Genomic DNA, 144,179 nt, shown 5'->3' on the forward strand with positions numbered 1-144,179 from the left:
ATCTGAGAGCTAAGGGAATTGATGGTTATGATGGCAAATTTAGATGAGAAAAGACAAGGGAGGAGGGCTCAAATGGAGCATAAACACCAGCATGGACTGGTTGAGCCACATGGCCTGTTTCTGTGACATATGTCCTATGTAATCCTATGTATGTAATTCTTTCAAATGGCCTCCCCATGTCAAGCACTATCTAAACATACTAGGGCATCAACTACCAATTCTATGATGCAACCAGCAGACAGGCTAACTTTATTTCTGTTTCTCCTTCCTCATTTGCCGTGTGGAAGCTGATGGCTTCTCCTCGGCAACTTTATAGCATTTTATGTAATAAAATGGTCCAAGGCACTGCACCAGAGCATAATCACACAAAAATTTGACGTCATGCCAGAGAGATATTCGGACAGGTAACCAAAAGTTTGGCCAAAGAGATAGGTTTTAAGGGTTTTTTTTAAAGGAGGAAAGAGGTGGAGAGAGTTAGGGAGGGAATTCCACGGCTTAGTGCCTGGAGGCATGGCCAGCAATAGCAGTGATGAAAATCAGGGATGTGAAAAAGGCCAGAATTGGAGGACCATAGAAATTACAAAAGTTGTCAGATTGGAGGAAGTTGCAGGGATAGAGGGGAACAAAGCCATGGAGGAATTTGAAGTTAAGGCTAAGAATTTTAAGATCAAGGTGTTGCCAGACAGGCAGCCAATGTAGGTCAGCTAGCACAGGGGTGATAGGTAAGTAAAATGTTGCACATGTTAGGATACAGGCAGCAGAGATTTGGATAAGCTTAAATTTATGGCAAGTGCAAAGAGGGAGGCTGTCAGGAGAGCAGTGGAATGTTCGAAGCTGGTGGCAATAAGGTTTTCAGGGTTTCAGCAGTAGATGAGCTGAGGCAGCAGTGAAGACAGGTGTTCTTAAGGAGAAGAAAGGAGGCAGTCTTGTTGATGGAGAGGATATGGATCAGAAGCTCAGTTCAGAGTCAAATAGCACATCAAGGTTGTTAACAGTCTGGCTCAGTCTCAGGCTGTTACCAGGGAGAGGAAGAGACTTGTGGCTAGGGAATGGAGTTTGTGGCAGGGATTGAAGACAATTGCTTTAGTCTTCTCAATAATTAATTTCACACACCGTAGACAGCACAGAGGAAGACAGTGGGTGCAAGCCATGTTGTAAAACTCTGCGATACAGCATTTTAATGATGCAGATATCCCATTGTAATATCTGAATAAACTTTTAAAAAACTGTGTAACTTAAAATGTTTTATTTCAGTACAGGAATAGTACTGTAGTCTTGAAAAGGTTAAACAGGAATTACATCTATGGGGTAATTAGCACTTAAGAGGATAAACCATTGAGCAACATTTTAACAAACTAGACACAATAAAAGGTTAATGTCAGACTACCTGTAAAAGAATTTTAAGGCCACACAAAGCAAATGCTATGTTTCCATGAAATCTATTTAAAGGATCTCCATTAAATGACAAGTCTATAAAGTTTTCCGGATTGTTACAGCCTCCCATCACACAAAGTTACATAAATTGGATGGTAGCCAGAGCTTTTAAAAAGTTGATGTTATATGTCCAAAACATAGCATTGAAACTGTCCCTGAGAAACGTAGTTTCATTTCTGGATTGGCCTAATGATTTACATTGATTTATATTTAGTGCCAAAAAGAATTCATATAAAAATAACAAAACAAAAATATACTAAAACCTCTGTAAGAGGGATATTTTCACAGATATCAACCCTCATTTATATATATATATTTATATATATATTTATATATATACTAAAAAGGAAAAATTACTGATTAAAATGTTCTAATCCCAATAATGTGCCAAAGGTTAGGCCACAATGGATGATCTCTAGATAGAGACAAGTAGCATCACGTGCCACTTGTCATGGCTGCCAGCCGGCTCACTTTCTTCGTACCCCAAAACTGGATGATGGCTAGGAGCCCAGTTCTAATACTTATGGGTTGAAAGCAATTGAGCATTTCAGTTATTAAAATTAGGTCCTAAAAGTCATGCCGATGTTGTGTTTATTCTTGTGTCTAAGTTATCCCTGGTATGGAGGAAGAACACAGGCAAATCTGGGTACTTTTTACTGGACAGCTTCCGTTTTCCAGACTCAGAATGGTCCATTTTAGCTCTAGGACTTTGCAATAGTTCTGGTAGTGGAAATTCGCCACTGCTGTGACTAACATACACAGGTGGAACCTTCTGAACCAATTCAATTTTTGGATCCAAGCTTGCAAACTTTTTAGAGTTCTTCTTAATATTTGGGTGCACTGGAGAAAATGGCTTTGGTCCTTCACCATGTTGCTGTGGTTTGGGAATCAGACTCTGAAGGGAATTTCCAAAGTTGCCCATTGTGCTGTGAAGGATTGTGTTGGTGTAGTCAACCATTGCTGCACTGCCAAGTCTTGTCTGGATCACTGGGATTTCATCCATGGACTCTGCAGAATCAGAGTGATACTCAGCTGGAGGGCCTGCGGCCTGCACGTGGTTAATGCCATTTAACATTAAGGGAGGTAGAGTAGCCTTTGATGGGAAAGCTGTGGTAGGGATCATTGAACTCTGGAAAGCAGCAGCAAGATCTGTGGAATGGAGCAAGGAAGTGGAGTTATATAATTAGAGTTATCCTGGTCATTACAGGAATTCTTTAGTGAAACTATACATATTACACTAGTTCTTAAAATATTACACAACTGCATAACTAAAGGATATGAAAATTTGAATATTTAGAAAAAAATAATATTCAGGATTAGGCACGGTATGGTCATTTAGAAACCTTGAGGTAACATGCTCATGTTCTAGCTCAGCTTCAAATCTGATTTTTTTTTCATTTCCTGGCCAGGCTCATGAGATGTCTTTTATATAGCTGGCCTCACAGTAAGTACCACTAAGGTTGACTGAACTTTTACAGACACTGAAGCTAAGTTGTGGAAAAGTCTTTCAACATTACTTCCCTCTCAGCTCAAAAAAGGCTCCAGAGGTGTAGATGGAAAACAGGTGGTGAGATAACAGGTAACTATTAAGGGAATAATAAGAAAACAAAACTGAAACACCAGAGAGTTAGTAAAAACTTATACCTTGCATAAAATAGAAAATGTCCAATTTCATAATGATCTATTATTTCTTTGCGAATTTATACAATCAAACTTGCATTCTGCAGTAAGTAACCATCATCCAGCCTACCCTTCAAAGCTATTTTACCTTTTAATAATTTTGGCAATGAAACCTTGTTTATCTGCCATAATTGAGAGGGAACCCTCCCCTTTGCAGATAATGTAAAACAATGGGGTGAAACTGTTTTTGGTAATAGTGGCTCAGCAGCCTGATTTACCACAACCTTGTTTTCTTTTTCTACTGGTTTGGTTAACAAGAGCTGCTAACATTCACCATCACTCACTCTGCACTACCACTCCAGACCAAATTAGCCTCCAGATATTTATCAGTCTCCAGATTACACTGTTGATTGCTCATTATGTTGAATGTATTATTGCTCCCTGCCTGTATCAAGATGATATAATAATTTTCATAATATTATTGGAATTTTTTGTTAAATAGAGTAATAGTGGGATGTGTCTATAGGTGCCTGTGCGCGTGTAAGACTTAATAAGAAGCAGTTAGTCTGGATGTTTTGATGTAAGAAGAAAAGTTAGATTTGAAATGTTAATTAGGTAAACATGGGGAAGTTTAGAAACATAGATGTCAAGGGAACATTTTCATTTTTAAATAAACCACACTAGATTGTTTTCAAAGGAGGGGTGAAATGTATCACCTAGCCAGGCGAAGTTTAGAAAGAGTGTGTTTATTTTTCCCAAAGATAACTGGTAAAATTTAGTGCTATGAGAGGTTGTTATCATCAGGGAGATAAAGTCCAAAGAAATAGTGAAACAATGGGTATTTGCATTCAAAGAGGAAAATATGTATACAAGGAGCAAAGGCTGGTATGTAAGGGTATGCATTTTTAGATCATACAAGTGTGGAAAAAAACCTTCAGAATCTATTCCTCAAGCTGCTGTCTTCAAAGGACTGAAGTTAAGAAAACTCACTTGGAATTTGACTTGTTCAGGGTATCATATTTCTTTTAAAATCTGTGTCTTACTGTTGCCTTAACAAAATTGTAACTGGGAGTTAGATTGATTGGGGATTTAGAAGTTATCACAGTAGTAGCTTATAGATCTATGTATGTATTTAAAAACATTTCTCTTATTAATACATGTTTAATCTAGTTTTGTAAAAACCTATAAGACTTGGTGGTCTTATTACTACTGAATTCAAGGCATGCTTCTTGAAATTTATACAAATTGAAAATTAAGTTGTGACAGTTGTTTCAAGTTTCCCTCTGGGATTTGAACAGCTCAGCATTTACCATCTGCTGCGTCATAGCAGCTTGCCTCAGCCCTCCCAGGTTGTTCTGGTCCTACGATTAAGGTCATATCACACTGGACCAACTGAGTTATCTGTTCAGCGCTGCACCTATCTTCCCTCTCCATGCACCATATACTGTTATGAATGTGAGACTTTATAAGATGGTTATGTTTTAAACTCTTTTATTTCACAGTAAAATGGAGTAGTCTGGAGAGGGGAATGTGACCTCCTATGAAATCTGCTTGGAGACAATCCATGTGACCTAGTTGTCATGGGGATAGGGGGGCAGGTCAAAACTTAATGAAAGGAAGTTGCAAGCTTTAACATCAGGATACTAAGGCAGCAGCAGGTGATTTGCTGTGCACAGACTCAGACACTCAGAGTCCGTCAGACAGAGATTTGGTAAACAAAAACAGGTGCTGCAATGCCAAACAGGAGAAAAGGGCTGTTTCTGGGTTCATCACCAAGCAGAGTGCTGGCAAGGAAGGGTTTCCTGTTGAAGAGACAAGGCTTATAGAGAGTTAAAGACCAAGGAGTCACCAGAGGGTGCCTTGCTACTGGAAGTCCAATATTTGATTATGCTAAAAAGATTGAGTGAAGGGACTTTATTTAAGATGACACTGGAAAGTTCACCCTGGTGGAGCAGGGAGAAGAGCTGCTGCTAAATCCAGGAGCAGCTTGGGACATTATATACAAGATTACATCTCTGCTGAGACTGCAGTATAATGTATAAATGTGGTGTTAAGTAGTTCATGGGGAGCACCTTTTCTATGGTTTAGTATATTGGTTACCTACCAAGTAAAGTTTAGCCGTTGTTGATTTTAGTTTGTTTGTTATAGTAAAAGTCTTAAAACCTGAAATCTTGTCATAAAATTCTTTATGTCGGTCACTGGGAAATTCATGCCTCTTTTAAAAAGTAGTTGGTCTCTCTGGGGATCGTAACAGTACCCATTCCCGACAACACTAGTGAACCTACCACAGACCCAAGAAAGCTGGCCAAAATATCTCCTTGATGTCAACCACGCTAGAAGTGAACACAAAAGGCAAGCACTTCTAGTAACCTTCTTGGGAGTCTGTGTTTACATCAGCATTATATAAGCAGCTAAGGGTCACTAAGTGAAAACGGAACGGAGGCAACTGAGCATGAGGATTTCCCCTCGTCGACATCCTTCCATCTACAAATGATGATAGACATAGAAATATAGAAACTAGGAGCAGTAGGCCTTTCAGCCCTTCGAGCCTGCTCTGCCATTCATTATGATCATGGCTGATCATCCAACTCAATAGCTTGCACCAGCTTTCTCCCCATACCCATTGATCCTTTTCGCCCCAAGAGCTATATCTAACTCATTCTTGAAAGCACACAGTGTTTTGGTCTCAACTACTTTCTGTGGTAACGAATTCCACAGGCTCACCACTCTCTGGGTGAAGAAATTTCTCCTCATCTCAGTCCTAAATGGTCTACCCCATATCCTCAGACTGTGACCACTGCTTCTGGACACCCCCACCATCGCGAACATTCTTCCTGCATCTACCCTGTCTAGTCTTGTTGGAATTTTATAGGTTTCTATGAGATCCCCCTCATTCTTCTGAACTCAGCGAATATAATCCTAATCAATCTCTCCTCATATGTCAATCCCGCCATCCCAGGTATCAGTCGGGTAAACCTTCGCTGCACTCCCTCTATAGCAAGTGCATCCTTCCTCAGATAAGGAGACTAAAACTGCACACAATATTCCAGGTGTGGTCTCACCAAGGCCCTGTACAATTGCAGCAAGACATCCCTGTTCCTGTACTCGAACCCTCTGGCCATGAAGGCCAACATACCATTTGCCTTCTTTACTGCCTGCTGCACCTGCATGCTTACCTTCAGCGACTGGTGTACAAGGACACCCAGGTCTTGTTGCACATTCTCCTCTCTCAATTTATAGCCATTCAGATAATAGTCTGCTTTCCTGTTTTTGCTACCAAAATGGATAACCTCACATTTATCTACATTATACTGCATCTGCCATGCATTTGCCCACTCACTCAGCTTGTCCAAATTATACTGAAGCATCTCTGCATCCTCCTCACAGCTCACTCTCCCACCCAGCTTTGTGTCAAATTTGGAGATATTACATTTAATTCCCTCATCTAAATCATTAATATATATGATGAAACACTGGGGTCCCAGCACCGATCCCTGTGGTACTCCACTAATCACTGCCTGCCATTCAGAAAAAGACCCGTTTATTCCTACTCTGTTTCCTGTCTGCCAACCAGTTTTCTATTCATCTCAATACACTACCCTCAATCCCATGCACTTTAGTTTTACACGCCAATCTCTTATGTGGGACTTTGTCTGAAAGTCCAATAAACCACATCCACTGGCTCCCCCTCATCAATTCTACTCGTTACATCCCCGAAAAATTCCAGTAGATTTGTCAAGCATGATTTCCCTTTCATAAATCCATGCTGACTCCGTCTGATTCTGCCACTGTTTTCTATGTGCTCAGCTATTAAATCTTTTATAATGGACTCCAGAATTTTCCCCACACTACCGACGTCAGGCCGACTGGTCTATAATTCCCTGTTTTCTCTCTGCCTCCCTTTTTTAAATAGTGGGGTTACATTAGCTACCCTCCAATCTGTAGGAACTGTTCCAGAGTCTCTAGAATCTCAGAAGATGACCACCAATGCATCACTATTTTGAGGGCCACTTCCTTAAGTACTCTGGGATGTAGATTATCAGGCCCCAGGGATTTATTGGCCTTCAATCCCATCAATTTCCCCAACACCATTTCCCTACTAATATTGATTTCTTTCAGTTCCTCCCTCTCACTAAACCCTGTGTTCCCCAACATTTCTGGTATGTTGTTATTAGTGTCCTCCTTTGTGAAGGCAGAACCAAAGTATGTATTTAATTGGTCAGCCATTTCTTTGTTCCCCATTATATATTCCACTGTTTCTGACTGTAAGAGATCTACATTTGTCTTCACCAATCTTTTTCTCTTCACATACCTATAGAAACTTTTACTATCAGTTTTTATGTTCCCTGCAAGCATACTCTCGTACTCTATTTTCCCCTTCATAATCAATCCCTTGGTCCTCCTTTGCTGAATTCTAAAGTGCTCCCAATCCTCAAGTCTGTTGTATTTTCTGGCCAATTTGTATGCCTCTTCCTCGCATCTAATACTATCTCTAATTTCCCTTGTAATCCATGGTTTGGCCATTTTTCCTGTTTTACTTTTGCGCCAGACAGGAATAAACAATTGTTGCAGTTCACCAGTGCGCTCTTTGAATGTTTGCCATTGCCTATCCACCATCATCCCTTTAAGTAACATTTCCCAATCTGTCATAGCCAACTCGCGCCTCACACCATCGTAGTTTCCTTTATTAAGATTCAGGACCCAAGTCTCAGAATCAACTACATCAATCTCCACCTTGATGAAGAATTCTATCATATTATGGTCGCTCATCCCCAAGGGGCCTCGCACAACTAGATTGCCAATTATTCCCTTTTCATTACACAATACCCAGTCGAGGATGACCTGTTCTATTGTTGGTTCCTCAATGTATTGGTCCAGAAAAACATCCTGCATACACTCCAGGAATTCCTCCTTGACGGTATTTTTACTAATTTGATTTGCCCAATCTATACGCAGATTAAAGTCACCAATAATTACAGACGTTCCTTTATTACATGTGTCTCTAATTTCCTGTTTAATTTCATTCCCAACATCATCATTACAGTTTGGGAGTCTATATAAAACCCCCACTAAAGTTTTTTGCCCCTTAGTGTTTCTCAGCTCTACCCATACAGATTCCACATTGTCGGAGTTAATATCTTTCCTCACTATTGCGTTAATTTCCTCTTTAACCAGCAAGGCAACTCCACCGCCTTTTTCTTTTTGTCTGTCTTTCCTAAATACTGAATACCCCTGGATGTTCAGTTCCCACCCCTGGTCACCATGCAGTCATGTCTCCATAATCTTGACTATATCATACCTGTTTACATCTATTTGCACGGTTACTTCATCCACTTTACTGCGAATGCTCCTCGCGTTAAAGCCAAAGCCTTAAGGCTTTGTCCTGTTCCCACTATTTTTCACTGAGGCCCTGTTTGATTCTTGCCCTTGATTTCTCTGCCTATCACTTTTCTTATTCCCCTTTCTGTCTTTTGTTCTTGTCCTTGATTCCCCCTCCTCTGACTCCTTGCAAAGGTTCCCATGCCCCTGCCATTTTAGTTTAAACCCTCCCCAACCACTCTAGCAGATGTTCCCCCAGGATGTCAGTCCTGGTCCTGCCCAGGTATAACTCATCTAGTTTGTACTGGTCCCACCTCCCCAGAACCGGTCCCAATGCCCCAGGGATCTGAAACCCTCCCCGTTCACACCATTTCTTCAGCCACGTATTCATCCGATATATCCTGCTATTTCTACTCTGACTGGCACGACATGCAGCAAACAATCCATTTCAAACGTGGTGCCTTCAGATGGTGCACCTTTGCTGGTGGCTGAAGGGGCCAATCCTTGAGATGCAGGTTCTGCTAAAAGTGAAGCACATGAAGTTTCCAAGTATCATTGTGGGTTGTTGTTTTTAGCATTGACCCCATTGCCCAGCCATTGTAACCAACAATCATTGTGGTAGTGCATGCTATTTCCCTCTTTCAACAGCTAGTGACTCCTAGGTGATAAATTAATATTTAGAGTTTTTCATGTTGCACTTGCAAGCACCCTTTGGGTGTCCCACCGGTCGTCTGGCTCCGGCAACCTCAATATAGAGAAAGTTCTTGGGTATGAAATCATAGTATCATTACAGCACAGAAGGCAGCCATTTGGCCCATCGTGTCTATGCTGACCTTCCTAAGGAGGAATTCACATGCTGCCACCCCCTGCCCTCTCCCCACATCCCCTGCACATTCCTCCTTTTCAGATATTTAGAAAATTTAGGAAACATTTGTGGCACAGAAGGAGACAGCTCCGCCCATTGTGTCTGCACCAGCTAAAAAACAAGCCCCCCAGGCTAATCCCATTTTCCAGCACTTGGTCCGTAGCCCGGGAGATTACAGGATACCTTTTAAATGGGTTCAGGGTTTCTGCCTCTATTACCCTTTTAGGCAGCAAGTTCCAGACCCCTACCATTGTCTAGGTGAAAAAAATCTTTCATCCCCCCCCTAATCCTTCCACCAATTACTTTAAATCTATGTCCTCTAGTCACTGATCTCTCTAAGGGAAATAAGTCCTTCCCATCCACTCTATTCCAGGCCCCTTATAACCTTATACACCTCCCCTCAACATCCTCTGTTCCTAGTCTATCTAGTCATTCGTCATAGCTGCAATTTTCCAGTCCTGGCAACAACCTTGTAAATCTCTTCTGCACCCTCTGTAGTGCAAATACATTGTCTTCTATCCTGTGGATGTGCCTGAGCCAATGAAGCCATCTTGGTTGATGGGTGCTAACAAACTTTGCAGCTCTGCCTTTGAGAGGACAGCTGCATTCGTGATTTTCTCCTGCCAGGATATACCCCATAATGCACCACAGGCAGTGAATAATGAGGATAATAAAGGGAATAATGGGAGTTTGGGAAATTGAGGATCTACCTTGGCACAGTTTCCCCAAAACTTTAGTTTATCCTCAACAGCAATGGGAGTGTATATACTGAAGACAAAGTTTGGCGGCTTTGATTATGGCATTTATTAAAATACACATTATGCTGTCATATAGTCTTATGTAGCTATTTGAGTGATCTTAATTATAGTTATCTTTTCTTCAATTTATGTAAATTGCAGCATTCATAAAGGTAAAATATATTCTACAGGACAAAGGTTTTTATTTGAACATGAATTCGTGGATAAAAGCAAAAATCTGTAGATGCTGGAAATCCAAAACAAAAATAAAAATACCTGGAAAAACTCCGCAAGCATTACCCAGACCTCCCTGTCGCTTGCCATTTCAACACTCCACCCTGCTCTCATGCTCACATGTCCATCCTTGGCCTGCTACATTGTTCCAGTGAAGCTCAACGCAAATTGGAGAAACAGCACTTCAACTTCCAACTAAGCACTTTACAGCCTTCCAGACTGAATATTGAGTTCAACAACTTTAGATCATGAACTCTCTCCTCCATCCCCACCCCCTTTCCGATCCCCCCTTTTTTCCTGATAATTTATATAGATTTTTCTTTTCCCACCTCCTTCCGTTATTTTTAAATGTATTTCCATCCATTGTTTTATCTCTACCTTTTAGCCTTTTTCGATTCCTTCACCCCACCCCACCCCCCACTAGGGCTATCGGTACCTTGCTTGTCCTGCTTTCTACCCTTAATTAACACATTCCTTAGATAATATCACCACCTTCAACGCCTCTTTGTCCTTTTGTCTATGACATCTTTTGGCTATCTCCACCTATCACTGGCCCTCTATCCAGCTCTACTTGTCCCACCGCCCCCCCAAACCAGCTTATATTTCACCTCTCTTCTATTTTTACTTAGTTCTGTTGAAGAGTCTTACGGACCCGAAACGTTAACTGTGTTCCTCTCCGCAGATGCTGCCAGACCTGCTGAGTTTTTCCAGGTATTTTTATTTTTGTTATGAATTCTTGGATTGGTTGTGGTTGATTGCTTTAAGGTTAGCTTGACTAGATGGTTAAGATGAAATGGGTAGTGCAACCAAAAAGTGAACAAGGAACAAGGTGAGTTTAAAAAGTGTCACAAACTCAACTTAGCTTGATATTTCCATGTTTATCACAATTTGGACGCTAAGTTTTCTTGTATATGCAAGGGTTCCTACATTTGAAATACAATGCTTTTAAATGTTATGTTTTCCCCCCATCTCTTCTGCAAAATATTGATTTTTACTAAGGCACAATGCCATAGGTGCTGGTAATCCTCCAGTAATTTGTCCAAATGGTCATTCCTCATCCAGTGAGCTCACAAAATATCAACAGGCTGTTTGATCATAGAGGACATCATAATTAACCAGAATTCTCTTCTCACCCGACATCCATGCACATCATTTTCCAGCAGAAATCACTAGATAGGAAATCATGGTCGGAATTTCCCCCTCTCTTACCCAAGTGGGTAAAAGCCAATTACAGTACAACAAATGGTGACTCAGCTGACATTCAGCTACTTATCACAAGGAGGAAACAAATATAGGACCTTCTGGCTCATATGGATGGATATTATAAATACTTATAATGCCTTTACACACCAGGCAAAATACATTGATACACAGTATAACTGGTATGAAATATGATGGAACAAAAACAAAAATTGCTGGAAAAACTCAACAAGTCTGAGTTAATGTTTCGAAGCTGTGTGACTCTCCTTCAGAACTCTTCTGAAGAAGAGTCATATGGACTCGAAACGTTAACTCTGTCTTTCTCTCCACAGATGCTGTCAGACCTACTGAGTTTTTCCAACAATGTTTGTTTCAAATTTCCAGTATCCACAGTATTTTGCTTCTATGAAATATGATGGGCTGGTACCTGTATTAATTAAAACAAATCACAAAATTTACATTAATTTCATTGAGGCAGATTGACACCAAAGACAGAGGTTTTCCTTACTGATGTCATTAACTCACTTCAAATTATAATAAATATGAAAGTGTAGAAAATTGGGCTGTTGAGGTTGTCCAATAGTTCATAAATCTTTAAGTTTTACATATGTATCCCCCAAATAAAGCACAATGTTGCTGTAAAAGTTTTCATGTTACTCTTGTCATTTACAAATTAATCCTTACCTGATTCTGATAGAGGAGGAACAGATGGTAGTTTAATGGCACTGGTTGATGACTTGTCATTAATTACGTCTGCAGGTACTTTGTGTACTCTCTTCTTTTTCTTTAATTACAGAAAGATTAGCAACAGTTACCCATGTTTTTAAACCAATTGAAAAACTGCCCAAGGCATATAGACACTGCTGTTCGAAATGGGACAGAGCCGCTCATATGTAAAAGAATTATTTCATAACTAATTATTGTATAGTCTTTAAACACCATTTCAGGCCTACTTTAAAAAAACACATTGTTTTTTGAACCACCTAGCCATTCTGAACTCATTTCAGTAATTTCAGTGATGTTGCCTAAGGAACAGATTCATTTATTGGCCATGAACCTTACAGCATTGGGCATATCACCCTACAGTTACAATGGTGCAGCAAAGCAGCTGTTTCATGGATGCCGACTGAGCAAGTATTTTGTTGCTTTCCATTAAAACTAATAACTTCCACATAGTCACCCAAAGTCTAATTCCAATCAGCCACCTCCCTCCACCTCCCCACCCCATTGAAATAAATATGTTTGCAATAAGCAAGATAACAAAACAGTGGGCGATTGATAAAACAAGTCATAATTATGGTCACCACAGCATCTGTTACATTGTTGCTGTGCAGGCTACCAAATCAAGCTAGAACAAATATACTCCAAGCTATAATCTTATTCAATTCCCAGTTATATTACTGGATGCAAGAAAGAATGTGCCACAGGCCTCTTCCAGAAGACTTAGGACAAGTCAGTAAGACACACATGGGATCGTCGCTTGGATGCAGAACAGGTCATATATTGTGTACATAGTTTCAGTTTTTACACCATTGATGTGTAATTGAGTTATCATTGGTATAGACTATATACAGAATATAGATTATATCTTGAATTGCATTCGACTACAATCTGCAACCTCGTGGCTCGGCATATAACCTACTCTACCATTACCATCAAACTGGGGGATCAGCCCTGGTTCAATGAAGAGTGCAGGAGGGCATGCCAGAGCAAAACCAGGCACACCTAAAAATGAGGTATCAACCTGGTGAAGCTACAACACAGAACTGGCCACTGGGACACGATTTCCTGGGCATCCATATCACCACTCCAAGGGTACCTACAAGCGAGATATGAAGATGGTGGACATGGACACTGACAATTGGGAGACAGTTAGTGATGGCTGCAACCTCTGGAGGCTGATTTCTTTGAAGAGCATTGGGAGAGGTGAGCAGAAATGAAAAATTAAGCTGACTGAGAAGAGGGCCCAGAGAAAACAGATGCCTGAGAATCCTGCACTTTCTCAGCCCAATGTCTTCCTCTGCAGCAAATGTGGCAGAGACGGCCATGCCAGAGTGGGGCTCCTGAACCACACAGATGATGCTTAACGTAGAGGTGAGCACCACAATGCAAACTACAGAATTATGAGATGGAAGGCTGCCATTTTGATTGTGATTACAACACTCAAGTCAGTTAAGTTCTACTTTTGAGATATAGGGGAGTTAGTTTGGATAACATTCTATCAGTTTATCAGTTTAAATGTAGTGTCTTTGGTTTGGAAATCAAGTGCTTCAGTTGCACCTGAATTCTTAAATACATGTATTTTTTAAATTTTCTGTACATCAAGCTCCTTTAACTGCAAAGTCTTCTTTACCTTGGCTCGCTGAAGATGAGAAGAAATTGTAGGCAAAGAATCATCCTGCAGCTTACTACTGGACAATTTCACGTCACCATTCTGATAATGCTCAGATACTCTAAAATGAAAAAGAAAACAATTAAGCAATGACAGTAGAATATTTGTTGATGGTATTACCTAGAAAGGCTATAAACGTCAGGAATAAAAGTGCTATCTTTCACACTAGTAAGGAGAATTATGATGGTAAAATCCACCATGTACTGTTGTAATGATTTATACCAACCAGGAAGCTGTCACATTCAATCCTGAGACTGTGCTTGTCTGAGTGGCATTCTGGCAATACAATTGGTTACAATGTACCTTGGTGTCTCTGGCTAGGAAGGAAGGAACGATGGCCAACATCCTTTATCCAATTGGTATGTATTAGCTCTAAAGGAATTGCATTGCTTATAGTTGTTGGTAAGGATGAGATCAGCCAGCAAATGATGCCCTGCCCATGGTTAATTAATCCATACACCCTGTCCAGGCTCATATCGCGGTTCACAAAAGGAATGACGTAATTCAACAATACCACTATGGCTGTGGTAACGGTTAAAAATACATTAAAATGTCTATATGAATCACAGTAGTCCACACCATAATGTAGCAAAGTCTAGTCAAATTACAGCATGAAAAAGGAACTTGCATCACATCAGTCTGGACTGGTTTCAGAACTGGGTCCCAAAGCTGAAAGGGCATGATTCAATTCTCTGCACTAAAAAGCCCTCAAAATTTTCTGAATTTTAGGAGAGCCATTGAAAATTGCTTTCTATAATGGTTATTAAAAAAATCATAATTAAAATATAGGTATTATTGCGTTTGACATTAATAACCAACAGAGACTACAATACTTAAAATAACTCATTTGTTAGGTTTGCATCATATGATATCATTGAGCGTGGATATCATGCTGGCTATTTGTAGGCATTTTTATCCCATTGTTTTCAGATCTGAAACTATTCAGTTGGAATCAAAGTCACACACGCTACAGTCTAACCTATAGCTCATTTCCTATTTTATTGAACTTCAACTGATTCAGATATACACTCAGATTATTGAGCTGGGAATTTAGATTATTACTGTCACAGACCTTATCAACATATTTGGAGATAATGCTTCTTTCACAACATTGTTATACCAGTGGCCTTATTGTGAACATGAAAGTCAAGGTTCAGGTTCAGTTAAAAGGTAATATTGGGCAGAAGTACTAAGTCACTTTTTAATTGGGGGAGGGCCAATTTCAATGGACGAGATCAGATCTAGCCCAGGTAAAATTGAAATCAAAGATTGGCAGGCAAAACTTAATTGAATAATGGGCTGCCTTTAAAGAAGAGATAGTGCAAAACCAGGTTATGTACAACAAACAAAGCCGGGGCTCCCTGGATGATGAAAAAGTTAGGGAGTAAGATGTAGCAGAAAATGCATATGACACGTATCAGGTTGATAATACAAGTGAGAACCAGGCTGAATATAGAAAGTTCAGAAGGGAAGTGAGAAAAGAAATAGTAAAGAGAGAGTATAAGAAGAGACAGGCAACCAACATAAAAAGGGAATCCAAAAGTCTTCTATAGGCATGTAAATAGTAAAAGGCTGGCAAAAGGAGAAGCTATGGACCAAAATGGGGAGTTATACATGGAGGCAGACGGCGAGGCTGAGATATTGAAAGTGTACTTACATCTGCCTTTACCAAGGAAGATGATACTGCCAAAGTTGTGGTGAAAGGGAAAGCAAATGAGATACTGGATAGGCTAAACATGCTAAGGAGTGTGTATTAGAAAGGCTGGATCAGATGCATCCAAGGATCTGAGGGAAATAAGGGTGGAAATTGTATTGGCACTGGCAATAAAATTCCAATCCTCCTTAAATAAAGGGGTGGTGCCAAAGAACTGGAGAACTGCAAATGTCACACTCTTGTTCAAACAAGGTACGTGAATAAATCTAGCAAGTACAGGCCAGTCGCCTTAACCACAGTATGGGAAAGCTTATAGAAACAATAATCCAGGACAAAGTTAACAATCACTTGAACAAATGTGGATTAATTAAAGAAAGCCAGCCTTTATTTGTTAACAGCAAATACTGTAGTGTTTATCTATTGTGAGTTTTCGATGAAGTAACATCAAGAGGTGATGATAGTAATGTGCTTTACATGGCATACGAGGACTTCCAAAAGATGATTGATAAAGTGCCACATAACAGGGATGGGCGATAAATAAAAGCTGGCCTAGCCAGCGAGGCCCAAATCCCAGAATAAAAAGAAAAATAACAGGTCTGGCAGAAAAGCTGAAGTCCATGGAATAAAAAAAGTTGCAGCATGGGCACAAAGTTGCTTGAGTGATGGAAAACAGGAGAATTGTGGTTGCTTTTCAAACTGGAGGAAGATATGTAGTGGAATTCACCATGGGTCAGTATTAGGACCACTGCTTTTCTTGATCTATACTAATGGTCAGACTTGGATGCACAGGGCATAATTTGAAAATGTGCGGATGACACAAAACTTGGAAGTGTTGTAAACTAAGAGAAGGATAATGATAGAAGTTAAGAGGACAAACAAGCTGGTGGGGTATGGGCAGATGACATTTAATGCAGTGAAGTGATATATTTTAGTAGGAACAATGAGGAAAGGCAATACAAAGTAAAGGGTACAATTCTAAAATGGGCGCATGAGCAGGGGGACATGAGGGTATATGTTCAAAAATCATTGAAAGTGGTAGGGCAGGTTGAGAAAGTGGATACTAAAGCAAAAGGCACATGGGGATTTATAAATAGAGGCTGAAGTACAAAAGCAGGGATGTTATAATGAATCTTTATAAAACACTAGTTCAGCTCAACTGAAGTAGTGTGTCCAATTCTGGCCACCACACTTTAGGAAGGACGTGAAGGCACTGGAGAGAGTGCAGAAAAGATTTGAGAATGGTTCTGGAGATGAGAGATTTCCGTTATGCAGATAGATTGGTGAAACTGGGGCTGTTTTCCTTGAAGAAAAGGTTGAGAGGAAATCTGAAAGAGGTATTCAAAAATCATGAGGGGACTGTACAGAGTAGATAGGGAGAAACTGTTCCCATTGATGAAAGTGTAGAGAAGTAGAGGACACCGATTTAAGGTGATTGGCAAAACTATTTTTTTTAAGCAGTGAGTGGTAAGGATCAGGAATGCACTGCCTGAGTGTGTGGTGGAGGAAGATTCAATTTCAAAAGGGAATTGGATAATTATTTAAAGAGAAGAAAATTGCAGGGATTGCAGTGAAAAGGCAGGGCAATGGGACTTCTGAGTAGCTCTTAGAGACTGGCATGGATAGGACAGACTGATTGGCCTTCACCTTCGCTATAACCATGCTACAATTCTACTTGCAGCAAATACATTTTACCTGGGCACATATTTTCTTTTACAGTTAATTGTATATCAACTGTGTTTAATTATATGCAGGTGGTGGGCATTAGCTTGGGTTTCACTTGAGCAGATGTAGAGACACAGAAATTGTGGTGTAGTTGAGTTAGGTGTGTGCTTGTAATGTTTTACTCTGTAAATAAATGTTAGAGCGACTAAAGATTTGGGTGCAGTTCTATCCTTCACAAACAGGCTTTCTTAAATACAACAGTGGTTATGTTATTGGACTAGTAATCCAGAGGGCTGAGCTAATAATCTAGAGGAAGAGAGATCAAATTCCCCACGTTGGTTTCAGAATTTTAAATTTGGTTTAAAAAAAAATCCTGGAAATAAAAAGCAGGCATCAGTGGAAAAAAAGTGACCACAAAGCTTTTAGGTTAACATGAAAACCCAATTGATTCACTGATTCCTTTCAAGGAAAGAAACCTGCCATCCAGGCATGGTCTAGCCTTTATCTTCAAGTAGATTAATTATCAGGTCTGGATGGGGTGCATTCAAAGATGGTGAGGGAAGTAAAGGTGGAAATTGTGGTGGGGCTGGCTATAATCACCCAATTTTCCATAGATACCAGGGTAGTGTCAGAGGACGAGAGAATTGCAAATGTTAGATGTTCAAAAAAGGGTACCAGGATAAACCCAGCAACCATAGGTCAGTCAGTTTAACCTTTGTGGTGGGGGAGTTTTTAGAAATAATAACCCGGGGCAAAATTAACTGCCACCTGGTCAAGTGTGCATTAATTAAGAAAAGCCAGCATGGATTTGTTAAAGGCAAATGATGTTTAACCAACTTGATTTTTTTCTTTGGATGAGGGAACAGAAAGGGTTGAAGAAAGTAATACAGTGTCAGTGCAGACCCGATGGGCCGAAGGGCCTCTTCTGCACTGTGATACTGTGATTCAGTTAAAGTGTTGTAGAAGGACTTCCAAAAGGCATTTGATAAGATAATAGGTTTGCCAGCAAAGTTGAAGCCCATGGAATAAAAGGGACATGGAACCACGGATACAAATTGGCCAAAGGATGGCAAATGGTTGTTTTTCCAGGCTGGAGGAAGCTTAAATTGCGGTTCCCCATGGCCTAAATTTTCCGTTAGGCAGGCGGGTGGGCAGAGCTGAAGCTGATGCGGGTGGCTATGGACCCAATCGTCACCAGCAATCGGGGCTGCGCTGCCATTTTGAGCAGGTGGGCCAATTAAGGCCTGCCCAGCGCATTTCCCACTCCCGTGGAGAGCAGTAGTCTTAAATTTGTGGTGGGCATGTACAGACCGCCGGGTCCAATGGCGACCCGGCAGTCTATGTAAAAAAAAGGCCAGGGAGCCTCCTTTAGGCTGTTCACAATGGCCAGCTACAGGTGGCGCCTCAGGGGGTCTGCCAAACAGACCAATGTAGAGGAGGAGGACAGACTGCAGGGTGTGGGCCAGGAGCAGGGGGGCCAATGTGCCCCTCACTTTTCCGATGACTGCCTTGCTGCCCTTGTGGAGGAGGTGACAGCAAAGTAGCGGGTGCTGTTTCCCCAGGATGGGAGGAGGAGGGCCCACCACATGATGAAGTGTGCCTGGGAGGAGGTGGTGAGCTCCCGGGACGTGGTGCGGCGCACCTGGATCCAGTGCCGTAAGCGGTCCAATGATTTGTTGCGCTATGGAAGGGTGAGTACCATGCTGGCCTTGGGCATTTAACCTGGCAGGTAGCCTTAGCCTTTGAGTGCCGCCCACCCCCCCCCCCACCCCCCCCCTCAAAGGTCTTAGGGCAGAATTTTGCCATCCATGAGCAGGGGGCGGGGCCCACTCGCCGATGCGTAAAATGATGTGGGATGACATCGGGCAGAACCCCTGATGTCATCCCGGTCCATTTAAATTTTCAGGTTGTGGGCCTGCAGCTGATTTTGCTGCGGGCCCGCCGACTTGTCAATGGCCAATTGAGGCCATTGACAGATCAATTAAAGTACTTAGTGTACCTGCCCATCCAACCTTAAGGTTGGTGGGCAGGCCAGGAGCCCCGGTGGCAAACAGATAAAACATGAAACCTCATCCACGGGCAGAATGAGGTTTCATGCAGGGTTTTAAAATTTTTAATAAAGTTATTATGTTAATTATGAACATGTCACATGAGGGGGACATGTTAGGGAATTTTTTTTTCTATTTTTAATCTTTTTAGAAGTGTAAGTGATCTCCCTGAGGCAGCACTTAACCTCAGGGAGATGTGGGCTCTTTCGTGCGCATGCACCAACTTAACCTCAGGGAGATGTGGGCTCTTTCGTGTGCATGCACGAAAGAGCGCACTCTCGCTTTTGGGGAATCTCCCCTCCCCCCACCCCCCCAACCCGCCAGACGTCATGCTGGGTGGGCTTTAATTGGCCCGCCCACGTAAAATGGCCACCAAGGGGAAATGTTGCTTTTTGTCCAACTGTTCTATGCCCCTCATAAGGTTATGAAACTCAATTATGTCACCCGTCAATCTCCTGTGCTCCACGACTAATTTCGCCAGTGTATGTTTTGTTTCCTCAAAACTCCAACTCTCCAGGTCAGCATGCATCCTGGTCACAAACCTCTGCACTCTCCATTCCAATCACATCCCTCCCATGAAGCGCTGATCACAAACGAATGCAGAAGTGTAGCACCCCACCCGCCGGAGATTGGGTCGGGCCCGCCCACCTGGCAGGCAGAGAATTCTGCCCTTAGTGTTGTGACTGCATTGGGCATTTGTCGCACACTGGGTGGTCAAGCAGATAGTGATCATGCTTACATCAGCCTTAGTGGTTCATGAGAAGATGGGTTCTCCCCGCACCATGTGTTGGCCTTAGTCGCACATGAGTAGTCTGGGGGCAACCTGCAGGAGATGCAGCTAGGCACATACTCATAACTCCAACACATGTCCTAGCAACGGTGATGAGATGGTGGAAAGTGAGCCTCAAGGTCTCGTGGCCAAGAGCCATCTGGTGCCTTCAGCGCTGCACCTAGTTGCGCCTCCTTGCCATGGGAGCAAAGACCGTGTGTTTCTGAAAGTGATGGACGCATAATGTGTCCAAGGTGGCCATTGGGGGAGGGGTTGGGAGCAGCCGTACTATATTTTTGTGGCCAATCACCAGTAGCATGGACAGGAGGCACTGGAGGCCTCAGATGGGCCACTGTGGTTGGGGTACGGCGTGTGCGTACAGAGTACGAGCGATGAGCTCCAATAAACGGTCTTCTCTGTTTTGCAGGAGAAAAATGCACATAATGCGCATGAACATTCGCGCACTGGAGGCGGCCAGGCCCAGCTTGTCATCTTGACCTGTTTGAACAGGAGGCCCTGGAGCTTGAAATGTGCCATGTGCCCAGGTCCACAGGTGCAGGTGAGGCTGGGGAGGAGCGGCCAGGTATTTGAGGCCCACAGTCCCATCCGCTCTATCTTCCCACCATCCAAAGCACTGATGATTGTTGGAATCATTAATGCAGCAACACAGCTCATTCACAGACTGATGGAGTCAGACATGTGGGTCATCGATAAAGGTCCCTTGGCCCTTTGTACAGACACCTGGGGCAGAATTTTCAGGGTGACATGCGGGGTGGTGGGCACGGCACGTCAACACCTAAAATGGTGCATGGTGACATCGGGCAAGCATCGCGATGTCACCGCACACCATCGCAATATTTCATTAGGCAGGCGGGCCATGAAGTACGACGCATGCCTGCCATTAATTAAAGGGCTAGTTAAGGCCCTTAACTCGGCAATCGATGTCGATTCTCAGGCATCCGTGGCGATCTTCGGCTTGGCGCACGGGCGCAACGGGCAGGCAGGTAAGCGACTTTTTAACAAAACTCATCCACGGGCGGGATATCAGGGCTCAGTGGGGTCGTCAATCTGTTCTGTGAAGTAGTTATTGCAGGAAGTGTTTTAAACTTGCCTGTGCAATCTGTAGCAGTTCAGATCGAATTCCAGCAGCTTTCAGTGTATTTTGAACCTTCAGCTCAGCACCCTGCAGTCAGTAATCTTTATCGGGCCTGCAGCTTTCCGGAGACCTCCCTTTAGCATGGACATGGGTTTTGACATCTCCACTAGAGGCAGCTCCTCTGAGGAGGGAGGGAGGGCTTGAATAAGGAGGAGGCCAGGAGTGGATAATCAGCCTCCAGGGGAACCACCTTTGGGAGTACAGGCGCAGGAACAAGGGGCGCTGGGCCAAGAGGTAGTTCAAGGTGGAAGGGGCTGCAGACGCCACTTTCCTGCTACCAGGGTATACAGGCGGAGAAGCAGCTACCTCACTATGAGTGAGGTGCAGTGACGAAGGAGGCTCCGACTGTCAAGGGAGACAGTCAACTATATCTGTCAGATGATTGGCCCTGAGATCTCCCCTAACTGTGTGGGTGGACACCCCATGCCAGTGGCTCTGAAGCTCACAACGGCCCTCAACTTCTATGCCTCTGGCTCCTTCCAGGGCTCAGTGGGTGTTCTTTGCAGTGTCTCCCAATCAGCTGTTCACACTTGTGTCACGCAGGGCACAGATGTTCTTTTCAGGCGTGCATTGACCTTCATCCACTTCCGCTGCGACCAGTCAAGTCAGACACAGTGAGCCAAAGGCTTCGCAGCCATTGCTGGCTTCCCCCGCGGCTAGGGTGCAATAGACTGCACACGTGGCCATTAAGGCACCAGCAGGTGAGCCTAATGCCTTCATCAATAAGAAGGGCTTCCACTCCATTAACGTGCAGACAGTGTGTGATCACAGGATGCAGATTCTACAAGTCTGAGCAAGGTATCCAGGCAGTTCCCACAACGCCTACATCCTCAGACACTCCCAGTTGCCGGGGCTCTTCAGTGCTCCGGCTCGGCTTGATGGATGGCTGCCGTGTGATGAGGGCTATCCCCTCAGAAGGTGGCTTATGACGCCTCTCCGCCATCCAAGAACAGAAGCTGAGCAGCGCTACAATTGGAGCTACGGCTCCACAAGAGCTGCGGTGGAGAGAACCATCAGTCTTAGGATGCGCTTCCAAATCCTGGACCGCACAGAGGGTGCGCTCCAGTACTCCCCAGATTGTGTCTTTGTGATAGTGGTAGCATGCTGTGCTCTGCACAATCTTGCGCTGGAAAGCGGGGATGCAGTGGACGATGAAGACCTTGACTCAGTGTATGCAGCGGCACATGATGACTCCAGCAGTGTTTCGGAGGATGATGAAGCAATGATGAGGGGCTGAACGCTGACCCGGAACGACACCAAGGAGGCAGGAACATCCGGGAGGCTTTAATCCAATGAACCTTTGGCTAGCTCCACACAAATGGATCTGGAGGACCAGCATTGCCTGGTGCATCCATACGTGGCAATTAAGTGCTACATCTGCACTTCATCAGCTGCAACTAAGGGCTTTATACATAAATCTCAATGTCCACTCAAACACTCATGATATTGTATGTGAAACATACAAATGCAGCACAAAGGAGCTACTCTCAGCCATGGTAACACATGTGGATTTTATTTTGGTCTATCATATGGTGCAACAAAATTAATTCAAAATGTTGTTACAACATCAAAAAATAAAAATTCCCTAATCTAGGGCCAACACAAAAGCACCAGTGAGAAACCCGTGGTGTGCCTTAGGTGCGTTATGCTTATGTTTACGGGTGTTACGTCTGGGTTACTCCATTGCTCGGAGTGGCTTCTGAGACAATCTGCTGTCCTGTTGGCCTCGATGACCTTGGCGGACGCCCTCTGGCCCGTGGAGCCTGTGCTGGCCCTGCCTGGGAGGGAGTGGCCAGTTCCACAGCTGGCATTTCCCCAGTCATCGCAGCCTCAACGGATGCGATGGTCACTGGCAGAGGGGCGGAGGAGCTGCTACCCTCATCCAGAGCACCCTGAGAGGAGCCTGCAGGGACGACAGGCAGCTGCTGCGCTGACATGAGGTTGCTTCAGGCCTCCCTGCTCATCGTAGATGGATGGGCACTGACCTGGGACACTTGGTGCCCAGACCATCTCCAACATTGCCAATGATCAGCTGTGGCCACTGGCACTTTGAGGGCTTGCAGGACCGAACTTATCCCCAGGAGAAGCTGGTATGGTAAGCGAGTCTAGCACCTTTCAAAATCGCCTTATCCCATTTCTGACCACTATCCCCATGGCCTTGTATGAATGGCATCGCTACTGCGCATTCAAATACTTATTACATCTTAAGAGGGTTTCTGCCTCCACCACCCTTTCAGCCAGTGCATCCCACATTACTCTGTCCAAAAGTTCCTCATCACCTCACCTGTCAACCTCATGCCCCTTACCTTAAATAAATGAGACCAGGTTAGTCATCCCTCTGCCAAGGGGAAATGTTGCTTTTTGTCCACCTGATCTATGCCCCTCATAATGTTATGAAACTTAATAATGTCACCCGTCAATCTCCTGTGCTCCACGGCAAATTTTGCCAGTGTATATTATGTTTCCTCAAAACTCCAACTCTCCAGGCCAGCATACATCCTGGTCACAAACCTCTGCACTCTCTCCATTCCAATCGCATCCCTCCTATGAAGCGCTGATCACAACTGAACTCAGAAGTGTAGCTGTGGCCTCGACAGCGTTTTCTGCACGTGCAACATGACCTCCCTGTTCCTATATTCTATTCCTCGGCTAATGAAGGCAAGTATGGCTTTTACTTTCTTAAACGCCTTATGTTCCTGTCCCGCTACATTAATGGGCCTATCAACATGCCCAACAAGGTCCCTCTGATCCTCCTTACTTTCCACGGTCCTACCATTGCTTGTGTATTCCCATACCTTGTTTGTTCTGCCCAAGTGCATCATCTCACACTTATCCACATAACATTCCATTTGGCATTCCTTAGACCAGCCCATCTGTATCCGCTTGTAATATTTGGGCCTCCTCCTGACTATTTACCACCTCACCAATGTTCGTCTCCTTAGGTTCCAGAAGGTTGAGCACATTATGAACCTGGGGAAAAGAGATGAAGTGTGTTACAATGTGCCTGCTAACTAATCCACTGTCCTTGTTGTTAATTTCAGCATCATCAGAGCATGGCTGACAGGAGGAATTGCAGATGCCTCCTCTCACACCTGAGGGGCCTGAACTGTCACCTGCGTCACACCATTTCAGCGAGGTAGGCACCAGCGCAGAGACTAGCACATCGGTTAGTGTCCCGCGGCACAGTGGAGAGGGCACTTCACAATCGATGGAGGAGATGGCAGAGACAGAGTGCAGATGGTGCCAGCAGCCGGAGGGCTACAGGGGACCAGGCACATGCTGAGTCGGGCTGTGATGATGTGCCTCTGGAGTTGTCCACCACGCAGCAGCTGCAGGAAATGTTGCATCTGGGAGTGTTGCAAGACAGTATGCTTCGCTTGGCCTCCGTGGTGCAGGAATCCACACTGAGCAGCAATGATGCCATGAGCCTCACGTCAGAGAGTCAGGCTTCCTCCATTGAGAGATTGGCAACTCTCCTGGAGAGGGGCTTCCAGCAGAACAACCAGCTTCTCCTGGGGACAGGTTCGGTCCTGCAAGCCCTCAAAGTGCCAGTGGCCACAGTTGATCATTGGCAATGTGGGAGATGGTCTGGGCACCAAGTGTCCCAGGTCAGTGCCCATCCATCTACGATGAGCAGGGAGGCCTGAAGCAACCTCATGTCGGCACAGCAGCTGCCTGTCGTCCCTGCAGGCTCCTCTCAGGGTGCTCTGGATGAGGGTAGCAGCTCCTCCGCCCCTCTGCCAGTGACCATCGCATCCGTTGAGGCTGCGATGACTGGGGAGATGCCAGCTGTGGAACTGGCCACTCCCTCCCAGGCAGGGCCAGCACAGGCTCTACGGGCCAGAGGACGTCCGCCAAGGTCATCGAGGCCAACAGGACAGCAGATTGTCTCAAAAGCCACTCCGAGCAATGGAGCAACCCAGACGTAACACCTGTAAACATAAGCATAACGCACCTAAGGCACACCACGGGTTTCTCACTGGTGCTTTTGTGTTGGCCCTAGATTAGGGAATTTTTATTTTTTGATGTTGTAACAACATTTTGAATTAATTTTGTTGCACCATATGATAGACCAAAATAAAATCCACATGTGTTACCATGGCTGAGAGTAGCTCCTTTGTGCTGCATTTGTATGTTTCACATACAATATCATGAGTGTTTGAGTGGACATTGAGATTTATGTATAAAGCCCTTAGTTGCAGCTGATGAAGTGCAGATGTAGCACTTAATTGCCACGTATGGATGCACCAGGCAATGCTGGTCCTCCAGATCCATTTGTGTGGAGCTAGCTGAAGGTTCATTGGATTAAAGCCTCCCGGATGTTCCTGCCTCCTTGGTGTCGTTCCGGGTCAGCGTTCAGCCCCTCATCATTGCTTCATCATCCTCCGAAACACTGCTGGAGTCATCATGTGCAGCTGCATACACTGAGTCAAGGTCTTCATCGTCCACTGCATCCCCGCTTTCCAGCGCAAGATTGTGCAGAGCACAGCATGCTACCACTATCACAAAGACACAATCTGGGGAGTACTGGAGTGCACCCTCTGTGCGGTCCAGGATTTGGAAGCGCATCTTAAGACTGATGGTTCTCTCCACCGCAGCTCTTGTGGAGCCGTAGCTCCAATTGTAGCGCTGCTCAGCTTCTGTTCTTGGATGGCGGAGAGGCGTCATAAGCCACCTTCTGAGGGGATAGCCCTCATCACACGGCAGCCATCCATCAAGCCGAGCCGGAGCACTGAAGAGCCCCGGCAACTGGGAGTGTCTGAGGATGTAGGCGTTGTGGGAACTGCTTGGATACCTTGCTCAGACTTGTAGAATCTGCATCCTGTGATCACACACTGTCTGCACGTTAATGGAGTGGAAGCCCTTCCTATTAATGAAGGCATTAGGCTCACCTGCTGGTGCCTTAATGGCCACGTGTGCAGTCTATTGCACCCTAGCCGCGGGGGAAGCCAGCAATGGCTGCGAAGCCTTTGGCTCACTGTGTCTGACTTGACTGGTCGCAGCGGAAGTGGATGAAGGTCAATACACGCCTGAAAAGAACATCTGTGCCCTGCGTGACACAAGTGTGAACAGCTGATTGGGAGACACTGCAAAGAACACCCACTGAGCCCTGGAAGGAGCCAGAGGCATAGAAGTTGAGGGCCGTTGTGAGCTTCAGAGCCACTGGCATGGGGTGTCCACCCACACAGTTAGGGGAGATCTCAGGGCCAATCATCTGACAGATATAGTTGACTGTCTCCCTTGACAGTCGGAGCCTCCTTCGTCACTGCACCTCACTCATAGTGAGGTAGCTGCTTCTCCGCCTGTATACCCTGGTAGCAGGAAAGTGGCGTCTGCAGCCCCTTCCACCTTGAACTACCTCTTGGCCCAGCGCCCCTTGTTCCTGCGCCTGTACTCCCAAAGGTGGTTCCCCTGGAGGCTGATTATCCACTCCTGGCCTCCTCCTTATTCAAGCCCTCCCTCCCTCCTCAGAGGAGCTGCCTCTAGTGGAGATGTCAAAACCCATGTCCATGCTAAAGGGAGGTCTCCGGAAAGCTGCAGGCCCGATAAAGATTACTGACTGCAGGGTGCTGAGCTGAAGGTTCAAAATACACTGAAAGCTGCTGGAATTCGATCTGAACTGCTACAGATTGCACAGGCAAGTTTAAAACACTTCCTGCAATAAATACTTCACAGAACAGATTGACGACCCCACTGAGCCCTGATATCCCGCCCGTGGATGAGTTTTGTTAAAAAGTCGCTTACCTGCCTGCCCGTTGCGCCCGTGCGCCAAGCCGAAGATCGCCACGGATGCCTGAGAATCGACATCGATTGCCGAGTTAAGGGCCTTAACTAGCCCTTTAATTAATGGCAGGCATGCGTCGTACTTCATGGCCTGCCTGCCTAATGAAATATTGCGATGGTGTGCGGTGACATCGCGATGCTTGCCCGATGTCATCATGCACCATTTTAGGTGTTGACGTGCCGTGCCCACCACCCCGCATGTCACCCTGAAAATTCTGCCCCAGGTGTCTGTACAAAGACCACTGTTGTTCGTGATATATATTAATGATTTGGACTTGGGTATATGGGACACAATTCCAAGGTTTGAAGATGAAACAAAGCTTGGAAGCGCAATAAACAGTGAGAAGGATGGTGACAGATTTCAGGAGGACACAGAAAAGCTAGTAGTATTGATGGGCACATAGCAGATGAAATTTAACATTAAGAAGTGCAAAGTGATTCATTTTGATAGGAAGAACGAGGAGAGGCAACGTAAGATAAAGGATACAATTCTAAAGGGGTGCAGAACAGAGGGACCTGTGGGTATATGTGGTAGGGCAGGTTGAGATAGCAGGTAAAAACACTTACTAGATTTTGAGCTTTATAAATAGAGACATAAAGTATAAAACCAAGGAAGTTACGAAGAATCTTTATAAAGCACTGTTTCAGCCACAACTAGAATATTGTGTCCAATTCTGGGCATCACACTTTAGAAAGGATGTGAAGTCATAACAGCAGGTGCTGAAAAGATGAGGGACTTCAGTTATGTGGATAGATTGGAGAAGCTGGGATTTGTTCTTCTTAGAGCAGAGAAGGTTGAGAGAAGATATAATAGAGGTGTCCAAAATCATGAGAGGTCTGGCCAGAGTAGATTGGAGGAAACTGTTCCCATTGGCAGAAAGATCAACAGCCAGATAATGAAAGATGGGCATATTCTAAAACATCTCTATGCAGAACTTGCAGATGCTTTAATGCTGCTAGATAACAGGCCACATTGAGGGCTGTGCTGCATTAAGGAGCCAGAAAAGGCAAGGAGGTGGCTGAAGGAGAGGAAAGAGCAAAGTTTACAAATTTCAAGTGTCAGTACCAAATGCATTTCATCATCTGACCTCATGATTTATACATGTGGCAAGGAATGTTGTTGAGAATATGATTTTTCAGCTGTACACGATGTTGCAGCATGGCAAATTGCCTAAAAAAATTTGGCATGTGCACCCTGACTTTTAAGACAGATAGCTGCGACTTATATTATTAAACTCTTTTCAGGAGTGGGAGGGTCATCTAATCTAATAAAACTAAGCACATAATCAATGACTTCAGAAGGATACTTGACAGTATTAGCATGCACTAATTGTACTCTTAACATCCTCAAACTGTAATAAAACTACAGTTTAGGGTGTAATGCTGGCTTAATTCGCTAACCCCCTACTGACAACAATCATATCAAAAAGTGCTGTAACTACTGTTGTGCCTTTGGGGCTCTGGAGGTTGTAAATAAACTGCATAACAGTCAGTTTCCAAGTTGCGAGCCAAAGTCTGGAAGCAGAGCAGAATTAATATCCTACAATTGCTTCCTGAATTATTTGTTCATTGTTTCCTCTGAAAGTTATTAAATATTTTCTTGGAAATTAACCATTGTTTTTAATCTTCGGGCTTCTTTACCTGCCTGTTCCCATTGGCAGATGCTTTAATGCTGCTAGATAACAGGCCACATTGAGGGCTGTGCTGCATTAAGGAGCCAGAAAAGGCAAGGAGGTAATCTAACTTTGCAATTCATAAACAAGAAATTATAAGATTCTTACAAGTTTTATAATGTTAATATCAAACTGAACTTATAATATACACAACTAATTTAGTTTTCATTTGTGGAAAGAGAATTTATATTTAGGAGCTGTCTCAAATGTTACAGGACTAATATAACTTGTTAAACAGCAAAATGTGTATTTTGGAGCTGTTATGACGCAGCAGTTGGTAAAGGCTGAGTTGTTTAAATCCTAGAGGGAAACTTGAACAACTGTCATAACCTATATTTTCAATTGGTATGTTTGAGATGCAGTTCTGAATTCGGGAATAAAACCATCAAGCCTGAAGAGGTTTTTTTTAAACATAAAACTAAATTAAACATTTATTAATTTAACAAGAAATTAAACACATACACATGTCTACAAATTACTACCATAATAACTTTTAAACAAATCCACAAATTAATCACTCCCAGGTAAATCTTCACCAAGGCAACAATAACCCGTAGAATTTAAACAGATACCAGGCAAAGCACATTTGACCTTACAAATTCAAATTGAGGTTCCTTGCAATTTGGTTCCTTTGCAGACAGTTGTAGCCTTACAGGGTGGTTGGATCTTAAATGCCTCAAACTCATACACACAAATTCCTTTCTATTTACACCTAGCTTCCCCTTTGAATGTAAATTTTCCATTGTATTACTAGGTTTTTAAAATTTTACCTCTCCTTACAATAATTCTTTCATTCCACCAATTTTATTAGTAATATAAACACACACAAACACCCAGCTGGGTGCAAGATTTTACCCATTCTTTTGAATGGTTTATTCAACAAATGCAAATTGCACTTTACCTTTTAACTTATGTTTATATAATTAACGTTTTAAACTATTATACATCAAAGCACCCAGACTAGCTGGCATTAATCCAATTAAGCCACACACAGACACACACCCTACTACAAGTCCAATTTAAAAATAATTTCTAATAACATTAAAGACATTAACATCTCTTCATGACAGAAGCTCTTGCATAATATAAAATAATGGATGCTAATAGATGATACTGCTTTGGAATGAATCATTTTCATTTTGGCTACCCTATATCACAATTAAATAATACTAGGTGAGTTATAACATGGTTAGCTGCAAAATAAAACTCCCAAAACACTATCCCAACAATGTCCCTAAGTACTAAACTCAGAACAACCACAACCATCATGTGTTAAAGGGCCTCCTTCATCTGTTCTTGTGTCCTCTCATGTTAAATGTACAAAGCCAATCACAAATGACTATTGGTGAAATCAGCTTTGCGTACTTACTACAAAGGTGGAGCTGGATAAATGGCTCCATTGCAGCTGTTTAAGATTCTTGGACCTGGAGAACTGGAAAAGTTTGCTTCTCGTTTGGTGAATTTAACAAATTTAGTGGATTGCTTTTTTGCACCAATCACACCTCCAACTCAATATTTAAGAGAGTTTAGGCTAAATCTTAAATAAAACCAGAAAATGCTGGAAAAACCAGGCCAGGCAGCATCTGTTCAGAGAGAAAAACAAAGTTAACGTTCTGCTTTTCAAATAGGCCAAATTTTCCAGTTTTCAAGCTTCATGGGAAAAGAAGGTAAGGGGATTATAGAAGGGAGACAAAAATAGAGAGGAGTGGAAACTTGATTTTGTTTTCATGTTTTAAAGGCTTAGATTTTTTCTGCAAGAAAATCTGACTGCTTGTGCCAGAAATCTGCTTTTTGTGCATAACTGGTGTCTCCTTTTGTGCACTGCAATCTAATTTATTTTGTTTATGGAACCTCACAATCTTTGTGCATGGGGGTGCTTGAATTCTCAGTGCATTAGGCAACCCATTGGTTCGTTTCAATAGTATCCAGTCTCCTGCTCCAAAAAACTGGATGTTCCTTCCATAAAACTTCTCAGTGAGATTGTCAATTTTGTGCCAAGACAGTTATGTGCTGTGGGTACCAGATCCACTAGGAATTGTTTTGTTCTCATAGCCAGAGATTGTGCTGCAATCGAGTCCCAGAGGTGAAACATATGGCAATAGTTAGTGCCTTGTAATATTTTTCTTTCACGTGAAATAGCAATTACCATTTGTACTGGAAAACTCAAATTATGAATGTTACTCCAGAACTCAGTCAAAGGAAACAAAAGTACTTGCTGAAATCATTCTATTAACTGGAATGCAAACAATTCCCATTAGTGGTAGTTTAGGAGTGGCTTCAAACATTTCTACTTACATCAATGGAACTCTATTCCTTACAATAGCATTCTTAGGCATAAAGGTTCAGCTGTTTATTACTGTGCATCAAAAGGCAAACCTTGTCAGATGATACAATTTCAAGGAATACTGGAGGAGTGTGAGGGGAGGAAAGAGCAATTTTTACGCTATGTAGACAATTGGATTTGGACAGTGTGTGTTCGGAGAACATTATTTGCCATATCTAATCGTTCTAGTTTATGAGAGTAAAAGGGGAGATCCACATAGAATTGAAATGTGCCAAAACAGCCAAACCCTGGCATCATAACTTTCACCTGAATGTTTTCCACGTTTCCAAATTAGACTTGCTCAAATAATATAAGATATAAACAAGAATAAAAACAGAAAATGCTGGAAATATTCAGCAGGTCTAACAGCGTCTATGTAGAGAGAAACAGACTTAACGTTCAGGTCTAGGACCTATCATCAGGAAGTTCTGTAGAAAGATGATTGACCTGAAATATTAACTCCATTTCCCGCTTCACAGATATTGCCAGACCTGCTGAGTATTTTCAGCATTTTCTATTTTTAATTTTAGATTTCAGCATCTGCAGTATTTTGCTGTTGTATTAAGATAAAAAGTTATTTGAAATTTGTAGTATATACTGTAATTAACTTTTTAACCCATTTCAAGTTCTTATAGCAGTAATCCAATGACTTCAGTTTAGCAATGAGACCTTTCAAAAACAACAGAAGGCTTTTCTTATGTAAAAGCAAAAAACTGCGGATGCTGGAAATCCAAAACAAAAACAAAAATACCTGGAAAAACTTAGGCCTGGCAGCATCTGCGGATAGGATCACAGTTAACGTTTCGAGTCCGAATGACCCTTCAACAGAACTAAGTAAAAATAGAAGAGAGGTGAAAGATAAGCTGGTTTAAGGGGGGTGGGGGTGGGGGGGGAGGACAAGAAGAGCTGGATAGAGGGCCAGTGATAGGTGGAGATAACCAAAAGATGTCACAGACAAAAGGACAAAGAGGTGTTGAAGGTGGTGATATTATCTAAAGGAATGTGCTAATTAAGGGTAGAGCAGGACGAGCAAGGTACAGATGGCCCTAGTGGGGGTGGGGTGGGGGGAAGGGATCGAAATAGGCTAAAAGGTAGAGATAAAATAATGGATGGAAATACACTTAAAAATAATGGAAATAGGTGGGAAAAGAAAAATCTATATAAATTATTGGGAAAAGCAAAAAGGAGGCGGAAAATTGGAAAGGGGTGGGGATGGAGGAGAGAGTTCAGGATCTAAAATTGTTGAAATCAATATTCATTCCAGAAGGCTGCAAAGTCCTTAGTCGGAAGATGAGGTGCTGTTCCTTCAGTTTGCGTTGAGCTTCACTGGAACAATGCAGCAAGCCAAGGACAGACATGTGGGCATGAGAGCAGGGTGGAGTGTTGAAATGGCACGCGACAGGGAGGTCTGGGTAATACTTGTGGACAGACCGAAGGTGTTCTGCAAAGCAGTCACCTAGTCTGCGTTTGGTCTCTCCAATGTAGTGGAAACCGCATCGGGAGCAACGAATGCAGTAGACTAAGTTAAGGGAAGTGCAAGTGAAATGCTGCTTCACTTGAAAGGAGCATTTGGGCCCTTGGACAGTGAGGAGAGGGGAAGTAAAGAGGCAGGTGTTGCACCTTCTGCGATTGCATGGGAAGGTGCTGTGGGAGGGGGTTGAGGTGTAGGGGGTGATGGAGGAGTGGACCAGGTTGTCCCAGAGGGAACGATCCCTGCGGAATGCCGCCAGGTGGGGTGAAGGGAAGATGTGTTTGGTGGTGGCATCATACTGGAGTTAGCGGAAATGGCAGAGGATGATCCTTTGAATGCGGAAGCTGGTGGGGTGATAAGTGAGGACAAGGGGGACCCTATCATGTTTCTGAGAAGGAGAATAAGGTGTGAGGGCGGATGCGTGGGAGATGGGCTGGACACGGCTGAGGGCCCTGTCAACCACCATGGGTGGAAAACCTCGGTTAAGGAAGAAGGAGGACATGTCAGAGGAACTGTTTTTGAAAGTGGCAGCATCAGAACAGATGCGACGGAGGCGAAGGAATTGAGAGAATAGGATGGAGTCCTTACAGGAAGCGGGGTGTGAGGAGCTGTGGTCGAGGTAGCTGTGGGATTCGGTAGGCTTGTAATGGATATTGGTGGACAGACTATCACCAGAGATTGAGACAGAGAGGTCAAGGAAGGGAAGGGAAGTGTCAGAGATGGACCAAGTGAAAATAATGGAGGGGTGGAAATTGGAAGCAAAATTAATACATTTTTCCAGGTCCAGACAAGAGCTTGAAGCAGCACTGAAGTAATCATCGATGTACCGGTGAAAGAGTTATGGGAGGGTGCTGGAGCAGGACTGGAACAAGGAGTGTTCCACATACCCCATAAAGAGACAGGCATAGCTGGGGCCCATGCGGGTACCTATAGCCACACCTTTTATTTAGAGGAAGTGAGAGGAGTTAAAGGAGAAATTGTTCAGTGTGAGAACAAGTTCAGCCAGACGGAGGAGAGTAGTGGTGGATGGGGATTGTTCGGGCATCTGTTCGAGAAAGAAGCGGAGAGCCATCAGACCATCCCAGTGGGGGATGGAGATGTGGAGGGATTGGACAACCATGGTGAAGAGGAGGCGGTTGGGGCCAGGGAACTGGAAATAGTTGATATGATGTAGGGTGTCAGAGGAATCACGAATGTAGGTGGGAAGGGACTGGACAAGGCGAGAGAGAATGGAGTCAAGATAGCAAGAAATGAGTTCTGTGGGGCAGGAACAGGCTGAACGTTGAACATTCAGTGCTCAGCAAAGGACTTAGTTTCATACCCTTACGCCCTCATCTCAATGAATTTTGGGCTCGGCACGACGCTGAACTTTTCTTCCACCGCCTTCGTCTCCGTGCTCACTTCTTTGGGCAGGAGTCCTCTCTCCGTTCAACGGATCCTTTTACCCACCTCCAATATTCTCCCTCCACCTGGACCCCTCCCTCTGGATTCTTACCTTCTCTTGATCTTTTCACTGAGAACTGTCGTCTCAATTTCTCTGCTCCTCTCACCCACTCTAACCTGTCTCTCTCTGAACTTGCTGCACCCCGTCTCTCAGGTCCAACCCTGACATTGTCATCAAATCCGCTGACAAGGGTGGTGCTGTTGTTGTCTGGCGCACTGACCTCTACCTCACAGATGTTGAGCATCAACTCGCAGACACTTCCTCCTACCTCTCCCTGGACCATGACCCCACCACTGACCATCAAGCCATTGTTTCCAGAACTGTTACTGACCTCATCTCCTCTGGAGATCTTCCTTCCACAGCTTCCAACCTGATAGTCTCCCAACCTTGGACGGCCCGCTTCTACCTCCTAACCAAAATCCACAAACAGGACTGTCCCGGCAGACCAATCATGTCAGCCTGTTCCTGCCCCACGGAACTCATTTCTTGCTATCTTGACTCCATTCTCTCTCCCCTTGTCCTGTCCCTTCCCACCTACATCCGTGATTCCTCTGACACCCTACATCATTTCAACAATTTCCAGTTCCCTGGCCCCAACTGCCTCCTCTTCACCATGGACATCCAATCCCTCTACACCTCCATCCCCCACCGGGATGATCTGATGGCTCTCCGCTTCTTCTTCAAACAGAGGCCTAAACAATCCCCATCCACCACTACTCTCCTCCGTCTGGTTGAACTTGTTCTCACACTGAACAATTTCTCCTTAAACTCCTCTCACTTCCCCCAAATAAAAGGTGTGGCTATGGGTACCCGCAGGGGCCCTAGCTGTGCCTGTCTCTTTATGGGGTATGTGGAACACTCCTTGTTCCAGTCCTACTCCGGCACTCTCCCACAACTCTTTCTCTGGTACATCGATAATTACTTCGGTGCTGCTTCATGCTCTCGCCTGGACCTGGAAAATTTATTAATTTTGCTTCCAACATCCACCCCTCCATCATTTTCATATGGTCCATCTCTGACACTTCCCTTCCCTTCCTTGACCTCTCTGTCTCAATTTCTGATGATAGACTGTCCACCAATATCCATTACAAGCCTACCGACTCCCACAGCTACCTCGACTACAGCTCCTCACACCCCGCTTCCTGTAAGGACTCCATCCTATTCTCTGAATTCTTTCGCCTTCGTCGCATCTGTTCTGATGCTGCCACTTTCAAAAACAGTTCCTCTGACATGTCCTCCTTCTTCCTTAACCGAGGTTTTCCACCCACGGTCGTTGACAGGGCCCTCAACCGTGTCCGGCCCATCTCCCGCGCATTCGCCCTCACACCTTCTTCTCCCTCCCAGAAACATGATAGGGTCCCCCTTGTCCTCACATATCACCCCACCAGCCTCCGCATTCAAAGGATTATCCTCCGCCATTTCTGCCAACTCCAGCATGATGCCACCATCAAACACATCTTCCCTTCACACCCCCCCAGCGGTATTCCGTAGGGATCATTCCCTCCGGGACACCCTGGTCCACTCCTCCATCACCCCTACACCTCAACCCCCTCCCACGGCACCTTCGCATGCAATCGCAGAAGGTGCAACACCTGCCCCTTTACTTCCCCTCTGCTCATCGTCCAAGGGCCCAAATGCTCCTTTCAAGTGAAGCAGCATTTCACTTGCACTTCCCTTAACTTAGTCTACTGCATTCGTTGCTCCCAATGGTTTCTTCTACATTGGAGAGACCAAACGCAGACTGGGTGACTGCTTTGCAGAACACCTTTGGTCTGTCCGCAAGTATTACCCGGACCTCCCTGTCACTTGCCATTTCAACACTCCACTCTGCTCTCACGCCCACATGTCTGTCCTTGGCTTGCTGCATTGTTCCAGTGAAGCTCAACGCAAACTGGAGGAACAGGTCATCTTCCGACTAGGCACTTTACAGCCTTCCGGACTGAATATTGAGTTCAACAATTTTAGATCATGAACTCTCTCCTCCATCCTCACCCACTTTCTGGTTTTCCCCCTCCTTTTTGCTTTTTCCAATAATTTATATAGACTTTTCTTTTCCCACCTACTTCCATTATTTTGAAGTGTATTTCCATCCATTGTTTTTTCTCTACCTTTTAGCCTATTTCGATCCCTTCCCCCCATCCCACCCCCACTAGGGCTATCTGTACCTTGCTTGTCCTGCTTTCTACCCTTAATTAGCACATTCCTTTAGATAATATCACCACCTTCAACACCTCTTTGTCCTTTTGTCTGTGACATCTTTTGGTTGTCTCCACCCATCACTGGCCCTCTATCCAGCTCTCCTTCTCCCAACCCCACGCCCCCCCACCCCTTAAACCAGCTTATCTTTCACCTCTCTTCTATTTTTACTTAGTTCTGTTGAAGGGTCATTCGGACTCGAAACGTTAACGGTGCTCCTATCTGCAGATGCTGCCAGACCTGCTGAGTTTTTCCAGGTATTTTTGTTTTTGAGAAGGCTTTTCTTTCCTTTTGACAGAATTTGAAACTGCAATGAAACCGCTGTAAAGAAATTACTTCAACTTTGCTATTTAACTTCCTTTCACCTTAAACTCAATTTAGGAATTATTCATTAATTTTAGAGGTGCATAAAGCACTCAGAATAATTATTTTGGGATTTTTACACTAATTCTGCTGTTCCAATCCATTATCGAACCTTGCCATTTTTATTCTCTTTCTCCATTTAGGAGTCTCTATTCCACTTACATTAGCTTCTGATCTATGCAATGATCCCAGTTTTGGAGTGAGCAGAGAATTACAGTTGTAGACTCCCATGGTCATATGAATAAGATATAGAAAACACTGGTGTTACCAGTTCAACTTCAAATACATCACTGCAAATCTGCCTTCTGCCCCACCTCTAATCAGCAGATAGTTAAGAATGTTCAAAACTCATCACATAAACATCGAACAAGTTAGCAAGCTCTATGTTACAGAATTTACCCCAGTCATTGACGTAACAAATAAGCACCATTAACTTTTCCATTTTTTTCTGAGTAGTGAATTTTAACCTTTGCAAAAGAAGTGAACCACAATATTGAAGAATGAAACACTTTTACTTAATGGCAGCATCAAGCACTGGGTCAAAGCTCCCTCCCTGTTACCTTCCCAATTAGCCTAATTCCCAAACTTCAGAAGCAATCTCCTTAGTGTAAGTGCTTCCATTCTCCAAAATGTTATCCTTGTAGTCTTGCTCATACCATTCACATACCTAAGATTGCATACCTAAGATTAGTGAGAGTGGGATGCCCTTAATGCAAATCATCTTCTCCCCTTCCTTTTGGTTAGTTTGCCATGCTATACACTATCTTCAGTTGAGGCGGCAGGAATGCAACTTGCTCCCAGCTGTCCACCAATGCTGATCTGACAATGATTGCTAAGAGGTGAGCAAGAGCAGCTCTGTGTGATTTTCCCTCCTTGTAGGAAAAAAATCTTGCCTCTATTCAGCACCTTCCCACAAAAGGAACAGGAGAGAATGGGAAGATAACAGGTGAGGAATCAGGGGAACAAACACACATCCGAATACTATAATGCAATGCATCGAGATTTGAAGGAGCCATGCAACATCTCCCCCTGAAAGACGATGCATAATTTATATCTCAAGTTTGAGGAATTGAGCTTTGCTTGCTTTTAAACAAAGGCAATGGCTTATCAAAGCAATAAAAGTAATTATTTATCAGTTAGCAAGTCTATTTAAACAAATGTCTGGTTATATACAAAGAGATATATGATTTCAATAAACAGCCTAGCCTAAGTTTATTTTAAGTATAAGTCAGATAGTGTTTCTAGGTGATACAGAAACACAGTAGCTGGGCAGATGAACAGCACTAGAGAGTTTGAATTTGAGCATAGGAAGATATTGCATATTGGCGCAAAGATAAACCTTACACTATGATCTAAAATGGCACTATTGTACTTGACTGCATTCTTCATTATCAACACTAATCAATTTATTGTGGCATTTAAAATAGGCAGTCAAGATCAAGTGTAGTCTTTAGACCAAGTGGGGTTAAAGGATGGGAAACATTTTAATCAGGGTACGTAATGCAGCTCCCATTTTAAAATCATACATTCTGTTTTCGTTTTAATGCAATTTGGAAGTAGAGTTGCAGCATTGGAGTTTTTCTGCAGCACAGAATGAGGAGCTGAGAGGGGCAAAATTGAGGTGCTACAATGCTATAGGAAATGCAATTAAAGCGTGACAAGTTTACATAGGCATTTCCAATATAAATTTCAAGAAAGGAAGAGGTTGACCCAGGAAATGTAAAAAGAGAGTTGTTTTATATATTGGAGATTTTTCTAATAAAGTAATTTATACGCTGAAGTTCTATACAGCAGTATCCTGTTTCTAAATTCAGGAATGGCATATCTTTGCTGCGGAGCAACATGAAATACAAAGATATTTACTGAAAATTGGAAAAAGCATTTTCTGCATTCATATGGCTAATACCACACGGATAGCATCTGCCATCAGAATGGACTGTTTGGACTAAGATTGAAAAGTGAACACCAATTGTCCTCTAATTTGGAGATTTATTTTGAGACTACCCAAATTTTTCCACCTAGATAATCTAAAGAGACTTGCTCCCTGTCAGATGAGCCTGCTGGTCTCCAACTTACTGGACTAAATATTGCAAAGAACTGATGCTCAGTTTGGGTTCCGCCAGGGTCACTCAGCTCCTGATCTCCTTACAGCCTCAGTCCAAACACAGACAAAAGAGATGAATTCAAGAAATGAGGTAAGGGTGACTGCCCTTGACGTCAAGGCAGCATTTGACTGAATGTGGCATGAAGGAGCCCTGACAAAATTGAAGTCAATTGGAATCGGGAGAAAACTCTCCGTTGGTTGGAGTCATGCCTAGCACAAAGTAAACTGATTGTGGTTGCTGGAAGTCACCTCAGTCCCAGAACATCACTACATGAGTTCCACAGGGTAGTGTCCTAGGCCCAACCATCTTTAGCTGCTTCCTCCATGATTGCACAATGTTCAGTGCCATTTGCAACATATCATATGAAAACAGTCTGTGTTCATATGCAACAAGACCTGGGCAACATTCAGGCTTGAGATGAAAGGTGGCAAGTGACATTCACACCTCTCAAGTGCCAAGAAATAACCATCGCCAATAACAGAGAGTCCAACCATCTCACCATGATATTCATTGGCATTACCATCGCTGAATCTCCCTCTATCAACATCCTGGGGGCTACCATTGGCCTAAGATTGAACTGGACCAGCTATATAAATACTGTGGCTACAACAGCAGGTCAGAGGCTGGGAATTCTGAGGTGAGTAGCTCACTTCCTGACTCCCGAAAACCTGTCCACCATCTATAAGGCACAAATCAGGAGTGTGATGGAATACTCATCACTTGCCTGGATGAGTGCAGCTCCGACAACACTCAAGAAGCTCGACACCATCCAGGACAAAGCAGCCCACTTGATTGGCACCCCACCCACAAACCTAAACATTCACTCCTCCACCAGTGCACAGTGGCAGCAGTGTTTACTATGTACTAGATGCACTGCAGCAATTCACCCAGCCTCCTTCAACAGCAAATCCAAAACCAGCAACTTCTATCAATTAGAAGGACAAGGGCAGCTGACACATGGGAACACCACCATCTGCAAGTTCCCTCCAAGACACACACCATCCTGACTTGGAACTATATCGCCATTCCTTCACTGTCACTGGATCAAAATCCTGGAACTCCCTAGCCAGCTTCAGAATTCTAGCCTCTGACCTGCTCTTGTAGCCACAGTATTTATATAGCTATGTACATTGTGGGTGTACCTACATCACATGGGCTGCAGCGGTTCAAGAAGGCAGCTCACCACCACCACCTTCACAAGGGCAATTAGGGGTGGACAATAAATGCTGGCCTAGCCAGCGACACCCACATCCCATGATAGAAAAAAATAATTTTCATTAGCTAGTATTTTCTAGTCATAGCATCCTGAGCAGCCAATTCATTTGAAGAATGATCCCAAAAGAGACAGGGAGATGGTGGCAGTGGTAATGTCATTGGACTAGGAATTCAGAGACCCAGGCTAATGCTCTGGTACATGGGTTCAAATCCCACCATGGCAGCAGGATGAATTTAAATTCAATTAATAAATCTGGGATATAAAGTTAGTCTCAGTGGTGGTGATCATGGCAACTATCACAGATTGTTGTAAAAACCCATCTTATTCACTAATGCCCTTTAGGCAAGGAAATTGCCATCCTTAACCGGTTTGGCCTTTATGTGACTCTAGACCCACAGCAATGTAGTTGACTCTTAACTACCCTCTAAAATAGCTAGCAATTAGGGATGAGCAACAAATGCTGGCCTTGCCAACGATGCCCACATCCCATGAAAGAATAAAAAAAAGACAGTTTCGTGAACTCCAAATGAAGAGCAATTACAGCTGAAAATATATATATTTCCAAGTAATAAAATGCCTCTTACATATGGATCATCTTGTTTTCTAAGCTACATAGAACAAAGTTAATCATTATATTACCTGCTACAATTAAACTAGAATAGTGATGCCTATCAAAGACATGTCTGAACCTGCCAATAGCACACAGAGAATTGACCTAGAGGTAATTGTTTGCAATAAGAAGTTCTTTCTCTCAATTTATCATGGCCATAACACCTTACAAACAAATAAGAGCTTCTTAAAGAAAAAGGATTGAGCTCCTTACAAACCTTTAAATAAATCTTTCAATCAAACTTGCAAATATTAGTAAAAATATTCCAAGGATAAGAGAAAGTGGCTTATTTCCTGTTTAGCGAACCTGCAAATTATCAAGTTTCCCTGGTGGCTTTCAAAAGCTGGAAAAAGTACATGCTTTGGTAGTCCTCACTGTAACCTATATTTTTGCCATAAATCTGCTTATACTTGTCTAAAGGTAGCTTGCATTTGCTGGGCCAGGCCAAATTAGGTCCAGTGTACATGGACCCAAAAAGCCTCATGAATGGTTGAATTTCTTTGCAAGTGTTTCCTACACCTGTTTAGCCTTCTGGAAAGGGCTATTAGATGGCTAATCCATCAGTTTCTTCACAACACTTTTTTGCATGACCAAGTACCTGATACACATGGTAAGGGTATAAAGTCATCCTGGAATTTCACATCATCCTGGGATTGTAGCTCAACCAAGTTATTTTTACTGGTAAATGAATCCTGTTATAATTTATCTTTCTAAAACAATGAGATAATGCTCAAATCTGTGAATTCTCATGTTGGGTACTATAAATAAAAAGCCACTACTGAACAAAAGAGAATTGCTGAGATGTAACAACTGTGAGATGTGAAAAATAATTTCAATGTTTGTCTGGTATATTTAAAATTGCAAATTTCATTCAGTATCCTATTTGATAGAGGTGCCCATCCAGACCTTTATTTTATAAAAACAAAAAACTGCGGATGCTGGAAATCCAAAACAAAGTCAGAAATACCTGGAAAAACTCAGCAGGTCTGGCAGCATCGGCGGAGAAGAACAAAGTTGACGTTTCAAGTCCTCATGACCCTTTAACAGCTGAAAATATATATATTTCCAAGTAAAAAATGCCTCTTACATATGGATCATCATTCAACAGTTCTACTGAAGGGTCATGAGGACTCAAAACGTCAACTTTGTTCTTCTCTGCCGATGTTGCCAGACCTGCTGAGTTTTTCCAGGTAATTCAGACCTTTATTTTCATGGGTTGCATAAGGGTGTATGATAAGCCTCTGAGATCATTTATAAAGATTAGAGCTAAGCTCTGATTGACATGCAAATATCTAAAGCTACCGATAAAATTGATTTTGTTTGTTCTGATTGAGGATTTATCCACCAATAAAGCAATAGAGTTTTAAAAACAACCCTTTTCTAACCTCCAAGCCCACAAAATGCAAACAGGACAAACCAGTACATAAGAACTAAAAGTATAAATAGGACTGAGTCACCTGGTTCAGGGGCCACACATGCCCCAATGCTGGGCAACCCAGCTCTATAGAAATACCTCTTCTCATAAGGAGGGAGCATCATTCTCAATGTGTTTGATGTCTATGTGTAAAATATCGGGCAAATTGTTATTGTTGCATGGAATTATCTTCCAAAGTGCAAATGCAGAACCTAGAATCAAACTTAACATTTGCTATGATAGCCGAGTAAAGAGTGATTGTGACCACTGTTATGTCAAGTCATCTCATGTCTAAAACCATTATTTTGGCCCATTGCATGCTCCAACAAATTGTGCTATTATCCTGTCTTCTCAATCATTTGCAAGCATTCTACTGCACTTGCAAATTCCAGGTTTCCTCTTAAGTGTTTCAGCTTAGAATTGAACCATTCATATCAATTAGTGTTTGCAACTACCATCAATCTATTATCTAACATTGGGGCAATCATTAATGCTCTGAAGATGAGTCACATGGACTTGAAAAGTTAATTCTGTTTCTCTCTCCACAGATGCTGCCAGACCTGCTGAGTTTGGTCCATTTAAGCTCTTCCATCCAGGAAAAACCTTATTGCACCATCACAATAGATGTCTTAAATAATTCCAAGGCACTTGCTTCCATTACTTTACTGACAGTCCATTGATCACTCTCTGTATAATCTATTTTCCGACATTAGCCCTAAATATTGCCTTGCCCTAAATTGAACCTCTGTCCATTGCGCTGCTGATACATTTCCACATGATATAATGCTCCACGTTTACCTTTTCTAAAACTAGATACTGCTTCATGACTCTTCTCTGAACTCTTTCTCAAATTTGAATGTTTCCCATGTAGGATTTCCAACAGTTCATTTTGTGTCACAGAATCTGTATTTCTTTTAAATGGGTTGCCCAATTATTTTCAAATTAAAACTAGGTAAGAAAAGTCTATTTTTCATGCCCAATATAGTGGCTACCAATTTTCATTTACTACGAAGAGTGTTGCGTCTTTTTGAAGTCTTCCACGCCTTCGTACCCGATTCTCAATCATGTTCTGAGATCCTAAGATAAGCTGGAAAAAGTGAAGTGGGATGTGGAAACTCTGGTGATGGGAACGTTGAGGATAAGCCCTGGTGGATTTCAGAAGCATGGAAGATCAGGCTATTCCAAAGCAAGGTGGAAGGGGTTGGGAGGAAAGCAATGTCAACCATATTTGGGAAGAGAGAAGGAAGCAGTTGGATACATTTGGGAAAGGAGGGTTCAGCGCAATCATTTAGGGATGATAGTGTGTATCACTTAACAGAAGGGAAACCAGAGGGAAGCATTAAGCCAGTTTTGGGGAAAGTAGTAAGGTTAACTGTGCCATGTTGTTAAAAATGAGTTTTATTGGAAGGGGCTAGAAGGTTCACCCTCAAGTAAATCATTACTTATTATATTGACCCTTGGCCAAATATTACTTCATACACTTTCCTATGTGATAATTCACAATGCTATTGTAGGTATTTTGTTAGAGAAATATTCTACAATAAGCAATTTTGTGACAAAATGGAGTTAAAAATTTGTATTATCTTTAACGTAGACAATGTCACTTTAAAAAAAATTATTGAATGATTAGCTCCTTCATACTACAGCAGAAAATTTGTACCTCTGACTCGAGGCTAATTTGGTTGCGAATAATGCAATATTTACTCTAAATACAGCTTGTACAGAAACCTATGGCTATTGACCTAATACAGGCCTAACAGGAGAAAATAAATAACATATAAAACATTTGTAGTTTTAACTTAAAGCCAGCACTCAGTATCAGAGGTTGATGCTGTCTTCATGAAATATTCCATTCATGATGTAGACCAAAATTAACTCATCCCAATCCACATGAAAAATATGAATCATATCTGAAAGTCCTCATCATGAATCATTTACATCTCAAACATGCGATTTTGGATAATATACACATTTTATACAGTAAGTTAAGAGTCTATTACCTCATATACCAACCAACAATCTCTAAAAAAGAAACCAACCAACATACAAGATGTGGGTGAACATCTGTCCTAATCATCACAGCAACTCACAGCACAGACAATTTGAGCTTAAATCAAGCATTGATCAAGCAACATGTCGCACAAATACAATCCAGGAGTGAGAGGCATCATTGGCGTGTTCAGAACAAATAGAATGGTGTGACCTCCTGAGAAGCAAAAGAATGCACTCCTACAGAATAAGCTACAGTATTAGCCTCCACAATGACTCACTTGTAAAGCAGTCTCACTATTTATAACCTCCCAGTCAGGTCGATTTCTTCTCATTCAATATATATATTAAAATAAAACTAGCCTTTTATCTAATTTCTTCTTTTAATTTGCAACAAAATTACAATCCAAAGTACAAGGATTTTAGTTGATCAGCTTATACAAGTGGCAAATTTGCATACTGCAATATGTAGTATTAATATAGTGCTCCCATTAATTGTTCTTAATCTTATTTGGAAAATAAATTTGTAATGAACACTTACTCCTTTGTCAATGACACTGTTAATGAGGTGCCTTCGAACTGAATTCCATTATTTGTGTATCCAAGAGATCCTGCACTTCCAAAATTCTGGAAAATATAGAAGTATCCATTTCATAAGAGCTTCTGCAGCTGTAGTAAAAACTTTATTAAAGGTTTGCTTCTTTCAAACGTAGACTGGGTAGCATCACCAGCATCATGTTTTATTTTGCCAAATACGAGTATCTTTTTATTGATCTCTTCCAGAGTTACAGCATTGCCTAACTACGGCAACGGAGTGTCAGCCTTAATTTTCGTGGTCAAGTCCTGAATTGTAACTTGAACCCACAACTTACTGATGCAATGGCGAGAGTGCTACCAACTGACCCATGACTTCAATATAAACCAACTCCTTACTTTACCGCCTCCGACACCACCTGTTGTACTGAAAAGATGAAAGTTAGTGTCTGATCCCAGTTGCGGGGGAGGTCATTACTGAGATGATGATGGTGGGGAGCCAAAAAACAAAAAGGTGACCATGTGAGTCGGGATAACATTGGCTAGTAGTGGTGGTTTATTTGCATTCTAAGAAAAAAATACTTTATTGCTTCAATTTCTCAGATGGGCTGGTGGGTAAACATACCAGCAGGGCTGGTAAAGAGCAGAAAGATCCCAGGTTGAGTTAGTTGATCTTATTGCAGTTTCCACCTACAATAACCTCTGCTGCAATATCCACGTATGTGGGTGGCAGGTAAAGGCAGAGCTAGGTTTGGCTATAATTTCTTGGTATAATTTCTAGGTTCATGCCATAAGAATACTATTTACCCATAAGACTATACTCCTACACAAGTCACTATTTCCCTTTCTCTTCTGGAATCAACGTTGGAATCAAAAGTACCCGATCCCAAAGTTGTGCTGCAACAGTCTCATTGGGGAAAGCTTTTTTCAAATTTCTATTCCCTTTTCTGTGAAAGGGTGTTTCCCAATTTTGCTCCTGAATGGTTTAGCTCTAATTGTAAGATCACGTGCATTAGTTCTTGATTCCATCACCCAAGGAAATAGTTTCTCTATTGTTACCTTATCGAATCCTGATAGCATTTTAAACACCTTGAGAAGATCACCCCTCAAACTCCTAAAATCAAGAAAATGTAAGTTAAGCTCAAAAACTAAAAACTGCAAATGATGGAAATGAGAAATAAAAACAGAAAACTCTGGAAATGTTCATCAGGTTTGACAGCATCTGTAAAGGGAGAAAGAGTTAATGGACAGGGCTTTCAGTTTAAGGTTGGGACCTTGATGTCAGGATCAAATGTGACTCCTAAACATGCACCCTGTCGAGAACCAGGCAATGGAAGTGCCCTCTGAAGACCAGGTAATAAAATTTACATTAAAAGAGGACATAACTACCTGGCCAGGATAGTGGAGGGGCATCTCTTCCTCTGGACGGCCAGGTGCTGCAGCTGTGGCTCAATGGCCATGATGAGTGTGGATGGGAGGAGGGGAGCCTAGCGGGATGAAGTGCTGTATCCTCCCATCAAGAGGTGGTTTTGTTTAACTGGCCATGTTTCAGCCAGAAGATTCCAGTTGGTGAGGAAAGGTCCATTAACTACCTCACAAGTAGCAGGTAGCCGTTCTGCCCCCAGGAAACCCCTCTGATGATGGCTTGAGGGCTGATGGTGCCAGGAAACCAGTTAGCTTTTACAGCCTGCCCACTCCTGTCCTGCTCCATCTAGCCTCGAAAATCCTGCCCAATGTTTCAGGTTGATGATCCATCATGTTCTTATAATAATCTGGAGTCGAATTAGGCTTTTTCTATCTCCATTTATATAATTAAATATTTTTAGATATCCTCCCTTTTCTTAAGAGTTTTTTCATTTAGGACATATTCTCTTTCATAGTTTTACTGAAAATGCACTTCCTATTTCTGGCACTGTATTGCAGCTTCCACCTACCTGTTAACTTGTCTATAACCTCCTGCAGTCTTCCTTAGTTTGCAAAGCCCCTCAAGTGTTACCTCATGTGCCCCTGCCCAAATCATTAATGGAAACATGAGAGAAGTCGCTGTGTAGATACCCATAAGATATAATAACTCACATCATGTTAAACCAAAAAACATTCAGACTCAGGGAATTAGCTCAGATTTCATTTGAAACTTGGGACACTTACTGAAACTAAGTTGGGAGGTGTTGTGTTTGTAATGTTTCATTCCATAAATAAATCTAAAATTGTGTAAAAAAAGGCTCCAGTATCATCCTTAGCCAAATGGCTTTCTGGAATATAAAAGTTCTCCCTGGTGTTCTGACCAATACTTAGCCCTCAAATCAGCATCACTAAAACAGATTATCTGGTCAATACTTCATTGGTATTTGTGGATCCTTTATGTGGGAAAATTGGTTGCCACATTTCCTACACTACACCAGTGACTAAATTTCAAAATACTTTATTGGCTTTTTGCACTTTGGGATGTCCTATGGCCGTGAAAGGTGCTGTATAATGCAAGTCCTTCCTTCTTTCAGTATTCTAGGAGTCATGTGATTTGGTAGGACTAACGAGGAAAGGGAATATAAGATAAAGGATATAATTCTAAAGGGGGTGGATTCAGGAGCAGAAGGACCTGGGGGTATATGTGCATGAATTGTTGAAGGTGGCAGGGCAGGTTGAGAAAGCGGTCAAGACATATGGGATCCTTTGCTTTATAAGTAGAGGCATTTAGTACAAAAGAAAGGAAATTAGGGTCAATCTTTACAAAACTTTAGTTTGGCATCAACTGGAGTTGTGTGTCCAATTTTGGGCACCACACTTTACGAAGGATGTGAAGACATTGGAGAACGTGCAGAAAAGATTTACAAGAATTGTTCCAAGATGAGAGATTTCAGTTATGTGGATGGATTGGTGAAACCGGGACTATTCTCCTTAAAGAAGAGAAAGTTGAAAGGACTTTTGATTTGTGTTCAAAATCTTGAGGGGTCTGGACAGCATAGATAGGGAGAAACTTCTGCCATTGGCAGAAGGGTCAAGAACTAGAGGGGACAGTTTAAAGTGGTTAGCAAAAAAAAACCAAAGGCAACATGAGGAAAAGGTTTTTTTTTTAAACACAGTGAGGGGTTAGGATCTGGAATGCACTGCCTGAGAGTGTGGTGGAGGCTTTTGAAAGGACAGGGATAACTACCTGAAGAAAAAAGATTTTCAGGACGATGGGGAAAAGACTGGGAAGTGGGACTAGCTAATTTGTTCTTGCAGAGGTCAGCATGGACATGATGAGCTGAATGGCCTCCTTCTGTGCTGTTATGGTTCTATGGTGACATTTGTACTTTTAGTTAAGACATTAGCTTTGTTTTATATATGCAACAACTGTTTCATTTTAAAGTTATCTCCAAGATTGGCTCTTCCAGAGCCTCCTCAGATACACATACTTACAGCCCATTGCAGTGGTAAATTACATGAAGTAACATTGCTATTTGAAAAGGTGTAAGAATTATTTTATTCAGCTGTCATCATCACCCCCACTATGTTGTAGAAAGAGTGGCAGCAATTCATCTCCTCCTACCCCAAAGAAGTTTAAAAAAATAGCACCATTCGTCCACCATGAGTATTTCAATCAGTTTGGCCCTGGGAAGTTATCATTTATGCAAAGTGTAAGTAGCAGTAAACAGTGTCTTGAATTATAATTTGCATAAATCACGTTAAAACTTAAACCTTTCTACCTGATTGGATTTCGATGGAGATTCCTGTGCCTTTGGGTTCTTGGGCGAGACCTTGGATCCTCGCCGGTAACGCTGGCGCACAATGTATTCATAAGTGCTAAGCCGGTTCCACACTGTCAAAAGAAAAGGTACTGACAAATGCACAATCTATAACTTCTACATTACAAACACAGCAAGATGAAATACAATTCCAAAATTCACTTGTGATGTTATTGATAGCTTTGGGAATTATTGAAAAGCCTAATTCAAATGTAAATGAGAGACACATGACTGTCAATTGAAAAATATTTCCATGTAAAATGTGCTGAAAACCCTTAATACCTTTCCAAAAAAAAAGTTAAAATGTCCCCTTTGTAAAACCCGCTGCTAGACACTACGAGTTTTTTGAAGTTTATCTTGGTAAATACTCATGTTAATTTCGCTCCTGGGTGATATGTCAGAGGTTTTGGATGTCTGCACTATTTTTAGAATATCCATTTTTAAAGCTTAATTTTTCAATCAACAAGCAAACTGTTCTTCTAACCTCCAAAGGTTCAAATGATTTTATCTGTGGCAATATTACGTGAAAATTCTGGTTACGATTTTCTAAATATGTGCTGGTGAGGAAGTCTAGCTTGCTTGCCCACAATTTTAGATCCATTAATGGACTGAAAATAATGGGCAGCTTGTCTATGACCATTAGAGGCTTCAGTTCAACTCAGTGGTAGCATTCTCACTTCTAATTCAGAAAGGTCGAGACTTCAAACCTCACTCCAAGGCTTGAATGCATAATCTACGTCAGCTCCTCAGTGCAGTGGTGAGGGAGACTTTTGCATGGTATGTCAAATTGAGGTCATATCTGTTCACTGCAGGGGACACAATAGACTCCATGGCATTAATCAGAGATTTCCAGTGGTTTCCAGCAGCAGGTACTGCAAATGTTGTGTGTTTGGGGATGAGAGAGAATTTAACTCAGCTGGGGTGCTTTCCATGGTCAAACTGCCTGCCAACATTCGCCACAGGTTTACATATGAAGAGGGCAACTGGCATCATTGAATTATTCTTTAGAATGAGATCTTCAGAAGAAAAGAGAAGTTAAAGAAGAAAACTATTTGTTTTCTAAAAGATTTCCCACCCAATTCCCCCCGCCGATTTGATTAGTTCTATAATGCTTCTATTCAGAAATTTTGTATTTCAATTTATATAGTTATAGTGCCTGGTGGTTATCTTTATATTCAGTTATTAAATGCTTTTTCACTTTAAAATAAATCAATCTCAGAATGAGTTCATGGCTGATAAGGTTGGCATTTTATTGCCCATCCTTTGTTGCTCTGAGAACGTTTGATAAACTGAGGGCAGCAAAGAGTCAACTAACGGCAGTGGTGTGGGACTGGAGTCACAAAGCAAAAACCACATAAGCACAGTAGATTTCCTCTCGTAAAAATCATTTGCGAACCAGTTTTACACTTACACAGATTTAAAATCCCCTTTTAAAATCTCAACCTGCCATGCATGGATTTGAATTCATATTATCTAGATTATTAGTTCAGGCTTCTGAGTTCTAGCCCAGTAACATAACTGCTACAATACCATACCCATACAGCAAATATGCCAAAATTACAATTTCCTCCTCCTTCCCCATCAACATATAGAGACAATATGAGGAAATCTCATTCAAAAACACCATGCAAGCTTTGAAGTCTGCAATACCCAAGTTCCCTTGAAACAGCATAGAAATGGTAGGAATCAAATTACTGTTTGCTAAAACAATACAGTTCATACATTAACCTTAGCTTTTGTGATGGTGTAGGACAAATTCCTGCTTTAAATGAATTACTAACACTCTTCTGGTAAATTAGGATTATCTTGCCCCCCTGTGGCAAATGGTTTAGTTTCAATGTACTAAACCTCCACTTATTTTCAAATTAGATAGCTACTTAACTGATTTATGCAACTGTATGGCACTGAAATTTTATCAAGCCTAATATTCAAAGATAAACATTTAGAAACCGCACAAAATCTTTAACATCCAATGTAAAGCTTAAAAGTAAAACTTAATTTCTTTAGCAATACAGTGAGAATCCTATTGATAAAATAAGTGCACTGAACATCTTGTATGTTACTTACAGAGGTAGATGTGGAAGCACAGAAGTTGACCCAAAAGTGACACTGAAATCAGACCTAGCAGAACAGTCATCGCAGACACAATAAGAATGACAGTAGCAGTTGTATGAACAGCAGCATGGGGCAGAAATGCAAACCAGGTATCCGTATCGTTTATAGCTGTTAAAATTTTAAAAAAAGGTATAAAACACTTCATTAATTGAATTTAAACACCACTGCAGTTCTCTCCCAATGTGTTTGCTGCTTCATGGTTCAGGGTCCATTTATAAAAAATCAGGGCAGTAAAACTTCCATTTACTGCGCTCCAATGGTCAGTTATTACTGATTGTCTATCACTATTTTTGCAGGACAAAGCCTTATAGCAGATGCTGCCTCTCATATATATTAGTGTTTCTTTTGTAATTTTTGGTCCAAATCCTCGTGTTGGTGGATAAAACAATGCATTATTTACCTGTATGACACTCGTTCAATTCTGATACTTACTGTCGTACATTTCTATTAGACCAAGTTTTGAAGAGTCCATTATCTTTCAATTTCTATTATGCACCTAACGGGATAATGAGTACCCTCTCCATCAAAGGGTTTTTGATAATCAAAATCAATGAGCGTATTTAGAAATGTGCAACAATAATGAATGCGTTAAATTGATTTGAGCTTTTCACTTGGGCAACTAGAAGGTTGCATACACAGAATGCAAAAATGTTTCTTGAAGTTTACCCTAAGACAAAAGTCTATTCTTAAGGTTTATAACTATATGAATAAAATGCATCAAATCTGTTTAGCAACTAAAGATTTGGTAATGTAGTGTTTTCACATCTGAGCACATGAGGTTCATATAAACAAAGACAAAGAACACACAAAAACAGAGGGGCAAGGTATACACAGCCTGTTGCTGTTAATTCAAAGCCATTTTTTGTTTAAAAAAATTCAGAACAGCTAGGAATTCAAATTCAGTGCAGGAGATATTTCTGCAAAACTTCAATGCAAATTAATAAATTATTTGAACCAAGTAATTTGAAATTAAGACTGCATGGTATATTCAATTTAGAATGCCTAATCCTAATGAAAAATACAATACATGTAATCATTTTCTTTCTAAACAGAAGAGTTTTCCAACATGAGAGCATATTTAAAGCCTGGCTGGCATTGGATTTGTAAAGAAATTCAAATACAAGTGTTAATGGAGCTGCTCAGCAATACAATTAGGGTTGGGTGGTCCAAGTTTTTTAAAATTAGTTCAACGTATTTGAATACTGTTGTACGATTTTGATAATACTACTGGCTTTTAGGATTTGTTGTTGGTTGAAGTAATATCTATGGATTTTACTTTTAACCGCTTTTTAAATAGCTCAGTTTGAATTTCTCCTAGTTGGGACACTTCACAGAATGGCAGCTGTGAGAAACTACACTTAAAATGGATTTATGACTTTAGATTGCCTGAGAGACTGGGTTCAAACAGTTGTATAAATATAAAAACAAAAAAACTGCGGATGCTGGAAATCCAAAACAAAAACAGAATTACCTGGAAAAACTCAGCAGGTCTGGCAGCATCGGCGGAGAAGAAAAGAGTTGACGTTTCGAGTCCTCATGACCCTTCGACAGAACTTGAGTTTGAGTCCAGGAAAGAGCTGAAATATAAGCTGGTTTAAGGTGTGTGTGTGTGTGGAGGGGGCGGAGAGATAGAGAGACAGAGAGGTGGAGGGGAGGGGTGTGGTTGTAGGGACAAACAAGCAGTGATAGAAGCAGATCATCAAAAGATGTCAACGACAATAGTACAATAGAACACATAGGTGTTAAAGTTAAAGTTGGTGATATTATCTAAACGAATGTGCTAATTAAGAATGGATGGTAGGGCACTCAACAGAACTGCCCCGGTAAACCGATCGTCTCAGCTTGCTCCTGCCCCACAGAACTCATTTCTCGTTATCTTGACTCCCTTCTCTCTCCCCTTGTCCAGTCCCTTCCCACCTATATCCGTGATTCCTCTGACACCCTACGTCACATCAACAATTTCCAGTTCCCTGGCCCCTACCGCTTCCTCTTCACCATGGACGTCCAATCCCTCTATACCTCCATCCCCCACCAGGATGGTCTGAGGGCCCTTAGCTTCTTTCTCGAACAGAGGCCCGAACAATCCCCATCCACCACTACTCTCCTCCGTCTGGCTGAACTTGTTCTCACGCTGAACAATTTCTCCTTCAACTCCTCTCACTTCCTCCAAATAAAAGGTGTGGCTATGGGTACCCGCATAGACCCCAGCTATGCCTGTCTCTTTATGGGGTATGTGGAACATTCCTTGTTGCAGTCCTACTCCGGCCCCCTTCCACAACTCTTTCTCCGGTACATCGATGATTACTTCGGTGCCGCTTCATGTTCTCGTCAGGACTTGGAAAAATTTATTAATTTTGCTTCCAATCTCCACCCCTCCATCATTTTCACGTGGTCCATCTCTGACACTTCCCTTCCCTTCCTTGACCTCTCTGTCTCAATCCCTGGTGATAGACTGTCCAGCAATATCCATTACAAACTCACCGACTCCCACAGCTATCTCGACTACAGCTCCTCACACCCCGCTTCCTGTAAGGACTCCATCCCATTCTCTCAGTTCCTTCACCTCCGTCGCATCTGTTCCGATGATGCTACATTCAAAAACAGTTCCTCTGACATGTCCTCCTTCTTCCTTAACTGAGGTTTTCCACCCACGGTCGTTGACAGGGCCCTCAACCGTGTCCGGCCCATCTCCCGCGCATCCGCCCTCACGCCTTCTCCTCCCTCCCAGAAACATGATAGGGTCCCCCTTGTCCTCACTTATCATCCCACCAGCCTCCGCATTCAAAGGATCATCCTCCGCCATTTCCGCCAACTCCAGCATGATGCCACCACCAAACACATCTTCCCTTCACCCCCCTATCGGCATTCCGTAGGGATCGCTCCCTCCGAGACACCCTGGTCCACTCCTCCATCACCCCCTACTCCTCAACCCCCTCCTATGGCACAACCCCATGCCCACGCAAAAGATGCAACACCTGCCCCTTCACTTCCTCTCTCCTCACCGTCCAAGGACCCAAACACTCCTTTCAAGTGAAGCAGCATTTCACTTGCATTTCCCCCAACTTAGTCTACTGCATTTGTTGCTCCCAATGTGGTCTCCTCTACATTGGAGAGACCAAACGTAAACTGGGCGACCGCTTTGCAGAACACCTGCGGTCTGTCCGCAAGAATGACCCAAACCTCCCTGTCGCTTGCCATTTTAACACTCCACCCTGCTCTCTTGCCCACATGTCTGTCCTTGGCTTGCTGCATTGTTCCAGTGAATCCCAACGCAAACTGGAGGAACAACACCTCATCTTCCGACTAGGGACTTTACAGCCTTCCGGACTGAATATTGAATTCAACAACTTTAGGTCGTGAGCTCCCTCCCCCATCCACACCCCCTTTCTGTTTCCCCCTTCCTTTTTTTTTCCAATAAACTATAAAGATTTTCCTTTTCCCACCTATTTCCATTATAAAAAAAACCCCACTAGAGCTATACCTTGAGAGCCCTACCATCCATTCTTAATTAGCACATTCATTTAGATAATATCACCAACTTTAACTTTAACACCTATGTGTTCTATTGTACTATTGTCGTTGACATCTTTTGATGATCTGCTTCTATCACTGCTTGTTTGTCCCTACAACCACACCCCCCCTCCACCTCTCTGTCTCTCTATCTCTCCGCCCCCCACACACACACCTTAAACCAGCTTATATTTCAGCTCTTTCCTGGACTCAAACTCAAGTTCTGTCGAAGGGTCATGAGGACTCGAAACGTCAACTCTTTTCTTCTCCGCCGATGCTGCCAGACCTGCTGAGTTTTTCCAGGTAATTCTGTTTTCAAACAGTTGTATGTTGTCTTAATTGCATTGTGGACGTTTGTATTGTCTTGCCATTGTATTGTGAGTCTTTTCATCAGCTTTGAAGAAAAGGCTGAAAGGCAGCTTACTTAGGATGGCACTATCTTTAAACAAAACCCATGCATTGTTTAATTGATTAACCATGTTTGTAGGGCAGAACATCTGTATTAGAGGGAAACTTTTCTTTCTGTTTTGACATTATGGTAGGAAGTGTTATTAACATTTGTTCTTAATGGTTTTAATATCTGTGGGACTTGGGCTAAAATATGTTGAAGAGGATGTGACATTGTTTGTCTGTATATGCTCTATATTTAGAGAAAATGTGTCATTTATTCACAATGGAATGTAAACCGTGGGAGCCTAGGGAAGAAGGGATGGAAATTTTTCTTCAGTCTACATGACTCTAGTTACAGAGCTGGGATGACACCAGATAACCCACACCCTAAGCCACTGGAAGAAGTGAATTTGGGCTATTTCCAAATAAGAGATTCTGGAATAATGAGAAGTGGGGATAGAAGTTGGAAAATTGGAGTCTTTGTTGACGCAGTTTTATCACGGCTTCAGTGATATGATTCTTCCGAGACACAGTTCAACTTCAGAGACAGAAGAGAATGACATCGACTCAACTGGCAACGCTCAAGGAATCCTTGGAACTTGAGGAATGAGACATTTTCATGTTGTCTTCGCTGTTTTTTGTTAACTATATGTAAAATCTTGATTAATAAATTCTACTTGATTCATAAATACTAGTTATTCCTACCTTGTTAGGACAGGCACAAATGAGGACTCTAGTGTTAGAAATTAAGGACAAAATCATCTGGTCCTGTTGGTGTTGGGCGTCATGGCAGGCAGAGGGGTGTGGTGGCAATATGGTGAGAAGGCCAAAAATCGGTTTCACACCATCATGACATCAGTTTGCAACTGTCTGCTCGACCCGTCAATGTCGGAGTGCATTTGTCACTGCCGCACATCAGGAACCTAATTTCAATATTTTAGCATCTCATTATAAGACCTGCGCGCTGGAATCATCCACCCCCCCCCCACCATATCAAATTCACTGCCCACATCAGTATGACTTCAGAATGGCATGCTTCACAACTGCCTTTAAAAGGGTGCACCTGGTGATCTGAACGTCGAGGGGAACTCTGAGGTGAGTGGACGCAATTTTTGTGTGAATGCGGCTCACAAGTATTGCCCATAGGACACTAAGGAAGAGGCTTTGCGCATTTGCAGAGGCACAGGCAAGTCATTTTTTCCCAATTGGGAAAAGGGCTCCAATGTGGGTTATGCTGGGGGTGGGGACTGCTAGGCTGCACAGACTGAAGGAAGTACACATGCCGGGAAGGGGGGGGGGGTAAGGAGGGGTGAGAGATGCAGCCACGCACTTGGAGAAGCTTGACAAAAGTGAGCATTCTTCCACAGCTGAAACTGTTGAGCTGCAGCTCCATTGATATGCTTGGAGTCGGACTTCTGAAGCTTTTCTACCCATTCAAGCAATGCAAAGGCATGCGCTCTTCCTTGATGCCCTATGGGTGATTGCTTGCGAGCGCTGCGCAAGGCTGCTTGCACTCTCCTCGAAGTTCAGGCTGCCAGGTGCATGACTTTTACAGGCAGTTGTGAAGCATGCCGTTCTGAATTCACACTGACGTAGGCGGTAAATGTTCCAGAACTTTTCACCCCTTGGGTGCAGACTGCAAATTAATGTGCATTTTGGAGGGCAGCAAAGCAACTGGCCGACTGGGTAACTTATAGAACCCCTTTCGAAAGTTGGCCATGACATAGTTAATGGTGGAGGCACTCACAGCCCCATGCAATATCTTTATTAAGGTTTGGACCAGTATCCTTCATGGTTCAAGCTAACAGCGCAGCCTTGCAGTGCAGGTTAAGAGAATGCCTGTGCTTCAGCTGAGAGCACAGCATGCAGTCCAGTGACCGAAGCTGCCACCAGTCAAGTGGAGTGGGGCAGACTTGGGTGGGGTTTGGGAGAACCAATGAATGCATGACACACTGGCCATCCAAATGTGGCCAGGACTCTCCTACATATGTGAAGGGGCCTTCACACGTAACTAAAAGAGGTTCTTAGGACACATATACTAATCCACACATCTCTCTCTTTGATCCTGCAGAAGGAGAACATCAGGATCATGGAGCCTGGTGATTTAGCAGTATGTCTCATAGCTTACAGAAGAAGAGTGCGACAGAGGTTCCTGGCTGGGCAAAGGGAGGAGCATCTCCCTCAAGATGAAGATGCAGCAGGGTCGGCTGCTCATACAGCTGAAGATCCACAGTACCTACAAATAACGGCTCACTTCACTAGACCCAGGGTCTATGGATGGTGCCTGTTATTCCTGAGGACGGCCAAGAACCAGTGTCGCCGAAGACTGTCTAGGGAACTGGTTGGTTACATATGCCACCTACTGCAGGATTTGGCGCCACAGGGTATGGAGGCCATCCACTCCGAGTGGCAGTAAGTGACTGCGGCACTCAGTTTTTATGCCAGTGGTTCCGTTCAGTGCTCCACAGGTGACCTGTGTGAGATCTTGCAAGCCTCCATGCACAAATATATCCAGATGGTCAGAGACACTATCTTCGCAAAGGCACAGAACTTTGTGCATTTTGCCCAGGTTCAGGAGAACTCAAGAGCTCTGGGATTTGCGCAGTTCCACAGGTGCAGGGTGGCAATCAGCAGTCAACTATGTTATCCACAAGGGCTTCCACTCGCTGAATGTTCAGCTGGTGTGCGACCGCCACAATTGCATTCTACAGGTCTGCGCATGATTTCCAGGAAGTGTCCACAACTCCTACACCCTTAGCAGGTCTCAGGTCTCTGACATCTTCTAGGGTCCAGAAAGGCTGCTGGGTTGGCTCCTCGGCAGCAAGGGCTACCCACAGAGGACATGGTTGATGACGTCCGTGCAGCAGAGCGATGGTACAATGAAGCTCATGCCACGATCTAGACTTGTGTTGCACACAGGGAGAATGACAGAACTCTGTAGCGCTGCCCATGACATTCTGGCAGCAATGACAAGCACCATCAAGGTGCAGGCATCACTGATGTGTTCAGCGAGTGTGAGTCTGGACCATCGCTTTGGTCTGAAGGTTACACACTGCACAGGGAAAAGGCCCTGGAGTGAGACACTTGCCTTTATCTTGTGCAGGAACCAAGGTTTCACATCTGAGTGACACAAACACTGCTCATTATAACAAGGAGCCATCGGCAAGGAGACATTCTTGGCAGTTTATTTACAATAGTGAACATTATGCACACTGATTTAACATTTGTGCCCAGGCTGTGCAACTACATTTTCTTAACCTTCAAAACCCTGCCGCTAGGTCTTGGTGCTCCCCCGAAATCCACAGTGGAGGTGAAGGCAGTCTGCTGACTGTTATGCCCTGTCTGTGATGACCTTGGTAGACATGCTCTCAAGGGTTGAGACCTGAAGGGCCCAGGCCTGCTTTCAGAGTCCTGCTGTGTGGCAGTGGCACCCCCCTCGACCTGTAGAGCTGCAGCTGCTGAGGGTACAGGAAGAGGGGATTCGGATGGGCCAGACACTCCTGCAGTCACTTGGGTGGATGGCCCCAGGGTGTGCACCTGTTGATCCTCTTCCCTAGGAGTGCCGAGGACCCCTGGCTGACTCCTTCAGGAGAAGGGGAAGTTGGAGTGAGATCGAGCTGTCCCGCACCTGTCTCACGTTGACATTGTTGGAAGCCAACTATGGCATCAGCGATGGAGTTCAGCCCGTGCAACAGTGCAGGACTGATGTCCTGAACCAAAGACTCCATGGCAGCTGCCATCCTACCAGTGTTGACCTTGGTGGGTTGGCACGCCAGTGGTATCAGCTCAGGCTGAAGGCTGACTGACTCCGTTGCGCCTTGCAATCTGAGGGGTGCAGCGGACATCCCTTCCTGACGTTCCCTTGCTTTTGCAGCTCCAGCTAATGAGGTATGAATGAGTCCAGAGGTCCCTCATCTGATTTGGACTCAGCAGGTTTCTGGACTCCAGTTGTCCTTGGAGTGCCGGAAACCTGGGAAGTCCATGCCGCCGCCTGCTGTGGATCAGAGAACGCAATGTGCTCATCAGACTGTGACCCCCAAGGCTACTCTAGAACTAGGTCCCACTGAGGTGCGTCTCTCTGCGCTGGTGGGGGGTGTGGACGAGCTCTGTGACAGGTCTTCACTGAGGATGTATTCAGACTCCTCTTCCGAGGAGGCTTTGTGGCTTGAGTCGAGGACCCCCTTGGTTTCTTCCCAGATGTCCCCGCGAAAGCAAGGAGAGATAATTATTAATTGTGCATGGCAGAGGACTATGGGAACAGTGGAACTCACTCACAGCATGATTGTCTGCTGGATGTTGCACTGCTGGATAATAACTTGGTTGAACACTGCCAGCCTCACCATCAGCAGAGGAACGGTCCAGATCTTCTTGGCCAGCTGGATGGTTCTATTTTCAAAGTCTGTGAGGAGCCTGATGTTGGGCATTCCCCCACCAGTCTGCGAACTCTCCCTTTTGATGTGTCCCAGCTCATCTTGCATGATAACAGGTGAACAGAGTGTAAGCAGGATGCCTGCCACTCCAGAGGAGGAGGATGCCTGGCACCTGCAGGTTGTGAGTGGTGCCTTGGATGCGATGAGGACACAATTCCCAGGGCAGGTGAAGGTGTGTGTGAGAGAGTGAATGGTAATGTCCCTTGAGCTGATGGTCATTGAGATCCCTGTGGGTTTATGAGTGTGCGAGTTGACAGTGATGAGAATAGTGACTTACCCTGGTGGGACGAAGGGCGTCATTCCTCTTTCAGCACTGGGTGGCTGCCCCTCTTTTGCAGGGCATTGGTGCTGACCACTGCTGCCACTGTCTCCCATGCTGCATTTGTGACCTTGCTTGCTGGTCTTCGTCCAGAGCGGGGGTAGAGGACTTCACGGCGGGCCTCCACTGCGTCCAGTAGGTGCCCGAGGGAGGTGTTGCTAAATTTGGGGGCAGCACGTTTCCTCACTTTGGCAACCACGGCTTTCCAGCAGCTTTCGATCCCTTAGAGAGTGCTAGCTCTGTGCAGGGGCGCCTTTTAATATAGCACCTGGATTACTGAAGGCCTAGAGGAGTAGGCAAATCATAGACTGCCCCATCAGCCATTTGGCATGTTTCCCATGACTACATTATTAATGAGGCAGGACGCACCAGGAATGAAAACCCACCATTGCAGCCAGTGGGTAAGATGACTTTTTCATGCCCGCTACCACACTTGGGGCAGAATCATCCCAGATTTGCACTAAGAACTTGGAACTTTAGAGATTTTAATTAGAAGGGTTTTATACCTTGAAACCCTAAAATCTTACGCGGTGTTCCAATCAATGTTCTCTGCGTAAACATTCAAAAAGATGTGAGAATTCAAAACAAAAACTGGTGAGCTCTTATTAACACACTCAATCGAAAAGAAATAATCTCTGACTGATGAGCAAAAAGCAGAATATTTTTCATGAAACCCTAAATGAATAAAAATCTACTTTTGCTCAGATAAATGAATATTGACAACAGCAATTTTAAAATGCAATTCCATAAGACTACTTTTCCTGTTTGAGCGACTTTTCTAAAATAAGTATATAATGTGCTCAGAAGATCCAGACTTATCTTGCTTTATGACAGCCCGTAGTATCAGTAAAAATTAAAATTAAATCCCTGATGGTTCTACAAAAAGTGGTGTAGCACAGAACAATTTAGCTAATATCAGTCAGTGGAGCTACAGTGTGTTTATAATTGGTGTTAATTGCATAAATTAAGGTTAAGTGTATAAGGTGGAGGACCCTCATTGGAGAGTTACTTATGCACGTAAAGAGACACACTGACACAATTAGTGGGTTGTAGAGTTAGGATGTATACATTTTTGATACCCGGCTTGTGAGTAAATCTAAAACAGTAGCTGGTCTCTTCCTTCGCCAACTAGCTGTCAGAAGTTTAACACAAGGTTCAAGGGCTAGGGGAAAAAATAAATTAGCCAGTGTTCCTACTCAATCATTATTTAATGACCTGAGTAAGGAAGTGAGAAAAGGGCAGATAAAAAAGGAGAAAACCTTTTAACATAGAACCAAATCTTTAAACAACTCTCATGTCATTCAGACTCAGTTTATATGCAATTAAAATAGGCATCAAAATAACGTACTTGGACAGAAAGCAGTCACACATCACATGGATATACTGAAACTAAAATTACGCATGGGAAACTTACTTTCAAATTTCTGGTTGGTGCGAAGCATATCTGCATCAACAAAGTACCCAATAAACACAAAGGATGCGATGCAGACAATCACCAGGATACCAAGGACAGCAGAGATAACACAATTCAGGAAATGCCTAGATGAGAAAGCAGCAAATTAAACATAATACTGTACAATATGAAATACATGGAACATTACAATGCTAATTAATTTACAATACGAATGCAGTGATCCACAAATTTAAAATTCCTTTAACTCCCCTACTCACCAAAACAAGTTGATAATAGTGTTCTGATGTCAAAGACTATAGAATTAACTAAAGGGGCAAACATACTATATAAAGGATGATTGTGCATTTTAGTAAAGACTGAGAACAATTAAATTTTATTTCAATATATTTCAGAATAAAAGAAATGTAACAAAATAATATTCATAGCACATTATTAAAAAAATTGTCCTGGTTTAAAAATTGAATTATTGAATGTCCTTAGTAGCTTTCAAGATAGAAACCAGGTGTCTTCAAAAATGAAAATGAAATTATTATCTGCAAACAAATTATTGTAAGGATAAGCCTTTAACTAACTATTAAGGGCAAAACTTTTTACAGCCACAGTCTCAGTATGAAATTTCAGTCAGCAGACCTCCTTGGTGAGCTGTATACATTCAGCATTCCATAAAATGAAATAGCATCTAGCAGTGGAAATGATAATGCATAGAGAATTCTCTCATTTTTTTCATAGAAAGCCATATGCCTATAATAGTGATTTTAGAAAAGATAAATCATTTGCAGCATGTTCTGAATTAAAAACTTGTTTTCCAACAATATCCTCAAGTTATCGAGGAGTTATGATATGCTGCAAAGCCTGTGGTTCTATAAAGCTCCACATTTATGGCCTTAATGGCAAAAATGCTGCACAAATCAACTGAACCATACTACAATTTCAGAGCAGATTTCTGACCAAATTCAATAGCATTCAGAGCAGGAAATGGGGTTGACTAATTAAGGTACTGGGCTAAACTCTATTAATTGGTATACCCAGCAGTAACTGGAAAATTGGTTGGGCTGCAAATCAAATACATTGAACTTGATGTCAGAAAATTTATTGAAATGTCCAGTTAAAGGCCATCTAAAATATTTTATTATACCATGTCTATGGACCTCAAGAGCAGTGAGGCGCACTACATGGCTCTGGTCCTTTTCTCTGACCAAAATCGCAGGAGGAGAGAGGAGAAAACAACCGAGTGACAAGTCACACATGGACAAGCTTTTTAACATTAAAAATGCATAATGTCAAAAAAGGCTTCTGCTGAGGTTTAAAGGGAGCAGGGATGTGGCAAGGACAAGGCAAGAACTGAAACAGAGCTCAAGTGAGCTTGTGATCATAAAGTCTAGATTGAGAGAACTTGGGTAGATAATGGATTCCCAACTAGACGCCTCAGGGGAAACCTTGGGATGAACAGGAGGTCTTGGCCTGCATTGGCTGCTGGAAGGGTTAAGAGAAGTTGGGGCTAGCTTAGAGGAAGTGATAACATATAGAAATCAGGACAACGTTCATGATGAAGTGATTTGTGAACTGGAGTCAAGGCTGAAATGGAGCGAGCCAGGTAAGCCAGCAATAGAGCAAGATGACAGCCACTGAACTATTACACAATCAATTGGATGAGGATACCATGACCAACCAGGAGCTTGGGTTCACTGCTCAAGTGGTGACCCCCAGGTCAATCAGATTTCAGAATCAAACAGACAACCATTTGCTAACTCAGCTCTTATCAATGAAGTGCCTGCAAAGTTTACATTTTGCATCAGTCATAAAATTATCTTCTACATTACATTCCTCTGACAAGTTACTTCTGCAAAGAAGTATGTTTGCTTTCAATTGTTAGACCAAATAATATGTAGCTTAGGTACTTACTTAATATTACCACTGCTATTATTTAATGAAAATAAACAGTGCAATAATTAACCTCATTCTATCTCTTGTAGAGATAATGAGGCCATTTAGAGAGCAGGGGAGGCGGTGGCATAGTGGTATTGTCGCTGGACTAGTAATCCAGAGGGACCCGGGTTTGAAATTCAAATTCAATAAAAATGACCACAAAAGCATTGCCGACTGTTGTAAAACCTGATCTGGGGAAGGAAATCTGCCGTCCTTACCTGGCCTGGTCACCTACATGTGACTCCAGACTCACATCAAATGTCCCTGAACAAGGGCAATTAGGGATGGGCAATAAATATACAAGAACAAGCAGGTTTAACAACTGAATGAAGTTAAATTGAAAGCAAGACAAACAGCAAGAAATGGGGTTGACTAATTGAGATACTGGGCTAAACTGGAAAATTGGCGGGCTGCAAGTCAGTCACATTGATCTTGATGTCTGAAAACTCTCACATTATGCAAAGCTCTGCGACAAAAGCATTAAATTAGATATGATACTCCAATATTTCTGTTGATAGATGACTAGGTTTCATTGTTCTAAAAGCAAGATACTGTGGATGCTGGAAATCTGAAATAAAAACAGAAAATGCTGGACTCAGCAGTCAGGCAACATCTGTGAAGAGAGAAACAGTTAATGTTTCAGATCATGACCATTCATCAGAACTTTGTTAATAATATGATGCACAATTTTTCATTTTGTGCTATCCAGAACTATTCCTTGATGAAGTGGGCATTTTTATAGAGCTTCCCCCATCCCACACCCAGTAAAACCATATACAGTAAAGTCTCAAAGTAAATTCCAATTAGACTGGCAAAACAAGACATCGGTAAATGTAAATTTCTACTCCTGGCCCAGCATTTCTCTTCTAAAAACTGCCTGAGACCAGTCTGTTTTCACTATAACTCTAATGAAAAGTCATCACGTACATTAACTTTGTTTTTCTCTGCACAGATGCTGTGTTTCCAGAATTTTCCATTTTTATTATACAGTATAGTATCTTTGGTCCATACGTTAATGCTATAGGAAACTCTGAATTACAAGCAGTCTAAAGTTCATAGAGAAATGTAGCGAGATAGGACTTTAGCCACCAGTCTGCCCAGGCACTGAATGCATGCATGAAATGGGAGATAGATACCTGCACCATTTACACTGCTTTGGAAGTGTCCACCCCACTGAGGTTCAAGAATTTCAAACTGGTAACATACCACATTCCTTCAGGGTGAACATCAGGATATTTTAAGATAATTTATTCATCTTGCTGCAACCAGTTTCCAAATTGTGTAGCCATGGGGCAGGACAAGGGGGAGCTCAGTGAATTGGAAAATATTCAAAGAAGCAACATACAAATAGGGTAACAGCTTGATACAACTGAGAATGAATTAATTTACAACATGCAAGCCAGGTTTCAATCAGGCTCAGTATCTGGGCAACTGCCGATGTGCTAAATCTTTATTTTCAGATTATACAAATCGTTCAATCCAATTTTAAAATGGAGGTTGTCTCCCAAATTACATGTACAGCTAGCTTGGTGAGGTTAAACCATGCATTATGAGCTTCATCAACTGACTGGGAAGTCCTACACTGCTGACACTGCATACCAAAAGCAGAAAAATCTTCCATTCTCCAGTGCAAATAGGTGAATCCAAAAAAATATTTCTTTTAAATATGTAGACCCATAATATATGTTCTTGCACTCTAATTTTCAAGAGAGATCATGGAACCATACATTCCTGACAACGAGGGAAACTGATGCTATAAATCACAGAGCTGCAGGCCAAGCCAAAATTCCACTCAAGGATTTGAGCACAAAAATCAAGGCTGGCACTCCAGTGCAGTACTGAGGGAGTTATTGCACTCATGGACGTCTTTTTGATGAGACCTTAAACTGAGGCCCCCTCTGCCCTTTCAGGTGGAAGTGAAAGAACCCATGGCAGTATCATGAAGAGCAGGGGAGTTACCCCAGTGCCCCAGCTAGTACTTATTCCTCAATTAAAATCACAAAAACAGATGATGTGGCCATTACACATTGCCCTCCGTGGGAGTTTGCTTTGTGCAAATTGACTACTGCATTTCCTACATGGCGACAGTGCCAACAATTCAATAAAAGTGCTTTATTAGCTGTAATGTGCTTTGGGAAGTCTTGTGATTGTAAACTAGTTTATTTAATGCAAGTTTTTTTTAAATAAAGAGACCCATCATATACTGAAGTAAAATTCAAATGCAGTTTAATGTTAGGAACAAGGTCATAACTTCTATATTTATGTGTCAGGAATGGTAGCATAGTGGTTTTTGTTACTGTAGTAATCCAGAGGCCCTGACTAATGATATGGTGATAAGTTCAAACCCCACCACAGCAGGTAGGGAATTTAAATTCAGTTGATTAAAAAAATCTGGAATAAAATCTGGTGATCAGACTTGTTGTAAAAACCCATCTGGTTCAATGATGTCCTTCAAGGAAGGAAATCTGCCATCCTCATGCAGTCTAGTCAATAAGTAGCAATTAAGGATGGACAATAAATGCTGGCTATGCCAGCAAGGCCCACATCTCATGATGAAAACAAAAATTCACATTATTCAATGAAATTCTTATATTGCTGTAACACGGTTCAACTCATTTATTGTTCCAGATGAACTTTAAATGCATTAAAACATTACAGTCATTGTACTATTCTTTTATTCTGTAATAACAAAACTAAAAAAAATCAGACTCACCAGTAATTCCTGCCCCCTACACAATTGTTGAGCCATTTACAATGGTGATCAAATGCAGCTACACACTTGTTACACTGACTGCAGTGCTTGGACTTCAAACCTCTGTGAACCAAATATAATACAAATCTGTCATTTCAGGAATTTGTTCATAAAAGGCCCTAGTGTACTATCCAAGTGCTGAGATACAAGCAAAAACAACAACTTGCACTAAAATAGTGACATCAATGTAATAAAATTTCCCAGGCACTTCACAAGAGCAATTTGAAACAATATTTGACACCCAGCCACTATTAGCGCCAGAGAATCAATAACTTAGTAGAGGAGATAGATTTTAGGGAGCATTTTTAAGGAGCTCTGATGAATTACCGATCTGACATATTAATGATTACAAACAGATGAATGGGTAATGGAGTAACATATTTCACCTTCCTTTTCCTCCCTCCTCCTCTCCCTATGCACATGTATTTCCATTTACATGGGACCTGAAGCCTGCAAAATGGCGGCACATGGCACTGAGTGTGGATCTCAGAATGCGACGGGAACAGCAGTCAGAGAAATGTTTTATGTCCCGGAGATACCTGTAATCCTGGGTGGGTTCGAAACATGAGGGATTGAATTTCAGTTGAAATCCACGAGACGGAGACAGTCACTGAGAAAGGAAATATGGCTATGAAAGCAGGTTTTAGTAAACACCTTGTCAAACACCAGGAGAGAAACGGAAAGCAATGAAGGTGAACAAGGCAAAAGAGAGATTCGAAAATCCTGACGGAGAGGAGTACAAAACTTCTTCAAGGTAGGCATTTCTTGAAGAGAAGTGGCAGTCAATTAAACACAGATATAAAAACAATAAACTGCGGATGCTGGAAATCCAAAACAAAAACAGAATTACCTGGAAAAACTCAGCAGGTCTGGCAGCGTCGGCGGAGAAGAGCAAAGTTGACGTTTTGAGTCATGACCTTTCAACAGAACTAGGTAGAAATAGGAAAGGGGTGAAACATGGTCTATCTCCGACACTTCCCTTCCCTTCCTTGACCTCTCCATCTCAATTTCCGGTGATAGACTGTCCACCAATATTCATTACAAGCCTACCGACTCCCACAGCTATCTCGACTACAGCTCCTCACACCCCGCTTCCTGTAAGGACTCCATCCCATTCTCTCAGTTCCTTCGCCTCCATCGCATCTGTTCTGATGATGCTACCTTCAAAAACAGTTCCTCTGGCATGTCCTCTTTCTTCCTTAACCAAGGTTTTCCACCCACGGTAGTTGACAGCGCCCTCAACCGTGTGCAGCCCATCTCCCGTGTATCCGCCCTCATGCCTTCTCCTCCCTCCCAGAAACATGATAGGGTCCCCCTTGTCCTCACTTATCACCCCACCAGCCTCCGCATTCAAAGGATCAGCCTCCGCCATTTCCGCCAACTCCAGCATGATACCACCACCAAACACATCTTCCCTTCACCCGCCCTGGTGTAGGGATCGTTCCCTCCGTGACACCCTGGTCCACTCCTCCATCACCCCCTACTCCTCAACCCCCCCCAAGGCACCTCCCCATGCAAACGCAAAATATGCAACATCTGCTCCATCACTTCCTCTCTCCTCACCGTCCAAGGGCCCAAACGCTCCTTTCAAGTGAAGCAGCATTTCACTTGCATTTCCCCCAACTTAGTCTACTGCATTCGTTGCTCTCAATGCGGTTTCCTCTACATTGGAGAGACCAAACACAGACTGGGTCACTACTTTGCAGAACACCTGCGGTCTGTCCACAAGCATGACCCAGACCTCCCTGTCGCTTGCCATTTTAACACTGCACCCTGCTCTCTTGCCAATGTCTGTCCTTGGCTTGCTGCATTGTTCCAGTGAAGCTCAACGCAAACTGGAGGAACAGCACCTCATCTTCCGACTTGGCAGTTTACAACCTTCCGGACTGAATATTGAGTTCAACAACTTTAGATCTTGAACTCCCTCCTCCATTCCCACCCCCTTTCCGTTTCTTCCCCCTCCATTTTGTTTTTTCCAATAATTTATATAGATTTTTCTTTTCCCACCTATTTCCACTATTTTTAAACCTATTCCACCCATGGTTTATTTCACCCCACCCCCACTAGAGCTACCTTGCTTGTCCTGCTCTCCAATCTTAATTAGCACATTCTTTTAGATAATATCACCACCTTCAATACCTCTGTTCTTTTGTCTGTGACATCTTTTGGTTATCTCCACCTATCACTGCTTGCTTGCCCCAACAACCCCACCTTCTCCCGCACCCGCGCCCCCCCACCCCCCCAACTAAACCAGCTTATATTTCACCCCTTTCCTATTTGTACTTAGTTCTGTTGAAGGGTCACGAGGACTCGAAACATCAACTTTGCTCTTCTCCACCGATGCTGCCAGCCCTGCTGAGTTTTTCCAGGTATTTCTGTTTTTGTTTCAGCTACAGCTGAATACTGGTATCTCTTCAATGTTTCCTCCACACTTCACTTGAATAATCCTTTCCAGGCATTTTGTGAAGTCACAATATTTCACATGTTCTCCAACTTCACACCATAAATGGACAGATCCCACAACCCTGTTTCACTTTGTTTTCCTAGCATGTGGTTCATGAAATATTCCACTCCCTTCACACTTGTTAACTGCTTTATTTATGTGCTTTTATTCTGTTAGTTAATTTATTCTATCCTTAAATGTTTCAAACTTTTTGCCTTTAATCTGGTACCCAACACCTTCAGAACCCAAACCCCTTTTTCAACTGTCAAAATTAGCACATATCAGTATACTCATCAGCAATGATCAATATCAGTGTGAATTAAAAGGACAACGAGCAAAATTCATCTTGACCAATACCAACTAGTACTCTAGTTTCAGATGGGATAGGAGAAAGAAACAGAACTGGCAATATAAAGCAGACAACTGATTGGAATTATAATGGCAGTGAATGGCAAAACCAATGGAATTATGACTTGGGGAACTTGTCAACCATTGGGATGTCAATGGAGCTTTCGAGACTCGATCATACTGTATACATTTAATCAGAATATACATGCAATTTCTGCAATAATCGACTGCGGCACTCATACTTTGCCAATTTAGTAATAGGTACAAAACCAGAGTCACAGGGAGGCAATTCGATTTGTTCAGCTTACAATAAATAATACATGATTTCTGAAGTAATACTAATGCACCTTGGGAGGATGGCAATTGTGGGGCTGGAGGTGGGGCATAGTTTGTGGAAATAATATAACAACAAAAATGCATTCATTCATTTATGCATCGAAATGACATGTGTAATTATACTTAAATTTTACAAGTAGGTTTTATACTATTTCCATCGTGGCAAGGACCATCGAGGATCCAACCTGATGGTTCCATGCCCTTGCAAGAAAACATATATTACACAAGTATCGCTTGTGATATGATCTTCACCAATGGATAGTTTGCAGTCAATTACAGGGAAATTCTATGCCAGTATATAACTATGTAGAAAGATAAAATAGTGGCATGAGGTGTACTTTTGAAATCCCAAACTTTTCCCGTTGTGACCCCATTTTAATGCCTCAGACTTTGTGTGACCACAGGGTGAATATTTGGAGGGAAGAGTTGTTGAAAAGTTGGGGGTGGAGAGGGGAATAAGGTGGGGAGGGCTGCAGTTGTTGACTGAGAGAGGAGAGGTGCTGGTGGGCAGAAGGTGTTCAGCGTGCCACATCTTCCCCTCCTTTACGCCTTTCCATCTGAGTATACAATACTGCACTCCCTTTATTTGTATATTTTACTCACATTGTAATGAGCTATCAATTTCATAAGCTTAAATTACGGTCTGCATATTTTTTTAATGCTAAAATTAGTTCTGAGGTAAATGTTATTTGCTGTATTGGGGTAGTTTAGGAGAGGTTGTAATAAGGGCGATGGCTTCATTACAAACTTCCTCAGCCACACACTGTCATTTTGACATTTCTACTGCAATGGTACCTAACAACCATAAAGAAAAATAATTTCACTTGGCGGATGCCAATTCTGGGGGGAAAAAAATCTAACTCTACTTTATCCTCCTTATAATACTCATGACGTAGTATGGCTCAATGTGCATCAGCTGTCCTCTAGCAACTCATCCAAATGATAATTATTTATGGGAAAGCAAAGCCAATGAGTTCCAGGCTATTTCATCATCATTCGACCTGAACTCCTTGCTAGATGGTCATCCGTGGACACTTTCTAGCAAGAGTTACTGGACAGCAATCAGGAGTAGGACATAGTTACCTTGCACTCTTCCAAGCCAAGGTTTGCTGAGGCCATCTGTAGTACATGCTACCTGATATCATACCTCAGGCAAAAAAAATCTTCCAAGTCTGTATGGCTCAATGTCACAATGGTTAGGAAAATTAAAATTTCACTAGTGGGTCTGGAACTTGCATTATTCTCCTTTCGAAAGAGAATTGGATTCAAGTGAGTTGGACACACTGGCTTTTTGCTTGGTCCCATACTTAAATTGAGCTCAGACTAATGAGATGAAGATTTACCCTCTGCTAGCTGTAAGGGCCTACATGAAATCAGTTTGGCTAGCCTCAATTAGGTTTGCAGTGGGTAGTATAGGACATCACTTCATATCATTCTAATGGCTCATATATTCCTACCACATTCAATAGAAGAAGCAATATTCTGTCTGACCGGAAAACATTTTAGACACTTACACATCAACTTCACAAAGGTAGCAGTGATGATTTTCAATAACGTGTTTATGTTTGCTGCGGTCAAACACTGGAATTGGCCTATTATAGTGCTTGGCTCGAACGTTTTTATCAGCTGGGTCGATGCTGGCTGAAGTCAAATGAACAAACAGGTGGCAAGTAAACATAACACCAAGCCACTGAAGAGCGTTAAGGTTAAATATTTATGAATATGATGGATGGCGACACTATAGATTTACTGTAAAACTTCACATATCAATTTTTGAAATAAGTAAACTAAATTAAGCTTGCAAAAGGTTACTATGAAGTGACTATTGTTAATTTTAAAACTGATCATGTAAAATACAGTACCGGATAACACATAGCCACCAAATTAAGACACATTACACAAGAAAGTCACACCAACTGCCATTTTCACCAAATATATGGGCAGAATTGCAGGTGTTGGACAACTTAATGTATATAATTACCAAAGGACACAATCGATTTGATTCACACTGCACTAAAACCTCTGTGGATTAAAATAATGAATAATTCTGACACGCAAGAATGAATTCTGACAGAGATAATGAGGCTGATCCAAGTTGATTTCAATGTGCTTAGGCCATATTCCAATAATTCACTTTGGCTGTTCATATTATTGGCTTTACTGAGAGATGTCACACATCATATAAACATTTAATCTCTAGAAAATAGTAACCTGGGGGTGTATAAAGTAATACTTATTAGGAAATTTGGATAGCTTATTATTCATATGATTAAACTTTTAACTGTATCTGCTTTTGCTGCAATAAATGCAAAATAAAGGACTAACTGAGTAATGAGCAGGCGAAGGCCCATTTTTCTCTGTAATTAACAATGAGCTGACAGATTCATATTCTCAAATCTCACAAATCTCAAAGTTGCATGTTCCCACAAGTTAGTTAGGTCATTAATTAAAGGAAAGCAATCCGTAGCCTCTTGCACATCAACAGAAATCACAAGACAGTTAAGTATTTAAATATGCATGTTCGGAGAATACAATTCTCTACTTAGATCAGTTAACTATGCAGAAAATCAGGCAGTTTTAATTGGTAGGAATTTCACACTCAAATAACCTTCAATTATCTCATCAGATCAAACAAGACCTTTCTAAACGACAAAACAGCTCAAGCAGCTAAATGGTCTATTCCTGTTCCTATGGTCCTATCAGTTTTTTTGTTCTTAGTTGATTTTCTTTTCCCATTTAATGACAAATTAATTGCATTCCTATAGTTTAAGTATATATAATGTACACCTAGATAAATACAAAAAAACTGCGGATGCTGGAAATCCAAAACAAAAACAGAATTACCTGGAAAAACTCAGCAGGTCTGGCAGCATCGGCGGAGAAGAAAAGAGTTGACGTTTCGAGTCCTCATGACCCTTCGACAGAACTTGAGTTCAAGTCCAGGAAAGAGCTGAAATATAAGCTGGTTTAAGGTGTGTGTGTGGGGGGCGGAGAGATAGAGAGACAGAGAGGTGGAGGGGGTTGGTGTGGTTGTAGCGACAAACAAGCAGTGATAGAAGCAGATCATCAAAAGATGTCAACAACAATAGTACAATAGAACACATAGGTGTTAAAGTTAAAGTTGGTGATATTATCTAAACGAATGTGCTAATTAAAAAAAAACCCACTAGAGCTATACCTTGAGTGCCCTACCATCCATTCTTAATTAGCACATTCGTTTAGATAATATCACCAACTTTAACTTTAACACCTATGTGTTCTATTGTACTATTGTTGTTGACATCTTTTGATGATCTGCTTCTATCACTGCTTGTTTGTTGCTACAACCACACCAACCCCCTCCACCTCTCTGTCTCTCTATCTCTCCGCCCCCCACACACACACCTTAAACCAGCTTATATTTCAGCTCTTTCCTGGACTCGAACTCAAGTTCTGTCGAAGGGTCATGAGGACTCGAAACGTCAACTCTTTTCTTCTCCGCCGATGCTGCCAGACCTGCTGAGTTTTTCCAGGTAATTCTGTTTTTGTTTATAATGTACACCTATTCTTTATGACTGACCAGTAAAAATGCTAATCAATTTATCCAGAATTTAATACAAAAGCGATTCATGTCCTGTTTCAACTAATAGAAATTAACCGTATTTTCAATGAACCTTGTAAGACAGCTTTCCAGTAAATCGACAGAGTTTAGTGCAGCGAACATTGGTCTTTTATGCCAAGGGACTATTCTAAAATTTAAAATCTATCACTGCTAATTCTCAACATGATCACAGCTATATTTCTCATGTTTTTGCTTCACTAAGATCTGACAGATAATTCTGTGACTCATATTACACAGAACTTAGGTGCCAGCGGTAGCACTCTCAGCTCGGATTCAGAAAGTTGTAGTTTCATGCCTCACACTATAGCAGGCAGGGGTTCTTAATCATTTTAGTTTTCCGAGGGACACCCCCAGCCCCCCTCCCCATCCCGCCCACATTACAAAAGTTCCACAGACCCTGTAACACAAGAACTTTAAATGCATAAAAACTAATTATGTAATTAAACAAAGAGTCGGCAAAGCCACAATGGGCTGATTAGCTTCCTTCTGGCTCTATGATTCTATGAAAGATGATCAATCACTTTGGTATACTCAAGTTCAAATGCTATCATCCGTCAAACAGTTCACCAAGAAAGGCTCCCTCAGTACTTCATATAACTGTATCATTAATCTAATTGGAAAGAGCGACTACAAATGCACAGAAATTCCAACGCAGCTCAACTGAAATCAGTTCCGCAGGGGTCAGTGTCGGGACCACAACTTTTCATTTTATACATTAATGATTTAGATGAAGGAACTGAGGGCATTCTGGCTAAGTTTGCAGATGATACAAAGATAGGTGGAGGGACAGGTAGTATTGAGGAGGCGGGGAGGCTGCTGAAGGATTTGGACAGGTTAGGAGAATGGGCAAAGAAGTGGCAGATGGAATACAATGTGGGGAGGTGTGAGGTCATGCACTTCGATAGAGGGATAGACTATTTTCTAAATGGGGAGAGAATTCAGAAATCTGGAGTGCAAAGGGACTTGAGAGTCCTAATCCAGGATTCTCTTAAGGTTAATTTGCAGGTTGAGTCGGTAGTTAGGAAAGCAAATGCAATGTTGGCATTTATTTCGAGAAGATTAGAATATAAAAGCAGGGATGTGCTGCTGAGGCTTTATAAGGCTTTGGTCAGACCACATTTAGAATATTGTGAGCAATTTTGGGCCCCGTATCTCAGGAAGGATGTTCTGGCCCTGGAGAGGGTCCAGAGGAGGTGCAAGAGAACAATCCAAAGAATGAAAGGCTTAACATATGAGGAATGTTTGAGGACTCTGGGTCTATACTCGATGGAGTTTAGAAGGATGAAGGGGGATTTGATTGAAACTTACAGAATACTGAAAGGCCTGGATAGAGTGGACGTGGGGAAGATGTTTCCATTAGTAGGAGAGACTAGGACCCGAGGGTACAGCCTCAGAGTAAAGGGAAGACCTTTTAGAACAGAGATGAGGAGAAAGTTCTTTAGCCAGAGAGTGGTGAATCTATGGAATTCATTGCCACAGAAGGCTGTGGAGGCCAGGTCATTGAGTGTATTTAAGACCAAGATAGATAGGTTCTTGATTGGTAAGGGGAGCAAAGGTTACGGGGTGAAGGCGGGAGAATGGGGTTGAGAAACTTATCAGCCATGATTGAATGGCGGAGCAGACTCGATGGGCTGAATGGCCTAATTTCTGCTCCTATGTCTTATGGTCTTAGTTCTGCGACTCAGAAATACCATCAGAACATTGGTGTTGTGATAGTTCTGGAGCATACCCCACACCAGGCTCCAAAACCTACAGCAGCATTAGATTGAAATAATTGATTCTTTTTAAATAGCATTTATTTCCAAATAATATATAATGTGTGCAAAGATTTGATGAACTCTGGGCACATTAAGATCAGGATTTGAACATTGGAGAGGATTAATTGCTCTGCAGCAGAGTCAGTTTTTTATTTATTTATTCATTCAAGGGGTGTGGGCTTCACTGGCTAGGTCAGCATTAATTGTTCATCCCTGGTTGCCCTCAAGAAGGTGGTGGTAAGCTGCCTTCATAAACCGCTGCAGTCCATTTGGTGTAGGTACACTCACAGTGTTGTTAGGGAAGGAGTTCCAGGATTTTGACCCAGCCACAGTGAAGAAACAGCAATATATTTCCAAGTCAAGATGGTGAGTGGCTTGGAGGGGACCTTCCAGGTGGTGGTGTTCCCATGTATCTGTTGCCCTTGTCCTCCTAGATGGTAGTGGTTGTGGATTTGGAAGGTGCTGTCTAGGAGTCTCAGTGTGTTTCTACAGTGCATCTTGTAGATGGTACACACTGCTGCCACTGTGCGTCAGTGATGGAGGAAGTAAATGTTTGTGGATGTGGTGCCAATTAAGTGGGCTGCTTTGTCCTGGATAGCATCAAGCTTCTTGAGTGTTCTTGGAGCTTCACTCATTCAGGCAAGGGGAGAGTATTCCATCGCACTCCTGACTTGTGCCTTGTAGATTGTGGTCGGGCTTTGGGGAGTCAGGAGGTGAGTTACTCGCTGCAGGATTCCTAACCTCTGACCGGCTCTTGCAGCCACAGTATTTATATGCCTAGTCTAGTTCAGTTTCTGGTTAATGGTAACCCCTAGATGTTGATAGTGGGGGGAATTCAGCGATGGTAATGCCATTGAATGTCAAGGGGCGATGGTTAGATTCTCTCTTCTTGGAGATGCCTACCTGGTCATTGCCTGGAACTTGTGTGGGGCGAATGCTACTTGCCACTTGTCAGCCCAAGCCTGGATGTTGTCTAGGTCTTGCTACATTTTGAAAAGGACAGCTTCAGTATCTGAGGAGTTGCGAATGAACATCAGTGAACATCCTCACTTCTGACCTTATGATGGAAGGAAGGTCATTGATGAAGCAGCTGAAGATGGTTGGGCCTAGGACACTACCCTGAGGAACTCTTGCAATAATGTCCTGGAGCTGAAATGACTGACCTCCAACAACCACAACCATCTTCCTTTCTGGTAGGTATGACTCCAACCAGTGGAGAGTTTTCCCCCAGATTCCCATTGACTCCAGTTTTGCTAGGCCTCCATGATGCCACACCAGGTCAAATGCAGCCTTGGTGTCAAGGGCAGTCACTCTCACACCTCTGAAGTTCGGCTCTTTTGTTCATGTTTGAACCAAAGCTGTAATGAGGTCAGGAGCGGAGTGGCCCTGGCAGAACGCAAACTGTGCGTCTGTGAGCAGGTTATTGCTAAGCAAGTGCCGCTTGATAGTACTGTTAATGACCCCTTCCATTAATTTACTCATGATAGAGAGTAGACTGATGGGGTGGTAATTGGCCAAGTTGGATTTGTCCTGTTTCTTGTGTACAGGGCATGCCTGGGCAATTTTCCACATTGCTAGATAGATGCCAGTTTTGTAACTGTACTGGAACAGCTTGGCTAGGGGCACAGCAAATTCTGGAGCACAAGTCTTCAGTACTATTGCCGGAATATTGTCAATGCCTTTGTTAATGCCTTTGCATTAACCAGTGCCTTCAGCCATTTCTTGATATCACGGGGACTGAATCGAATTGGCTGAAGATTGCCATGTGTGAAGCTGGGGGCTTCTGGAGAAGACCGAAATGGATCATCTGCTTGGCATTTCTGGCTAAAGATCATAGCAAATGCTTCAGCCTTATCTTTTGCACTGATGTGCTGAGCTTCTCCCATCATTGAGGATGGGGATATTTTAGGAGCCTCCCCTTCCAGTGAGTTGTTTAATTGTCCACCACCATTCACGACTGGATTTGGCAGGACTGCAGAGCTTAAATCTGATCCGTCGGTTGTGGAATTGCTTAGCTCTGTCTATCACTTGCTGCTTATGCAAGTAGTCCTGTGCTCTAGCTTCACCAGGTTGACACCTCATTTTTTTTTTAAGGTATGTCTGGTGCTGCTCCTGGCAAGCCCCCCAGAACCAGGGTTGATCCCATGCCTTGGCGGTAATGGTAGAGTGGGGGATATGCCAGGCCATGAGGTTACAGCTTGTGGTTGAGTACAATTCTGCTACTGCTGATGGGGCACAGTGCCTCATGGATGCCAGTCTTGAGTTTCCTAGATCTGTTTGAAATCTATCCCATCATTTAGCACGGTGGTAGTGCCACAGAACACGATGGAGGGTATTCTCAATGCGAAGACAGGACCTTGTCTCCACAAGGACTGTGCAGCGGTCACTCGTATTGATACTGCCATGGACAGATGCATCTGCGGCAGGCAGCTTAGTGAGGATGAGGTCAAGTGTATTTTTCCCTCTTGTTGGTCATTGCATGGTTTCAAATTCCTAAAATTAGCAAGTTTTACTTACAACTTTGTGTTAGAAGCAAAAAGCTGTGTTAGCGTGTTAGGCAGGATTCTTATTGGAAGGATTTATTTACTGAAAATATAGCAAGTAAACAATTAATGTATTTGATAAGTTCACCTGTTTTTGTAAACTTTACTGCACCAGTGTTAATAAGATAAATAGGACACAGTATGTGTATTGGAAATCTGCATCTTTAAAATGATTAATAACTAGCTTCCAACTATCAAAATAAAAGCAAAATACTGCAGATGCTGGAAATCTGAAACAAACATAGAAAACGCTGGAAAAACTCAGCAGGTCTGACAGCATCTGTGGAGAGAAAAACAGAACTGACGTTTTGGGTCTGTATGACCGTTCTTCAGAGAAGGGTCATATGGGCTCGAAACATCAACTCTGTTTCTATCTCCACAGATGCTGTTAGACCTGCTGAGATTTTCCAGCATTTTCTGTGTTTGTTCAAACTATCAAATCTTCTTTCCCCAATTAGATAAATATTTAAATGTTCAGATTTTGCAGGGTCTTACAATGATAAACTGGGATTCCACTTTTTGTGCCTGAAAATGTGCTCAAAACACCAAACCAGTCTCAAGGGCAATTAGGGATAAACAAGAAAAGCTGGCTTTGCCAGCAGCACTCACAACCAGTGAAAGAATTAAAAAAAAAAAATCACATCTCAAAGTTCATTTTAATAGATGGCTGATATAATGCACAAGTAGGATTGATCATTCAAGGAGGTGAATTTGTGGCTTTAAAGCGGAAAATTGAATGTATACCGTTTTCAACCTGTTGCTTACTTAAGCAAGAATCAATGTTCATAATATCAAGAAAGGTGCAACCATTGTTTCACATAAACATATTTTTACTTCAGTTGCAAATCCAAACAGAACATACTAAAACGTCTGCCAAAATGTCCTCAGAAAATCAGTATCAGTATTGCAATCTTAAGCCATGCAGCTCACCATTGCATTACATGGGCTGTTTGGAAAATAATTTCATGGGCTTTAGACCAGTGTATAGAACTCGTATGAAGAATGTTGCAAAAACAATTGTGGCATATCCCCGGGTAAGATGTTCGGTGATTCTCTTTGACTCATTCTAATCATTTTATTTAATAAGCTAGCTACAAGAGTGGCAGCCACTGTCACTCAAAGTCTATCACAGCATTATGGGATCCTAAAAGGCGAAGGCAAAGCTGGGCCAATAACATCACATCTTTCACCCAACAGGGCAGCAGGCTGCCTCTACACAAACAGACTCCTCATCTCTTCTATATATACACGCACTAAAATCTTTGAGAGATCTTCATCAATCCTTGAAACCTGCCTGCAGAAAGATAATTGTTCTAGGATCCAGGTCACTGACAGTAATGCTTGCAGTGATCACTGGAAACAAAACAATAGCCAGTCAACATGAAATCATTCAGAAGCAATCTGAAAATTTGCTGGAGACAGAGAAATCTTCTTCGAGACCCAGCTGAGAACTTTACTGTAGAAACCTGGGCACATAAACTATGCTGACAATTCAGCAGAGTACAGAGGTGTCAGTTTTCAGATGGGACCTTAAAGCAAGGCCCCATCTACCCGCAGCACCAGAGAACAGCAAGGAACTTCTTCCAGTACCCCTTGGCTAACAACTGCAACTTGCATTTATTTGGCACCTTTAACATTCAAAAACATCCCAAGGTGCTTGACAGAATTGTTATTAAACAAAATTTGGCACTTTGCCACATAAGGAGATATTAGAACAGGTAACTAAAAGTTTGGGTTTTAAGGATCATCTTAGAGGGGAGAGATAGAGGAGTTAAGGAGGAAATTTTGGAGCTTATGGTCTATGCAGCTGAAGGCATGGTCTCCAATGGTGAAGCAATGAAAACTGAGGATGTTCAAGAGGCCAGAGTTGGAGGAAGCACATAAGTTTTGGAGGGTTGTAGGGCTGGCGTAGGTTACAAAGTTAGAAGGAGGCGAGGCCATGGAGGAGTTTGAAAGTGTGGGCAAGAATTTTAATATTGAGGTTTTGCTGGACTGGGAGCCAATGTAGGATAGCAAACATAGGGGTAATGGATTAATGAGTTAGAATTTTGGATGAGCTCATGTTTATGAAGGGTGCAAGGTGAAAATTCCAGCTAGGAAAGTGCTGGAATACAATCTCCACCTATCACTGGCCCTCTATCCAACTCTACCTGTTCCACCACCACAACCGCCACCCCCCCCCCTCCCCCGACCCCCCAAACCACCACCACCCCCCAACCAGCTTATATTTCACCTTTCTTCTATTTTTCCTAGTTCTGATGAAGAGTCATATGGGCTTGAAACGTTAACTGTATTCCTCTCCGCAGATGCTGTCAGACCTGCTGAGTTTTTCCAGGTATTTTTATTTTTGTTTTAGATTTCCACCATCTGCAGTATTTTGCTTTTAGCTGGAATAAAGATGATTATCTCATGGATTAGGGTTTCAGCAGATGAGTTAAGGCAGGAGGCAGAGATGGGCAATGTCCCAGAACTAGAAATAGGCAGACTTCATGACAGAAAGAATATGAGACCAGCAGCTCACTTCAGGGCAGCTAGGATACAAAGACTGCAAACTGTCTGGTTCGGTGTCAGGCAATGACCAGGGAGCAGGAAGGAATTAGTGACTAGGGGATGAAGCTTGTGTAATTCTGGTATTATTTTTGAATAGTACTTAATTGACTGTAAAGTACTTTGGGGCATCCTGAAGTCATAAAAAACTATATAAATTCAAATTCTTTCTTTATAATCTATTAAAGTCAAGCATTTTGTACAGTTTTCTTTTGGGATAAATGGGACATAAACGTATCTAAACTTTGGGTACCATTTTGCTTTTACATTTAAGCCCAAAGTCAATCCTTGCTTCTCATCACAAATCTTTTAATATATTTTAAGCATCCAACTACCTCGTATAAATAGACTTTTGGGGAAAACAAACACACTTCAAGATTCCAAGTTGGATCAGAGCCCAAGATTATTTGTTTGCATTCAATGACAGATGGAAACCTTCAGCCACTTGCACCATGCAGTGAGGATGCCCTTGCATTCACTTCAATACTTTATGCTGTGCATCACTACATCCAAGTCTGCTAAATCTGCACAATTTAACAAAAAAATGTTGTAGACATAAAGATTAAAGCACACATACTGGTATTCTTTCTCGTTTTAAATTTATACAAATTTGGTGATCATTAACATTACACAAACTGTGCAATCTTCTGTCTCATTCCTGAACTTGCTTTGGTACAAGAGGCAAATTATCAAAGGTGCAACAAAGAATTGAAACAGACAAGACTGCACAATAATGGAGAACGTACCACCACTTCCTTAAGTATGTAGAGTATAGACAGCAATGACAATCTCTGGAATAAGCTCCTTAATAGGATGATAGAGCTTTATATCTCCATATAAAAAGATACAATGTAGCCAGCAGGTACCCAGTGAGATGGAAGAAGAGGAATAAGTATGCCAAAAACAACAATGACAAAGTAGAGGTAGACTATCCAACACATTATCTGATACGGATGCAGGGGCCAACTCCAGCCATTGGTCCTTGAGCGATGATGGGAGTCCACTGCTGAAGCACGTATATTCCTCTCTGGTGCAGTTTTATTGCTGCTCTTATTGATGAAATTCATCTGCAAGATAATATTAAAAAGTCACTTGTGTAAGCAATTTTTTCTATCTTAAAACAGGTACCATAGCAGTACAGCTTATCATTTTGAGCTGCTTCAGCACAGTGTTTTGATGCAAATGAGTGATTATGAGGCCACTTCAGAAGGCAATTAAGAGCTACATATAGGTCAACAGGCAACAAAACCTAGTCAACATTTAGGCTTGGGCTGATAAATGATCAGCAACATTCGCGCCACACAAGTGCGAGGCAAAGACCATCTCCAACAAGAGAGAATCCAACCATCTGCCCATGACATTCAATAACATTACCATCGCTGAATCCACCACCATCAACATCCTGGGGCTTACCATTGACCAGAAAATGAAATGGACCAGCCATATAAATACTGCAGCTTAAGAGCAGGTCAGAGGCTGGGAATTCTGCAGCAAGTAACTCATCTCCTGACAATAGCTCACTATTCATGTGGGATTACTAGATGAGAAACGGTGGAATCTCAACAGAAAGTAGAAGCAGAAGAGGGTATGAGAACTCATTTTAAATACAGAACTAGGGGAAAGGTATACACAACACTGTACACATACTGATGGCGACAAACCCATGGGAAAGTTTTGGAAATAAACACAGGATGACAGGGTCAAAGGGAACAACCTCAATAACATAGGGCACCATCAATGTACCCTCTAATATTGTTTTTGAAGTGCATGGGTGATTCATTTAAGTGTCAGTCCCTATAAAGCTTTTTGCACACTAACGTAAAGGGGCCAACTGTTCGCAGTGAATTTCAGGTTGCTGCACAGCTTACAAGGAGCATTAGGCACCACTATGGGAGGGTATATCCACAATTGCTAGGGAACCCCCTTTACCTATTGACAGCATGCAAAATGCCAGGTATATCTAGGCCCCTGCATACACAGCACTAAGGTGACTGAAATTTAAATCATGTCCCCAGATATCTACAGTCTTAATCAACCAGATGGAAGAAAATCTGTGGTATTTCTGCGAGGGATAATTGTGACCCCTTCAAAGTAAATCAAACTCACAAAGGGCTTGGTAAACCAAAGAAAGGTAGTCATTTACTTATCCAAGAGCACAGGAATGTCCATGTTGATTAACAAGCATTTCCTCCACATTATAGAGACCATCCCCAGAGAGAATGGCATTGTATCTTAATAAGGAGGCCAGTTGAGCTTATCACAGTACTCAACAGCTACGTCCTATGTAAGAATGTTTTCACAATCCTCACTTCTGCGTTCCTTTCACTTTCCTCACACTGGAAAGCATAGCATTAATGGGAGGAGATTCTACTTTCTGTTAAACAAGGTCCTAGCAATTATTGGGCACACCAGGGAAAGTTACCACCAATATAGTTGCAATTTATTGACCTAGGCCCTGTATATGAATAGCAAGCCCACAGAGAAAGGATTTTACTCAAACCCAAATAAAATCAACTCCAGAATCAACTACACATTCTAAGCTTGGGGGACATGATCACAGGCAGACATTTCAGTGCAGTTCAGACACAGAGGAGTGCAGCATTGTCAGATGTGCCATCTTTCAGCTGGAATATTATACTGAGACTTTGTCTGCCTACAGCAGTAGAGATGATAGACTGCACTAGTTGAAGAGCAGCAAATGAGCTTTCTAGGTCAGGGCTTCCCAAGCTGGGGGTTGTGAAACAAGATTCTGGGGTTGCAGGCTCTGCAGCAGTAACGGCTGCCGTGGAGCTCCAACTGAATGTTAACAGCTGGGAGGCCCCTTTAAATCCTCACTTTTTTTAATGGTGGGCATGGCCTAAACAGCCAATACTTGAGGCCTGATTCCTGCTGCAAGAACATAGGAAATAGGAGGAGTAGGCCATTCGGCCTGTCAAGCCTGCTCCACCATTCAATTAGATCACGGCTGATCTTCTACATCAACAGCATTTTCCTGCCCTATCCGCATATCACTTGATGTCTTTGCTATCTAGAAATCTATCAATCTCTATCTTGAACACATTCAATGACTGAGCCTGCACAGCCCTCTGAGGTTAAGAATTCCAAAGACTTACCACCCTCTGACTGAAGAAATTCCTCCTCATCTCAGTCCTAACTGACTCATATACTGAGACGGTGTCCCTGGTTCTAGACCCTCCCCCGCGCCCCCAGCCAGGATAAACATCCAACCCGATGAGCCCTGTAAGAACTTTGTTTCAATGAGATTGCCTCTCATTCTTCTAAACTCTAGAGAATACACTCCTAAATCTCTCCTCATAGACAATCCCACCATCCCAGGAATCAATCCGGTAAACCTTCATTGCACTCCCTCCTGCAAGTATACCCTTCCTTAGATAAGGAGACCAAAACTGTACCCAATACTCCAAGTGCAGTTTCATCAAGGACCTGTACAATTGCAGCAAGACATCTTTACTACTGTACTCAAATCCTTTCACAATGAAGGCCAACATACCATTTGCCTTCCTAATTACTTGTCCACCTGCATGCTAGCCTTTAGTGACTCATGAACAAGGAACATACAGATCTCTCTGGACATCAACACTTCCTAATCTCTCATCATTTAAAAAATACTATACATTTCTGTTTTTCCTACCGAAGTGGGTAACTTCACATTTTTTCACATTATATTTCATCTGCCATGTTCTTGCCCAGTCACAGCCTGTCAAAGACCCCTTGAAGCCTCATGGCAGCCTCCTTACACTTCACATTTCTACCTAGTTTTCTGTTAACTGCAAACTTGGAAATATTACATTTGGTCCCCACATCCAAATCATTGATATAGATTGTGAATAGCTGGGGTCCAAGCACTAATCTTTGCAGTACCCCACTAGTCACAACCAAGAAATCCACTGAAAAAGTAAGTTTTTAAAAAGTATGTGAAATTTTTTTTGGAAATTCTGCACCCAACACCACCCCCCCACTACAACACAGGTGCCTTCACCCCATCCCACCATTCTCACAGGTCTCTCTGAGTGGACATGGCAATTTTGAAGCCTTGAAATGGGGTCGCAGTGGGAAAAAATTGAGAAGCACATGTTCCTATACATGAGACAAAGGATAGTGTGACAATAGTTAAAAAAAGAGTCAGAGAGAAAAGGAAGCATGGAAAACCAGCAAGGCACAGCAAGTTCCAAATGCCTAGGAATCTGGTGGGAGAAAAAAAGCAGATCATCACCGAAAATGCACAAGTCACCAAACAGTACTACCAACTCCTTTCTACTAATCCCTTGTTAGCAATCTCACCCTATGCCTTGTAAATTTCTTAGAATTGCCTCATGATATTTTTTGTTTTTGTTACTTTGTTCTTTTAAGTTTCCTGTTTTCCATCCAAATCCTTTTTTTTTTGTTTTTCTCCCCTTCCCCTTGTTCTGTTCTTTTTTAAATGCTGTTTATCTTTAATATCATATAGTCCCAAGGAAAGCACTTTTAGATCTGAAACACTGAGTGGCTTACACTTCTCTCCAAATGCTGCCTTACCTGCTGAGCATTCTCAACATGTCTGTTCTGTTTTCTGACTTCGAGCATTTGCAATATTTTGTTAAAGGAATTTGCAGACTTCTATGCCACAGTGTTCCAGAACATCTCACAGTAAACATCTTGCCATCTTACCAATGTTCTCCTGTCCCAAGCTACCTTGGGAGTGGTACAGGCACTGGACTCCTAATTTCAGCCAAAGATATCTACATGAGAATACAGTGGTCAAGATTTAGCTGTCAAAATAAAGGTGAGGCTAATGGTGCTCATCCTTATTTATGTGTAAATGGTACTGCAACTTCAATCAATGAGATGCATGGTTAAAATGTCAAGATCCAAAATTTGCTAATTGAGTTGTGCTGCACCACTGTTAGCTCTGTGAGATCAGCATTTTGCTGTCTGCTTCATCATTGATGAACATCGAATGTTGTAAGGTTGCTATACTTGAGAGGTAGATATGAACTAAACTCTCCACAGAGAGTTAGGTCTTGTCAATTTAAGCACAAGTAACTTTTTAATAGCATGATAATTACTGCCAAGAAGCCACTCTAGCATTGAAAATTACCTATTACAAATGTGGAATCTTATTCCTTCAGGTATTAATTGTTGTTGGAGAATTTTAAAAATGTAAAATGGAATATTAATTTTTAAAAAAATTTTCTTTGTTTCTTTTCTCTCTCTCTCTCAATCCAATCTTTCTTGGTTCTAAAGCTCGTCAGTGACAAAAATCTCCAAAAAGTGATGAGAAAGCACCTTGTGACTTGAGCAGCAATGTTTATTTCTCCTCCCTAACTTATTGTTTGCACCAAGAGACAGTAGTCCCTATAGGTATGTGGACCACTCCATTCAGGCTGCTCTCAGAACAGGTTTGAATACATCAAATTATTGTCCTACTAAATACACAATTTTACCCTGGGAACAGATTCAAAGACTGTTGTCTAAAATAACTTCCACTAAACATACAGCCAGTGCTCTTTAATGTCCAATTTTTAAAAACAAAATAAATCTATTATACAGTAAAATAAATAACTTAGTGGTATGATGGCCTCATGGTTTCAACATAAATATTTAAGATGTAAAACGTTAGATGAATATGAATGGAAAACAATAAATGCAATGTCACTACCATTAGCGATACTGAACGCACACATTGCAGCATTGCACTAACAATTATAAATATGGGGCTTCTCAATGAGCTTTCTCAGTGTGAATTCTTAAAAATCAAGTATGTCGTTTAAATAAATGTTAACTTTATAACTTATAAATACATAATCTTCAATAGTAGTTATGCCTAGTTGACTGTATGCCTTTAAATGTTATAGCTCTATCAAAAATGGCACTTACCTAAATATTTCTGATTTATATCTTTCAACATTCTTGGGTTTATTTCAGTCCGTTGATAATTTCCCTGAATGGAGTTGAGCACTATTAACATTGTCAGGGCAATTGCCAATGAGGAGTTGTGGATCCCTAGACAGTTAAATCAGCAAAACTGCTGTCCATCCATCTCTACAGGTATAAATTCAGGATCCTCATTGTTATTCAACAACTTCTTCAAACTATTTAGTCTAGCATGGTTTGGCTGTACACTGAAGTTGGTAAACAGATGGAAGAAAAATGTTACTCAATTGTTTTGTTGCAAGAGTTTAGTTTTTGATTTTTAATTTTAAATCAACTATCTTTTTAAAAAAAAATTCTTGAGATGTAGGCAATGTACACAAGACCAAATTTATAATGCAGCACTAGTTGTCTCGAGGTGATGGCTGGCCTTCTCCTTGAACTGCTGCTGACAATGCTCCCAAAATGGTATTAATAAGAAATTTCAGGATATTGACCCTGTGATGAAGGTATAGTATTTGACTTGGAGGTGATGGAGACCTGAAGCTATTGCTTTACTTTCTTGGTGGTCACAGAGCATAAAGATGTTGTCAAAGTAATATTTAGCGACTTTCTGCAGTACACCTGTAGGACATGCATACTGCAGTTAGTGTGCTGCTAACAGAAGGGCTGGATAGGTGTTTAGGGGCAGGTGTGCCCATCAAACAAACTGGCTCATCTTGGTAGTGTCAAGCTTTTGAATGTTGCCACATCACTGAAATGAAAGATCCAAGTCATCGCCTATGGCTCATACCACAAACTCCTTTCCCTCACCAACAATTCCACCTTCCTTCCTGGCCACTAGCTCAGGTTAACCCAGATTTGCACAACCTGGGTGTTCTATTTGACTTGATGTCTACTCTATGACAAAAATCTCCTTTGTCCACTTATGTAACATGGCCCCCTCTGGCCTTGCCTCAGTCATATCATCGTCACCCGACTCATACATTCCAGTGCTCTCTGGGCTGGGCTCCAAACCTTTACCATGGGTCCATTTTTGCTTGCTAACACCCCTGTGAAGTGCTTCAGGATGCTGTGCTACAATAAAGGTGCTATAGAAATGTAAGTTGATTTTGCTGTTCTGTAGATGGATAGCTGCAGCTGCAGATTGAGAGTACTCCTTTGCACTTTTGATTTAAGCATCGTAAATAATGCAGAGGACTTGAGGTCTCAGTATCAATGTTCCTGCTAAGCTGTGCAAAGTGCATCAGCCTGGAAGGTACCACACAGGCATTGCCCTGTGTTAAATACCATGCATACACAGCCACACACATCAAAAAAAAACTGGCTGCGCACACAATGAAAATTTAAAGGGAACACTGCTCAGTTGGTGAGTGACTTGTCACTGATTGGCCTTCTCTGGTATCTGTCTATGTTTCTGTGCTAGTATACCATGACAAGTTGTAAAAATTCAATAATAAATCTGTGAACTTGTAGGCTAACAACAGAAAAACAAATGACCTCATGATATCCTTCAAGGAAGGTAAACTGCCACCTGTAGGGTGTGACCTACATGTGGCACAAGTCCCACTCTACATGAATGACTAATTAATAACAAAAAACTTGCATTTATATGGTGCCTTTAATGATAACATGATGTCCCAAAATAATGAAGCACATGAAAGTGCAGTCACTGTTGAAATGTAGAGAACACAGCAGCCAATTTGCACACAAACAGCAATGTGATATTTACCAAATAATCTGTTTTTGAGATGTCAACTGAGGGATAAATATTGGTCAGGACACCAATTATAATTCTTTTGAAGAACATAGTAGCACCATGGGAGCTTTTACATCCACAGAGAGCAGATGGAGTCTTGGTTTACGATCTCAACCATAGGATGGCACCACCGACAATGCAGCACTCCTTGAGTACAGCAGTGTCAGCCTAGATCTAGGATGGGATTTGAACTCAGCCTCCTGACTCAAAGGCAAGGCTGCTCGCTACTCGTTGAGCCTTGGCTGAAATGGTCAAACATGCCCTCTGAAAATGCCTTAATGCCAGCCAATAAATCAGTTTGTAACATAATTGCTTCAAGACCCTTTAAGATACCATCTCCAATACAAATCCGTTTATACGCAGCTCAGCAAGCAACCCAGAAGATATGAAAGATAGGACAAACATTTGATTCTAAACAACATTTGAGCACAGTTTTAAAATCTGTGCTAGTGGGTGGACTTTGAATGGGATAAATCACACCCTAACTTTCAAATAAAATGGGAAAAAGACTCAAAACCTCACATTAGAATGAGATTTCAACCACTACTCATGATCATAGTGAAGAAAAAGTGAAAAGAGAATGATAATAAAGAAGGGATCAGCAGATTCTCAAAGATGGATCTTTTGCACAGGTCTTTAAGGACAACAATAGCAAAGGTATTAAAAAGTTGGAAGAACACTTGGAGAAAGCTAAACCTGCTGGTTTTATTTTGCTACTTCTGTATTAAGGTGTTCCACCCTAATAAAAAAAAAGTGAAATTGGAAGTGAAATTTTGAATAATCTGCTGCTGTTGGTTGAGGCTTCATTAATGAGCTAACAGAAGATGATGCAAGAGATTTTTTGGTGCAGCGTAAATAAAAACCAACATGGTAAACACACATTGTTGAATTAACTCTAACTCCAATGGAGCAATTGGCAGAAGTTGATGTTATTACAATTGTTATATTATGTTTAATGTCTCACTGCTGTTATTGTTAAAAGATGACTGCCGGGGGTGGGGGGGGGGGGGGGGGGGGGGGTAACACAGTCTCCACTGAAAATTAGACGTCCATCCCACCAATTAGCACTGGATTTTGCAAGTCTATTCTACAAAATTAATTGGCACTTCAAATGGCTGCCACTTGAGCTTTTAGATTATTTTAAATATTGAATTGCTCACAGCCTCAGGACACCCAAAGCCCCTTTCAGCCAGTGAAATACTTTTGAAGTGTAGTTAATGCTGTAATGTAGGAAATACGGCAGCCAATTTGCACACAGCAAGTTCCTACAATCAGCAATGATAATGAGCAGATGATCTGTTTTTGATGTGACGGATAAATATTAGCCATGAAATAAAGTTGCGGGACTATTTAGGTCCACTTGAGGGCAGATGAGCCTCGGTTTAACATTTCACTTCCAACAATTCAGCACTTCCTCGGTACTGCACTGGAGTGTCAGTCCAGATTTTTGTGCTCATGTCTCTGGAGTGGGACTTGAACTCATAACCTCCTGATTCAGGGGTGAAAGTCTACCAATTGAGTCACGACTGAGACAAAACACCTAGCCCTGCATTTTATCCTTCCTTGGGACAAATCAAAATCTCAGACTTTGTATGTTAACATGATTCATTATATATGCAAAGCACCTCAAAACAACTCAGACATACATATAAATGTTGAACTCTGAAATACAACTTTTGTTTCATCATTGATTTCAAACATTTGGTCCAAAGATTCAGAACATTTGGTTTAATATTCTGATGAAAGCTCATCTCAATCTGAAACAATAATTCAGCTTCTCTCCACAGATGCTGCCCGACTTACTGAGTCAGCATCTTTTGTTATTATTTCAGATATTCAGCACCCACAGTTTTTTGCTTTTGTGTTGCTGTTGTAGCCATTGTAGCTTGATTTGTGTCTTACTGGAGTTCATAACAGTCATTACTACTGGATATAGAAAATCATAATATGATCAGAGTCAACATGGTTTTACAAAAGTGAAATCGTGTTTAACAAATTTATTATTACTGACAAAAGGCATGCTGTCAAAGCTTTTCTTCTTGCACTCATCACGACAAGTGCAAGAATGCCAAATTTCAAAGGGAACAGCAATTTATACTGCATTAGAAAAGGGGTGCTGATTGATTGGCAAGTTGGTGCTGACCAGGGATCTATCATCCTCCATGCTTTTGTTTATTCTAAAAGGTGCAACGTCTGGACTTATTCCTTTTGCCCGCAGAGGACAAGTCCCTGCGTGTGAATATATGTAGCTTCCAGCAAGCGCAAGTGAACTACATTGCGAGCCTGATTGGTGATCTTAAATTGGTCATTATTGCAAGTCTAAGCACACTTGGGATTGATCAGCCATGGCTGCCTAATCACACAATTACATCTAATGTTAGACATTATGTTCTGAGTTTTGCAAACATGATGTGGTTAAGTACAGTCAGTACTCTGCCTACTGCAAATAGCTGAAGGGATGTGCTTTTTGATATGATCTGCCAGTCATCATTGAGCACAAAGTCTAGACTGACACCTCATTGCAGTACTGAGCAAGTGTTAAATTGTTGGACGTGTCCTTATTCAGATGTGACATTAAACCTAGGCTCTGTCTGGCCTCTCAGGCGGATTTAAAAGATGACGTGGCTATTCGAAGAAGAGCACAGGAGTGTTTCTCAGTGGCCAATATTTATCCCTCAAACATCACTGAAATAGATCATTTTATCATTATCTCAACTACTGTCGGCTGTATTACCTACATTACAACAGTGACTAAACTTTAAAAGTACTTCATTGGCTGTAAAGCATTTTGGGCCATCCTGAGGAAGCAAAAGGTGCTTTATAAATCTAAGTCCTTACTTTTAATGACCTGATTACCAAGTAAATATTTCAAGCATTTGTTACTATCGCGCATTTAGGATTTTTTCAAAGCATTTTATCAGATTACACAAGGGCAAAGTACTGTGGATGTTGGAAATTCAAAATATAAATGGAAAATACTGGAAGTACACAGCAGATCAAGCAGCAACATATCATCAATATCAGTTTTTTGTCTCAGACCTCTCTTGGAACTTTAGCTAAGGCTTTTGTCAACATGCCTGGATTCATCAACAGCATCAAATCCTCTTTGGTAATAAAAACAAAAAAACTGCGGATGCTGGAAATCCAAAACAAAAACAGAATTACCTGGAAAAACTCAGCAGGTCTGGCAGCATCGGCGGAGAAGAAAAGAGTTGACGTTTCGAGTCCTCATGACCCTTCGACAGAACTTGAGTTCGAGTCCAAGAAAGAGTTGAAATATAAGCTGGTTTAAGGTGTGTGTGTGGGGGGGGCGGAGAGATAGAGAGACAGAGAGGTGGAGGGGGGGGTGGTGTGGTTGTAGGGACAAACAAGCAGTAGTGATATTATACTGATCCAACAAGATCTAAATGAGACAACCTTTACTCACAGAGACACACATTACACACAGAGACAATGAGCCACAATTTACACACAAAGACTTTACATACGGAGAAATACTTTTACACACAGACACACTTTACACACACACAGACACCCTTGACACACACACAGACACCCTTGACACACACACAGACACCCTTGACACACACACAGACACCCTTGACACACACACAGAGACCTTACCCACAGAGACTCACTTTACAAACAGAGACACAGAGACTCACTTTACACACAGAGACACAGAGACTCACTTTACACACAGAGAAAGATTTTACACACAGAGAAAGATTTTACACACAGAGAAAGATTTTACACACAGAGAAAGATTTTACACACAGAGAAACCCTCTACGCACAGAGACACACATTACACACAGACACAGAGATAAACTTTTCACACAGAGACACACTTTACACAGAGACAGATGATCTAAATGACTTGGTGGAGTAAATAGATAGCAATTCTAAGATGTAATCTAATCTCTTTTACTTAAGAACTATACAGTATTCATCAAGTCTACAGTAATTCTAAACGATCAAATTCCTTTCTCAAGGACTCTCAAAGTAGCTGCCAATTTTAAAACCAAAAAGGAATCTTTAGTTGTGATCTATAATCTAAGTGACAGTATGCATAAAACAGTATCACTCCTAAAACCTGATGTATTTCTGCATTGATGTCTTCTTTCAAACCGAAGCAAAACTTGAATCTATTTCTCGCTCAATGTAGCTCCTGCTAGTGATCATTTTCTATTAAGTGCAGAATTTCATTATAGATCACTAATTGACAAGGGTATGTTTTTATTCTGAGCTAAAGAAGAAGAAATGTGATGGATTTTGTACTGTTTGGGAGGGGGTAGAATGAAATAGAAGGTCAGTAATAGGTGACAATTAAGGAGAGATTGACAAAGATGTCATGGACACAAGACAAAGGGAGTGTTAATGATAGTGGTAAAAGAGTAAAGGTGCTGATAGTGGCATAAAGGTAATATAGCAGAAAAGGTGTTAATAGCAGAACAAAGGCCAGCACTCTGTGAAAGCAAAACATAAAAACACGTGACAGATGGCACTGTGGGGGGAGGGGGCGTTTAGGGAAAAATAAACAAAGAGAAATGTTCTGGATTTTTAAAACATCATTCACAGAATATGGGTGTCACAGGAAAAGCCAACATTTGTTATCCATCCCTAATTGCCCTTGAGGAGGTGCTGATGAGTTGCCTTCTTGAATACAGCTGAGTGATTTGTTTGGCCATCTTAGAGGGTGCGTATGAGTTAACCACATTGGAATAGATCTGGAATTAAATATAGGCAAGGATGGAGGATTCCCTTCCCTAATTCCCAAATGATGTTTGCTGATGTTAAAGGCTTTTACATATATGTTGTCATGGTAGCTCTTCCACAAAGTTTTCATTGATAAAATCATGGCATAAAACTCACAATAAATATGTTTATCATACAGTTGTAATGTAAATGTATTAGTATAGGTGTTAAAATGTTTAAGCCTGAATATGTATGGGCAAGTTGCTCAGAAAATTATGTAAACCCAATCTACAATCCAACCCAACTCCAGCGCAAACAAGAGGAAAGTATTGCACTCTGGGTGCCTCCAGAATCAAGTCAAGCCCTGACTCCATATTTACACTATAAATGTAGTCTCAATATAAAATCGAAGCATACCCCAATTGCAATATAAATACAGACTTAAGAGATTTCAGCTAACATTAGTAAATTACTAGCGCACTTCATACAAATCTTTGTCATCCATGCCATCAGCCACCAAGGCATCACACTTAAAATCCCTCCCTGAGCCCCGCATTCTCTCGCTAGCTCTCTCTTCTTTGGCAAGCTTTTGGTCACCCCTCCCAATAATATCTTTCACTGGGTCAGCATCCATTTCTTGTGATAACACCTCTGAAGTACCTGGAACGTTCCTATTACTCTACATTCAAGGCAGTGCGTAAACGCAAAACAAAAACAAAAATACCTGGAAAAGCTCAGCAGGTCTGGCAGCATCGGCGGAGAGGAACACAGTTAACGTTTCGAGTCCATATGACTCTTCAACAGAACTAAGTAAAAATAGAAGAGAGGTGAAATATAAGCTGGTTTAAGGCGGGTGGGACAAGTAGAGCTGGATAGAGGGCCAGTGATAGATGACGATAACCAAAAGATGTCATAGACAAAAGGACAAAGAGGTGTTGAAGTTGGTGCTGTTATCTAAGGAATATGCTAATTAAGGGTAGAAAGCAGGACAAACAAGGTACAGATAGCCCTAGTGGGGGTGGGGTGAAGGAATCAAAATAGGCTAAGAGGCAGAGATAAAACAATGGATGGAAATACATTTAAAAATAATGGAAATAGGTGGGAAAAGAAAAATCTATATAACTTATTCAAAAAAAAGGGGGGGGAATCGGAAAGGGGGTGGGGATGGAGGAGAGTTCATGATCTAAAATTGTTGAACTCAATCTTCAGTCTGGAAGGCTGTAAAGTGCCTGGTTGGAAGATGAGGTGTTCCTCCAGTTTGCTTTGAGCTTCACTGGAACAATGCAGCAGGCGAAGGACGTTAACTCCAAACGTTAACTGTGCTCCTCTCCGCAGATGCTGCCCGACCTGCTGAGTTTTTCCAGGTATTTTTGTTTTTGTTTTGGATTTCCAGCATCCGCAGTTTTTTGCTTTTATCTTAGTGCATAAACGCAAGTTGTTTAACACCCAATAGCAGTATGTCGTAGCACACACTTCATTGTTATTAACACAAACGGCCCTATACCAAACTACACTACACCGATAATTACACACAAACAGTACATGGCACGCGAGATATTTAAATTCACATTGGCTATTGACACCTGAGTTGACGGTGCGGCACTGGTGCCTTCGCCTTTTGCTGTGGCTCCGGCCTAGCTCTGACTCGGAGGTCCTTCAGCCAGAAGCCGGTCCATCTGATTGCCATAAGAACCTCGTAGCCGCCAACAAGTCACCGGTCCGGCTGGGAGCGGGGAGAGGGGACGCTTTCCTTTCAGCAGCTTTGAAAAACTAGGAATCCCTTCATAATGCCGCACCGTCACCCACTGACACAGGTTAAAGGTCAGGTTACAGGCGCTTTAAGCTCCACTGCTCTGCCGCCGGCTCTACAACACGATTATCAGAAAAGCATCTATGAGTCGACTACCTTTCAGCTGGGTTGAGGGCCGCTCCGCGCGCTGTCACCCATGGTTACCGCCGCATTCTCCTCTCTGGGTCACAATGCTCCCTCTGCGACTTGATAATGGATTGCGCCGCGCCGCGCCTGCACGTCACCACGCTCGCCGGCAGTGGGAAAGGTTAGGGAAGGAAGAGAGAAGCGAGGGTGGTGAAAAATTATGGGAAAAAGAGGAAAGGAGAAGGGGGTGGAAGTGGAGCAGTTTGGCCACCTATTCATTCCTATCCCCACTTATTTGGTTTTGACAAATTTTAATTTAATAAGTTTCATTTAAAGTTTGTGTAATTTAGAGTTCTGGGAAGTTTTAAAGCATCGTTTTAAAGCAAATAAATTAATGTGCACAGTTAATATGCAGAAGGTCATTAGCCATTGTAAAACAGTGATCTGATAGCTTGGCAGTGTGATGGCATTAAACGGAGACTGAGACAGATCACGCATGCGTACTGCACTCATGAATGGGTTCTGCCTATCACACAAATGAATAATGTGGTATATGAATTTGTGCCAGTGTGATGTTAGGTATGTCGGCCGTACATCCCAAAGACAGGCAGATCATATAAAACAGCATTTTTCAGCCACTGTTCGCAATGGGCAAGGTACAGACCGTACCCAACCAGCCCGTGTTTGCAAAACTCAAAACAGTGTCCCAACATTAGATGTGATTCCATGACTGGACACCATTTGCTAAATAATCCTTAGTGTGCTAAGAATTATGCTGACAACCAATTTAAGATCGTCAGTCTGGCTCAAATTGTGGTGCATTTGTGTGCACTGGAAGCTAGATATATTAATACACAGAGCCCTATTCTTTGCAGACAGAAAGAAATATATACATGTTGTACCTGTTTCAGCTAAACCAAATTAGTGACAGCCATTCACTGACTCATTCCTCAGGGCAATGCCTTGACCAATCAAGGTCAAGCTGCCTGGTTTAAAATTCAAACAATGCTGGCATTTAACTGTCAGTCACCATCAATCGGTGCATTCCCTCCTGGCAATACCTGTACCAATCAGCACTCCTTTCTCATACAGTTTAAATTGCTGTTTTCCCTTCATATTGGTATTCTTGCAGTGAACAGATGAGTGCATAATGAAAAGCTTCGACTTGCCACTTTTTTTCAGCAAAACAGAATATGACATTCAGTCACTATAAACCAGTAAACCTAATTATAAATGAACAGAATTGTGGAATGTGATCCTCAAACACCAATAAAAATTCCATGTAATATATAAAGATCATCACTTTCTGGAAGTAACTGACAGCAAAAACTATTGAGTCCAAATTACCAATACATTGGTCACATGATTTATAAGTATATACTTTGTACTTAACAGTTCCGTAAATTTTACTATGCTGATTTTTTGAGTGACTGCAATTTCTCATTAAATGGTAAATATTTATAAGTCCTCCAATAAGCAGATTGTTTATAGGGTGCATATGCAAGCCAGGTGCATGGAAGCAATATGATAAGTGATACCATCGGATACTGAAGCATATTTTACATTTATCCTATTTAAAACAGAATGGAGCAGGTGTCCAAAGCAGAGAGAGATTCTGTGTAACCTTTCTATACTGCAAAGGCTATAAAAGATCCCATAGGACCTTTTATGAAGAAAAGCTGGAAGCTTTCATGATGCCTTGGTCAACACTCAATGTTTAACAAACCGCCCAAAACAAATTAACTGGTCATTAATCTTATTATTGGACTTGGAAAAATTTATTAATTTTGCTTCCAATCTCCATCCCTCCATCATTTTCACATGGTCCAACTCTGACACTTCCCTTCCCTTCCTTGACCTCTCTGTCTCAATCCCTGGTGATAGACTGTCCACCAATATCCATTACAAGCCTACCGAGTCCCACAGCTATCTCGACTACAGCTCCTCACACCCCACTTCCTGTAAAGACTCCATCCCATTCTCTCAGTTCCTTCGCCTCCGTCGCATCTGTTCTGATGATGCTACCTTCAAAAACAGTTCCTCTGACATGTCCTCCTTCTTCCTTAACTGAGGTTTTCCACCCACAGTCGTTGACAGGGCCCTCAACTGTGTCTGGCCCATCTCCCACGCATCCGCCCTCACGCCTTCTCCTCCCTCCCAGAAACATGATAGGGTCCCCCTTATCCTCACTTATCATCCCACCAGCCTTTGCATTCAAAGGATCATCCTCCGCCATTTCCGCCAACTCCAGCATGATGCCACCACCAAACACATCTTCCCTTCACCCCCCCTAACGGCATTCCGTAGGGATCGTTCCCTCTGGGACACCCTGGTCCACTCCTCCATCACCCCCTACTCCTCAACCCCCACCTATGGCACCACCCCATGCCCACGCAAAAGATGTAACACCTGCCCCTTCACTTCCTCTCTCCTCACAGTTCAAGGGCCCAAACACTCCTTTCAAGTGAAGCAGCATTTCACTTGCATTTCCCCCAACTTAGTCTACTGCATTCGTTGCTCCCAATGTGGTCTCCTCTTACTCTGATAAAAGCAAAAAACTGCGGATGTTGGAAATCCGAAACAAAAATATCTGGAAAAACTCAGCAGGTCTGACAGCATCTGCGGAGAGGAACACAGTTAACTTTCAGAGTCCGTATGACTCTTCAACAGAACTAAGGAAAAATAGAAATGAGGTGAACTTTAACCTGGTTTAAGGGGGAGTGGGACAGTTAGAGCTGGATAGTTTACTCTGGTTGGGTGGCAGGCCGAGAGAGTTTTGTTCGTTTTGCACTTTGGCTGATTGCCATTTGAAATACATGCAGTAGCTGCAGCTTTCGGCTGGAATGGAGAACAGCAGTGCCTCAGTACTCGGACTGTATGGGTTCATCACCGCGGTGCTTGGGGCAGCGGTAGCCATCCACTTTCAGAAATCGGAAGCCCGGTTGAATTTAAACCCTTTCACCAATCTGTCCTCGCTGCTGTTATTTGCCGGAGGATCCTTGCTTTACATTTACCTACCGTTGTACGTGGGGCTTCTCCTTTTCGCCGTTTGCTGCTGTCTGGTTTATCAATCGATTTGCTCCAATGGAATACTTTCTTCGGATGGAAAAGCTGTCCTAATCACTGGTAAGCACAACTGAGTTGATCACAGTGACATGAATGTAAAATAATTCTTAAAACTTGCAGGGCTACGGGGGAAAGGTGGGGGAGTAGGACCGAGAGCCGGCAGAGACGCGACGGGCCGAATGGCCTTTTACGCTGAAACCATTCTGTGATTTACGTACAATGTAAAGCTTGTATGTAACTCTCGGTAAATGATGAACTATAGTTTGCAGATAGAACAAAATGGGGATTATGCTATAATTTAAAGCCTTTGGGTGTTAAACTAAATAACAACTTGCATTAATCTACTTATTAATATTATTGCTAAATATTGGGTAGACCAAAGCTATTGTCTTCCAGACCATTTACAACCTTGGTATTATATTTGAGACTAAGAGCAAGCTTCTGACCCCAAGACCACTTACCCCCACTCCCATAACATCACCGACTCCACCCTTTTATATCCTTATTAATTATTATTCTTGAGATTAAAATAGATGACCAAAAGCTTGCACAAAGGGCTAGGTTTGAAGGAGCACCATAAAACAAGAGAGACATAAAGAGAAGAGCAGAAAGTGCTGAAAAAGTCAGCAGGCATGGCAGCATCTGTAGGGAGAGAAACAGAATAAACATTTCCAATATGAGAAAACAAAAACAGAATTACCTGGAAAAACTCAGCAGGTCTGGCAGCATCGGCGGAGAAGAAAACTCTTTTCTTCTCCGCCGATGCTGCCAGACCTGCTGAGTTTTTCCAGGTAATTCTGTTTTTGTTTTGGATTTCCAGCATCCGCAGTTTTTTTGTTTTTATTTCCAATATGAGGTTGGAACTGAAATGTTAGAAATTTCTGCAGTATTTTGCTTTTATATTAGGGAAGAATGGTTTAGGGAGGGGATTCCAAGCTTACGGTTTAGGCAGCTGAAGGTACGGCCATCACTGTTGGAGCAACTTAAGTTGAGGTGTTGAAGAGGTGAAACCTGAAAGAGCATAGTGATTATAAAGGCTTGCAGTGCTGGACAAGGTGATAGAGGTAAGGAGGCTGTGAAGGGATTTCACCATGAAGATGAGAATTTTAAAATCAAGGTATTAGTGGACCAGGAGCCAATGCAAATCAATGAACACAATGGTATTGGATGACCAGGACTCGCTCTGAGTTAGATTACACGCAGCAAAGTTTTGGATGAGCTCAATTTCACTGACGGTGGATGATGGAAAGCTGGCCAGGAGACCATTGGCATAGCCCGGAAGTAATAAAGACGTGGATGAAGCCTGTTGCAAGTGCGGTGTGAAAGGGCATCCTGAGGACAAAGGAAGGTGTACCTTAGAATGATCTACCAATGTATCAACCCAACATGAAGCCTGCCCGCTAAACACCAAAATGACAAGTAATATAAATGCAGTGTCATGCATGTTAATAGGACCAACACAAAATACACTGTGGATTTCGCAATCAGTGGCAAAGCTGTGACATTTGCAGCTGACTGCACTGAGAAGTATGAACTTACATAAAAGCAAAAAACTGCGGATGCTGGAAATCTAAAACAAAAGTAAATATATAGATTTTTTTTCCCACCTATTTCCATTATTTTTAAATGTATTTCCATCCATTGTTTTATTCTACCTTTTAGCCTATTTCGATCCCTTCCCCCCACCCCACCCCCACTAGGGCTATCTGTACCTTGCTTGTCCTGCTTTCTACCCTTAATGTCACTATCTTCAACACCTCTTTGTCCTTTTGTCTATGACATCTTTTGGTTATCTCCACCTATCACTGGCCCTCTATCCAGCTTTACCTGTACCACCCCCACCCCAGCCCCCCAAACCAGCTTATATTTCAAAACAAAAACAAAAACAGAATTACCTGGAAAAACTCAGCAGGTCTGGCAGCATTGGCGGAGAAGAAAAAAGTTGACGTTTCGAGTCCTCATGACCCTTCGACAGAACTTGAGTTCGAGTCCAAGAAAGAGTTGAAATATAAGCTGGTTTAAGGTGTGTCTGTGGGGGGCGGAGAGAGAGAGAGAGAGAGAGAGAGGTGGAGGGGGGGTGGTGTGGTTGTAGGGACAAACAAGCAGTGATAGAAGCAGATCATCAAAAGATGTCAACAACAATAATACAAAAGAACACATAGGTGTTAAAGTTAAAGTTGGTGATATTATCTAAACGAATGTGCTAATTAAGAATGGATGGTAGGGCACTCAAGGTATAGCTCTAGTGGGGTTTTTTTTAAAAAAATAATGGAAATAGGTGGGAAAAGGAAAATCTTTATAATTTATTGGAAAAAAAAAGGAAGGGGGAAACAGAAAGGGGATGGGGAGGGAGCTCACGACCTAAAGTTGTTGAATTCAATATTCAGTCTGGAAGGCTGCAAAGTGCCTAGTCGGAAGATGAGGTGTTGTTCCTCCAGTTTGCGTTGGGCTTCACTGGAACAATGCAGCAAGCCAAGGACAGACATGTGGGCAAGAGAGCAGGGTGGAGTGTTAAAATGGCAAGCGACAGGGAGGTTTGGGTCATTCTTGCGGACAGACCGCAGGGGTTCTGCAAAGCGGTCGCCCAATTTACGTTTGGTCTCTCCAATGTAGAGGAGACCACATTGGGAGGAACAAATGCAGTAGACTAAGTTGGGGGAAATGCAAGTGAAATGCTGCTTCACTTGAAAGGAGTGTTTGGGTCCTTGGACGGTGAGGAGAGAGGAAGTGAAGGGGCAGGTGTTGCATCTTTTGCATGGGCATGGGGTGGTGCCATAGGAGGGGGTTGAGGAGTAGGGGGTGATGGAGGAGTGGACCAGGGTGTCCCGGAGGGAGCGATCCCTACGGAATGCCGATGGGGGGGGGGTGAAGGGAAAATGTGTTTGGTGGTGGCATCATGCTGGAGTTGGCAGAAATGGCGGAGGATGATCCTTTGAATGCGGAGGCTGGTGGGATGATAAGTGAGGACAAGGGGGACCCTATCATGTTTCTGGGAGGGAGGAGAAGGTGTGAGGGCAGATGCGCGGGAGATGGGCCGGACACGGTTGAGGGTCCTGTCAACGACCGTGGGTGGAAAACCTTGGTTAAGGAAGAAGGAGGACATGTCAGAGGAACTGTTTTTGAAGGTAGCATCATCGGAACAGATGCGACGGAGGCGAAGGAACTGAGAGAATGGGATGGAGTCCTTACAGGAAGCGGGGTGTGAGGAGCTGTAGTCGAGATAGCTGTGGGAGTCGGTGGGTTTGTAATGGATATTGGTGGACAGTCTATCACCAGGGATTGAGACAGAGAGGTCAAGGAAGGGAAGGGAAGTGTCAGAGATGGACCACGTGAAAATGATGCATCTGTTCCGATGATGCTACCTTCAAAAACAGTTCCTCTGACATGTCCTCCTTCTTCCTTAACCGAGGTTTTCCACCCACGGTCGTTGACAGGGCCCTCAACCGTGTCCGGCCCATCTCCCGCGCATCTGCCCTCACGCCTTCTCCTCCCTCCCAGAAACATGATAGGGTCCCCCTTGTCCTCACTTATCACCCCACCAGCCTCCGCATTCAAAGGATCATCCTCCGCCATTTCTGCCAACTCCAGCATGATGCCACCACCAAACACATCTTCCCTTCACCCCCCTTATCGGCATTCCGTAGGGATTGCTCCCTCCGGGACACCCTGGTCCACTCCTCCATCACCCCCTACTCCTCAACCCCCTCCTATGGCACCATCCCATGCCCACGCAAAAGATGCAACACCTGCCCCTTCACTTCCTCTCTCCTCACCGTCCAAGGACCCAAACACTCCTTTCAAGTGAAGCAGCATTTCACTTGCATTTCCCCCAACTTAGTCTACTGCATTCGTTCCTCCCAATGTGGTCTCCTCTACATTGGAGAGACCAAACGTAAACTGGGCGACCGCTTTGCAGAACACCTGCGGTCTGTCCGCAAGAATGACCCAAACCTCCCTGTCGCTTGCCATTTTAACACTCCACCCTGCTCTCTTGCCCACATGTCTGTCCTTGGCTTGCTGCATTGTTCCAGTGAATCCCAACGCAAACTGGAGGAACAACACCTCATCTTCTGACTAGGCACTTTACAGCCTTCCGGACTGAATATTGAATTCAACAACTTTAGGTCGTGAGCTCCCTCCCCCATCCCCTTTCTGTTTCCCCCTTCCTTTTTTTTCCAATAAATTATAAAGATTTTCCTTTTCCCACCTATTTCCATTATTTTTTTTTAAAAAAACCCCACTAGAGCTATACCTTGAGTGCCCTACCATCCATTCTTAATTAGCACATTCATTTAGATAATATCACCAACTTTAACTTTAACACCTATGTGTTCTTTTGTACTATTGTTGTTGACATCTTTTGATGATCTGCTTCTATCACTGCTTGTTTGTCCCTACAACCACACCACCCCCCCTCCACCTCTCTCTCTCTCTCTCTATCTCTGCCCTCCACACACACACCTTAAACCAGCTTATATTTCAACTCTTTCTTGGACTCGAACTCAAGTTCTGTCGAAGGGTCATGAGGACTCGAAACGTCAACTCTTTTCTTCTCCGCCAATGCTGCCAGACCTGCTGAGTTTTTCCAGGTAATTCTGTTTTTGTTTTTGTTTTGGATTTCCAGCTTCTGCAGTTTTTTTGTTTTTATCAGCTTATATTTCACCTCTTTTCTATTTTTCGTTAGTTATGTTGAAGAGTCATACAGACTCGAAACGTTAACTGTGTTCCTCTCCGCAGATGCTGTCAGACCTGCTGAGTTTTTCCAGGTATTTTTATTTTTATTATGAACTTACATAGTTGGTTAGCCACACTGACAGTTTCAACTTCTTGCAGCAGCATGGGCCAATGCCGAAATGATGAGTGAGGCTAATCAGCATGGTGCATCTGGGTGAAGCAATGCCTCTTAATGACAGCACAAGCTGAAGACACTCTCCCTGAGTTCAGTCTTCTGCTTAAAAGCAGATGAATGTTCTATTATGACTTTAGATACTTTTAAACACTTTAAAAAATATTATAAGCATTTAAATACTTTTGATCACCTTTGACAATTTTTCACTGCTCAGTGACTGCCTGTGGGGAATATCTTGGACAAACTGCATCGGTTTTAAAAAGGAGCTGCAAGTCCATTGTGGACCTTAGACCTTAAAATACTTAAAACTATCAGTGAAAAGAGCAAACAGTATTTCCATGAAATAAACTCAGACCCCGTGTCACATCAGTAGCACAGATATCTCCCTGTCTCTCTCTCCTGGTCTGGAACTCTACTGAAATAATCCAGAGTTATTGAGAAGATGCTCCTTCCCCTGCCCCCCCGACCCCCGCCATATCCATTTGTAATAAAAGGATGTGTAGGATTTGTAATCCTTATTACACCACTAACACAAAGTACTAAAACAAGTAACAAATTTGTCTACATGTCACATCAGTAGCACACACATCTCCCTGTCTCTCTCTCTCCTTTAAGCCAGCCAATCTTCTATCTGTGCTAATATGTTACCCTTACTCCATGAACTTTTATTTTCCGCAATAACCTTTGATGTGGCACCTTATCAAATGCCTTCTGGAAATCCAAGAACAGCATGTCTACAGGCTCCCCTTTATCCACAGCGCATGTTACTCTTCAAAGAACTCCAATAAATTGATTAAACATGATTTCTCTTCCACAAAACCATGCTGACTCTTCCCGATTACCTTGAGTTTCTCTAAGTGCCCAGCTATAACCTCCTTAATGATCGATTCTAACAGGAAGTTCCAGGATTTTGACCCAGCAACAATAAAGGGATGGTGATATAGGTTTAAGTCAGGATAGTGTGTGGCTTGGAAGGGAACTTTCAGGTGGTTTCAGATGCTCTCATGCATCTGCTGCCCTTCCCCTTCTAGGTGGTTGAGATCACAGGTTTGGAAGATGCTGTCTAAGAAGCCTTAGTGAGCTGCTGCAGTGCATCTTGCAGGTGTTACACACTGCTGTCACCGTGTATCCGTGGGGGAGGGAATGGACGTTGAAGGTTGTGGTTAGGATGCCAATCAGGTGGACTGCTTTGTCCTGGGTGGCGTCGAGCTTCTTGATTGTTGTTAGAGCTGCACTCATCCAGGCAAGTGGAGAGTATTCCATCACATTCTTGACTTGTGACTTGTAGATGGTGGACAGGCTTTGGGAAGTCAGGAGGTGAGTTACTCGCTGCAGGATTCCCAGCCTCTTACCTGCTCTTGTAGCCACAATATTTATATGGCTGGTCCAGTTCATTTTCTGGTCAATGGTAATCCCCTAGGACATTGTTAGTGGGGGATTCAGTGATGGTAATGTCAAAGGGCAATGGTTGGATTCTCTCATTGGAGATGGTTATTGGGATAACTTGGACGAATGACGTTAGTTTTAAAATGGAGCTGTGAGTCCATTGTAAACCTTAGAACTTAAAATACTTAAAACTATCAGTGAAAAGACCAAACGGCATTTCCATGAAATAAACTCAGACCCCATGTCACATCAGTAGCACAGATATCTCCCTGCCTCTCTCCTAGTCTGGAACTCTACTGAAATAATCCAGAGTTATTGAGAAGAAGCTTCTTCCCCTGCCCCCATTGAGCAACCCCCCCCCCCCCACCACCCCCCACCTCCACCACATCCATTTGTGATAAAAGGATGTGTAGGATTTGTAATCCTTATTACACCACTAACACAAAGTAGTAAAACGAGTAACAAATCTCTAAATCTTCGATTTGGAATTTGCCTGAGACCTCATTGTCCAAATTGGATGTCTTGTTCTCAAATAAAAGTCACCATTCAGATAACATCAATAATGCAATCTCTTCAGTGCAACCTCTTCATATATTATACATAGCTCTTTGTATTCTTCATAGTTATATTGAATGAACAAAGAATTTCCATTGTTATATCTCTAGTGCAATGCAAACCAATATTCTCTTTTTCCTGACTGAAAATGTAAAATATTTCTGAGAAATCAAACCATTTCCACGTCAGCTACTACTGCTTTAACACCTGAATACCAAACCTTTGGGGTTTAAACACTCATGCATACTTAATGCTGTTCCATTTTTATCCACTCTCTGCTTAGGACTAATATGCTGAATAATAATGCTTTATTTGCCTGTGGTTTCAAAGTTCTTATTTCAGGCAAATAGCTATGCAATCATGGTTAGAATCCAAGCTTAAAACCAACATAATTGAATAGGTGTAAAAAGTATGCTCATTTCAGTAGCATGGTGAAAGAAGGCAGTGGAAAACCAGTGCTTTTTTTTCAATGTCCTTTCTCTAGCCTACAGTGAACATTTTTTTTTGGCCAGTTCTTAGTTTCAATTTTAAACTTATTGCTACCAAGATGGGTGAATGACCGTCGTACCATTCTTCACTTTTAATTCAAGCTTTAACAACGTGAAATACTAAATTCAAGTTATAATATTAACCTTGTTTCAATGTTTTATAAAAATGCAGTTTTTTAAAAAAATTTCAAAAAAATCCAATTTACTAGTCTAGTAGCTACATGTACTGCAATTAAAATGTCACAGGAAATGTAAATACATGTTCATTCTTAAAACATGTCCGCATTTAAAAATGAACAAGTAGCTTCACGATTTCAAAATTGCCAAGGGCCTCTGTACTTTGTTCTGTAAACATTCATCGCGTTTTAAAGGCAATTCAAATCCCCAGTCGGACGGGCTGATTGTGATTTTTAAAGTGCTGTGTGTCCCCCGTGATGACAATCTGCTGTTCTGGCTGATTTGGTGCAGGTGGAAGTCCATCCGTCCCCACCCCAATCTTTCAGCACTTTTTTAAAGGGCCAGACACCCAACATGCAGTTGAGGTGCTTTTGACTTACCTCCATGATAGCAACCTTTTTGGAAATGTTGTGAAGTGTTTTTGGAGATGCTCTGGTGAGTTTGTGCATCCATACAGGGAGTACAGAGGAATTTGGTCATCTGTCCACACCAAATCTGGAATAGGAATGGGGGCTGTAGTTGCAGTGCCTCTGGGTCTGTAACATAACAGACAAATGGAGCAGAGATTCCTAACAAGAGAACCTCTGCACAGAGCAGGGAGGAAGAGGAAGAGGAGGAGAAGAGCTCTCTCCAGAGGGCCCTACCCACAGTGGATTTTCAGGGAGCATTTCTACCTCCACCTTACCAAGAACCTTCAACAAGAAGGTGATCGCATAACTGTGCCACCTCCTTCATCAAGGGCTTTAGCCCCACATCAGGTCAAGGACAGTATTGATTTAAACTTCTATGCATCTGAAACATTCTGGGCAAGAGCAGGCAACACAGTGACCATCTCCCAATACACTGCCCATCACTGTATTCATGACGTAATGGTGGCACTGTATGTGAGGAGAGGGGACTTCATTATCTTGTCTCTTCACAGAGAGAAAGAATCAAGATGAGCAGGCACATTGATTTTCTAGGATAGTGGGATTCCTAGTGCGCAGGGAGCCATCAAATGTACACACATGGCTCTGTTGATGCCCCATGTCAAAAGGGAGAAGTTTAGGAGCTGCAAGGGCTACCACTCCATTAATGTTCAGTTGGTGTGCAATTATGCACAAACCATTATGCTGGTGAATGGCCATTATCCTGGTAGCAGCCAGGATACCTTCATCCTGAGGGAGTCTGCCAATCCTGCCATCTTCAGGCCAACAAGAAGAACAGAGTGTGGCTTCTTGAAGACTACGGATACTCCCATCGAGACATGGTTGACCCGCTGCACCCTTGCCAACACAAGGTCAGTGGGCATACAGTGAAAGCCAAAAACATTGTGGAGCTGACCATCAGCATGCTTAAGCAATGGTCCTGATACTTGACCACTCAATGGGAGCCCAACAGTACTCTACAGAATGTGCATCAAAGCTTGCAGTGGTCTGCTATGTCATCTACAACATTGCTCTTATGGGGGTGCAGCCATTGTCACCAGTGACTTTCTTGGGAGGAGGGAGAGGAGGATGTCAGGTGGAGGCACTCAGACCACTTTGCTCTGAGCATGCTGTCAGTGAGTGCCTGCTTAGACTCTACTTCCCTTGGTAGATCATCTCTTCACCAACGTGCTTCCACTATCCCCTATGCAGTCTTGCTCAGTTACTACAGCATGGCTGGTGGAAGGCTGCTGACTTTCAGTGAGAAGACTGTGTATGGCCGTGCAGGACACCCTTGGGCCTGGCTTCAGATTGAACCACCTCAGCATGACCGGCAGCAGTCTAGGCTGGCAGGCTGATGGGCCTCAGCAGCGACACTGGTGGAGTGGTGGGAGAAGTGGTGGTGTTCCCTGCCACTCATGCACTGCATACACTCCATGCATTGCCACTCATAAAGGGCTTGGCTGAGAGCCTAGAAATCCATTAGGCTGTTAAAACGCCTGAACCCTAGGAAAAACATTGATTGATTGACAGCTCTGGCTCTCTGACATATATTGTAGGTTGCACAGTTTATCTACACAAGTTATTAAGTTTCAAGTACTTTCAGTTCTGCTGTTGATGCTTTAAATGTTCTGAATAATTGACCCTGGGGCTGCAGTAAAAAAACAGCTTTCTTTTAAAGAAAATGGAAAGTTACCAATGAAGTACTGGGTGCTTTAAAAGCTTTTTTAACATTCTATTGTCACTATAGGGTCATTAGTTCTATACATTGTATAGAAGGTGAACAGTCTTGGAATTGTCATAGCTTAGCCCTGGGTGGGGGGGGGGGGGGGGGGGTGGCAGATGCTGAGGGTCCTTAGGGGGGGGTTGGTTGGGGGGCATACCTTGGCACAGGGGCATGAGGGACCATTGGGAGTGGGTAGAGGATGAGGGACTGGGAGGGGTGAGGACTTAAGGGCCTTTCTGTTTTTTTATTGTAACTGGGACAAAATCTCACAGCACCAAGGTGGGTCTTTTAAACAGCCTACCCTGCAGCCCCTGTGGCTGCCTCCGAACTTTATCCTGCTTGGGCTGCTCCAATGACAGCTTGCACCCCGGAATGAAAATGCTGTCCTTACTAGCACTTTCTCCCGAGGTGGAAGGGAGAAAGGGATTTACCCGACACCTGCTACTCACCTCAAGGATGAAAATCCAGCCTGTATTGTCATTTCTGTATTGTAGCGGTGGTCAAAATCCTAGAATTCCCTACCTAACAATACTGTGGGAGCACCTTGATCACACAAACTGCAGCAGCTCAAGAAGGCCCACTGCCATGATTTCCTCAAGGGCAAATGAAACTGGCTAGTGAATCCCAGCTTTACCAGCACACTGAGAATTAATAAGAACTTTTTTTTATTGAATTGGATTTAATGGAAAACATACATTTTTAGATTGAAGTGCATATTAATTTGTTGGCTGTGACATGTGGTTTATTTTCTACAGAAGCAGTGTGTGGATGGGGAAATGATATGCATCAAGGAGATGCTCCATTGTGCCCCTGCCCAGTTTTGCTTATTTACAATTCTCTGCTGGAAGTGATGTTGAGCCAAAAAATGTACAAAAGGAGCAATGGTGTTAAGTCATACATTCCATTGCAGTGCTCTTATTGGTCACTGATGCCTAGCCATTCCTGAAACCTAGGGTGTTGTTTCAGCCTTTACATTGTTCTGGAAAAATTCTTGCTTATTCATTTGCATTTTGGATATTTACCAGACAGGTTTGGAGGATTGTAACTGAAAGCATTGCTTGGGATCAATTTTGGGGCTTCTAATTCTAGGCTCCAAGGTTACTCCCCTCTCAGAATCCCATTGCTCCAGGTGGAATGGACGATGTGGAGGATGAGCAGCATCTTGTGTGGCTGCTCCAAATGCGCAGTCGCACCACCTTGAATTGTCCTCAAAGCAGAACCTATAGAACATAAAATTCCTATCATAGGAACTGTGTGTTCAGAGATTGAGATTCCACGGGATGCCATATAGGATCTATGTGAACTGTCTCCAAAAGAGCAGCACAAGTTTACGTAGAGTCTTTAAGATATGTGTGGTCAGAGAGGTAGATTTTAAGGAAGGTTTAGAAGGGGGTGTGAGGTCAATGTTTAATTATTTATATTGTTAAGGTCCAATGGCAATTACATCATTAAACAAGTGAAGGATCTGGGTACACCTATAAATGGAGACAGCCGGGGTGCATTGTTGACCACCAAAAATTTTTTGATTTAGTTTGTTTTGTTTTTTGTTACTGTCCCTTTAAGGAACTGGCCCCCTAAGTTGTTTGTTTTATTTATTTTGCTAATTTACTCTCCCACCTTTTTGTTCATTGGCTTACTCAAAATAGTATAAATGGGGACAGCTGGGGCACTGTGGGGTGGGGGATAAACATGTTCTGAGGAACCGTCTTGTCTCGTCTCTATTGGATTTAACATGTGGGGCAGAGGGATTCATAAGTGGATGATGGCTTCAGTGGCAGATAGGCTAAGGTAGGAATGGAGGTAAGCCATATAATGGTGAAAGTAGGTGGTCTATGTAATGGAGAAAACATCGGACATGGAACTAGAGCTCAAGATTGTTTACAATCTCAGTATTCAATTCAGTTTGGTTCAGTTTAAGACAGTGGCCAGTGCACAAGATGGTGTTGGTAGTGAGTACATGGTCCTCTGGTGGAGGCTGAGGATTAAAGCTATGGTCTTTTCAATGTTTAGGTTGAGGAAACTGTAACTCATCCAAAATATGTTGAACTAGGTCTCTGATGGCATACAGACAATGGGGAGGTTAAGAAAGTGGTGAAGAGATCAAGCTGAGTGACATTGTGTGGAAGTTGTTTTCAAGTCTGCAGATCATGTCACTGAGGAGTGGTATTTAGGTGAGAAAGAAGAGGGCCAATGATGGATGCTTGAGGAAATGTGAAGGTGATGTTAGGAAGAAAGGCTGTTGATAGAGATGCTCTAATTATGTTCAGGTAAGCAAAAGGTGGAACCAAATGAGGATAACTCCATTAAACTGGACAATAGAAAAGCAATAGTATAGTTGATAATGTTGAATGCTGCAGAAAGTCAAGTACACAAAACCAACAATTTGCACTTGTATAATACTTTTTAACGTAGTAAAATGTCTTGAAACCTCACAGCAGCATTAACATATAACATTTGACACTAAACCACGTAATGATATTAGGACAGGTGAACAAAAGCACAAGTTGTGCCTTTGGCTGTCTGGGCCCTAGGCTCTGGAATTCCCTACCTAAGCTTCTTTGCCTCTCTATCTTGCCTTTTTTAAGATACTACTTAAGCCATCTGTGACCAAATCTGCCCTAATATCTCCTTAAGAGGACTAGTGTTACACACACACCTTAAACCAGCTTATATTTCACCCATTCCTTGGATTCACCTAGTTCTGTTGAATGGTCGTGAGGACTCGAAACATCAACTCTTTTCTTCTCCGCCGATGCTGCCGGACCTGCTGAGTTTTTCCAGGTAATTCTGTTTTTGTTTTGGATTTCCAGCATCCGCAGTTTTTTTGTTTTTATTAGTGTCACATTTTGATCATTGTTTGATTACCATTGTTTGATCAGAAGGTTGTCTTGCTTCAGAATGGTAAAAAGGTATGGCAAGCAGTCGCAGTTCAGTACATCTTGCACTTCATTAGAATAAGTAACAGTCATTTAAGTTCTGCACTTAGTACATTAACACAAATACTTAATGTTAAGTTAAAGTCAATCTTACAACCTTTTTACTGCATACCTTCAATATGATTTCATTATCTGGGTGTGATTTTGACTAATACATTCTATTTCTGGCAGACTCTAGTTCAATTTCTGACTCACACCTGGGGTATTTTCCTCACCCCAACGGCTTCTAGCTGTTTGTTGACAGGACTATTGGAATCAATGAACACAAGTGATGTTGGTCCAGTTCAGGTCAACTTCACAATGCATTTCGGGCATAACTGTCTTAGCATATCCAACATTAATGGCATATGTTCCCATTTTATCCCAACACGTAGAATTTGGGGAATGTGTTATGCAAGCAGTTTAATAATGGAGACCTCTGTAATCTCTCGATTATTTTGCTGCCACCCTACAATGGTGACATTCTTGTGACTTGTCTGACAAGGACATTCATCCACAATGAGACCATAAGATGTAGGAGCAGAAGTAGGCCATTTGGCCCATCGAGTCTGTTCTGCCATTCAATGAGATCATGGCTGATCTGACAATCCTCAACTCCACTTTCCTGCTTTTCCCCCATTACCCTTGATTCCCTTACTGATTAAAAATCTGCCCATCTCAGCCTTGAATAAATCTAATGACCCAGCTTCTACAGCCCTCTGCAGTAAAGAATTCCACGGAATCACTACCCTCTGAGAAAAAATTCCTCCTCATCTCTGTTTTAAATGGGTGACCCCTTACTCTGAGATTATGCCCTCTGGTCCTAGACTTTCCCACAAGATGTCCTCTTGGCATCTACCCTATCAAGCCCCCCAAGAATCTTATGTTTCAGTAAGGTTGCCTCTCATTCTTCTAAACTCCAGTGAGTACAGGCCCAACCTACTCAACCTCTCCTCATAGAAAATCCCTCCATACCCAGGATCAACCTAGTGAACCTTCTATGGACTGTCTCCAATGCCAGTACATCTTTCCTTAGATAAGAGAACCAAAATTGTTCACAGTATTCTAGGTGTGATCTAACTAGTGATTTTAGCATGACTTCCCTATTTTTATATTCCATTCCCTTTGAAACAAAGGCCAACATTCCATTTGCCTTCCCTATTACCTGCTGAACTTATATGCTAGCTTTTTGTGATTCATGCACGAGGACCCCCAAATCCCTCTGTGCTGCAGCTTTCTGTAGTCTTTCTCCATTTAAATAATATTCAGCTCCTCTATTCTTCTTGCCAAAGTGCATAACCTCACATTATATTTCATCTGCCAAGTTTTTGCCCATTCACTTAACCTGTCTATATCCCTCTGCAGACTCTTTGTGTCATCCTCACCACTTGCCTTCCCACCTATTTTTGTGTCATCTGCAAACACAGCGATAGTACATTCACGTCCCTCATCCAAGCCATTAATGTATGTTGTAAATAATTGTGGCCCCAGCATTGATCCCTATGGCACTCCACTAGTCTCAGGTTGCCATCCTGAAAATGCCACTCTTATCCCAGCTCTCTGTCTTCTATTAGTTAGTCAATCCTCTATCCATATTAATAAACTACCCCCAACACCATGTGCTTTTACCTTATTAAGTAGCCTTATGTGTGGTACCTTACCAAATGCCTTTTAGAAATCCAAATATATTACATCTACTGGGTCCCATTTATCTATGCTGTTTGTTACCTCCTCAAAGAACTCTAATAAATTTGTTGGGTATGATTTCCCCTTCATGAAACCATGCCGATTCTGCTTGATTATCTTATGCATTTTTAATTGCTCTGCTACTGTACACCCTTTATAATAGACCTCAAACATTTTCCCAATGACAGATGTTATGCTATAATTACCTGTTTTTTTTCTCCCTCCCTTTTTCAATAAGGGTGGTACATTGGCAGTTTTCCAATCTTCTGGGATTTTTCTAGAATCTAAGGATTCTTGGAAGATAACTACCAGTGCTACTTCCTTTAATATCCTAGGATGCAACCCATCAGGTCCAGGGGACTTATCGGCCTTTAGCCCCATTAGTTTCCCTAGTACTTTTTCTCCAGTGATAGTTATTGTATTTATTTCCTCCCCAGCTTTTGTGCCACAAGCTGGCGACAGTAAATGTAATTTGGAAAGGAGACATATGGGGCAGAATTTTACGAGTTGGCAAGTGAGTGCAGGGCCCGCTCGCCGACATGTAAAATGATGCATGGTGACGTTGGGGGGATCTCCCGATGTCAACGCACACGATTTAAATTTTCAGGAAGGAGGGAGCGCAGCAAACTCAGCTGCGCACCCGCCGACCTGTCAATGGCCAATTGAGGCCATTGACGGGGTCAATTAAGTAATTAAAGGACCTGCCCATCCAACCTTAAGGTTGGCGGGCAGGCCAGGAGCCCGGGTGGAAACTAGAAAAAACATGAAACCTCATCCACGGGCGGGATGAGGTTTCATGTAGGCTTTAAAAAATTTTAATAAAGATTTTGTAAAAATTATGGACATTTCCCAACTCATGTGACATTGTCACATGAGTTGGGAAATGTAAGGGAAATTTTATTTTTCTATTTTTATCTTTTTTAAAGTACAGCCGATCTCCCTGAGGCTGCATTTAACCTCAGGGAGACGAGTGCTCGAAAGAGTGCACTCTCAATTTTGGGATTCCAGAGCCCTTGGTTACCTCTATATTTGCCTGATTAGTGGCACTCTTTGGCAGTTGCCTTTCACCTGTATATCTCTCTGTCAAATAGAAGTCATCTGCTCTATCATGGTGTGTTCCTTCTTGCAATGTTTTCCCCTTCAGTAGTCAATACACTTATTTTGCAAGCTCCACAAATCAGAGGGATAAAAACTCTTTGATAACTGACAAGTCCGAGAAAGACCCAAGTGTTGCCTTGGATACCAGCAAGGACATTAGCAAGGTGCACCTTATGCAGATCAGATATTAGATACTCATCAGAGACAGATGAGGCAATGAAGGTCACATGCAGCTGCATCAGTTGTACTTTCTTTGGGTTTACTTTGAGACCCCCATCGTGTAACATTTGCAAGAGCTCTGTTAGCAGCAGCTTAGGCCCTTCTTCCCATTTAGCAGTGAGTAGTAAATCATTAACATACTGTTGAGCACATTCCAACCAGGAGAAACCCTTCATTTCTCAGTGGGTGCATAATGGACTCCCTGGTATACTGCCATCAGTGAAGATAAAGGCAAACTTCTACTGGTCCTCATTCCAAAGGGAACACTCCAAAATTTATTAGAGATGTCCGGAGTGGAGAAACCACTATAACTGTGCTGGAATATGAGATAAAATGATGTTTCCCTGACCACAGGCTAGGAAATTGATAATTGTGCTGTCAGGCTTTTTAATCGACCATATGGATGAATTGATAAAAGCAAAGAACTGCGGATGCTTTTTGATATGGATGAATTGGTTGTACATATGCCTTTCTGTATAACAATCTGTTGCAATAAGATAGTCAGTTGTTCCCTCAATGTGCAAATGACTTAATTTCCAATAACAGCAACTTATATAGCACCCTTAACATAAAACATTTCACGACACTACACAAAGGCATTATAAAACAAAATATGACACTGAGCTGCATAAGGAGATGTTAGGAAAGGTGACCTAAAGTTTGCTCAGAAGTAGGTTTTAAGGAGTGTCTTAAAGAAGGAAAGTGAGAAGGAGAGGTGTAGGGAGGGAATTCCAGAGCCGAGGACCCAGACAATTAAAGATACAGCCACCAATGGTGAAGTGATTAAAACTGGAATTGTGCAAGAGGCCAGAATTAGAGGAGCACAGATACTTTGGAGGATTACACGACCAGAAGAGATTAGAGATAGAGAGGGTGAGGTCATTGGAGAGATTTGAAGATGAGAACAGGAATTTTAAAATCAATGCATTAACCACGAGCCAACGTACATCACTGAGCATAGGACTGATAACAGATATTTTCTCTATCTCGCAAATATTCCACCAGCTGATGAGGCTCTTCACAGAACTCCAGCTGTTTAACATTAATCACGTAGTTAATCATACAGCTGTCTCGCATTCTTCCCCTTCCTATCACTGTTTTAGGCAATTGTTTGATCACAAGGCTGTCTTGTTTCACAATATGGTGACAATGCCCAGCAAGCATACACAAGTTAGTACATTTTGAAGTTCAGCAGCATAAACAGCACTGTCAGTTTGATTATGCACTCGATACATTAACGTGTCAGCTTTACCTTACGATACAACAGCATATTATCCTATAGCCTCATTAAGGCCGCTTTACACTTTGAGTATGCCAACTCAGAGAATATCCTCTTCCTCTTGCCTGTCTCTGCTAATGCTAACACTTGTAAGACAGAGATTCTAATTGCTAACACCTATTCAAAGAAACAACTTGCATATGGCACCATTTGTGATCTCAGGATGCCCCAAGTGCTTCACAGCCAATTAAGTATTTTTGATGTATAGTCACTGTAGTGATGTAGGACGACATGGCAGCCGATTTGAACACAGCAAGCTCCCACAAATAGCAGTGTGATAATAATTGGATCGTCTTTTTTGTTGTTGGCTAAAAGATGCTGGGAGATATATATTCAACTCATATTCGAAATAATACCTTGGTGTTTTTTCGCATCCACCTGAGAAAGCAGATCGGATCCGTTTTACATCTCATCTAAAAGACGATAGCACTAACAGTGCAACACTCCCTCAGAACTGCACCAAAGTGTCAGCCTAGATTCTGTGTTCAGTTTTTCTGGAATACAACTTGAATCTATAACCTTCTGACTCGGAGGCGACAATGTTTAAAACAAACAGCCATTGTTTATGCTACAATCTATAAACCCATCACTACTCATAATATAATTTAAAATAAAAACTGAAAATGGTGATAATACTCAGGCATCATCTTGATCCCATGTTTATTTATTGAGGACTTTCATGCTTTCTTTTGCCCCCTAATTCTGTGGTGAAGATTAGGAATTCATTCCATGTGGAGGATTGATGCCTCCTCAGCAGTTGACTCATTATAACCATCTGTGTTCTGCTTCGTACATATTGGGAATGGAAAGGAGTTTTGGATCAATTATTTAGTTGTGTGAGGTGTTTCATGTGTGAGCAGACAAGTTTCTAATACAGGGAAATGCATTCTCTTATGTAGCGGTAGACAGTAGAGAATTGTTAGACCAGGAAAGAACATGGTGCTGAAACTTCTTTTTCACTTGAAAAAAATAACAGGTATTGGATTGTCAGACAAACACTTACTGACATGCCTTTCTTTAGTTGCAGCCCTTTTTAAAAACCTGTTTTTCTCTTTATTTAGGATGTGACTCGGGCTTCGGTCACGCTTTGGCCAAGCGTCTACATTCTCTTGGTTTCCATGTGTTTGCAATGGTACTTCAAGAAGAAGGAGATGGTGCGCAAAAGCTCAAGTTGGTCCGTTCTAATCGGCTAACAGTTATTGAAATGGATGTTACAAATCATGCAATGATCCACAAAGTCCAAAAAGAAGTTGCAAAGCAGCTGGGTAACCAGGGTATGTATGTATGTATAGGATGCTCTAGTCAGCTTTACTGTACCATTAAGTTCACAGTGATGTATCTGTTTCCAAAACTCATAATGTCGTATTGATTGTGTAAACCTGAACCTACAGCTCTGCAGAACAAATGGTGATTGTTGCCAGTGAGAGCCTTTCATAGCAAATAATTTAAAAATGCATGAAGAGACCAACTGCCAAGTACCAAAATTGTATAATAAATAACATTCCAGATGCCATCTCAAAAATGATCATCATTTAGATATCCCTGTAACTGTCAAATATTGCAGCTTTAGTTGTTGATGATATCATTTTTTTGAACATCATTTCACTGATGAAAAGAACAAAACCAGAAGAAGACATCTTGGGAGTCCAATAGTTGATGTTATAATGAGAGAGTTTTCAGGACAGTTTAACAATACAACGTTCAGTATGTGCTAATTATTTAAAGCCAGAGACTTGTAAAATGTTGCACAGCTAATGAGCAAAAGTAAATGATAATTTTGCTCATGAGTTGTAATTAATCACTTGGTCCCTGAAATAATTAGTAAGCAATGTTTTTTTGCATTATACAAGGCAGGTGCTTTTCCCTCTATTTTTGTTTCTCTCCCTGTCTCTGTAATCCCTTCCAGCTTCACAACCCTCCAAGTTATTTGTTTCCCTAACTTAACTTCTTTAAGCAATCCTAATTTATAAATGCTGCACCACTGGTGGCCTCACCTTCAGCTGTCTAGGCCCAAAGCTGTGGAATTTTCTCCATAAACTCCTCTGACTCTCTTTCCTTCTTTAAGACACCTTCAATCTCTTTGACAAAGTTTTTGGCCATCTGCCATCTGTTTTATGGATTCTTTATTACACTCCTGTAAAGGAACTATATAAATACATGATGTTATTGTTAAGGGTTGGATAAAACACTATTGTTAAACAAAGCCGTGGAACCAGTTTACCTTTTTGGCTCTAAATTTTTGTTGTGAATACAAGAGGACAAAATATTAAAAATAAAGCTCACTGGATGTACCACTGTGCCCAGACCTATGGCAGAATTTTGAGAATTCCTTCAAAGCTTGTGTAAAACATGCTTTTTCCCAGGTAAATCTTGCTGTGAGTTTTTTTAAAAGAACACTACCTCTCACAGCTTCACAGCACAATTGCATCTTAAAAAGAATGAAGGAGGACAGGAAGCTCCTAACTTTGCTGCTTTTGTATTATAAGGTTATATATTTAAATCTATCAGGCTAATAGTCATTACCATTTAGCATCTTTCTGAAAATGTTCAGGAAACCTGGTTTGCATTTTGAGAATCATGCATATAAACAACTACAATGTTCCCTAAATGCCTGCTAGAAAATCTGTAGATTTATAAGGTTGCTGAAATATATAATTGAAGCCAAATAGCATGGCAGTGAACATTCCTGTGGGAATGTAAAGACATGTGCTACATTTACTTTGATGAAATTACTGCTGCTGAGAAGAGTGAACTTCCAAAGATCACAGTTAGCTTGTGGTTCATGTAGTTCATTTATAAAATTTGTATTGGGCAATCTTGATAGGACTGGGTTTCATTGTCAAGTTACCAACGCCATTACAGGACTCAGGAGGGTAGTTGCACAGTGCACAAATGAGTAATATTTTACTGACAGGCAACCTCCAGGACCAGCTGTTTGGCAGTGTCATTTTCCAGTTGCTGTAAACTTTGAAAGTAGGTCCAACAAAAAGGGACACCCAGCAAGTGGGTCACTAATCCCCCTGCTGAATGAGATTTGGGTTTCAGCTTTTGGTTTGTACAGAAATTTTCTTGAAAGTGCATTGCATTTTCTCAGCAGCTATAAAAAAGAAAGCACTATGGGATCCTTCAGCCTAAACCGTGATGCCATTTCAACAGCATATTTAATTGTGACAAGCTACACCTGGCCAGAGGGTTCAACAACAAATGGTTCTTTGTAGTTTTACATACAATAAGGGGCAGGGTCCCCATTCTACAAATGAATAAAATTGTCAGCATTACTTCCGTGCACTTCTGCGCAAAGACCCCCAAGAAAAAATATAGAAACCAAAGTTTCTAAGTTTCCCCCTCCCTGACAATAGTCAGGTTAAATCAGTCAGTTCACAACCTTGGTATCATATTTGACCCCAAAATGAGGTTCCAACCAAAATGTCATCAATAAGGCAGCCTAATTCCACCTCCATAACTTTACCCCCATCTCCATTCATCTGCTGAAACCCTCATTCATGCTTTTATTACCTCTAGACTTGATTATTCTAATGGACTCCTGGCCAGTCTTCCACAATCTACCCTCCATAAACTTGAGGTCATCCAGAAGCTTGCTGCCTGTGTCTTAAGTCTTGATGACCTATCACCCCTGTGCTCACTGACCTACATTGGCTCCTGGTCAAGCAACATCTTGATTTTAAAATTCTCATCCTTGTTTTCAAATTCCTCGATGGCCTCACCTCTCCCTATCTCTGTAATTTCATTCAGCCCCACAACCCTCATCTATTTCTCTTGATGCCTCTTGAGCATCCATGCTTTTAATCACTTCATCACTGGTGGCTGCACCATCAGTTGCACTAAGCTCTGGAATTCCCTCCTTATACTTTTCTACCTCTCAACTTCATTTTCCTTCTTTAAGATTCTCTTTAAAACCTATCTCTTTGACCAAGCTTTTGGTCGTTTGACCTAATGGCCCAGATTTTCATCTTGGGCTGGGAAAACATGAGTTGAGCCTGTTCCTGACTTCTGAAACCCGAGCCCACCTCCAAATCCCATTCCTGCCATAATTTTGTCTTTGAGAGATGCAAAAAGAGAGGGGTTGGTTTTTGCAAGCCATGATGCAGTGTGGGAGGTGTATGGATGTAGAGGCAGACTGGTTAGAAGGCCTGCTTTCTCAGGGATAGCAGCCCAGCTCCCAACATCATTATTATGTCCCCTAGGTTTCAGCCTCAAACCCCCCCAAATGCCCCCATGCACCTCCCCCCCTCCCTCCATTGTATCCTCCATAGCTACCCACTGAGTATCCATTATGGGCAGACCTCGGCATGTCCTAAAATGGGCATTAAAAAAACTTCTAACAATCTAATAGAGGTACTTCATACTGAAATCTCATTCATAAAAGCCATTCAAAAAGAAATAAATCCCCTCAAGGGTTCAATTTATTGTAAAAATAAACACATCGCTTACCACATCAAAGATGGATATATCTTTGAGAATCTCTTAAAACTTTCAATCAAAATGTGAACACAGCCCCTGCTGAGATAAGTGGTCCTGGAACTTTTGAAACTCAGCTGTGCATTCATAATGACCTCAACTATGATAACACACCCTTGGAAATGTAAACAATAGAGTTTATTAAAACTGAAAAGCATGTGGCCTTTTTTTCTAAGCTACATCAGATGTCCTGTCAATCAAAGCATCCAGAAGCAGGTAGCTGCTTCTTTTACTCTACTCTAAATAAAAGCTGCTGAAGGATTGGTTTTCAATTTGAAAGGGCTCTGGGCATTTAGAGCATTGCAAATCATTACACTAGAAATCCAAAATAATGTTTTATTCAGTTTAAATGCATAAGACCCCTTTTGTACTCCAGTGTACTCCAGTGTATCTCAAAACTTACACAAGCTGGTCAATGCAATGGTCAACATACTTTTCAGGACAGAACCCTGCAATGAATCACTGCAGTTAAAACACAACTACATTACCATGCAGCATCTAATAGTGACATTTGAAGCTGTCAAATCATTTAACACTTATCTGTCAGAATGTTCCAACTCCTCAACAGGCTTCTCCCAGTGGTTACGAACTTTCCAACAAGGCAAGCTTTTTTTTAAGGGCTTCCAAAACCCTTACCAGCACATGAAAATAGCAAGGAACTGAGGGGGAGGAAATACAAATTTCCGATTAGGTTCACAATGGCCACCTGACCTCCGAAGTAGTACATGCGGGGTCACGTCCAAGGCCTTTCCAACATGCAAAAAGGTCATACAAAATAGCGCAGAGTCTCACCTCTATCACCAAACAAAAACCTGGCCAATATCTCTTTATGTGGTATGGTGTCATATTTTGTTGCATAATGCTCCAATTAAGTGCTTTGGGGTGTTTTATTATGGTAAAGGCACTATATAAATGTAAGTTGTTGCTGTTTCTGTGCTCCTCATGTATGCTTGTGTGTGAGCATGAATTTTATTTAAATTGAGTTTTAAATTTTCATAATTACTTTTGTTCACTTCCCATTCTTTTTGCTTCCCCTTGCTGCTATTTAGTTACCTTTTTCTTCTTTGACTACTGTTTATTGCCTCTGATCCTTCTATCCCCTCAACTTGCCTTTCTACTTATTTTTATTACTCTCATCTGCAATTGGCGGAAACACTTTTGGCTGAAGAAATCTAGTGAGAAAAATTGATTTTAAGAAATCACTGGAGCAAGAGATAATTGCTGACCATCAAATATTAGTTTATTGATAAACATTTTGTCTTTTTAAAAATTGTATTCACCAAGTTAACGCACATAAAACTAGGTCCAATACAGTACAATCGAGGTAGATTCCCACAACAGGAAAGGTAGGCCGAGCTAAGCTGGAGCTCCCTGGATGCTGAGAGTAAGATGAAGCAGAAAAAGTGTGTTTGTGGCAGATATCAGACTGATAATACAAGTGAGAATCAAGGTGACCGTAGAAAGTTCATAGGGCAAGTGAAAAAGGAAATAGAGGCAAATTAGAGTATGAGAAGAGACTGGCAACTGGCATAAAAGGGAATCCAAAAGTCTAGTATAGGAATATAAATTGTAAAAGGGCAGTTAGAAGGATCGGCCGATTAGGATCCAGAAAGGTGATCTATGTATCTATGGAGGCAGAGGGGAAGGCTGAGATACTGAATGCATATTTTAACAAGGAAGAAACACTTCCAAAGTCCTAGGGCTGAATTTTGCCGTCAGCGAGCAGAGGGTGGGGCCTGCTTGCCGATGCTTAAAATGACGCGGGATGATGTTTGGGGGAACCCCCGACATCATCCCACCCCATTTAAATTTTCAGGAAGGTGGGGGCACAGCAAAATCAGCCAATTGAGGCCATTGACAGGATCATTGAAATAATTAAAGGACCTGCCTGTCCAACCTTAAGGTTGGCGGGCAGGCCAGGAGCCCCGATGGGAATTAGAAAAAACATGAAACCTCATCCACTGGCAGGATGAGGTTTCATGTAGGGATTTAAAAAGTTTAAGAAAGTTTTAGTGTAATTTATCAACGTGTCCCATCTCATGTGACATTGTCACATGAGGGGGACATGTTAAGGAATTTTTTTTCTATTTTTAATGTTTTTAAAACGCGTGAAAGAGCGCACTCTCGCTTTTGGGGAATCCCCCCCACCCGCACAGGAAGTGCTTCCCGGTGGACGTCGTGCTGGGTGGGCCTTAATTGGCCCTCCCATGTAAAATGGCGGTGGGGCCCGATTCTCCGGCAGGGATCAGCTCCCCGACCACCGGAGATTGGGTCGGGCCCATCCGCCCGCCCGGCAGGCAGAAAATTCTGCCACTAGTGAAAGAGCAGAAAGATTAGTGAAACATTGGATGGGCTCAAAATTGATAAGGAGAAGTATTTGAAAGTAAGGAAGGAAATTGTGGAACCACTGGCCATCAACTTCCTTAGGCACAGGGGTGATATCAGACAACTGGAGAATTACAAATATTACACCCTTGTTGATAAAATGGTGTAAGGATAAACCCAGCAACTACAGACCAGCCAGTTTAACCTTGGTAGTGGGAAAGCTTTCAGAAACGATAATCTGGGACAAAATTAACAGTCACTTGAACAAACATGGATTAATTAAGAAAAGCCAGCACTGGTTGTTAAAGTCATATCATATTTAACTAAATTAGTTAGATTTTTGATGAGGTAACAGAGGGTTAATGTGGGTCAAAAACAAAAATACCTGGAAAAACTCAGCAGGTCTGGCAGCATCTGCGGATAGGAGCACAGTTAATGTTTCCGAGTCTGAATGACCCTTCAACAGAACTAAGTAAAAATAGAAGAGAGGTGAAATATGTGCTGGTTTTTTTTTGGGGGGGGGGTGGGTGCGGTGGTGGGGGGGTAGAGCTGGATAGAGGGCCAGTGATAGGTGGAGATAACCAAAAGATGTCATAGACAAAAGGACAAAGAGGCGTTGAAGGTGGTGATATTATCTAAGGAATGTGCTAATTAAGGGTAGAAAGCAGGACAAACAAGGTACAGATAGCCCTAGTGGGGGTGGGGTGGGGTGAAGGAATCGAAAAAGGCTAAAAGGTAGAGATAAAACAATGGATGGAAAAACATTTAAAAATAATGGAAATAGGTGGGAAAAGAAAAATCTGTATAAATTATTGGAAAAAAATCGGGGGCTGGAGGGAAATCGGAAAGGAGGTGGGGATGGAAGAGAGAGTTCATGATCTAAAATTGTTGAACTCATTATTCAGTCCGGAAGGCTGTAAAGTGCCTAGTCAGAAGATGAGGTGCTGTTCCTCTGGTTTGCATTGAGCTTCACTGGAACAATGCAGCAGGCCAAGGACGGACATATGGGCATGAGAGCAGGGTGGATTGTTGAAATGGCAAGCGACAGGGAGGTTTGGGTAATGCTTGCGGACAGACCGAAGGTGTTCTGCAAGGTGGTCACCCAGTCTGCGTTTGGTCTCTCCAATGTAGAGGAAACCGCATTGGGAGCAACAAATGCGGTAGACTAAATTGAGGGAAGTGCAAGTGAAATGCTGCTTCACTTGAAAGGAGTGTTTGGGCCTTTGGACGTTGAGGAGAAGAGAAGTAAAGGGGCAGGTGTTGCACCTTCTATGGTTGCATGGGAAGGTGCCGTGGGAAGGGGTTGAGGAGTAGGGGTGATGGAGGAGTGGACCAGGGTGTCCTGGAGGGAACGTTCCCTGTGGAATGCCGCTGGGGGGTTGAAGGGAAGATGTGTTTGGTGGTGGTATCATGCTGGAGTTGGCGGAAATGGCGGAGGATGACCCTTTGAATGCGCGGGAGATGGGCCAGAACAGATGCCACTTTCAAAAACAGTTCCTCTGACATATCTTCCTTCTTCCTTAACCGAGGTTTTCCACCCATGGAGATTGACAGGGCCCTCAACCGTGTCTGGCCCATCTCCCGCGCATCTGCCCTCGCACCTTCCTCGCCCTCCCAGAAACATGATAGTGTCCCCCTTGTCCTCACTTATCACCCCACCAGCCTCCGCATTCAAAGGATCATCCTCCGCCGTTTCCGCCAACTCCAGCATGATACCACCAAACACATCTTCCCTTCACCCCCCCCCCCCGGCAGCATTTCGCAGGGATCATTCCCTCCGGGACACCCTGATCCACTCCTCCATCACCCCCTACTCCTCAACCCCCTCCTACGGCACCTTCCCATGCAACCACAGAAAGTGTAACACCTGCCCCATTACTTCCTTTCTCCTCGTCATCCTAAGGCCCAAACACTCCTTTCAAGTGAAGCAGCATTTCACTTGCACTTCCCTCAATTTAGTCTACTGCATTCGTTGCTCCCAAAGCGGTTTCCTCTACATTGGAGAGACCAAATGCAGACTGGGTGACCGCCTTGCAGAACACCTTCGGTCTGTCCGCAAACATTACCCAGACGTCTCTGTCGCTTGCCATTTCAACACTCCACCCTGCTCTCATGCCCACATGTCCGTCCTTGGCCTGCTGCATTGTTCCAGTGAAGCTCAATGCAAACCGGAGGAACAGCACCTCATCTTCCGACTAGGCACTTTACAGCCTTCTGGTCTGAATACTGAGTTCAACAATTTTAGATCATGAAATCTCTCCTCCATCTCCACCCCCTTTCCGATTTCCCCCCTTTTTTTCCAATAACTTATATAGATTTTTCTTTTCCCACTTATTTCCACTATTTTGAAATGTATTTCCATCCATTGTTTTATCTCTACCTTTCAGCCTTTTTCGATTCCTTCATCCCACCCCACCCCCACTAGGGCTATCTGTACCTTGCTTGTCCTGCTTTCTACCCTTAATTTGCACATTCCTTAGATAATATCACCACCTCAACACCTCTTTGTCCTTTTGTCTGTGACATCTTTTGGTTATCTCCACCTATCACCTATTATCCAGCTCTACTTGTCCCACCCCCCTTAAACCAGCTTATATTTCACCTCTCTTCTATTTTTACTTAGTCCTGTTGAAGGGTCATTCGGACTCGAAACGTTAGCTATGCTCCTCTCCACAGATGCTGCCAGACCTGCTAAGTTTTTCCAGGTATTTTTGTTTTGGATTTCCAGCCTCTGCAGTTTTTTGCTTTTATCTTTGGGTTAATGTGAGTGATGTTTTTGATGTGGTATGCATGGACTTCCAAAAGGTATCTGGCAAAGTGCCAAATAATAGGTTTGCCAGCAGATTTGAAACCCGTGGACTAAAAGGGAGAGTAGCTGCAAGGATACAAAGTTGGCTGAGTGAAAGGAAACAATGAGTAGTGGTGAATGGTTATTTTTTGGACTGGAGGCAGGTATTCAGTGGGGTTGGCCAGTGATGGGTGTTAGGACCCTTGCTTTTCTTGACATGTATTAATGACCTAGACTTGGGTTTAGAGGGCACAATTTCAAAATTTGCAGCAAATTCACATTACTTAGATGTATTGTGAACTTTGTGGAGGATAGCAAGAGACTTAAAGAGGACATAGACTGACTGGCGGAATGGGCAGACATGGGAAAAATGTAATTTCATGCAGAGAAGTGTGAAACCACAAAACAATAGAAAAGTTACAGCGCAGAAAGAGGCCATTCAACCCATGTTTGTGCTGGACAGAAAAAAATGTAAAAGAAACTAGCCGCTTATTTTAATTTCACTTTCCAGCACCCTGCCAGTAGCCTTGTAGCGCTTCAGATGCAAATCCAAGTACCTTTTAAATGAGTTGAGCATTTCAGCCTCAACCACTGATTTAGGCAGTGAATTCCAGACGCCTACCACCCTCTATGTGAAAAAGATTTTCCTCATGTCCCCTCTAATCTTTCTACCAATGGTAGGAAGAACAAGGAAAGGCAATATAAGCTAAAGGGTGCAATTCTAAAAGGGGTGCAGGATCAGAGAGATTTGGGCATATATGTGCACAAATTGATGAAGATGACAGAGCAAGCTGAGAAAGAGGTTACAAAGGTACACTAGATCCTGGGCTTTGTAAATAAAGGCATAAAATAAAAAAGCAAGGAAGTTATGATGAAGCTGTATAAAACACTGGTTCAGCCTCAACTGCAGTATCATGTCCAATTCTGGGCAGCAAAATTTAGGAAGGATGTGAAGTCATCAGAGAGGGTGTAAAGATTTACAAGAATGGTTCCAGGGCTGAGGGACTTCAGTTACATGGATAAATTGGAAAAGCTGGGTTTCTTCTCCTTAGAGAAGAGAGATTGAGAGAAGATTTGATAGAGGTGTTCAAAATCATGAAGGGTCTGGACAGAGTAGATAGGGAGAAACTATTACCATTGGCAAAAGGGTCAAGAACTCGGACACCGATATGAGGCGAATGGCAAATGAAACAATGGTGACATTAGGAGAAACATTTTTACATAGCAAGTGATTAGGATCTGGAATGCACTACCTGAGAGTGTGCTGGAGGCAGATTTAATTATGGCTTTCAAAAGGGATTTGGATAAGTGTCTGAAGAGAAAGATTTGCAGGGCTACAAGGAAAGGGGGAAATGGGACTTGCTGAGTTGCTCTTGCAGCAAGCTGATACAGACACAACTGGCCAAATCTCTTCTTTTTGTGCTGTATTCATTCTATGTTTCGATGATTCTTTGATGATTGATGCACATATTTATCTCTTGCTTCTGTTATGTCAAAAGAGTTTTAAAGGTTTTATTTACCTAACATTCTATGCTGTTAAATATAGCATCAAATCTGATGATCTTCTTGAGTTTTCTGTCCAAAGGCAGGCATGACCTATGGCACAATTTCCACCACTGATAGGGCAAGGAGGCAGGTCCCAGATCCATCCCAGCTGGAACAGGGATCAAACCCTGTGCTGTTGGCACCATTTTGATCCAGCCAACTGAGCCGACCAGCACCCCCTCCCCTGCCCGCCCCCTCCAAGGAGCCCAAGTTGCATGTAGCCTGGAGCTATGGATGGTGTTGGTGGAGGCTCCAATTTCTGGCCTGAACAACACTGATTAATGAAGAAATACAGTACTCCATATAGCTACCTTTGCTTTTATGGTAAAGGATGACAAATGAGCATCTTTCTGTTTTAAATATTAGAAATGTTTTGTGCAGGCACGGTTCATGGTAAAACTATCACTGCTGCTGTGAAGCACAGTTCTGTGCCTCATTATAACAAATACATGGGATGCATTTGAAATTGGTCAATTTTGAAACTACTTAGCATATAATATGCTGAAGGCTTGGAATAAACTTCCTTTCAAAAAAAATGCTTTTAAAGAATCTAGTAATGTAAAAAAGATTATATTATTTTTATTTTAAGTATTTTTAAATTGAGTGTTCATTTAGAAAGCCATTTTCAATTTCAATGAGGAACAATAATATCTGTGATAAACCCCTCCAAGAGTGAATTATTTTTCTCTTTTTCTAGGACTCTTTGCTTTAGTTAATAATGCTGGCATCATAGCCAACATTGGTGATGCAGAAATCATCCCAACAGTTGCTTATAAACGATGCATGGAAGTCAATTTCCTTGGAACAGTCGAAGTTACTAAAACATTTTTACCCCTGATTCGTCAAGTGAAAGGAAGAATTGTAAATATTTCTAGTCCCTCAGGTATGTTTATTTCAGATCTGCAACTAGCTGTGCATGTAACTAAAAGCAAAATACTGCAAAATCTAGAAATCAGAAATAAAAACAGTGCTGGAAATACTCAGCAGGTCTGGCAACATCTGTGGAAAGTGAAGCAGAGTTAACGATTCGAGCTGAATATGACTTTCCTTCACAACTGAAGGAAGGTAGAAATGTGATGGGTTTTATGCTGTTGAAATTGGTTAGGGGAAAGGAAGAACAAAAAGGAAGGTCAGAGATAGGGTTTAGGGTGGGAGAAATTAAATGACAATGATGCCATGGAACAAAAGGCAAAGGGAGTTTTAATTGTTAAAGAAACAAAGCATTTATCCAGAGTGAGTCTGAACGGGGAGGGTGAACAGTCAGTGGTCGTGGTACACGTTGGTACAAGCAACATAGGTTAAAGAAAGGGATGAGGTCCTAAAAGCAGAATACAGGGAGTTAGGAAGTACTTTGTAAAGTAGGACCACAAAGTTAGTGATCCCAGGATTACTACCAATGCCACATGCTAGCCAGAGTAGAAATAGCAGGATATGTCGGATGAATACTTGGCTGAAGAGATGGTGTGAGGGGGAGGGTTTCAGATTCCTGGGACATTGGGACTGGTTTTGGGGGAGGTGGGACCAGTACAAACTGGATAAGTTACACCTGGACAGGAACGGGACTGATGTCCTAGGGGGAATATTTGCTAGAGTGGTTGGGGAGGGTTTAAACTAAAATGGCAGGGGGATGGGGACCTATGCAAGAGGAGGGGGAATCAAGGACAAGAACAAAAAACAGAAAGGGGAATAAGAAAAGTGATAGGCAGAGAAATCAAGGGCAAGAATCAAATAAGGCCTCAGTGAAAAATAGTGGGAACGTGACAAGTAACGTTAAGAAAACAAGCACTAAGTCTTTGTGCCTTAACGCGAGGAGCATTCGCAATAAAGTGGATGAATTAACCACATAAATAGATGTAAACAGGTATGAGATAGTCGGGATTACAGAGACATGGCTGCAGGGTGACCAGGGATGGGAACTGGACATCCAGGGGTATTCAGTAGTTAGGAAGGACAGACAAAAAGGAAAAGGCGTTGGAGTTGCATTGCTGGTTAAAGAGGAAATTAACACAATAGTGAGGAAAGATATTAGCTCTGACAATGTGGAATCTGTATGAATAGAGCGGAGGAACAGGCAAAAAACGTTAGTGGAGGTTGTATATAGACACCCAAACTGTAGTGGTGATGTTGGGAGTGGCATTAAATAGGAAATTAGAAATGCATGCAATAAAGGAACATCTGTAATTATGGGTGACTTTAAGCTGCATATAGATTGGGCAAATCAACTTAGAATTAATACAGTAGAGGAAGAATTCTTGGAGTGTGTATGGGATGGTTTTCTGGACCAATATGTTGAGGAACCAAATAGAGAACAGGCCATCCTAGACTGGGTATTGTGTAATGAGAAAGGAATAATTGGCAATCCAGTTGTGCGAGGCCCCTTGAGCGACCAAAGAATGATAGAATTCTTCATCAAGATGGAGAATGACGTATTTGATTCTGAGACTAGGGCCCTGAATCTTAATAAGGGAAACTACGATGGTATGAGGCGCGAGTTGGCTATGATGGATTGGGAAACGTTACTTAAAGGGATGACAGTGGATAGGCAATGGCAAACGTTCAAAGAGCGCATGGGTGAACTGCAACAATTGTTTATTCCTGTCTGGTGCAAAAGTAAAACAGGAAAGGTAGCCACACCATGGATTACAAGGAAAATTAGAGATAATATTAGATGCAAGGAAGAGGCATACAAATTGGCCAGAAAAAAACAACAGACCTGAGGATTGGGAGCAGTTTAGAATTCAGCAAAGGAGGACCAAGGGATTGATTAAAAAGGGGAAAATAGAATACGAGAGTAAGCTTGCAGGGAACATAAAAACTGACTGTAAAAGTTTCTATAGGTATGTGAAGAGAAAAAGATTGGTGAAAACAAATGTAGGTCCCTTACAGTCAGAAACAGGGGAATATATAATGGGGAACAAAGAAACAGCTGACCAACTAAATACATACTTTGGTTCTGCCTTCACAAAGGAGGACACAAATAACATACCAGAAATGTTGGGGAACACAGGGTTTAGTGAAAGGGAGGAACTGAAAGAAATCAGTATTAGTAGAGAAATGGTGTTGGGGAAATTGATGGATTGATGGGATTGAAGGCTGATAAATCCCCAGGGCCTGATAATTTACATCCCAGAGTACTTAAGGAAGTGGCCCTAGAAATAGTGGATGCGTTGGTGGTCATCTTCCAAGATTCCATAGACTCTGGAACAGTCCCTACAGATTGCTAATGTAACCCCACGACTTAAAACGGGAGGTAGAGAAGAAACAGGGAATTATAGGCCAGTCAGCCTGACGTCAGTAGTGGGGAAAATCCTAGAGTCCATTATAAAAGATTTAATAGCTGAGCACTTGGGAAAACAGTGGCAGAATCGGACAGAGTCAGCATGGATTTATGAAAGGGAAATCATGCTTGATAAATCTACAAGAATTTTTTGAGAATGTAACTAGAGTTGATGAGGAGGAGCCAGTGGATGTGGTTTATTTGGACTTTCAGAAAGCTTTAAACAAAATCCCACAAGAGATTAGCATGTAAAATTAAAGTGCATGGGATTGGGGGTAGTTTATTGAGATGGATAGAAAACTGGTTGGCGGACAGGAAACAGGAATAAATGGGTCTTTTTCTGAATGGCATGCAGTGACTAGTGGGGTACTGCAGGGATCAGTGCTGGGACCCCAGCTATTCACAATATATATTAATGATTTAGATGAGGGAATTAAATGCAAATTTTCAGATGAGACAAAGCTGGGTGGGAGGGTGAGCTGTGAGGAGGATGCAGAGATGCTTCAGTGTGATTTGGACATGCTGAGTGAGTGGGCAAATGCATGGCAGTTGCAGTATAATGTGGATAAATGAGAGGTTATCCACTTTGGTAGCAAAAACAGGAAAGAGGATTGTTATCTGAATGGCTATAAATTGAGAGAGGGAAACATGCAACGAGGGCTGGGTGTCCTTGTACACCAGTTGCTGAAGGTAAACATGCAGGTGCAGCAGGCGGTAAAGAAAGCAAATGGTATGTTGGTCTTCATAGCGAGAGGATTTGAGCACAGGAGCAGGGATGTCTTGCTGCAATTATACAGGGCCTTGGTGAGACCACACCTGGAACATTGTGTGCAGTTTTGACCTCCTTATCTGAGGAAAGATGTTCTTGCTATAAAGGGAGTGCAGCAAAGGTTTACCAGACTGATTCCTGGGATGGTGGGACTGACATATGTAGAGAGATTGAGTCGGTTAGGATTCTATTTGCTGGAGTTCAGAAGAATGAGGGGGGAATCTCATAGAAACCTATAAAATTCTAACAGAACTAGACAGGGTAGATGCAGGAAGGATGTTCCCGACGGTGGGGGAGTCCAGAACCAGGGGTCACAGTCTGAGGATACGGGGTAGACCATTTAGGACTGAGATGAGGAGAAATTTCTTCACCCAGAGAGTGGTGGGTCTGTGGAATTCGCTACCACAGAAAGTTGTTGAGGCCAAAAGATGGAGTTAGATATAGCTCTTGGGGTGAAAGGGATCAAAGGATATGGGGAAAAAGTGGGAGCAGGCTATTGAGTTGGATGATCAACTATGATCATAATGAATGGTGGAGCAGGCCCAAAGGGCCGAATGGCCTACTCCTGCTCCTATTTTCTATGTTTCTGAGTGTCAGAATAATAAACAGCTCTGTCCAAAAGCAAAAACATGAAAAACCGGATTCAGACTGACACATGACAAAAAAAAGACAAAATCAAAATGGGGGGCAGAGTTCATGGCCTGAAATCTGAAATTATTGAACTCAGTGCTGAATTCCGAAGGCTGTAAAGTGCCTAATCAGAAGATGAGGTGCTGTTCCTCCAGCTTTTGTTGAGCTTCACTGCAACACTGCAGCAGGCCAAGGACAGAAATGAGTGGGAGAGCAAGGTGGAGAATTAAAGTGGCAAGCAAGCAGAAGCTCAGGGTGATGCTTATGGACTGAGCGAAGGCAGTCAACAAGCGGTCTCCCAATATGCATTTGGTTGACCCAGTGTAGAGGATACTGCATTGTGAGCAGCAAATACAGTGTACTAAATTGAAAGAAGTACAAATAAATCACTGCTTCACCTGGAAGGACTGTTTGGGGCCTTGGATGGTGAAGAGTGATGATGGAATTGGGCAGGTTTTACACCTCCAGTGATTGCATGGGAAGGTGCCGTGGGAAGGGAACAAGGTGTTGGGGGTGATTGAAGAGTTCACCAGCATGTTGTAGTCGGAACGATCCCTTTGGAATGCTGATAGGGGAGAGGAAAATGCTTTTGGCAGTGGCATCATGCTGGAGGTGGCAGAAATGGTGAAGGATGATTCTTTGAATATGGAGGCTGGTGGGATGGAAAGTGAGTCCAAGGGGAACTCTATTGGAGTTCTTGAAGGAAGGGGAAGCACATGAGTGCAGAAGTACAGGAAATGGTTCGGACAGAATTAAGGGCCCTGTCAACCACAGTGAGGGTTGGGGTTGGGGGGTTGGTGTTGGGGGGGGGGGGCGGTGGTGGGGAGCGGGGAATCCTTGGTTGAGGAAAAAGGAAGGCATATCAGAAACACTGAGTGGCAGGTTGCATCCTCAGAACAAATGCGATGGAGCTGTGTATTTATCAATGTCGGTATTCTGGTGGAATGTTCGAAGTTTCCAGCATATTCCTGGAAAAAACAGTGTGAAAACTCTTGCTGAGATGTAGTGTATAAATTTTGTCTGAATTAATCTCCTGGCTGAGGATATTAAGTAAAAGGGTTGATGCCAAATATATAAGTGCTGCAGGTACTTCTGGAACTAATTGGCAGTTCCAACTAAGTGTGAAAACATCCTCCAGAATGTTGGCTTATTGATGTACATTGTTTTAAGGTGACCATCTTGAATGCTGGATTTACAGATAGAAGGTACAATTTCAAATTCCAATTAACGTTTGTGATGTGGTAAAATTTTTTCCAATGATGACCAGGTCATCTTGGACTGTATTAAAATCCAGTGCTCAGAAGCTGTTTTGGAATAATGTAAAAGTGTTGGACCTTTGCTGTTCTTATGTCAGTGCTTGAAAATTCATTACACTAGTGTTGGGTTTAAAAAAACAAGCCATTGCACATCAGCGTGAAGGTAGCAATGGTGTTATGGAGCCAGATGTTGGAAGCAGAAAACAATAATAATGTAAGAGACAGGCAAATGGAACCATTGAGATTTTATTAAGAAAGATAGATAGAAATTGCACTTCAGGTTGCAGATTTGTAGAAGTGTACTTTCTGTAACAGCTCCCTGAAGCATTTCTAGTAATCAATGTCTGACTTGGCTCAGTATAAAAAAAAAATTAACTCCTATGCACCGAACAATAATGATTATAAACGAGTAGGAGTTGTTTCTGTGGAGCAAGATTAGAAATTCCACTTGTAATTAATTTACAACTATTGGCTCAGATCTTCCAGTCTCCAGATACTTGGAGACTGGATGTACCCCACAAGATGCACAAGTGAACCGTTCAGTGGTCCCAATGCATTGACTCTGTGGGAATTGCCCAGGAAGTTTGAATTTCTCATGGGCAATTCCCATGCTCCCTGGCACCCTTCAAAAAGGTCTCCAATTCTGAGTTAGAGTATGAGACTTCAGATGGTTCTGACTTACTAACCTGAATAATTAGCCAGGAAACGCAGAAAAATTCTAGCCTAACTTCTGGGTAACTATACAACTGAACTGTCCTTGCCAACTCTTCCGGCCCAACCTAATCCAATTCCCACTGCCCCCCGCCTCCACACCCTGACTCCCTCCTGACCCGAGCTACCCCAACTTTAACGTTCGACTCCACCCGCTGCCCCTCCCCCAAGACTACTCCTCCCATCGCTCCAGCTAACCCCCTGACCCGACCTGACCAAACCTCACCACCATATCCAGCCACCACCCTACCTCCTCATCCACCTTACCCTGTTACCTACTTACGTTACCCCCTCACCCACCTTATCCTCTTACTCACTTACCTTCTCTCCATGGCTTTTCAAAGAAACTTTGGAACATTTAGGCCAGGACTTCCTCGCCTGCTCGCCGACACGTGGGGTGAGGTCCGGCAGAACTCCCAACGTTACCGCGCTCCATTTAAATTTTCAAGTAGGCGGGGGCGCAGCAGAATTAGCTGTGCATCTGCCAACCTGTCAATGGCCAATTGAGGCTATTGATAAAGTAATTAAAGGACCTGCCCATCCAACCTTAAGGTAGTGGGCAGGCCAGGAGCCCGGCGGGCATTAGAAAAAGTGTGAAACCTCATCCACAGACGGGATGAGGTTTCATGTAGGTTTTAAAAAATGTAATTAAACTGTATTTAAAAGTGATGGACATGTCCCAACTCATGTGACAGTATCATGTCAGGAAAAACTTTTGTTCTGTTTGTCACATTTTTTACTGTAGAGTCGATCTCCGAGGCAGCACTTAGCCTCAGGGAGATCTGTGCACTCTTCATGCGCATGCGTGAAAGAGCGCACTCTCGGCTCAGGGAAATCACCCCCACCCCGCGCATAGGGAGTGCATAGCACTTCCGTGCAGATGTCACGCTGGGCGGGCCTTAATTGGCATTCCCACGTAAAATGGCAGCATGCCCACTATCGGGGGCACCAATCGGAGGCGTACCTCCACATGTCCGCTCTTAAACTTACCCCCTGACAGGGGGAAAATTCTGCCCTTAAAACCTTTACTTATCAGAATCTTCCAAGATTGAGGCCAATGTGTTCTTTTCTCATGTGAAAGCTAGAATTATTTAGGATCTGTAATGTTTACTCAATCCAGGTGTGGAAGCGAGTGAAATATTGACATTTTAAACATTATTTTTCAAATAAATAATTGACATTTTTTAACTATCTTTCCCCTTTAAAATTGCGCAGCACCACATTAATAAAAATTAAGTTTGTACTGACGACAACGATAAGAGGAATGTAATAGAATGATATATACAAAACATCATTATCAACATGTGACAAAAAGGAAGCATTTTGTCTGCAACTTGGATTCCTTCCGGCTGGTCACAGCATTCAACATTGATCTTGGTTATTGCTAACTATTTCTGCAATTTGCAGAGAATATTCATGACAGTCTGATACGTGCATAGTATTAATTTATTGAGCAACTTATTCCTGTTGGCAATTGCCTGTTCAGTGGAGTCAAGGAACTGTAAGTTCTTATCTAGATAGGCAGTATGGCAGACGTTGATGAGAAGATGGCCTTTCTGCTTTGAACGATCAAGCTTTGCTGGCACTCTAACAGAGTGCAGAAGTGAAATGGAACATAATTTGAGACACTATTTACAATACTGCAATCTCAACGTACAGGAAGCAAGAGTGAAAAAATGCTGACTGGTTTGGGACTAATGTTGCTCTAATGGAACCTATCACTGAAGCCAAGTGATCTGCCCTCATTAATTACAAGGAAGATCTGGGCAAGAAGACTCTGTGTTCAATAAGAGCTGATTGAAGTCCAACAGACTGCTAGGTGCAGCGCCAATGACTACTGGTTACACAGATGTTACACAGGGTTAACCATCGAGGTGCAAACCATTGTCTCACAAGATGGAAGGCTGCCAAAGAAGCTTGTGTGTGTGGGAGACTGTGTTGATTAATATGTTAATGGCAATTAGTTCATTCTGTTATGCCATTGACGTCATTCTGTCCAGCAGCATCCATGGTAGGAATATAGGGACAGGATTAGGCCATTCAGTTCCTCTAGCCTGTCAGGAAAATATAATAATTTTCATAATGTTATTGAAATTTATTGCAAAGTAGAGTAATATTGTGATCTGTGTCTATGGGTCTGTGTGTGTGAGAGACTTAATTGAATTAAAGGCAGCTAGTCTGAAGGATTTGATGTATCAGAAGGTAAGCTAGGTTTGAAATGCTAAGTAGGGAAACATGGGTGAAATTTTACAATGTGAGGCATAAAGGGAACATTTGCATTTTTAAATAAATCAGACTAGCGTGAATTCAAAAGAAGGGGTGAAATGTTTCACCTAGCTTGGGGAAGTTAAACAGTGTATTTATTTTCCCAAAGATTACTGGTAAAATTGGTACGATGATGGATGTTTATTATTATAGAGGTAAAGTCCAAAGACATGGTGAAATAATGGGAATTTGCATTCAAAGGGGAAAAAAGGAGATGATGTGTGCAAGGAAGAAGGAATTCTAAGATCTAACAAGTGTGAAAAGCCTCTAGCCTCTAAGCCTCAAACTGCTGTCTGCAAGAACTAAAGTTAAGAAAACTCATTTTGAATTCGACTGTTCAGCGTATTGTGTGTTACTTTGCCTGGGTCTTTTAAAATCTGTTTTTACTGTTGCCTTAACGGAGGTGTAACTCAGAGTTAGATTAACTAGGGGAGTTAGGAGTTTTCTTAGTAATTTGTAAGCCTATGTATGTGCTTAAAATCATTTTTTTTCCATTTAATAAAGGTTTGATTTGGTTTTGCAAGAAACCTATAAGACTCAGTGGTCTTATTACTACTGAATTCAAGCCACACATCTCTCAAAATATACAAATTGCAAAACAGTTGTGGCAGTTGTTTCAAGTTTCCCTTTGGGATTTGAGCAGCTTGGCATTTACCATCTACCTGCCGTAACAAGCACTGTATACTTAAGCTTAGCTCTCTCTTTCCTGATGCTCCATTTGTGCAGCTTCTATTTGCAGCTAGTGTCAGGACAAGCAGTCATAGCAACTTCCTTCCAAGAGTGCAGTTTCCCTTTAAGACAGACAGGCTGCCTTTAAGAGGAACAGATGATCAATGCATGCAGCTGGGCCATCTGCTGTGTGCTTAGCCAACGAGCAGTGTGGGACCAGCTCAGCCCATTGCTACAGTCATTTAAATGAGGAGGCAGCAAGAAGTTTAAGAGCTGTCAGCCTCAATGGAAATAGATAGACCATGAATCACAGCCCCATGACAGAAAACAGGCCTTCACAAGTCTTTAGCTCCAAGAGTTCTAACTATAAATAAAACATAAATTCAACATGATGATTTTCTCTGATTCTAAAATGGACTGTAAAAGCTTCTCTACGTATGTAAAAAGGAAGCATTTGGCTAATTCAAATATGGGTTCATTATATGCAGTGTCAGGAGAATTCATAATAGGGAATAGAGAAATGGCAGAGAAGCTAAATGATTACTTTGTGTCTGTTTTCTCTGAGGAAGATAAGGAAATCTCCCAGAATTAGAGATCCAAGGGACTAGGGAAAATGAGGAGTTGAAGGAAATTATTATAAGTAAGAAGGTTGTATTGGAGAAATTAATGGGACTGAAGGTTGATAAGTCCCCGGACCTGATATTCTGCACCCCAGAGTATTGAAAGAGGTTGCTATAGAGATAGTGGATGCATTGGTGATCATTTTCCAAAATTCTATAGATTGTGGAATGGTTCCTGAAGACTGGAAGGCAGCAAATGTCACCCCGCTATTTAAGAAGGGAGGGAGAGAGAAAATAGTGAACTACAGACCTGTTAATCTTACATCAGTACTAGGGAAAATGCTAGAATCTATTATAAAGGATGTGATAAATGGATACTTGGATAATCATGATCTAATTGGGCCTTGTCAACATGGAATTGCAAATGGGAAATCATGTTTGAAGAACTTGTTGGAGTTTTTTGAGGATGTTACTAACAAAATTGATAAAGGAGAGTCGATGGACGTAGTATACTTGGATCTTCAGAAGGCTTTTGATAAAGTCCCCCACAGGAGGTTGATTAGCAAAATAAAAGCACATGGGACAGGAGGCAATATAGTGGCATGGATTAAGGATTGGCTAACAGGCAAGAAAACAGAGGGCAGAATTTTTCTGTTAGTGTGTGGGGGCAGGCCCCACATGTCCACGTGTGAAATGACGTGTGGAGACGTCGGGCGAGTGTCCCAACGTCACTGAACACCATCGTGATATTTCGTTGGGTAGGCGCACGATGATGTCTGATGCACACCTGCCATTAATTGACAGGCCACTTAAGCCCCTTGACTCACCAATCGATGCCAATTTTCTGGCGCCCATGCAATCTTTGGGTTGGCGCACCAACGTAATGGGCAGGCGGATAGGACACATTTCTATAAACCTCATCCACAGGTGGGATAAGAGGGTTCACTGGGGTTGTAAGTGTGCTCTGTCAAGTATTTATTTTTCAAAGTTATTGAAACTTGCCTGTGTGATCTGCAATACTTCAAAATGCACGCCAGCTGCTTTGTCTGGACTCTTAACCTTCAGGTCAGCACTCTGCAATGAGGAATCTTTTCTGGGGCTGCAGGTTTCAGGAAGCCTTCCCTTAGCCTGGGAATGGGAGCTCAACTGTCCACTGGAGGGAGATCCTCTGAGGAGGAAGGGAGGGCTGGGGGGGTGAGGCCAGGAGTGCACATTCAGCCTCCAGGGGAGCCACCTTTGGGAGTACAGGTGCAGGCACAAGGGGCGCAGGGCGAAGAGGTAGACTAAGGCAGAAGGGGCTGCAGAACACGCCACTATCCTGCTGCCAGGGTATACAAGCAGCGAAGCAGCTACCTCAATATGTCAGAGGTGCAGTGCCGAAGGAGGCCCCATCTCTCAAGGGAGACAGTCAACTATATTAGTCAGATGATAGGCCCTGAGATCTCCACGAACTGTTTGGGTGGACACCCTGTGCCAGTGGCTCTGAAGGTCACAGCTGCCCTCAACTTCTACGCCTCTGGCTCCTTCCAGGGGTCAGTGGGTGATCTTAGTGGTGTCTCCCAATCAGCTGTCCACACTTGTGGGAAACAGGTGACCGATGCTCTGTTCAGGTGTGCATTGACCTTCATCCACTCCCTTTGGAACCAGGCAAGCCAGACACAGTGAGCCAGAGGCTTCGCGACGATTGCTGGCTTCCCCCGTGTCCAGGGTGCAATAGACTATACACATGTGGCCATCAAGGAGCCAGTGAGTGAGCCCGGTGCCTTCGTTGACAGGAAGGGCTTCCACTCCATGAGCGTGCAGATAGTGTGTGATCACAGGATGCTGACTCTACAGGTCTGTGCAAGGTACCCAGGCAGCTCCCACCACGCTTACATATGCAGACACTCCAGCCTGGCTGGATGGATGGCTGCTAAGTGATAAGGTCTATCCCCTCAGAAGGTGGATCATGACGCCTCTCCACCATCCAAGAACAGAAGCTGAGCAGTGGTACAATAGGAGCCAAGGTGGAGAGAGACATCAGTCTTCTCAAGATGCCTGGACCACTCAGGGGGTGCACTCCAATACTCCCAAGATCACATGTCGGTGATAGTGGTTGCATGCTGCGCTCTCCACAATCTTGCGCTGGAAACGGGGGACGTAGTGGACGATGAAGATGTCGATGCAGTGGCTGCGGCTGCACACGATGAGTCCAGCAGTGAGTCCAAGGATGAGCAGGCACAGGGAAATGCTGAGGGGGTAGACACTGACCCGGGCATACTGCAGGGAGGCAGGGACACCTGGGAGGCTTTAATCCAATGAACTTTCAGCTAGCACACCACAGATGGACCTTCAGGACAAGCCTGGACTGTAGGCTCCATACTCGATACCTAAGTGCCAAATCTGCCAGGTTAGGAACGGTAACTAAGGGCCTTGTTAATAAAGCTGAATGTCCAACAAAGCACTCTACATTTTTAGAAACCATCCACATGCAGAAGAAAGGAGGCACCCTCAGCCATGATGACATATCTGAATTTAATATATCAAGCAAACAAACTTATGCAAAAAAAAAGACAATAGTGTTACAAATCAGAACAAGATCATAAGGACTTCATCTCGGGCCAACACAAAAGCACCAGTGAAAAACCCATGGTGTGTCTAAGGTGCCTTATGTTTTCATTTCCAGGCACTGCGTTTTGGTGCTGCCCCCTCACTGGGAGTGGCTACTGAGACAGCTGCTGACTCTGCTGTCCTGTTGGCCTCGATGACCTTGGCGGTCGTCCTCTGGCCCGTGGAGTCTGTGCTGGCCCCGCCTGGCATGGAGCTGCCAGTTCCACAGCTGGCATCTCCCCAGTTGTCGCAGCCTCACCGGATGCAACAGTCACTGGGAGAGGGGTGGAGGAGCTGCCACCCTCATCCGGAGTGCTCTGAGAGGAGCCCACAGAGACGCCAGGCAGCTGCTGCGCTGACCTGAGGTCGCTTCGGACCTCCCTGCTCACCGTGGATGGATGGGCATTGAGCTGGGAAACTTGGTGCCCAGACCATCTCCTACACTGGCACTGACCAGCTGAGGTCAATGCCGATGTGAGGGCTTGCTGGTCAAAGCGCATCCCCAGAAAGCCCTGATGGGTCTCTTGGAGGAGCCTCTCCATGAGAGTTGCCACTCTCTCCATGGAGGATGCATGGCGCTCAGACATGTGGCTTATTGCTTCGGTGAGCATCTGCAGAGACTCCTCCACCATGGAGACTAAGCCAAGCATAGCCTCATGTATCTCCGCCAGATGCTCCCACACACCTGCCACTGCTGTGTTCTGGACAACTCCAGAGGCACATCATCAGTCACCGCATGAGCATGTGCCTGGCCCCCTGCAGTCCTCTGACTGCTGGCGCTATGGGCACTCTCTGTCTCTGTCAGCTTCTCCAGTGACTGTGAAGCGCCCTCACCACTGCCCCGGGACACCAGTTGATGTTCTAACTCCCACCGAAGTGCTAATACCTGCGCTGGTGCCTGCGTAGCAGAGATGGTGTGACACTGGTGAAACTTCAGGCCACTCAGGTGTGAGAGAGGGCCTCTACTGCTCCGATGATGCTGAAAGGAAGAACAAGGACAGTGGATCAGTTAACGTGGAGACAATGACAGAGTGCATCCCTGACCTCCAGATCATTACGCGCTCATCCTTCCATAAGCAATGGTCAAGCCAAGTTGCAAAATTAAATCAATTAACATTCAGCACTGCTATAGCTGTTGGGAGAACAATGGTGACCTGACTGCTGGGCATACATACCTGCCTGTGGCACCTCAGCCTCACCAACACCAGTGGACTTGGGCGCATGGTGCCTCTACAAATCCAGGGCCTCCTGCTCAAGCCGGCTAAGAATGGCGATCTGCGCCTGGCCGCCACCAATCGTCACATACTCTGCTGTGTTATGAGCATTCTTCTCCTGAAAATGAGAGACAAGCAATGGTTAGTGCAAATTGCACATGGACTCGCTTTGCGCACGGCCCACCCCAACCAGAGTGGGACATATCAGGGCTCCAGTGCTTCCTCACCCTGCTGCTGCTGAGCACTCACACTAAGATGCTAGGCCTGGGGGTCGACGGGTGCGGTGGGGGGGCAGCAGGGGGATAAGCCTACCTGCTGTATTAAATGACCAGTGCCAACATGGTACTCACCCTGCCAGAGCGCAACAAGTTGTTGAAGCACTTGCGACACTGGATCCGGGTGCACTGCACCACGTCGCGGGAGCTCACCACCTCCGCCACCTCCTCACAGTCATGTGGGGGTGGCCTCCTCCTCCCGTCCTGGGGTGCAAGCACCTCCCTCCATGTTGCCACTTCCTTGAGGAGGGCAGCAAGGCAATCATCCGAAAAACGAGGGGCACACTGGCCCTCCGCCCTACCCTCTGGCCTGGCCAGCCCCGAAGATCAACCCTCCAGACTTGATAACCTCTGTTGCCCCTCTGCTGGCCCTTCGCCCAGCCATTGCGAGCAGCATACCAAGGCTGCCAGGCCTTAATTTATACAGGCCGTCGGGTCGTCATTGGACCTGGCGGCCTGAGCGCTTCTGCTGCCACCTGCCCACTCCCGCAATGCGTGGGAGTTGTGAAGTACGCTAGGTGGGCCTTAATTGGCCCCCCCTGCATAAAATGTCAGCGTGGACATGATCATGAGTGGCGATCGGGTCCGCACCTGCCCACACCTGCTCCCACTCCGCTCTGCCGCCCCGCCAACCTAAAAATTCAGCCCAGAGAGTAGGAATAAACAGGTCATTCTCACTATGGCAGGCTGTGACTAGTGGGGTACCATAAGGATCAGTACTTTGGCCCCAGCTGTTTACAATCTGTATCAATGATTTGTATGTAGGGACCAAATGTAATATTTCCAAGTTTGTGGATGATACAAAGTTAGGTGGGAATGTGTGTTGTGAGGAAGATATAAAGCGGCTACAGGAGGATTTAGACAGTCTTAGCAAGTGGGCAAGAACATGGCATATGGAATATAATATGGAAAAATGTGGGGTTATCCACTTTGGTAGAAGGAACAGATGTGCAGAGTATTTCCTAAATGGTAAAGAGATTAGAAAGTGTAGATGTACAAAGGGACCTGAGTGTCCTTGTCCATAAATCACTGACAGCTAACATGCAGGTGCAGCAGGCAATTAGGAAGGCTAATGGAATGTTAGCCTTTATTGCAAGAGGATTTGAGTACAGGGGTAGTGAAATCTTGCTTCAATTGTATTAGAAGCTTGGTTAGACTGCACCTGGAGTACCGTGCGCAGTTTCAGTCCCCTTACCTCAAAGGATATTATCACCATAGAGGGAGTGCAACGAAGATTCACCAGACTTGCACTGGGGATGGTGGGACTGTCTTATAAAGGGAGATTGGGGAAACTGGCCATGTGTTCTCTGGAGTTTTGAAGAATGAGAGGTGATCTCATTGAAACCTACAAAATACTTAAAGGAATAGGCAGGATAGATGCAGGTAAGATGCTTCCTGTGGTTAGGGAGTCTGGAACCAGGGGACACAATTTCAAAATAAGGGCGAAGCCACATAGGATTGAGATGAGGAGAAATTTCTTTACTCAGAGGGTTGTGAATCTTTGGAATTCTCTGCCCCAGAGGGCAGTGGAAGCTCAGCCATTGAGTATGTTTAAGGTAGAGATTGATAGATTTCTGATTAACAATAATGTAAAGGATTATGGGGATAGTGAGGGTAAAAGGCATTGTAGTGTTCGATCAGCCATGATCGTATTGAACAGCAGAGCACGCTCGATAAGCTAAATGGCCTTCTCCCGTTCCTATGTTCCTAACAGAGGAGAAATAAAACTAATAAAACTGTAGATGAGACAACTTCATTTTAAACTGCAATCTATCAAAGCTTAATACTGAAGAATAGTAAAAAGAGATTATATTTGATTATGTTTCAACAAATAATGGGAGTTCTTAGTATGCATACCCACAGTCACAGAAGAGAGATAAGAAATAATGATGTTCAAATCTCAAACTGTTCTCCCCTCCCTTCCAGCAAAAACAAAATGTGTGTGACCAGAAGTTGTACAATTCAGCACGTTGAAGGACAGAGTTTAAGGTAAAGTGCTGGAGACAGAGAATGTCTACTCAGGTTGTTGCTGTTGTTTTTAGTTGCTAATTGCTATGTAGTTGCAAATAATCAAATTCCTCATGTCCTGAATGAGCTAATAGTTTATTCGTTGTGAAGTGTAGAAGTCTGTATGTTTAGTGATTCCTAGTAGATACACGTTGAAACTTTTCAATTAAAACCCGCAATTATAAATGTCAAGAATATAGTGTTCTATTTTTCCAAGACTCAGCAGTCTTTCTGTGGCTTAGTTCTAAACCTCAGTCCTGACAGATGGCTAAGGGACTCTGGCACCATATGCTGCCAAACCATCTGTCTGAAAACCCAATATAACAAGGGCACAGGTGCTGTCTTATACCCTTTCCAACACAGAAACTTCTAAATACTTTCAAACAGGTCATTAAATCACAAGTTGATACTGCTGTTCCAATTTATATACGAGGTCTGCAAGATCTTTTGAGTGATTCTGAATCTCTGTTTCCAAGAAGTCTTTTAGCTGAAGCCTTATTAAATGCTGCTTGCAACACTAGAAATAGTACTGCAAACTTCTTTTATGAGAAGGAGGATCGCATCTAACCCTCATAAAATCCTTCATAAGGAAAGAATTGGCAGCCTGTGGTAACTTCTATTGTTGCCTGTCTCTTCTGCCAGTGCTTTGGTTTGGTTAGCTTTGGTGATGTGTGGAGAAAGAGATACAGGATGATGTGTTTTGACCTTCATACCAAGACACTAAGATCAGTTGCTGATTATAGTACTCAAATAAATTCATACCTTGGTGAATGAAAGACTCCTCACACATCCTTCCTGTTAAAGGAGAGTTTCTAAAGAAAAATGATGAGCTTCTTAAAAAAAATTGATACAAGCAATTAATAAATCATTTACTATTCCTGCAGATTGAGTTCCACTCGTAATCATGGATCTTTTGGAATTGTGTAGTATCAGAAGCTTTCCTGAATTTCATCTTTCACTTCATTCAAGGATCTAGTTTAGACCGGGAGTAGAAAACTCTAAGTTGTTTTTTAAGTACTAGTCAAACTTTACAGAGTTCTGAGGGAACTCCTGTTTATTTTCTTGTACCTTTTAGAATCCAGGAAACTGGAAGCTTGAGGAAAAATGGTTCATCCCTGTGTATTTTAAAAATGAAAGTGGAGATGTACATCAGGTTCCCTCAGAAAATGTTATTTATCAGAAAGTGGCTGTCCTAGCAGAGCTTGGTGTAAGCCATTGTGAGGGATATAATGCACTTCCACTGGAAGTGATAACATTCTGAATGCAAAGATAGTCAAAGTTGCATGGTTGATGTTTTTGAGGCATGCTCTGTTACACTAACTGTTGATTGCTAGACTTGTGGATGTTGGAAGATGCCTTTGGAACATGGGTTAAGGAAATTCTGGACAATGTAGAATCACTGCTGCCCTAACAAGAGAAGCCAACTCCTCAACTGGCAAGTAACCGGACCTCGTCAAAATAAGTTTTCCTTAATGTTCAATGGTGCTCTTACATGCTTGTGTCTAAGCAACTTAAATAGGTAAAAAGTGAGAGCAAAACAAATTAACATAGCCCTTCTGGAACATTTGCCATCTGCAATGACTATCAATCACTTCTTTACCCTTTTTTGATTTACCAGTAGGGAAAGATTTCAGTGACCATTGAAGATACAAGGAGGAAAATTTTCAACTTGCCAAATTGGCTGTGTGCCAATAGCCTGCTTTTGAAAGATTGGCATCTGAAAGATGCATTCAAGCAAGGTTCAACACAGAGCTGGGTGAATGGTAATCGAGTGGATCAGAGACACAGTGAAGGCTGAGAATTTGGTGATAGTAGGAATTCACTGGTAGTTATTAAGTAAGTAGCCATCAAATTGGAATTTAGCTTGGTTTTGTAACTGGTAACTTAAAAGAAACTACAAGGTCAGGTGCAGTTAGCAGTTAACAGATAATCATTTGTAAGTGATTGATTAGATATTTCCAAAATCACCTAGATTCAGGGAATGTTCCATTAGATTGGAAAATAGTGAATGTAACTCCTTTATTCAAAAAGGGAGGGAGACAGAAAGCAGGAAACTATAGGCCAGTTAGCTTAACATCTGTCATAGGGAAAATGTTAGAAGCTATTATTAAAGACATTCTAGCAGGGCCCTTGGAAAATTTCAAGGTAATCAAGCAGAATCAACATGGTTTTACGAAAGGAAAATCATGTTTAAACAATTTATTGGAATACTTTGCTGTAATATATGCTGTAGATGTACTGGACTTACGTTTCCAGAAGGCATTTGATAAGGTGCCATATCAAAGGTTATTGCAAAAAATAAAAATTCATGGTATATGTAACATATTGGTATGGATAGAAGATTGGCTGGCTAACAGGAAGCAGAGGATAGGCATAAATGGGTATTTTTTCTGGTTGGCAAGATGTAACGAGTGGTATGCACAGGGATCAGTGCTGGGGCCTCAACGTTTACAATTTATATGAATGACTTGGATGAAGGGATTGAAGGTTTGGTTGCTAAATTTGCTGATGACACTAAGATGTGAAGAGGAGGCTACGAAGGGATATAGATAGGTTAAGTGAGTGGGCAAAGACCTGGCAAATGGAGTATAATGTGAGAAAATGTAAAATTGTGAATTTTGGCAGGAAAAATAAGAAGCATATTATGACAGACTGCAGAGCTGTGAGATGCAGAGGGATCTGGGTGTCCTAGTGCATGAATTGCAAAAGGCTAGTATGCAGGTATAGCAAGTAATTAGGAAAGCTAATAGAATGTTATCATTTATTGTGAGGGGAATTGAATACATAAGTTGGGAGGTTATATTTCAGTTATATAGGGCATTGGTGAGACCACATCTAGAGTATTGTGTACAGTATTGGTCTCCTTATTTAAGGAAGGATGTAAATGTATTGGAAGCAATTCAGAGAAGGCTCACTGGACCAATACCTGGAAAGGGTGTGTTGTCTTATGCGGAAAGGCTGGACAGGTTAGCCTTGTATCCTCTGGAGTTTAGAAGAGTAAGAGGTGACTTGATTGAAACATAACTGTGGGGTCTTGGCAGGGTGGATGTAGAAAGAATGTTTCTTCTTGTGGGAGAATCTAAAACTAGGGGACACCATTTAAAAATAACCGGTTACTCATTTAAGACAGAGATGCGGAGAATTTTTTTTTGAGAGGGTCACGAGTCTTTGGGACCCTGCTTCTGCCACCTTTTGAGGAACAGAGCCTTTGAATATTTTTAAAGCAGAGGTAAATAGATTCTTGATTAACAAGAGGGTGAAAGGTTATCAGGGGTAGGTGGGAATGTGGAGTTGATGTTAAAATCAGATCAGCCATGATCTTATTGATTGGCAGAGCAGGCTGGAAAGGCCGAGTGGTCCACTTCTGCTCCTGCATATTAAATGGTAAAATTTTAAAGGGATACAAGAAGAGAGGGACCTGCACACTGTGCACAAATCTTTGAAGGTGGAAGTACAGCTTAACAGTTGATAAACTATATGGAGTCCTGGGCTTTGTAAATATAGCATAAAAGGGAAGAAGTGGTGCCAAATCTATATTTTAAAAAAACTAGTTCACCCGAGCTGGAGTACTGTTCAATTCTGGGCATCACACTCTGGAAGAATACAAAGGCATCCTTTAGAGAGGGTGCAAAAGAGATTTACTAGAATGGCTCCAGGGATATAAGGGACTTAGTTATATGGAGAGACTGGAGAAGTGGGGTTGCTCTCCTTAGAGCAGTTTGAATGGAGATTTGATGGAAATGTTTAAAAGCATGAACAGGTTTTGCAGTTCCAATAGTGTTTGCTGCTATTGAGGGCTGCAACGGCACCACAACTTCTGACAATTGCATCTGTGCCACAAACTGGATTTGCTGTGTGCCTCAGTGGGCTCCAGAGGGACTTACATTGATGATCCTGCTGAGCCGCTCCCTTTTATGCTATATTTACAAAGCCCAGGACTCCATATAGTTTATCAACTGTTAAGCTGTACCTCCACCTTCAAAGATTTGTGCACAGTGTGCAGGTCCCTCTCTTCTTGTATCCCTTTAAAATTTTACCATTTAATATGCAGGAGCAGAAGTGGACCACTCGGCCTTTCGAGCCTGCTCTGCCAATCAATAAGATCATGGCTGAACTGATTTTAACATCAACTCCACATTCTCACCTACCCCTGATAACCTTTCTCCCCCTTGTTAATCAAGAATCTATCTACCTCTGCTTTAAAAATATTCAAAGAATCTGTTCCTCAAAAGGTGGCAGAAGCAGGGTCCCAAAGACTCGTGACCCTCTCAAAAAAAATTCTCCGCTTGGTAAAGCGTAGGCACCTGTAATCCAGTGTTTGGTCTGATTGCCCACAAGTTACTCTGATTTTTGTTCCAGTTTATTCAGAGCGGATATCAGCAGGTGCAGAGCCTGCTC

At 42.6% G+C, this 144,179-nt stretch overlaps 2 protein-coding genes across 7 annotated transcripts in view; one reads left to right on the forward strand and one right to left on the reverse strand.

The window, feature by feature from the left end:
* Window positions 1-1,231: 1,231 nt before the first annotated feature.
* On the reverse strand, window positions 1,232-92,702 carry zdhhc1 (zinc finger DHHC-type containing 1). Of its 5 annotated transcripts, XM_041192362.1 has the most exons (12): window positions 92,279-92,563; window positions 84,246-84,490; window positions 79,217-79,435; window positions 69,435-69,610; window positions 64,755-64,856; window positions 60,116-60,240; window positions 50,005-50,160; window positions 47,899-48,011; window positions 44,220-44,305; window positions 13,763-13,862; window positions 12,094-12,193; window positions 1,232-2,583 (listed from the first exon to the last, which is right to left on the reverse strand). In XM_041192362.1, exons 3-12 carry the CDS (start codon window positions 79,433-79,435, stop codon window positions 2,009-2,011), a joined length of 1,752 nt encoding a protein of 583 aa, XP_041048296.1. In that variant the 5' UTR covers window positions 84,246-84,490; window positions 92,279-92,563; the 3' UTR covers window positions 1,232-2,008. The 5 variants fall into 5 exon arrangements, with proteins under 5 accessions (XP_041048296.1, XP_041048295.1, XP_041048298.1 ...); XM_041192361.1 differs by lacking the exons at window positions 84,246-84,490; window positions 92,279-92,563 and adding an exon at window positions 92,602-92,702; XM_041192364.1 differs by lacking the exon at window positions 84,246-84,490 and having other exon boundaries at window positions 50,005-50,058.
* Window positions 92,703-95,295: 2,593 nt separating this feature from the next.
* LOC121280331 (17-beta-hydroxysteroid dehydrogenase type 2-like) overlaps window positions 95,296-144,179 on the forward strand; it is an 80,987-nt gene continuing 32,103 nt past the window's right edge. The window contains exons 1-3 of one of the 2 annotated variants that reach the window (XM_041192215.1): window positions 95,296-95,697; window positions 113,484-113,696; window positions 124,257-124,442. In XM_041192215.1, coding sequence (XP_041048149.1) covers window positions 95,415-95,697; window positions 113,484-113,696; window positions 124,257-124,442 — 682 coding nt within the window. In that variant the 5' untranslated portion in view covers window positions 95,296-95,414. The remainder of the gene's footprint in view (window positions 95,698-113,483; window positions 113,697-124,256; window positions 124,443-144,179) is intronic. The other variant, XM_041192216.1, reaches the window with a different exon arrangement.

This window comes from Carcharodon carcharias, chromosome 7 (assembly GCF_017639515.1).
Source record: "Carcharodon carcharias isolate sCarCar2 chromosome 7, sCarCar2.pri, whole genome shotgun sequence".
NCBI lineage: Eukaryota > Metazoa > Chordata > Chondrichthyes > Lamniformes > Lamnidae > Carcharodon > Carcharodon carcharias.

What these genes read in the sequence shown, in the direction of transcription:
- zdhhc1 (XM_041192361.1), bottom strand. Translation starts at nt 79,435, where the DNA reads ATGAATTTCATCAATAAGAGCAGCAATAAAACTGCACCAGAGAGGAAT. An exon ending in GTAGGGGGCAGGAATTACTG is followed by an intron (nt 60,241 to 64,754) that starts GTGAGTCTGATT and finishes TTTCTCATCTAG; the next exon opens with GCATTTCCTGAATTGTGTTA. An exon ending in CACCAACCAGAAATTTGAAA is followed by an intron (nt 50,161 to 60,115) that starts GTAAGTTTCCCA and finishes AAATTTTAACAG; the next exon opens with CTATAAACGATACGGATACC.